The following is a 144,179-nucleotide window of genomic DNA, read 5'->3' on the forward strand; positions in this document are numbered from 1 at the left end:
AATGTTTTGTACACTTAAGTGGGCTCCTGAGCGGTGCAGCGGTCTAAGGCACTGCATCTCAGTGCAAGAGGTGTCTACAAATCCAGGCTGTATCACATCCGGCTGTGAATGGGAGTCCCATAGGGCGGTGCAAAATTGTCCCAGCGTTGCCAGGGTAGGCCGTCATTGTAAATAAGAATTTGTGCTTAACTGACTTGCCTAGTTAAAAAAAAAGTGTATATTCTTTAATGATATTCTATCCCTGGAGGAGAGCCAGTTAGACATGGTGCTGACTGACCCAGCATGGGGGACTGGTATTTTGGTGGCTCATTATCTTCAGCTACCTCTAGTCTAAAAAGTATGGTAGATAACAAGTGGAGAGGGACATTTAACCCTTGCACCATCCCCCATGTCTTATATTCCAATGACTGGATCATGGCTCTCACACAAAATGACTTTCACAGATAGAAAAGCATATTCTTTACTCAATCTTTATTCTATTTTCTTTGGGAAGCTCAGGGTAGATTTTTAATTCAGCCACATTACCAAGATGTTTGTAATGGGTTTGTCCAACCAGGTGTGGACTTCAATGAGTTATTACAGGGGGCTGGTCTTTGACTCATGAGAGTTGACTTTGTGTTTGAGTTCCCTCGTCCCACCATGCCTAGTTGTATCTATAGAGGGTTCCAATTTATGGGAGGGTTACAATGCTCCCTATCGTGTGGGGTAGAAAAAGCATCAGGCAGATCTATACAGGCAATTCCGAGAGGGTTTCATTGACATGTTTGGACCAGAAGATCTTGTTGTATGACATTGAAATGTGTCTGCTATGTTAAACAATATTTTAATATCATACATCCATATTATATGATACATCAATCGTAATAATATACATCCATATTATAATCATGTTTACTCACTGAGTTTTGAGTAACCATCACTGTGACTTTAACAAATGGAAAGGAAATCATGAAGCAGTACTTTGACCTTTACTTAACCCCAATACACCAACATGCCACACAAAAGCCAAAGTGAGCTACACATTTGACATGTAAGTAACATTTCACTACATCTTAACACCAGACTGACTAAAGTAATAATAATTACATTAAGTTAATGGGCAAGGATGTAATGTATTGTGTTTACATACTGTATCAAACGTGAATCTAAAAGTTTGACCTTTATTTAACTAGGCAAGTCTTAACAATGACGGCCTAGGATTAACTGCCTTGTTCAGGGGAAGAACAACAGATTTTTACGTTATCAGCTCAGGGATTTGATCTTGCAACCTTCCAGATATTAGTCCAACGCTCTAACCACTAAGTTACCAGCCTAGTGGTTAGAAAATAATAAAGTGTAATCTTCATTGTCTCGATCTCTCAAACCCCTATAGAGAATAAATGATGCACTATTGAGAACAGCTTTCATGGTCTTTCATGATTTGTATCACATCAATGGTCGCATACGCACATTTAGCAGATATTATCGCGGGTGTAGCGAAATGCTTGTGCATAAATGAAAATATATAGTCAGCTAACTGACTATATGTAAATATCCGTTCAACGTGTCATACAAACTGATCAGGATTTCCTAGCTCTGTTTGTTTTATATTTCAGATAATTGATTTCAGATAATATTTCAGATAATTGATAATTGATAATTGATATTGGAAGCATGACTTGTGCATATTTATAATTATGTTGATTGTGTCTGGTTCAGTTTTCCATGGTGGGAAGTTGCTGGTCTTTCCCGGGGAGGGAAGTCACTGGGTTAACATGGACATTCTGATCAAGGCTCTTCACTCTCAGGGACACACCATCAGAGTGGTACGAACGACAAAAAGTTGGTACGTCAAACAAGAGTCGTCCAACTACAGTTCTATTACAATACCTGTCACTGATGCTATGGATTAGGAATTTGTAAAGCCAATCATAAAGAAAGTAATTGATATAGAGAGAGGAACAATCTCTGTATTAAACGTCATACATTTGCAAATGGTGCATTCAATATGGTTCATTAAAACTAAAAGCAGATTTACCTAGCTTTGGAGACCCTAGGAACCTCCACAGTTAACCAATCCCGTGAACGGGTTAGGCAACTCAGGTGTCTATTCTTCAACAGCGAAGTTAGATAAGACGGAAGTTTATGAAGTAGGGCCTTGTAAATATTAAGGGAGTAATGTAGAGATCTACGGGTCTTTAGCGACGTTCAGCCAACCTTGTGATACAGGATAGAGTGATGAGTATCAAAACTGTCACCTGTAACAAAACGCAGTGCACTATGGTATATGGCATCTGAAGGTTTAAGAGTAGTAGCAGCTGCACTTTGATAAATAATATCACCATAATCAAGAACAGATCAAAGGATGACTAATGATCTGCTTCCTACTGCTTAGAGAAAGGCACCATCTGTTTCTGTAGAAAAAGCCAACTTTAAAACTTCTTAACCAGCTCATCTACTTATTTTTTTTAATGTCAAATCCATACATGTCCAAATGCCTAAGTATTTATATCCGGGAACACATTAGATTGGAGAATGAGGGAACATGTAGTTCATCTGTAACATTCTTATGAGAGTTTAAAAACAACATGAAGGTGAAAGTCCACAAACACAGGAACATTGATTCACTCAGATGAGCTCAGTGAACTCTCACTCTGATTGTGGGATTTTCTGTTTATTGTTACAAGGTCTGTCAAATAATTGAGTAGGATAGGTCCATTTATATGTTTAAACAAAAACAAGGTCAATGTTAACAAGGCCACTCTAAAGTTTTGTCTCTAAGGCATCCTGTCCCTACAGGAGAGCCAGTATGACCTGGTGCTTACTGACCCAGCATCGGGGACTGTTTTTTTGGTGACTCACTATCTTCAGCTACCTCTAGTCTACAATGTAATGTGGGTAAACAGTGGAGAGGGACATTTAACTTTTGCGCCATCACCAATGTTGTACATTTCAATAACTTTATTAGGGCACTCAGACAAAATGACTTTCACAGAGAGAGCGAGTAAAGAATATGCTTTTATATTTGCTATTTACTGTTTACGACAGGTTGACTCTCCAGCCACATTACCAGGCTGTTTGTGAGGAGTTTTTCCAACCAGGTTTGGACTTCTATGAGTTATTACAGGGGGCTGATCTATGGCGAGATGAGAGATGACTTTGTGTTTAAGCTCCCTCCCACCATGCATAATGTTATCTACATGACAAGGTTTCAATTTATCCAATTCTCCCTATCATGTGGGCAGACAAAAGCACTTGAATTTGGGGCGGCATTTTGACAATTGGCTGCGGTCCTCCTGCGCCCCTGATCTGTTATTACACCGCCTGCGGCACCCCAGCCACAAACTCATAGCCACCCCACACCATTCCACCCCAGCCACCCCACCCCTCCCTAAATTCACTCCCACTAGTTTGGTAGCTAGGGTGATGTGTGTGTTTATATGGGATGATACAATTGTGAAACATTAATACAAATTAATCTGCCAATTAAATGATTGTATTTTGTGTCATGTTTGTGTGTGAAGAAGACGATTAATGTTAGCTAGCTACTACTAGTGGATATAATTTTAGTTTAAAGTAATCTATAGAGATTTGAAACAATTTTCTACCATGTCTAAGAGACAAACTATCAGGAAGCGATTTTTTTAACAATGAGAAGAGAGGCACAATCTCTAAACCAAAGACATTTGCTGGTGAAATGTATCCGCGTGCAGCAATGTCCATCAGCCGGTGAAGAAAATGACAAGCCTAGGAGGATAGGCCTTTCATTTACCGAGGACGAGCCCCAGTTCGCTGATTCTGGCAAACCGGAGGAGTCCGAGCCATGCACTTCCACCGATGATGAAAGCTCTCAAACAATGACGGCGAAGACCCTACTATCTTGGACCCAGACTCAGATTCGTTGCTCCCCGTCTCGGATGACAGTGGTGGTGCTGCTGCTAAATCCGACTCCCAGACAAAAAACATAAAAGATCCCGCTGAGTGGCCAAAATATAGGAATGGATCTTTACGGGATATGGTAGTGCAGGCAGGGCCACATCAGGATAAGGAGGGGAATTTCCCAAGAGATGAGGGGCAACGAAAGTTTTCGGTGGCCCACTACAAAAGGAGAATGGCGAACGGGGAGAGAGTGGAGAGACCAAGCCGTATCAATTCCAAGCAAAACGATGCAGCCTTCTGTTTTTGCTGCAAACTTTAATCACACGACTGCACATCTGCGCTGGTCAGGGATGGAAGCAGGGACTGGAACAATCTGTGCCACCTACTCAGCTTGCATGAGAAGTCGCATGAACACCTTGATAGTTTCCAGAGGTGGAAGGAGCTGGAGATCAGGCTGGTGTCCAAGCAAACTCAGATGATTTGATTCCAGGACCATGGACAGACACGGAGAGAAAACATCGCTGACTGCAATGCAGCACCACAGCAGTGGAAAGATGACACTCTAGCTGGAGATTAAATAAATACATGTTTGAAACTGATGTTGGACAATCAAATTCAACATGTAACTAAACGAAATTCGTTCCGGCTGGGTCATTGACATGAAGCTTATTTTACACTGCTCCAGCGAAACGAGGCCCGCCATGCATTTATGACAGCAGTTGTTTCCAAAGCTCAAATTATCTTACTCTGTTTTACAGTTCTACAGAAATATTAAAATATATGTCAAACACGTTATATAATAGTGTTATTTGTATTGTAATTGTAACATTTATGGGGTCGTGCCATGTGTGATAACAGGTGGGATATTAATAAGAAACTCGTTTTCTACTATAGGTAGTAGGTAGCATAGTGATAGCAACATTGTAACTCTCCGATGCATGGGGTTAAATATAATTGGAGCTTATTTGTTCATCTTCCAATAAATAAGTGGTAAGTCTACCTGTTTGACAGACACACTTATCAAATCCATAGATGTCGGTATAGCCAAAAACTAAAATACTGTCGCATGCACTGATTAAATACCTCCGTGTCTGGGAAGGGCTTGGTGTGTTTGACTAAAACTTGGGCTCGAGTTAAGTGAGGGTATCACATACCCTTTGTTAATGAAAATTATATCTATTGTTTGCTTTATATTTTGAAATAAATACACAAAACGTATCCAGATTATATCAAGCGTTCTATAACAATTCTTAACTCGGTGATTGATGCCTTAAACGGAACCCAAACCGGCTGCGCGCCTGCGCCATCGTGCATGAATTTATTTGTCCCCCCCAAAAAACACGATCACGACACGCAGGTTAAAATATCAAAACAAACTCTGAACCAATTATGTTAATTTGGGGAAAGGTCGAAAAGCATTAAAGATTTTGGGCAATTTAGCTAGCTAGCTTGCACTTGCTAGCTAATTTGTCCTATTTAGCTAGCTTGATGTTGCCAGCTAATTTATCCTGGGATATAAGCATTGAGTTGTTATTTTACCTGAAATGCACAAGGTCCTCTACTTCGCCAATTAATCCATACATAAAACGGTCAACCGAATCTTTTCTAGTTTTTCTTCTCTTGACTTTATATTGCGATTGGCAACTTGCATCAATTAGGTGCATTACCGCCACTGACCTCGGTCATCTTTCAGTCACCCACATGGGTATTTTATTTATTTCTATTTTAGTCAGTTAAGAACAAATTCTTATTTTCAATGATGGCCTAGGAACAGTGGATTAACTGCCAGAGCTGTAATCGATGCCAAAGGTGTTTCTAACATGTATAAACCCAGGCGCTGAATACTTATTCAAAGACTATATTTTAGTTATTACATTTTATTCATCTTGAAAATGTGTAAGAATTTTTCTTCCACTGTGATATTACAGAGTATTTTTTTTAAATCCCACTTTGTAACACAATAAAATGAGAAGAAAACCAAGGGGTATGAATACTTTTGCAAGGCACTGTATACCGTGACTTCAGAAATTATTCACACCCCTTGACTTTTTCCAAATTTTGTTACTTTACGGCAGGGGTGGGAAACTCCAGTCCTCGAGGGCCTGATTGGTGTCACAGTTTTGCCCCAGCTCCAGACAACACACCTGACTCTAATAATCACCTACTCATGATGTTCAGTTTAGAATAAAATTTGATTAATCAGCTGTGTTTGCTAGGGATGGAGAAGAAGTGTGACACCAATCAGGCCCTCAATGACTGGAGTTGCCCACCCCTGCTTTACAGCCTTATTCTAAAATGGATTAAATAAAATAAATCCTCAGCAAGCTACACAAAATACCCCATAATGACAAAGTGAAAACAGGTTTTTAGAAATGTGTGCTAACTTATTAACAATAAAAAACAGAAATACCTTATTCACATAGGTATTGATACCCTTTGCTGTGAGACTCAAAATTGAGCTCAGGTGCATCCTATTTCCATTAATCATCCTTGAGATGTTTCTACAACTTTAAGTCCACTTGTGGTAAATCCAATTGATTGGACATGATTTGGAAGGCACACACCTGTCTGTATAAGGTCCCACAGTTGACAGTGCATGTCAGAGCAAAAACCAAGTCATGAGGTCGAAGGAATTGTCTGTAAAGCGCAGAAACAAGATTGTGTCACGCCACAGATCTGGGAAAGGGTACCAAACATTTGTTTTGCAGCATTAAAGGTCCCCAAGAACACAGTGGCCTCCATCATTCTTAAATGGAAGAAGTTTAGAACCACCAAGACACTTCAGGGAGGGAGGGAGGTGACCAAGAACCCAATGGTCGCTCTGACAAAGCTCTAGAGTTCCTCTGTGGAGATGGGAGATACAACAAATTGGAATTCATAACATATCATACACAAATTCGTAACATATCATCTGAATTGTAATTCGTAACATATCATACGAAATGGATGATGGACATCCACAAATGAATGAGTGCCATACAAAACGTAACATATGGACTGTCTTGGATTTATGTACAGAATAATACAACATGCTCTGAGACCAGGTTGCAGCCTGGGAAATCCCAGAACTGGTGCAACATCACTGGAACATTGCTAATGTGGAAATCAACCCGTCTGCCTAGGATGACTAAAATGATCCTGAATTAATCGTGAATATTGATGAGTAAGAAAGTTACACAGGGTCAAAGATCATACCTCCAGACATGCTAACCAATAACAGTGGAGGTCAGCATGTCTTAAGGGTATGATCTTGCATAAAGTATGTTATGTTGAACTGGGTGAATAGAATGTGAATAAGTCATCCAATATGCTGTAATAGAAATAAAGCCAAGCACGTCAACAAAAAAATGTAGCTCCCTAATCTTAAACTGCATCAATGATTGCCAATATAGAACTAACTCGTGTTTAATTCTACCCCACATGATAGGGAGAATTGGATAAATTGGAATCTTGCCATATAGATAACATAATGCATAGTGGGAGGGAGCTTAAACACAAAGTCATCTCTCATGAGCCATAGATCAGCCCCCTGTAATAACTCATAGAAGTCCAAACCTGGTTGGAAATACTCATCACAAACAGCCTGGTAATGTGGATGGAGAGTCAACCTATCATAAACAGTAAATAGCAAATAGAAAAGCATATTCTTTACTCTCTCTCTCTGTGAAAGTCATTTTGTCTGAGTGCCCTAATAAAGTTATTGAAATGTACGACATTGGTGATGGCGCAAAAGTTAAATGTCCCTCTCCACTGTTTATCCACCATACATTGTAGACTCAATTATTTTACAGACCTTGTAACCATGAACAGAAAATCTCTCAATGGGAGAGAGAGTTCAAGAAACACATCTGAGTGAATCAATGTTCCTGTGTTTGGACTTTCACCTTCATGTTGTTTTTAAACTCTCATAAGAATGTTACATATGAACTACATGTTCACTCATTCTCCAATCTAATGTGTTCCCAGACATAAATACTTAGGCATTTGGATATGCATGGATTTGACATTAAAAAAAACAAGTAGATGAGCTGGTTAAGAAGTTTTAAAGTTGGCTTTTTCTACAGAAACAGATGTCTTTCTCGAAGCAGTAGGAAGCAGGTTATTTAGTCAACCTTTTAGTGAATCAATGTTCCTGTGTTTGGACTTTCACCTTCATGTTGTTTTTAAACTCTCATAAGAATGTTACAGATGAACTACATGTTCACTCATTCTCCAATCTAATGTGTTCCTGGATATGTATGGATTTGACATAAAAGGCACAGGTAGATGAGCTTGTTAAGAAGTTAAGATTTAAAGTTGGCTTTTTCTACAGAAACAGATGGTGCCTTTCTCTAAGCAGTAGGAGGCAGATCATTAGTCATCCTTTGATCTGTTCTTGATTATGGTGATATCATTTATCAAAGTGCAGCTGCTACTACTCTTAAACCTTCAGATGCCATATACCATAGTGGGCTTTGTTTTGTTACAGGTGACAGTTTTGATACTCATCACTCTATCCTGTATCACAAGGTTGGCTGAACGTTGCTAAAGACCTGTAGATCTCTACATTACTCCCTTAATATTTACAAGGCCCTACTTCATAAACTTCCGTCTTATCTAACTTCGCTGTTGAAGTTTACACACCTGAGTTGCCTAACCCGTTCACAGGATTGGTTAACTGTTGAGGTTCCTAGGGTCTCCAAAGCTAGGTAAATCTGCTTTTAGTTTTAATGCACCATCTTGAATGCACCATTTGCAAATGTATGACGTTTAATACAAAGATTGTTCCTCCCTCTATATCAATTACTTTCTTTATGATTGGCTTTACAAATTCCTCATCCATAGCATCAGTGACAGGTATTGTAAAAGAACTGTAGTAGGATGACTCGTTGGATGTACCAACTTTTTGTCGTTCGGTACCACTCTGACTGTGTGTCCCTGAGAGTGAAGAGCCTTGATCAGAATGTCCATGTTAACCCATTGACTTCCCTCCCCGGGAAAGACCAGCAACTTCCCACCATGGCAAACTGAACCACACATAATCAACATAATTATAAATATGCACAAGTCATGTTTCCAATATATGTTATAATTTATATGATATATAAAAACAAACAGAGCTAGGAAATCATATTCAGTTTGTATGACACGTTGAACGGATATTTACATATAGTCAGTTAGCTGACTATATATTTTCATTTATGCACAAGCATTTCGCTACACCCGTGAAAATATCTGCTAAATATGCGTATGCGACCATTGATGTGATACAAATCATGAAAGACCATGAAAGCTGTTCTCAATAGGGCGTAATTAATTCTCTATAGGGTTTTGAGAGATTGAGACAATGAAGATGAAACTCTATTCTTCATTTAGATTCACATTGATACAGTATGTAAACAATATCTCACAATACATTACATCTTTGCCTATGAACATTAACTTAACGTAATTATAATTAGCTTATTCAGTCTGGAGGTAAGATGTAGTGAAATGTTACTTACATGTAAAATATGTAGCTCACCTTGGCTTTTGTGTGGAATGTTGGTTTATAAGCGTTAAGTAAATGTCAAAGTACTGCTTTTATGAGAACTTTTCCATTTGTTAAATTTACCAATGAATTTAGGCTGTTCTGAGGGCAAAAGGAGGGAAATATACTCTCTGTATTTCTAAGTGAATAAAAATCTAAGTGAGGCTTCCAAGCAGAGTCCTTTAGAGAAAAGTCAGACAAAAAAAACACTTATTCTGCTCTATGCAGACCACCTTAGCTGGCTTATTTATTGCAGATCAATGCTGTCATTTTATAAGCATCAGTATGAAAATCCCTTCACATTCCTCCTCGGATCTCATAGGATTATATTACCTCTGAATTATCAACCCTTCCAGAATGAATGAAGAATGATGTTGTCGTTATTAAAGTCTGTATAACGACAAACTGAAAGTTCTTTGTTCTTTTGAAATGACCTCCACAATAGATGTGGAAGAAATTAAAGAACAAACCAATGAGGGACAAAGTGTTTTTGGCAAACATCTAAGCTGCATGATATCTTTATTAAAAAACAGAGCTCATTAACGGTCTTCTGGAGAATCAACATTTACATCAGTTTAACTGTTACACACAAAGAAAGCAGCCACACACAACTATAACAGCATTCATTTTTAAAGTGCACATTTGGACTTTCCTATTCAAACCTTTGATTAAATGGGCTGAACAGTTAAAGTACAGTTGTAAGTTTAGCAAAATCTTCAAAAGCAAATAGATAAAACATCTGTCAATAATACTGTATGTCTACATCAATGCCACATATATTTGTCATGTGAACAAAAAGTATAATGAGTGAGACAAGTAAAAACATATTGTTGTACCACACTGTGTACAGATGAAAGCCATTATCATTCCTCTTTCATTTTCATTTTCAAACATGACCTGCAACAGAAACATCTGATAATGCCAATGAAAGCCAGCAGAGTAAATAACACAACAGTCAGTAAAAAGACCATTACATCTACAGAGTGATACGAGTACCAGGGCATTTTGTAGGACTCTGTACGCAGGTGAGCAGCACCTTTGTGTCTCATGACAAACTCAATCCAGAAGAGGGCAGTGTCCAGGGGCTCCATTGGCACGTCCCTGTGTAGCCTGGAGAGTCTTTGCATGTTCGTCCTGTAGGATGGCTCATCCAGAACTTCCTGTAAGGCCTGGGAGAATATGTTTCTATCTAGTGTTGCTAAATCCACAACCTTTGCTACACCCTTCACTTTCATTCTAGAAAGATTGTCAGTTTGGTCGAACACCAGAGGAAGGCCTACTATTGGAACACTGTGGTAGATCGCCTCGAAAATCCCATTTGTTCCTCCGTGAGCTACAAACAGCCTTGTCTTAGGGTGTCCTAAAAGATCATTCTGAGGCATCCAGTCAACTAGTAAGGTGTTGTTACCCAGAGTAGCTGGCCTGTCTCCTTTATACCTCCAGATTACCTTCTGAGGCAGTTGGGCAAAAGTAATGGCTATCTCATCAGCTATATCATGTGGAAGCTGCCCAATTAAAGTCCCCAAAGACATGATAATGACTCCATGCACCCCAGAACTCTGAACAAACTCCTCCAATTTTTGGGGAAGAGGCTTGGCAGGTTTACATTGGAACCCTCCAATATAGATAATGTTAGGCATGGTGGGACGAGGGAACTCAAACACAAAGTCAACTCTCATGAGCCATAAATCAGCAGCTTGAAACAATGAGAAGTAGTCGACCTCAGGACCAAAGTAACGACTAACTAAAGCAGAATAATGAGGTCTAATTGCCTGTCTGTACAGATACTGCCTGATGACATAAACAAGGAAGTTAAGGACACGCTCAAAAAAACTCATCTTGTCTGTTAACTCTGCAACAGGAAATGGAACATAAGATAGCGGAGAGGGAGCAATAACAAAATGACCCTCACCACCTATAGTCCATCTAACATTGAAAACAAGTGGCACATTTAAATAGTGCGCCAGCACAATGCCTCCCCCATTTAATGGGTCTGTCAGAACCAAGTCATACTTGGTTTCTCTAATAGACTGCATCAACTGTTTATTCTCTAACATGTGGATTATCATCTCACACACTTTGCGGTGAATTTCAAAAAACCCGTCCTTCAACTCCATGTCCAAACTAAAACGAGTCCAAGCAGAGTTTCCCTCTCTCTTTATCTGTATTAGTCTTGACACAAATGAGCGAAAGAATTCCTCATCAGCTCCACCTGGAATATCAATTGTGATTGAACTGTAGTGAGGGGAGGTTTCCCTGATGTACCAGCTGTCTGATGGCCGTACGACTGACACACTGTGACCTCTTGAATGCAGCGCTTCAATAATGACCTTCATGTTGACCCAGTGGCTGCCGTCTTGAGGAAACACCAGGACTTTCCCACCATGGACAGCAGGAATAGAGAGGGTCAACAGGGTAACAATGAAGATACCAGGGAGACACATCTTCACTAGCTGCTTCACATAAGCATGCATCAATTTTACCTGAAATATACAAAAATAAGGTCAAATAAATCTAATGAAATTATGTTTTGACATGAGAAGAATTAAAACAGGCCTACGTTTTTTTTCTTTAGGCTACAAATAAGTACAAACACTGTCCACAATATGATTGGCCTACTTTAAAGTTTAGCCAAGTTATGTCAAAAGGTTGATTACGTAATACAGTATAATCTTTGACTCTAAGAGAGAAATACTTTTGTTTTACATGAGAAAAATTAAAACAGGCTTGATTGTGACGCCTAACTATATTTTTCGCTACAAATAAGTCTCTACACTATCCGCAATACTGATACTTTCAAGTTGAAACATATTTTCATAACAAAAGGTTGATCACGTAATTCAGTATAATATTTCATTCTGAGAGAGAAATACTTTTTTCACCGATGTAAATGTCTCTTGAAGGTTAGGAAATTGTCAAATTCTGTAGATTTTGCCGAAGTGAAACCTATTTCACATCCTAATGTTAGGCTACACGTTAACATTGTATTATTTATTGTAGCTCCGAATCAACAATCTATCGTGAGTGTGAACAAACAACGTCAAGACAAAATCCATGCATGCGGAGCTAATTTAATTGAAGGCTTACGTTCCGGTTTTCATCCAAAGAACAAAGAATTTGAAATGAAGGCTATTTCAGAGCCTGTCTGTCTGTAAATCAGTTCGAAGGTATTTGTAATAATCTCGGAAATCAGAGAGGAAGATGCGAAATCAGTATAGTCTCTAGACATCCGCGTTGGCTCCCACAATTTTCAAATTCTCCTGCTATTTCTGTTTTTCAAGACCGTAGACTTAGCACATTGAATTGGTGCGTTCGAGCCGATCGCTTTTATCAAGTCGCTCACCGCCTTTCAAAGCTTATTGCGTAATGAATGGCAGTGTCGGTCCTGGACAAATCTGCCACTCCCCCTATTTTTTATCAGCTAATAGTTGGAGGAACAGAACATAACAGCAGCCCAATTAATAAGCCTATGCTACAAATTAAACACAGTTTTTAACACATCTGGTTAGTAGGCTGTGTAATCAGTACAATGTCAATAACATGGCCTCATATTTTCAATCTGATTACATTGATAAAATCACCAATGCCCTAGACGTTCTGCCGCCCTAGGCGAGGCAAAAATAATTACAATTTAGACATTCTTCTGAAACTAAGCATGGCACTTTCAAAAGTTACCTTTCCTACCCAGATAGAGGCTCTACTGATACAGAAAACGGTAAGCTTCAACTGCTGGTTACTAGGCCATTGTACAGTGGCTTGCGAAAGTTTTCACCCCCCTTAGAATTTTTCCTATTTGGTTGCCTTACAACCTGGAATTAAACATTTTTTTTTTTTTTTTGGGGGGGGGGGGGGGGGGGGGGGGGGGGAACAAACTAGAAATAAAACTTTCTTTAAAAAAAAACTTGAGCGTGCATAACTATTCACCCCCCCAGAGCCATATTTTGCAGCAATTACAGATGCAAGTCTCTTGGGGATTGTCTCTATCAGCTTGGCACATCTAGCCACTGTGATATTTTTCCAATTCTTCAAGGCAAAACTGCTCCAACTCCTTCAAGTTGGATGGGTTCCGCTGGTGTACAGCAATCTTTAAGTCATACCACAGATTCTCAATCGAATTGAAGTCTGGGCAATGACTAGGCCATTCCAATACATTTAAATGTTTCCCCTTAAATAATTTGTGTGTTGCTTTAGCAGTATGCTTAGGCATTGTCAGGCAGAAAGGTGAACCTCTGTCAGTCCCAGTCTCAAATCTCTGGAAGACTGAAACAGGTTTCCCTCAAGAACTTCCCTGTATTTAGCGCCATCCATCATTCCTTCAATTCTGACCAGATTCCCAGTCCCTGACGATGAAAAACATCCCCACAGCATGATGCTGCCACCACCATGCTTCACTGTGGGAATGGGGTTCTTGGGGTGATGAGAGGTGTTGGGGTTGCGCCAGAAATAGTGTTTTCCTTGATGGCTAAAAAGCTCAATTTTAGTCTCATCTGACCAGAGTTCCTTCTTCCATATGTTTGGAGAGTCTCCCGCATGCCTTTTGGCGAAAACCAAACGTGTTTGCTTATTTTTTCTGGCCACTCTTCCACAAAGCCCAGCTCTGTGGAGTGTATTGCTTAAAGTGGTCCTATGGACAGAAACTCCAATCTCTGCTGTGGATCTTTGCAGCTCCTTCAGGGTTATCTTTGGTCTCTTTGTTGCCTCTCTGATTAATGCCCTCCTTGCCTGGCCTGTGAGTTTTGGTGGGCGGCCCTCTCTTGGCAGGTTTGTTGTGGTGCCATATTTTTTCCATTTTTTATAATGGATTTAATGGTGCTCTGTGGGATGTTCAAAGTTTCTGATATTTTTTTATCACCCAACCCTGATCTGTACTTCTCCACAACATTGTCCCTGACCTGTTTGGAGAGCTCCTTGGTCTTCATGGTGCCACTTGCTTGGTGGTGTCCCTTGCAAAGTGGTGTTGCAGACTGAGGCCTTTCAGAGCAGGTGTATATATACTTAGATAATGTGACAGATCAGGTGACACTTAGATTGCACACAGGTTGACTTTATTTAACTAATTATGTGACTTCTGAAGGTAACTGGTTGCACCAGATCTTATTTAGGGGCTTCATAGCAAAGGGGGTGAATACATATGCACACACCACTTTTCCATTTTTTATTTTCTAGAATTGTTTGAAACAAGTTATTTTTTCAATTTCACTTCACCAATGTAAACTATGTTGTGTATGTCCATTACATTAAATCCAAATTACAACCTATTTAAATTACAGGCTGTAATGCAACAAAATAGGACAAACGCCAAGGGGGATGAATACTTTTGCAAGGTACTGTATAACCCAACAACAGAAGTGCTTCCCTAAAAGCTGCCTGCGTTTAAACAAACATCTTCTCTTTTCAGAAAGAGAAAAGCTCAATTAATAAAGATAGAATAGCAAAAAAGTATATTTTTTTATCTCCTCGAATATTATAGGCAGCAGTTTAGCTTCAGATTGTCATAGAGAGGAATCAATATATCACCATATGCATCGGAGTCACGTCTTTAGAACTTGTTTCTACCATAAGCCATCACCGAGTTAAGAATTGTTATATCATTTGGAATCGTTTTATGTATTTATTTCAAAATATAAAGCAAACAATATATATAATTTTCATTAACAAAGGGTATGTGATACCTTCACTCAACTCGAGCCCAAGTTTTAGTCAAACACACCAAGCCCTTCCCAGACACGGAGGTATTTAATCAGTGCATGCGACAGTATTTTAGTTTTTGGCTATACCGACATCTATGGATTTGATAAGTGTGTCTGTCAAACAGGTAGACTTACCACTTATTTATTGGAAGATGAACAAATAAGCTCCAATTATATTTAACCCCATGCATCGGAGAGTTAAAATGTTGCTCTCACTATGCTACCTACTACCTATAGTAGAAAACGAGTTTCTTATTAATATCCCACCGGTTATCACACATGGCACGACCCCATAATTGTTACAATTACAATAAAAATATCACTTTTATATAACGTGTTTGACATATATTTTAATATTTCTGTAGAACTGTAAAACAGAGTAAGATAATTTGAGCTTTGGAAACAACTGCTGTCATAAATGCATGGCGGGCCTCGTTTCGCTGGAGCAGTGTAAAATAAGCTTCATGTCAATGACCCAGCCGGAACGAATTTCGTTTAGTTACATGTTGAATTTGATTGTCCAACATCAGTTTCAAACATGTATTTATTTAATCTCCAGCTAGAGTGTCATCTTTCCACTGCTGTGGTGCTGCATTGCAGTCAGCGATGTTTTCTCTCCGTCTCTGTCCATGGTCCTGGAATCAAATCAGGAGGAGGCTAACACTGTAGCAAGAGGGCACAGATAAGGTGCATCGCAGGACAGTGGTGCAGGAGGCTAACACATACTGTAGCAAGAGGGGCACAGATACGGTGCATCGCAGGACAGTGGTGCAGGAGGCTAACACACTGTAGCAAGAGACCTGAAGTTTTAACATAGTTATAGTACTGGAAATAAAGTTGTTACACAAAGTGTTGTAACAAAATGTAACATAGTTAACCTGAAGTCATACATTGGTAAAGCTGAGTATAATTGATTGTTACCATGCCAAAGAAGTCAGTTTGCTGCTCCAAAATCCACATAAATGCCAGACGGGACATTCCTGGGGCTGACACTTTCAGCTCCTTGAAAGAGCTGAACAGATCTACCTGGTATATGGTGTCACAGTTGACAGTGGCAGGCCAGTACCCATTCTTTATCAGATCTGCCAAGTTTGCTGTTACATTGCAGCAGGCACTGTGACATTGCAGCGAGCTTGAGGAAAAAAATGTAGTCTGAATTAAGTTTGTTTTACATTGCATTGCTACATCACTGTTTGGTTCTTGTAGAAATTGCACATACCATTTATTACTACAAGGACTATATGTTTCCAGGGGCCAACATGGATGGTGCTTGTCAGGCAATCACATATCACCTCTGGTACATCCAATGGTAAGAAACAATCTAGGGACAATATTTATATACAACAACATACAAGAATACATTTGAACTTTGATATAATACATTCAGCCGCAAAAAAAAATTAAAACACACCCTGTTCATGAAGTGCATATTTGCCATCACTGTGGAGAGATATGGCTGTAGTTGGAGGAAGGGGCGTGTAGAACCCCTCGATGATGGACTGTCTGTTGTGCAGGGGGAAGTTTGCATGTGTAGAGACATCGCAGTCTTCGCAGTAAAGCTGTTTCGGCAGACAGTCTCTACATCGCAGAGAATCTACCATCTCAGGCCTGGACTCCCTCCACCTATCCTGTGAGAGTTCCTTCCTCACACTCCAACTGTGCGATGCACCAGGCACAGTAGGATTTGAACACTCAGGGTCTTCTAAGTCAGCTAGGAGGATGTTAATTTCTCTATGAACACAAAAATGGGAAAAGGATTCAATTAAGAATATTATATAATTAATCTATTAAAACACACACAGGGCTGGAAGTAGGTGACAGCAAATATATCTCTGCACAATCTATGGCGTGACAAGCCAAAAACCTCAGCTTTGATTCTACAGTAAATTCAATTAGAGGGCAGACCAAAATGTTGAGTAAAGTCTAAATTGGAATATCAAACAATAGAACTTGATCCCATCGTCGAATAGAAATTCTGAATGTTTTTAAAACAGCAACAACACACTGAGTAAAAAACATTCTCTTTCCCTGACAGGTGAAAGCTATAATCCCTTATTGATGTCACCTGTTTAATCCACTTCAGTGTAGATAAAAGGGAGGAGACAGATTAAAGGAGGATGTTTAAGCCATGAGACAATTGAGACATGGATTGTGTATGTGTGCCATTCAAAGGGTGACTGGGCAAAACAAAATATTTAAGTGCCTTTGAAAGGGGTATGGTAGTAGGTGCCAGGCCCAACGGTTTGTGTCAAGAACTGCAACGCTGCTGGGTTTTTCATGATCTACATTTACCCGTGTGTATCAAGAATGGTCCACCACCCAAAGGACATCCAGCCAACTTGACACAACTGTGGGAAGCATTTGAGTCAACATGGGCCAGCATCCCTGTGGAACGCTTTCGACACCTTGTAGAGTCCATGCCCTGACGAATTGAGGTTGTTCTGAGGGCAAAAGGGAGTGCAACTCAATATTAGGAATATTTTGTACACTCAGTGTATTTTGACTACAGAGTAAACTCTCCTCATAGGCAAATGCTTCCAGCTTCCACAATTACAGACAGTGGTTACAAAAGGAACGACTGTATAAACATTCCAATAGTGGATTTGAATGAATTCAACTAAGACTAATTCCATAATGTGGAATGGCAGATTGCTTCATATTAAAGGAAATGTGGAGGAAAAATCTCTGCCAGGATGTTGTTATTGCCCTACAGAAGTATTTGGATGTTGTTATTACACTCCCCTACAGAAGTATATGGATGTTGTTATTACACTCCCCTACAGAACTATATGGATGTTGTTATTATACTCCCCTACAGAACTATATGGATGTTGTTATTGCCCTACAGAACTATAATTATCTTAAAGATATCCATAAAAAGTGTTGTTTAAAGTTTGCCACAAGCCACCTGGGAGACACACCAAACATGTGGAAGAAGGTGCTCTGGTCAGATGAAACCAAAATTGAACTTTTTGGCAACAATTCAAAACAATATGTTTGGCGTAAAAGCAACACAGCTCATCACCCTGAACACACCATCCCCACTGTCAAACATGGTGGTGGCAGCATCATGGTTTGGGCCTGCTTTTCTTCAGCAGGGACAGGGAAGATGGTTAAAATTGATGGGAAGATGGATGGAGCCAAATACAGGACCATTCTGGAAGAAAACCTGGAGTCTACAAAAGACCTGAGACTGGGACGGAGATTTGTCTTCCAACAAGACAATGATCCAAAACATAAAGCAAAATCTACAATGGAATGGTTCAAAAATAAACATATCCAGGTGTTAGAATGGCCAAGTCAAAGTCCAGACCTGAATCCAATCGAATCTGTGGAAAGAACTGAAAACTGCTGTTCACAAATGCTCTCCATCCAACCTCACTGAGCTTGAGCTGTTTTGCAAGAAGGAATGGGAAAAAATGTCACTCTCGATGTGCAAAACTGATAGAGACATACCCCAAGCGACTTACAGCTGTAATCGCAGCAAAAGGTGGCGCTACAAAGTATTAACTTAAGGGGGCTGAATAATTTTGCACGCCCAATTTTTCAGTTTTTGAATTGTTAAAATAGTTTGAAATATCCAATAAATGTCGTTCCACTTCATGATTGTGTCCCACTTGTTGTTGATTCTTCACAAAAGAATACAGTTTTATATCTTTATGTTTGAAGCCTGAAATGTGGCAAAAGGTCACAAAGTTCAAGGGGGCCGAATACTTTCGCAAGGCACTGTAAATCTTTTGTCTTGCCCATTCACCCTATGAATGGCACACATACACAATCCATGTCTCAATTCTCTCAAGGCTTCAAAGTCCTTATTTGACCTGTCTACATCTACACTGATTGAAGTGAATTTAACAAATTACATCAATAGTGGATCATAGCTTTCACCTCGATTCACCTGGTCAGTCTTTGTCAAGGAATCACCAGATGTTTCTAATGTTTTGTGCACTTAAGTGGGCTCCTGAGTGGTGCAGCGGTCTTAGGCACTGCATCTCAGTGCAAGAAGTGCAAGTACAGAAGTATATGGATGTTGTTATTATACTCCCCTACAGAAGTATATGGATGTTGTTATTATACTCCCCTACAGAACTATATGGATGTTGTTATTATACTCCCCTACAGAAGTATTTGGATGTTGTTATTGCACTCCCCTACAGAAGTATTTGGATGTTGTTATTGCCCTACAGAAGTATATGGATGTTGTTATTACACTCCCCTACAGAAGTATATGGATGTTGTTATTACACTCCCCTACAGAAGTATTTGGATGTTGTTATTACACTCCCCTCCAGAAGTATTTGGATGTTGTTATTACACTCCCCTACAGAAGTATTTGGATGTTGTTATTGCACTCCCCTACAGAACTATATGGATGTTGTTATTGCCCTCCCCTACAGAACTATATGGATGTTGTTATTACACTCCCCTACAGAAGTATATGGATGTTGTTATTACACTCCCCTACAGAAGTATTTGGATGTTGTTATTATACTCCCCTACAGAAGTATATGGATGTTGTTATTATACTCCCCTACAGAAGTATATGGATGTTGTTATTATACTCCCCTACAGAAGTATTTGGATGTTGTTATTGCCCTACAGAAGTATATGGATGTTGTTATTACACTCCCCTACAGAAGTATATGGATGTTGTTATTATACTCCCCTACAGAAGTATATGGATGTTGTTATTATACTCCCCTACAGAACTATATGGATGTTGTTATTATACTCCCCTACAGAAGTATTTGGATGTTGTTATTGCACTCCCCTACAGAAGTATTTGGATGTTGTTATTGCCCTACAGAAGTATATGGATGTTGTTATTACACTCCCCTACAGAAGTATATGGATGTTGTTATTACACTCCCCTACAGAAGTATTTGGATGTTGTTATTACACTCCCCTCCAGAAGTATTTGGATGTTGTTATTACACTCCCCTACAGAAGTATTTGGATGTTGTTATTGCACTCCCCTACAGAACTATATGGATGTTGTTATTGCCCTCCCCTACAGAACTATATGGATGTTGTTATTACACTCCCCTACAGAAGTATATGGATGTTGTTATTACACTCCCCTACAGAAGTATTTGGATGTTGTTATTATACTCCCCTACAGAAGTATATGGATGTTGTTATTATACTCCCCTACAGAAGTATATGGATGTTGTTATTATACTCCCCTACAGAAGTATTTGGATGTTGTTATTGCCCTACAGAAGTATATGGATGTTGTTATTACACTCCCCTACAGAAGTATTTGGATGTTGTTATTGCCCTACCCTACAGAACTATATGGATGTTGTTATTATACTCCCCTACAGAAGTATTTGGATGTTGTTATTGCACTCCCCTACAGAAGTATTTGGATGTTGTTATTGCCCTACAGAAGTATATGGATGTTGTTATTACACTCCCCTACAGAACTATATGGATGTTGTTATTATACTCCCCTACAGAAGTATATGGATGTTGTTATTACACTCCCTTACAGAAGTATATGGATGTTGTTATTACACTCCCCTACAGAAGTATATGGATGTTGTTATTATACTCCCCTACAGAACTATATGGATGTTGTTATTATACTCCCCTACAGAAGTATATGGATGTTGTTATTACACTCCCCTACATAAGTATTTGGATGTTGTTATTACACTCCCCTACAGAAGTATATGGATGTTGTTATTACACTCCCCTACAGAAGTATTTGGATGTTGTTATTGCACTCCCCTACAGAAGTATTTTGATGTTGTTATTGCCCTACAGAAGTATTTGGATGTTGTTATTACACTCCCCTACAGAAGTATATGGATGTTGTTATTACACTCCCCTACAGAAGTATTTGGATGTTGTTATTGCACTCCCCTACAGAAGTATTTGGACAGTGATGCTAAAATGTTGAATTAGTCTCTATACTCTATGCATTTTCAATTGCTTTGTCGAGAAGCAACCTGTCACGCCCTGACCTGAGTATTCTTTGTTTTCTTTATTGTTTTGGTTAGGTCAGGGGGTGACATGGGTGATGTATGCATTTTGGTACTGTCTAGGGGTTTTGTAGGTTTATGGGGTTGTTTATCATGCAGGTGTTTATATATGTCTATGGTTGCCTAGATTGGTTCTCAATTAGAGGCAGGTGTTTATCGTTGTCTCTGATTGGGAACAATATTTAGGCAGCCATCTTCTTTGGGTATTTCGTGGGTTATTGTCTATGTCTAGTTGCCTGTGTATGCACATTTATAGTATAGCGTCACGTTCGTTTTGTTGTTTTGTAGTTTGTTTAGTGTCCGTCTTTATTAAAATATATAATATGTATTCTAATCACGCTGCGCTTTGGTCTCCTCTTTATGACGAACGTGACACAACCTGCAAGTAAGCATTTCGTTGGATCGTGTTACCATCAGTATCCTGTACATACGACTAATAAAACTTGACAAGTGCTTTCATTTCGAAACGGTAAATCAGAAATGTCTGAAAATACCCTGACATAAAAGGTGACATTCTGTACTGTAACCTCATATCAAACATTTGATCTCAAATCTGAAATTCTGGAGACTTGAGACACATCTAAAATGTTACATCGCTGTCAAAATAAAGATGTAGTGCAGTATAATTCAGTAACACCAAGATGACCCAATTTTGAAAGTAAAACAATTTAAACATACCTATTTCTTCATCAATGTTTAAAACTGGAGTGGATTCCAATCCACTGGTCCTCCTCTCTAAAATAAGATATGCAAAAAAGGAAAGGATTAGACTTAAAGGGACATTCAGAAGTTGATAAAGCCATTTTTGGATTTATATTAATGATATATGGTTAAACCTATTATTTTAATAACATTGATGGTAAGTTATTGCAATAATAGCTCTGTCAATAAATTGAAAGTGGTTACATTTCGCCAACCCCATCACTCAGCTTTTAACCAAAACAGGGGAGGGGAGTGTGCTTTGTTATTGTTTCAACTACAAATGACAGATTTAATAAAAATACAATAAATTAATTACAAGGCCACTGAATAACAAGGAATTGTATAGATTAATATATTCAATATCTCATCAATACCTGATTCTTCCTCCTCTGTGACTGACCCAAAATGTTGCACTAGTCTGGCTCTTGATGTACTGGCCCTTGGAGCTGAAAAAATTGGTAGGTTTCTGTACCAAATATTAAGGTCTGCCTTTCTGATGTATCAAATACTTATGTCATGCAATAAAATGCAAATTAATTACTTAAAAATCATACTATGTGATTTTCTGGATTTTTGTTTTAGATTCTGTCTCTCACAGTTGAAGTGTACCTATGATAAAAAATTACAGACCTCTACATGCTTTGTAAGTAGGAAAACCTGCAAAACCGGCAGTGTATCAAATACTTGCTCTCCCCACTGTATGTGCTGTGGGTAGATGGTACTAGACCGGCCTATGGCACGGCAACAAACGTTTGATATGCTATTATACAGTATGTTTGAAAGGAAAAAGTCAGATCAGGGACCAATAAAATGAAACACCTAGAGGGGATGAAATTTACCAACAGAAATGGACGTAGTTGCCTTCCTGGTTTGAGGAATAATCTGCTTGGAAGCCTCACTTAGTTTTTTGTTCACTTAGAAATACAGAGAGTATATTTCCCTCCTTTTGCCCTCAGAACAGTCTAAAATCATTGGTAAATTTAACAAATGGAAAGGTTCTCATAAAAGCAGTACTTTGACATTTACTTAACGCTTATAAACCAACATTCCACACAAAAGCCAAGGTGAGCTACATATTTTACATGTAAGTAACATTTCACTACATCTTACCTCCAGACTGAATAAGCTAATTATAATTACGTTAAGTTAATGTTCATAGGCTAGGATGTAATGTATTGTGAGATATTGTTTACATACTGTATCAATGTGAATCTAAATGAAGAATAGAGTTTCATCTTCATTGTCTAAATCTCTCAAAACCCTATAGATAATTAATTACGCCCTATTGAGAACAGCTTTCATGGTCTTTCATGATTTGTATCACATCAAATTGTATTTATTGGTCACATGCGCATATTTAGCAGATATTATCGCGGGTGTAGCGAAATGCGTGTACATAAATGAGAATATATAGTCAGCTTGTGGCGAAATCTGCACGGAGCCTTCACCGTGCACTGCCACTTTAAGAGCAGTAAGGAAGGAGAAAATGAAGAGAGCTCATTCAGCTCTTTGGGGAGGGGCTCTTTGGTGGCGCGACAGTTTGATTGTGTGTGCTGTGCTGCAGAAGTTTTGTTTGTTTTCAGCGTATGTAGTTTATAGAGTATTTAACTCAATCATCGGTGTAATCGCTCTAGGTCGTGGTTGTTTCCGTTTGGGACCACGCCCGTTATGGATCGCTTGGATTAGTAGCAACATTGTTGCGAAGCTTTAACATACAAACCATCGGACAGTCAGACAGTACACCTGCACGCCTGAAGACCACAGCTAAGATCTCTTGTTCTCTTTCTCTCTTCCCTCTATCGTTCCAGTGCTTTACCCTGCAACAGACTCTCTATTTTTCCAAAGCACTTCCCATTGAAGTTCATTAGAGCTGGACTATTATTGCCCTGCCAAAAGTATTTGGACATTTTAGTTAAAAGGGAGGTTGCTTGCAAGTTGTGTATTGTTATGTGAACTGTATTGAGGTGTACTAATGACATGGCCGAGAAGACTGTGGACATTTTTAAGGCCTCTGTTGTGTCGATGAACACCCCCCACATTCATACCCTCTGCACTCATCCACTAGAAAATAATACAGATTATTGCAAATCCTATGTTGATGACTGGGTTCGTTCTTGTATGAAGTTGCTGTTGAATTGCTCTGCCATTATTAGTATTACTATTATTGTATGAGGTATTCTTGTTTGGGTTACCCCTGTGCTGTGATGTGGGTTTTATATGGTGTGTATTATTTTCTCTCCACTGGCTATCTGGTAAACAGGCTACCCTCTAGGCAGTCTCTTCTGCTGATGTGTGTGGGTCTGGTTGTGGTACTCTCTCTATTCTACTCTTTTCCTTTTGGCATGGTTAATACCTGCCTGGTGCCCAAACAAAATCTTTCTTTACCCCTCTCTAATAAATACCGCTACAAGCTAACTGACTATATGTCAAAATCTGTTCAACGTGTCATACAAACTGAATATGATTTCCTAGCTCTGTTTTTATATATCATATAAATGATAACATATATTGGAAACATGACTTTGTGCCTACTTATAATTTTTTAAAATTGTGTGTGGTTCAGTGTGTGGTTCAGTTTGGGATGTTGCTGGTCTTTCCCGGGGAGGGAAGTCACTGGGTTAACATGGACATTCTGATCAATGCTCTTCACTCTCAGGGACACACCAACAAAAAGTTGGTACATCAAACAAGAGTCGTCCTACTACAGTTCTATTACAATACCTGTGTTAGGGAAAAACTAGGCCATCAAAGAAAGGCCATAACATATATGTAATGTATTGTCAAAGTGTTTAATCTTAATTAAATGATAACACTTAGGCACTCACTTTGTAAAGGCTACAGGTGCTAGGGTAGGCCGTCATTGTAAATTAGAATTTTTTTCTTAACTGACTTGCCTAGTTAAAAAAATAAGATAATAATGAGAGCCAGTTAGACATGGTGCTTACTGACCCAGTGTAACGGCTTTCTTCTGCTGAAGGAGAGGAGGACCAAAATGCAGCGTGGTTAGAGTTCAACATGTTTAATAAAGACCATAAATGTGAACACTACAAAATACACAACAACAAATGTGAAACCAGTCCTATCTGGTGCAATGACACAAAGACAGAAGACAAACACCCACAAAGTACCCACAGAATATGGCTGCCTAAATATGGTTCCCAGTCAGAGACAACGATAGACAGCTGCCTCTAATTGAGAACCAATCTAGGCAACCATAGACCTACAAACTACCTAGAAAAGGGTCAGCCCCATAAACATACAAAAACCCCTAGACCAGACAAAACATTTAATTCCCCATGTCCCACCCTGACCTAACCAAACTAATAAAGAAAACAAAGATAACTAAGGCCAGGGCATGACACCCAGCATGGGGGACTGGTATTTTGGTGGCTCATTATCTTCAGCTACCTCTAGTCTAAAATGTATGGTAGATAACAAGTGGAGAGGGACATTTCACCCTTGCACCATCCCCCATGTCTTATATTCCAATGACTGGATCATTGCTCTCACAAAAAATGACTTTCACAGGTAGAATAAAGATCGAGTAAAGAATATGCTTTTCTATTTTCATTGGGAAGCTCAGGGTAGATTTTTAATTCAGCCACATTACCAAGATGTTTGTAATGGGTTTGTCCAACCTGGTGTGGACTTCAATGAGTTATTACAGAGGGCTGGTCTTTGACTCATGAGAGTTGACTTTGTGTTTGAGTTCCCTCGTCCCACCATGCCTAGTTGTATCTACAGAGGGTTCCAATTTATGGGAGGGTTAGAATTCTCCCTATCGTGTGGGGTAGAAAAAGCATCAGGCAGATCTATACAGGCAATTCCGAGAGGGTTTCATTGACATGTTTGGACCAGAAGATCTTGTTGTATGACATTGAAATGTGTCTGCTATGTTAAACAATATTTTAATATCATACATCCATATTATATGATACATCCATCGTAATAACATACATCCATATTATAATCATGTTCACTCACTGAGTTTTGAGTAACCATCACTGTGACTTTAACAAATGGAAAGGAAATCATGAAGCAGTACTTTGACCTTTACTTAACCCCAATACACCAACATTCCACACAAAAGCCAAAGTGAGCTACACATTTGACATGTAAGTAACATTTCACTACATCTTAACACCAGAACGAATAAGCTAATAATAATTATGTTAAGTTAATGTTCATTGGCAAGGATGTAATGTATTGAGATATTGTTTACATACTGTATCAATGTGAATCTAAATGAAGAATAGAGTTTCATCTTCATTGTCTCAATCTCTCAAAACCCTATAGAGAATTAATTACGCAATATTGAGAACAGCTTTCATGGTCTTTCATGATTTGTATCACATCAAATTGTATTTATTGTTCACATGTGCATATTTAGCAGATATTTTCGCGGGTGTAGCGAAATGCTTGTACATAAATGAGAATATATAGTCAGCTAACTGACTATATGTAAATATCCGTTCAACGTGTCATACAAACTGAATATGATTTCCTAGCTCTGTTTGTTTTTATATATCATATAAATGATAACATACATTGGAAACATGACTTTGTGCCTATTTATATATTTTTTAATTGTGTGTGGTTCAGTTTGCCATGGTGGGATGTTGTTGGTCTTTCCTGGGGAGGGAAGTCAATGGGTTAACATGGACATTCTGATCAAGGCTCTTCACTCTCAGGGACACACAGTCAGTGGTACCGAATGACAAAAAGTTGGTACATCCAACGAGTCATCCTACTACAGTTCTTTTACAATACCTGTCACTGATGCTATGGATGAGGAATTTGTAAAGCCAATCATAAAGAAAGTAATTGATATAGAGAGAGGAACAATCTTTGTATTAAACGTCATACATTTGCAAATGGTGCATTCAAGATGGTGCATTAAAACTAAAAGCAGATTTACCTAGCTTTGGAGACCCTAGGAACCTCAACAGTTAACCAATCCTGTGAACGGGTTAGGCAACCCAGGTGTGTATATCAACAGCAAAGTTAGATAAGACGGAAGTTTATGAAGTAGGGCCTTGTAAACATAAAGGGAGTAATGTAGAGATCTACGGGTCTTTAGCGACGTTCAGCCAAACTTGTGATACAGGATAGAGTGATGAGTATCAAAACTGTCACCTGTAACAAAACAAAGCCCACTATGGTATATGGCATCTGAAGGTTTAAGAGTAGTAGCAGCTGCACTTTGATAAATAATATCACCATAATCAAGAACAGATCAAAGGATGACTAATGATCTGCTTCCTACTGCTTAGAGAAAGGCACCATCTGTTTCTGTAGAAAAAGCCAACTTTAAAACTTCTTAACCAGCTCATCTACCTGTGCCTTTTATGTCAAATCCATACATATCCAGGAACACATTAGATTGGAGAATGAGGGAACATGTAGTTCATATGTAACATTCTTATGAGAGTTTAAAAACAACATGAAGGTGAAAGTCCAAACACAGGAACATTGATTCACTCAGATGAGTTGATTGAACTCTCTCTCTCTTATTGAGAGATTTTCTGTTCATAGTTACAAGGTCTGTCAAACAATTGAGTCTACAATGTATGGTGGATAAACAGTGGAGAGGGACATTTAACTTTTGCACCATCACCAATGTCATACATTTCAATAACTTTATCAGGGCACTCAGACAAAATGACTTTCACAGAGAGAGAGAATAAAGGATATGCTTTTCTATTTGCTATTTACTGTTCACAACAGGTTGACTCTCCAGCCACATTACCAGGCTGTTTGTGATGAGTTATTACAGGGGGCTGATCTATGGCTCATGAGAGATGAGCCATAGAGAGATGAGCCATGTTATCTACATGGCAAGATTCCAATTTATCCAATTCTCCCTATCATGTGGGGTAGAATTAAACACGAGTTAGTTCTAAATTGGCAATCATTGATGCAGTTTAAGATTAGGGAGCTACACTTTATTTTTATTACAGCATATTGGATGACTTATTCACATTCTATTCACCCAGTTCAACATAACATACTTTATGCTTAAGACATGCTGACCTCCACTGTTATTGGTTAGCATGTCTAGAGGTATGATCTTTGACCCTGTGTAACTTTCTTACTCATCAATATTCACGATTAATTCAGGATCATTTTAGTCATCCTAGGCAGACGGGTTGATTTCCACATTAACAATGTTCCAGTGATGTTGCACCAGTTCTGGGATTTCCCAGGCTGCAACCTGGTCTCACAGCATGTTGTATTATTCTGTACATAAATCCAAGACAGTCCATATGTTACGTTTTGTATGGCACTCATTCATTTGTGGATGTCCATCATCCATTTCGTATGATATGTTAAGAATTCCAATTCGGATGATATGTTACGAATTTGTCCAATATTTTACAAGTTTTTAACCGTATGATATGTTACGAATAAAATTTGTTGTATCTCCCATCTCCACAGAGGAACTCTAGAGCTTTGTCAGAGCGACCATCGGGTTCTTGGTCACCTCCCTGACCAAGGCCCTTCTCCCCTGATTGCTCAGTTTGGCCGGGCGGCCAGCTCTAGGAAGTGTCTTGGTGGTTCTAAACTTCTTCCATTTAAGAATGATGGAGGCCACTGTGTTCTTGGGGACCTTCAATGCTGCAAAAAATGTTTGGTACCCTTTCCCAGATCTGTGCCGTGACACAATCTTGTCTCAGAGATTTACAGATAATTCCTTCGACCTCATGACTTGGTTGTTGCTCTGACGTGCACTGTCAACTGTGGGACCTTATACAGACAGGTGTGTGCCTTCCTAATCATGTCCAATCAATTGAATTTACCACTGATGGACTCAATTGTAGAAACATCTCAAGGATGATTAATGGAAATAAGATGCACCTGAGCTCAATTTTGAGTCTCACAGCAAAGGGTATGAATTATTATGTGAATAAGGTATTTCTGTTTTTTAGTGTTAATAAGTTAGCAAACATTTCTAAAAACCTGTTTTCACTTTGTTATTATGGGATATTTTGTGTAGCTTGCTGAGTATTTATTTAATTTAATCCATTTTAGAATAAGGCTGTAAAGCAGGGGTGAGCAACTCCAGTCCTCGAGGGCCTGATTGGAGTTACACTTTTTCTCCATGCTGTCACGACTCCTACCGAAGTAGGGTCCTCTCCCTGTCCGGGTGGCGCTCGGCGGTCGTCGTCACCAGCCTACTAGCTGCCACCGATCCCTTTTCCCTTTTGTTTGTTTTGTCTGTTTAGTTTCACCTGTTCCTTGTTGAGGTTGATTAGTTGGGCTATTTAAGCCGGTAGGCCCGCCTGCTCTTTGTGCGGGCTTAACTATTTTTCCCACTGTGTTTCTTTGTGGCAGCAATACCAAGAAAGGCCAGTAGGTGGCAATGGTACTGTACACTGTATATGGGTGCAGTTTTCATAAATACAATGAACATGGATGGTGTGATCTCATCTAAAATAATCTCCATTGAGAACCATCATAAAGTTGGAACCCATCCAACTTGAAGGAGCTGGAGCAGTTTTGCCTTGACGAATGGGCAAAAATTACAGTGGCTAGATGTGCCAAACTTACAGAGACAAACCCTAAGAGACTTGCAGCTGTAATTGTTGCTAAAGGTGTCTCTACAAAGTATTGACTTTGGGGGGTGCATAGTTATGCATGCTCAAGTTTTCCGTTTTTTTGTCTTATTTCTTGTTTGCTTCACAATGAAAAATATTTTGCATCTTCAAATGATACGAACCCCCACCAAAAATATATTTTAATTCCAGGTTGTAAGACAGCAAAATAGGAAAAATGTCCAGGGGGGTGAATACTTTTGCAAGCCACTGTACAATGGATGAGTAGCCAGCAGTTGAAGCTTACAGTTTTCTGCATCTGGGTAGGAAAAGTAACTTTTGAAAGTGCCATGGGAGAACCTTCCAGAAGGACAACTTAGTTGGTATCCGTATTGAATTGACCTTTTTATTTGACTTTTTCTGATACATTTATATAGTCATTAAATATGTGCTACTGTCCTGAGTCTACTACAATAGCTTGAAAATAACAAAAAGCTAAAAATAAGAACAGTTATAAAAGCGAAAGAACTACTTCAAGGAATAACCCAAATAAATCAACCAAAATATTCTTCAAAAATCTGTATTTATTGTTCAGTCAGTGTCTCAACTCTTCAAACAGCAGCTATGGACAAGTATGTCACACAAAGTCTGCAATTTGAAATAAAATAACAAAATAAATAATTAGTAAGTGTACTGTCATGTACTAAAAACCACTAAACAAAAGAACAAATATCTCTGTCGTAACCGGCCGCGACCGGGAGGTCCGTGGGGCGACGCACAATTGGCCTAGCGTCGTCCGGGTTAGGGAGGGCTTGGTCGGTAGGGATCTCCTTGTCTCATCGCGCACCAGCGACTCCTGTGGCGGGCCGGGCGCAGTGCGCGCTAGCCAAGGTTGCCAGGTGCACGGTGTAGCCTCCGACACATTGGTGCGGCTGGCTTCCGGGTTGGATGCGCGATGTGTTAAGAAGCAGTACGGCTGGTTGGGTTGTGTATCGGAGGACGCATGACATTCAACCTTCGTCTCTCCCGAGCCCGTACGGGAGATGTAGCAATGAGACAAGATAGTAGCTACTACAACAATTGGATACCACGAAATTGGGGAGAAAAAGGGGTAAAATTCAAAAAAAAAAAAAAAAAGAACAAATATCATATTATACATCAGGGGTTCTCAAACAGTGGACCGTGGACCCCTAGGGGTCCCTGGTGTAATTGCAAGGGGTTCGTGAAATAAAAAGTGTAATGAATGTATTCAGCACCAAAAGGATTCCAGTAACTTTACATATAATATAGAGGGGGTGGAGGTCTCGAGGACCGCTCAAAACCTTGCCTCAAAATATGCAGGGGTTCCTGTACCCAAAAAAGGTTGAGAACCACTACTATACACACTACTGAACAAAAGAACCAAACATATGTTTGTGGGTTTCAATGGATCCAACAAATTGCTGGCAGATATTTTCCCTCTTGACTGTCCAGCCTGTCTTTATGTACATTACAGACAACTACACCGTTCAGTCTCTCTTGGCCCATGCTGGCCCGTAACCAAGTCTTGCACTTAAACTCCTCTCAGCCTCACATGAAGACACTGGCACCACAAACCAAATTCTGATCAGCACCTCAACTTGGTCAACCAACCCCCGCACCTCCACTGGAAGCCTCCTGAGGACCTCTGCTGCCTCTCCACGGCTGCTATAGGGGTATTTGTTGCAAAAGAGAGGCAACTGCACTGAAAGAGAATCTATGTTCAACTTAGGGTACTGATCTAGAAACTCATCCAACTCCCCCGTAAGAAGCGCTCTTTCCAACTTTTGCAGGACGTTTAGACTGTCCTCGTCAAAATGGTCACCAAACTGAACCTGCACACCATGCAACACTTAAAAGAATTATGCCCTATAGTGATCCACTGCTTTGCCAGCAAATCGTCTTGAGTGTGTCTCAATGGATTCATTGGAGTCAATCAATGCCGTTGCTTTCTCATACAGTGCAAGGTAGCTTTCGTCATTTCTGCTGTTTACCCCACGCGCTGGATAACTGGACACTGATTAGATTTAGCTGGTGTGCTGTTACAGTTACAAAGTGGCGGTGGGTTTGGCAGTTTTGATGTGCTGTGAATTTTACAATGGCTTTTCTCCAGTTCCTAAATCCTGCACTAATGAAGGCTCTTTGGCCAAAAGATGGCTGGCTTGAAAACCCTTGGCTACAGTGAAAACATTTATAATGTAGCCAGAGGAAATTGAAAGGTCAAGAGTTTGTGGATCTATAAATTGTGGGTGTGGCTGATATGGTTTTGTGCCATCACTGAGGTAACTGGACAATACTGTGCCACTGTCACCTATACTGGTGCAGCTGGCAACAAGGGTGACACCTGGTCCTGCCGTGGCTGTGACACTGTCCCCTATACTGGTGCAGCTGGCAACAAGGTTGACACCTGGTCCTGCCGTGGCTGTGCCACTGTCCCCTATACTGGTGCTGCTGGCAACAAGGTTGACACCTGGTCCTGCCGTGGCTGTGCCACTGTCCCCTATACTAGTGCAGCTGGCAACAAGGGTGACACCTGGTCCTGCCGTGGCTGTGCCACTGTCCCCTATACTGGTGCAGCTGGCAACAAGGGTGACACCTGGTCCTGCCGTGGCTGTGCCACTGTCCCCTATACTGGTGCAGCTGGCAACAAGGGTGACACCTGGTCTTGCCGTGGATGTGACACTGTCCCCTATACTGGTGCAGCTGGCAACAAGGGTGACACCTGGTCCTGCCGTGGCTGTGACACTGTCCGCTATACTGGTGCAGCTGGCAACAAGGGTGACACCTGGTCCTGCCGTGGCTGTGACACTGTCCGCTATACTGGTGCAGCTGGCAACAAGGGTGACACCTGGTGCTGCTGTGGCTGTGCCACTGTCCCCTATACTGGTGCAGCTGGCAACAAGGGTGACACCTGGTCCTGCCGTGGCTGTGACACTGTCCTCTGAAGTCTCTCTCCCTGGCTCTTTCCCTTTCACCACCCTCACTGCCTCAGTCTGTCTCCTAGAAAGGAAATAAGGTGTTTGCCGTACTCCTACCTACCGGTACCAAAAACTACACAATTTATCACAACAGCAATACCATTGGCTTAAACAAATCTTAGTTCAGTCACCATTTTAAGTTGAGAGTGGGGGGTATCCATGGCATTGTCCCTGCCAGTCTGTCCCTGCCTATCAGTCTCTGCCAGTCTGTCCCTGCCCATCTGTCCCTGCCAGTCTGTCCCTGCCCATCTGTCCCCAGCTCTGCTGTTTGTTGCCTGCTCTGCCTAATGACAACATTGTGAAACATTTCCATTTCACTTCTTTCTTATGAGCATTTTATCAACTAGTCTTTGAGATATTAGGCTACTAGGGTTCTTACCTTGCGTTTTGGTGTACTGAAAAAATACTCTCTTTTTTTTCCTCATTTTTCTACCTGGCTGGCTGGCTACACACACAGTGTGCAGGTTATTTACAGTAGGAGATGGGCATCTCATTTCTGTGGTGTTTGCTATATAATCTTTGCTATTGTCAGTTTACTCCAAGATCCGCACACAGGTACTTCAAAGTCCCCTAGCGACAATTTTAGCTTTTGCAATGAGACCATTACAGATATTTAAGACAACGGTAGAAGATAGTGTAGTTCTGTTCAGTTTGGAGTTAAGTTTATCGCTAACCTTATCACAGGGACTTTGAAGCACTACAGCTGCATGCTGATCTTGGAATAAACAGACAATAGCAAAGATTCCATCTTTGACTACGCCACATAAAATGGAATAGGTACTATCTAGCTTGATAGTTAATGTTTGCTTTAGTTTGCTCGCTAGCTCTGCAAATTCAGCTATTGTGTGTGTGTGAACCCTGCCAACACAAAACAACATCGCTATGGTGCGATTGACTGGATTAACCTCACGTTAGTTACGTGCATTGAAGATTTTTGTCTCGACAAAAATGCAGAACGTTCAGGACCGGCCCTGTCATTACGCAATACGCTTTGAAAGGTGGTGAGCGACTTGATAAAAGCGATCGGCTCGAACCCACCCATTCTATATGCTGACAAGTCTACGGCCTTGAAAAACAGAAATAGCAGGAGAATTTGAAAATTGTGGGAGCCAACGCGGATGTCTAGAGACTATACTGATTTCGCCTCTTCCTTTCTGATTTCCGAGATTATTACAAATACTTTCGAACTGATTTATAGACAGACAGGCTCTGAAATAGCCTTAATTTCAAATTCTTTGTTCTTTGGATGAAAACCGGAATGTAAGCCTTCAATTAAATTAGGTCCGCATTAATTGATTCTGTCGTGACGTTGTTTGTTCACACTCACGATAGGTTGTTGATTCGGAGCTACTGCTAAATATAATACAATGTTAACGTGTAGTCTAACATTAGGATGTGAAATAGGTTTCACCTTGGCAAAATCTACAGAATTTGACTATTTCCTAACGTTCAAGAGACATTTATATCGGAAAATAAAATAATTGATCTCTCAGAATGAAAGATTATACTGTATTACGTGATCAATCTTTTCTTATGAGAAGTTGTTTAAACTTGAAAGTATCAGTATTGTGGATAGTGTAGGGACTTATTTGTAGCGAAAAATATATAATTAAGCGGTCACAATCAAGCCTGTTTTAAAATTTTCTCATGTAAAAAAAGTATTTCTGTGACTGAGTGAAATATTATACTGTATTACTTAATCAACCTTTTGACATAACTTGGCTAAACTTTAAAGTAGGCCAATCATATTGTGGACAGTGTTTGTAATTATTTGTAGCCTAAAGAAAAAAAACGTAGGCCTGTTTTAATTCTTCTCATGTCAAAACATAATTTTATTAGATTTATTTGACCTTATTTTTGTATATTTCAGGTAAAATTGATGCATGCTTATGTGAAGCAGCTAGTGAAGATGTGTCTCCCTGGTATCTTCATTGTTACCCTGTTGACCCTCTCTATTCCTGCTGTCCATGGTGGGAAAGTCCTGGTGTTTCCTCAAGACGGCAGCCACTGGGTCAACATGAAGGTCATTATTGAAGCGCTGCATTCAAGAGGTCACAGTGTGTCAGTAGTACGGCCATCAGACAGCTGGTACATCAAGGAAACTTCCCCTCACTACAGTTCAATCACAATTGATATTCCAGGTGGAGCTGATGAGGAATTCTTTCGCTCATTTGTGTCAAGACTAATACAGATAAAGAGAGAGGGAAGCTCTGCTTGGACTCGTTTTAGTTTGGACATGGAGTTGAAGGACGGGTTTTTTGAAATTCACCGCAAAGTGTGTGAGATGATAATCCACATGTTAGAGAATAAACAGTTGATGCAGTCTATTAGAGAAACCAAGTATGACTTGGTTCTGACAGACCCATTAAATGGGGGAGGCGTTGTGCTGGCGCACTATTTAAATGTGCCACTTGTTTTCAATGTTAGATGGACTATAGGTGGTGAGGGTCATTTTGTTATTGCTCCCTCACCGCTATCTTATGTTCCAATTCCTGCTGCGGAGTTAACAGACAAGATGAGTTTTTTTCAGAGGGTCCGTAACTTCCTTGTTTATATCATCAGGCAGTATCTGTACAGACAGACAATGGGACCTCATTATTCTGCTTTAGTTAGTCGTTACTTTGGTCCTGAGGTCGACTACTTCTCATTGTTTCAAGCTGCTGATTTATGGCTCATGAGAGTTGACTTTGTGTTTGAGTTCCCTCGTCCCACCATGCCTAATGTTATATATATGGGAGGCTTCCAATGTAAACCTGCCAAGCCTCTTCCCCAAGAACTAGAGGAGTTTGTTCAGAGTTCTGGGGTACATGGAGTCATTATCATGTCTTTGGGGACTTTAATTGGGCAGCTTCCACATGATATAGCTGATGAGATAGCTGTTGCTTTTGCCCAACTGCCTCAGAAGGTAATCTGGAGGTATAAAGGAGACAGGCCAGCTACTCTGGGTAACAACACCTTACTAGTTGACTGGATGCCTCAGAATGATCTTTTAGGACACCCTAAGACAAGGCTGTTTGTAGCTCACGGAGGAACAAATGGGATTTTCGAGGCGATCTACCACAGTGTTCCAATAGTAGGCCTTCCTCTGGTGTTCGACCAAACTGACAATCTTTCTAGAATGAAAGTGAAGGGTGTAGCAAAGGTTGTAGATTTAGCAACACTAGATAGAAACATATTCTCCCAGGCCTTACAGGAAGTTCTGGATGAGCCATCCTACAGGACGAACATGCAGAGACTCTCCAGGCTACACAGGGACGTGCCAATGGAGCCCCTGGACACTGCCCTCTTCTGGATTGAGTTTGTCATGAGACACAAAGGTGCTGCTCACCTGCGTACAGAGTCCTACAAAATGCCCTGGTACTCGTACCACTCTGTAGATGTAATGGTCTTTTTACTGACTGTTGTGTTATTTACTCTGCTGGCTTTCATTGGCATTATCAGATGTTTCTGTTGCAGGTCATGTTTGAAAATGAAAATGAAAGAGGAATGATTATGGCTTTCATCTGTACACAGTGTGGTACAACAATATGTTTTTACTTGTCTCACTCATTATACTTTTTGTTCACATGACAAATATATGTGGCATTGATGTAGACATACAGTATTATTGACAGATGTTTTATCTATTTGCTTTTGAAGATTTTGCTAAACTTACAACTGTACTTTAACTGTTCAGCCCATTTAATCAAAGGTTTGAATAGGAAAGTCCAAATGTGCACTAAAAATTAATGCTGTTATAGTTGTGTGTGGCTGCTTTCTTTGTGTGTAATAGTTAAACTGATGTAGATGTTGATTCTCCAGAAGACTGTTAAAGGAGCTCTGTTTTTTAATAAAGGTATCATGCAGCTTAGATGTTTTCCAAAAACACTTTGTCCCTCATTGGTTCGTTCTTTTTTTCTTCCACATCTATTGTGGAGGTCATTTCAAAAGAACAAAGAACTTTCAGTTTGTCGTTATACAGACTTTAACGACAACATCATTCTTCATTCATTCTAGAAGGGTTGATAATTCAGAGGTAATATAATCCTATGAGATCCGAGGAGGAATGTGAAGGGATTTTCATACTGATGCTTATAAAATTACAGCATGGATCTGCAATAAATAAGCCAGCCAAGGTGGTCTGCATAGAGCAGAATAAGGGTTTCTATTGTCTGACTTTTCTCTAAAGGACTCTGCTTGGAAGCCTCACTTAGATTTAGTTCACTTAGAAATACAGTGTATATTTCCCTCCTTTTGCCCTCAGAACAGCCTAAATTCATTGGGGTATGGACTCTACAAGGTGTCGTAAGCATTCCACAGGGATGCTGGCCCATGTTGACTCCAATGCTTTCCATAGTTGTGTCAAGTCGGCTGGATGTCCTTTGGGTTGTGGACCATTCTTGATACATGGGAAACTGTTGGCTGTGAAAAACCCAGCAACACTCAGTGTATAATAGGACCTTAGCATTTTAAGCAATGCCAGTGGCGATTTCAGCATTTAAATGTTGGTGGGGTAAACTCCACTGTGGAAATGGGAGAACCTTCCAGAAGGACAACCATCTGCAGCACTCCACCAATTAGGCCTTTATGGAAGAGTGGCCAGATGGAAGTCACTCCTCCGTAAAAGGCATCACAGCCTGCTTGGATTTTGCCAAAATGCACCTAAAGACACTCGAACCATGAGAAACAAGATTATGTGGTCTGATGAAACCAAAATTGAACTCTTTGGCCTGAATGCCAAGCGTCACGTCTGGATGAAACCTGGTACCATCCCTATGGTGAAGAATAGTGGTGGCAACATCATGCTGTGGGGAAGTTTTTCAGCAGCAGGGACTGGGAAACTAGTCAGGATCGAGGGTAAGATTAACGGAGCAAAGTACAGAGAGATCCTTGATGAAAACCTACTCCAGAGCGCTCAGGACCTCAGACTGGGGTGAAGGTTCACCTTCCAACAGGACAACGACCCTAAGCACACAGCCAAGACAACGCAAGAGTGGCTTCGGGACAAGTCTCTGAATGTCCTTGAGTGGCCCAGCCAGAGCCTGGACTTGAACCCAATCAAACATCTCTGGAGAGATCTGAAAATAGCTGTACATTAACGCTCCCCATCCAAGAAGACTCAATGCTGTAATCGCTGCCAAAGGTGCTTCAACAAAGTACTGAGTTAAGGGTCTGAATATTTATGCAAATGTATGTTTTTTTAATGCATTTGCAAACATTTCTAAAAACCTGTTATTGCTTTGTCATTATGGTGTATTGTGTGTCGGTTGTGTGTTTAGAATAAGGCTGTACAGTGCCTTGCGAAAGTATTCGGCCCCCTTGAACTTTGCGACCTTTTGCCACATTTCAGGCTTCAAACATAAAGATATAAAACTGTATTTTTTTGTGAAGAATCAACAACAAGTGGGACACAATCATGAAGTGGAACGACATTTATTGGATATTTCAAACTTTTTTAACAAATCAAAAACTGAAAAATTGGGCGTGCGAAATTATTCAGCCCCTTTACTTTCAGTGCAGCAAACTCTCTCCAGAAGTTCAGTGAGGATCTCTGAATGATTCAATGTTGACCTAAATGACTAATGATGATAAATACAATCCACCTGTGTGTAATCAAGTCTCCGTATAAATGCACCTGCACTGTGATAGTCTCAGAGGTCCGTTAAAAGCGCAGAGAGCATCATGAAGAACAAGGAACACACCAGGCAGGTCCGAGATACTGTTGTGAAGAAGTTTAAAGCCGGATTTGGATACAAAAAGATTTCCCAAGCTTTAAACATCCCAAGGAGCACTGTGCAAGCGATAATATTGAAATGGAAGGAGTATCGGACCACTGCAAATCTACCAAGACCTGGCCGTCCCTCTAAACTTTCAGCTCATACAAGGAGAAGACTGATCAGAGATGCAGCCAAGAGGCCCATGATCACTCTGGATGAACTGTAGAGATCTACAGCTGAGGTGGGAGACTCTGTCCGTAGGACAACAATCAGTCGTATATTGCACAAATCTGGCCTTTATGGAAGAGTGGCAAGAAGAAAGCCATTTCTTAAAGATATCCATAAAAAGTGTCGTTTAAAGTTTGCCACAAGCCACCTGGGAGACACACCAAACATGTGGAAGAAGGTGCTCTGGTCAGATGAAACCAAAATTGAACTTTTTGGCAACAATGCAAAACGTTATGTTTGGCGTAAAAGCAACACAGCTGAACACACCATCCCCACTGTCAAACATGGTGGTGGCAGCATCATGGTTTGGGCCTGCTTTTCTTTAGCAGAGACAGGGAAGATGGTTAAAATTGATGGGAAGATGGATGGAGCCAAATACAGGACCATTCTGGAAGAAAACCTGATGGAGTCTGCAAAAGACCTGAGACTGGGACGGAGATTTGTCTTCCAACATGATAATGATGCAAAACATAAAGCAAAATCTACAATGGAATGGTTCAAAAATAAACATATCCAGGTGTTAGAATGGCCAAGTCCAGACCTGAATCCAATCGAGAATCTGTGGAAAGAACTGAAAACTGCTGTTCACAAATGCTCTCCATCCAACCTCACTGAGCTCGAGCTGTTTTGCAAGGAGGAATGGGAAAAAATGTCAGTCTCTCGATGTGCAAAACTGATAGACATACCCCAAGCGACTTACAGCTGTAATCGCAGCACAAGGTGGCGCTACAAAGTATTAACTTAAGGGGGCTGAATAATTTTGCACGCCCAATTTTTCAGTTTTTGATTTGTCTGAATACTTTCCAAAGGTACAGTACCATACTCTGGAATTGTTATCTTCACATTGCCAAAACATCATCATCCCTCAACAACTTCAAGCGAAGACTGGGGGTCAGCCTGATGAACCAATCTACTCAGTAATCTCCTCCATATTGCCTAACTTTCATATGAGCCTTTGGGCTTCCAGCACCACTGTTCTTTTTTTATTGTTTTTTATCTGTATTGTTATCTATCACTTTTTTTCCATTGTGCAAATAAATGAAAGCACCAGTGGCCTCATGGTAACATCCATGAGCAGTTTCATTCCTGTCTTGCAGTTTACATTATTATCGTATCTTTGATGTGTCTGGGTGGTTTAATACATCATCCACAGCGTTACTATTAAAGAGATATTCAATCTCTGATTTGTTATTGTTACCCATCTACCAATCACTGCCCTTCATTATGAGGCTTTCGAAAAGCTTGCTGGTCTTTGTAGTTGAATCTGTGCTTGAAATTCAATTCTTGCCTGAGGGACCTTGCAGATGTTCTATGTATTATTTTATCTAACTTTTTATTTAATTAGGCAAGTTAATTAAGAACAAATTCTTATTTACAATGACTGCCTACCCCGGCCAAACCCTCCCCTAACCCGGACGACGCTGGGCCAATTGTGCACCGCCCTATGGGACTTCCAATCAAGGCCAGTTGTGATAAAGCCCGGGATCGAACCCGGGTCTGAAGTGACGCACTTCAATGCAGTGCCTTAGACCGCTGCGCCATTCAGAAAGCCCATGTATGGGGACAGAGGAAGTGTTAGTCATAGAAAAATCATGTCAACCCCTTTTAATATATGATTTGTTAAGACACATTTTTACTCCTGAACTAATTTAGGCTTGCCTAAACAAAGAATACTGAATATTTATGCAAAAACATGAATTTCCGGCGCCAACAGAGATGGCCGCCTCGCTTCGCGTTCCTAGGAAACTATGCAGTTTTTTGTTTTTTTTACGTGTTATTTCTTACATTAGTACCCCAGGTCATCTTAGGTTTCATTACATACAGTCGAGAAGAACTACTGAATATAAGATCAGCGTCAACTCACCATCAGTACGACCAAGAATATGTTTTTCGCGACGCGGATCCTGTGTTCTGCCTTACAAACAGGACAACGGAGTGGATCCCATGCAGCGACCCAAAAAAACGACTCCGAAAAAGAGGGAAACGAGGCGGTCTTCTGGTCAGACTCCGGAGACGGGCACACCGTGCACCACTCCCTAGCATTCTTCTTGCCAATGTCCAGTCTCTTGACAACAAGGTTGATGAAATCCGAGCAAGGGTAGCATTCCAGAGGGACATCAGAGACTGTAACGTTCTTTGCTTCACGGAAACGTGGCTCACTGGAGAGACGCTATCGCTATCCGAGGCGGTGCAGCCAACGGGTTTCTCCACGCATTGCGCCGACAGAAACAAACATCTTTCTGGTAAGAAGAGGGGCGGGGGCGTATGCCTTCTGGCTAACGTGACATGGTGTGATGAAAGAAACATACAGGAACTCAAATCCTTCTGTTCACCTGATTTAGAATTCCTCACAATCAAATGTAGACCGCATTATCTACCAAGAGAATTCTCTTCGATTATAATCACAGCCGTATATATCCCCCCCCCCAAGCAGACACATCGATGGCTCTGAACGAACTTTATTTAACTCTTTGCAAACTGGAAACCATTTATCCAGAGGCTGCATTCATTGTAGCTGGGGATTTTAACAAGGCTAATCTGAAAACAAGACTCCCTAAATTTTATCAGCATATCGATTGCGCAACCAGGGGTGGAAAGACCTTGGATCATGGTTACTCTAACTTCCGCGACGCATATAAGGCCCTGCCCCGCCCCCCTTTTGGAAAAGCTGACCACGACTCCATTTTGTTGATCCCTGCCTACAGACAGAAACTAAAACGAGGCTCCCACGCTGAGGTCTGTCCAACGCTGGTCCGACCAAGCTGACTCCACACTCCAAGACTGCTTCCATCACGTGGACTGGGATATGTTTCGTATTGCGTCAGATAACAATATTGACGAATACGCTGATTCGGTGTGCGAGTTCATTAGAACGTGCGTTGAAGATGTCGTTCCCATAGTAACGATTAAAACATTCCCTAACCAGAACCCGTGGATTGATGGCATCATTCGCGTGAAACTGAAAGCGCGAACCACTGCTTTTATTCAGGGCAAGGTGTCTGGTAACATGACCGAATACAAACAGTGCAGCTATTCCCTCCGCAAGGCTATCAAACAAGCTAAGCGCCAGTACAGAGACAAAGTAGAATCTCAATTCAACGGATCAGACACAAGAGGCATGTGGCAGGGTCTACAGTCAATCACGGACTACAGGAAGAAATCCAGCCCAGTCACAGACCAGGATGTCTTGCTCCCAGGCAGACTAAATTAACTTTTTTGCCCGCTTTGAGGACAATACAGTGCAACTGACACGGCCTGCAACGAAAACATGCGGTCTCTCCTTCACTGCAGCCGAGGTGAGTAAGACATTTAAACGTGTTAACCCTCGCAAGGCTGCAGGCCCAGACGGCATCCCCAGCCGCGCCCTCAGAGCATACGCAGACCAGCTGGCCGGTGTGTTTACGGACATATTCAATCAATCCCTATACCAGTCTGCTGTTCCCACATGCTTCAAGAGGGCCACCATTGTTCCTGTTCCCAAGAAAGCTAAGGTAACTGAGCTAAACGACTACCGCCCCGTAGCACTCACTTCCGTCATCATGAAGTGCTTTGAGAGACTAGTCAAGGACCATATCACCTCCACCCTACCTGACACCCTAGACCCACTCCAATTTGCTTACCACCCAAATAGGTCCACAGACGATGCAATCTCAACCACACTGCACACTGCCCTAACCCATCTGGACAAGAGGAATACCTATGTGAGAATGCTGTTCATTGACTACAGCTCGGCATTCAACACCATAGTACCCTCCAAGCTCGTCATCAAGCTCGAGACCCTGGGTCTCGACCCCGCCCTGTGCAACTGGGTACTGGACTTCTTGACGGGCCGCCCCCAGGTGGTGAGGGTAGGCAACAACATCTCCTCCCCGCTGATCCTCAACACTGGGGCCCCACAAGGGTGCGTTCTGAGCCCTCTCCTGTACTCCCTGTTCACCCACGACTGCGTGGCCACGCACGCCTCCAACTCAATCATCAAGTTTGCGGACGACACAACAGTGGTAGGCTTGATTACCAACAACGATGAGACGGCCTACAGGGAGGAGGTGAGGGCCCTCGGAGTGTGGTGTCAGGAAAATAACCTCACACTCAACGTCAACAAAACTAAGGAGATGATTGTGGACTTCAGGAAACAGCAGAGGGAACACCCCCCTATCCACATCGATGGAACAGTAGTGGAGAGGGTAGCAAGTTTTAAGTTCCTCGGCATACACATCACAGACAAACTGAATTGGTCCACTCACACAGACAGCATTGTGAAGAAGGCGCAGCAGCGCCTCTTCAACCTCAGTAGGCTGAAGAAATTCGGCTTGTCACCAAAAGCACTCACAAACTTCTACAGATGCACAATCGAGAGCATCCTGGCGGGCTGTATCACCGCCTGGTACGGCAACTACTCCGCCCTCAACCGTAAGGCTCTCCAGAGGGTAGTGAGGTCTGCACAACGCATCACCGGGGGCAAACTACCTGCCCTCCAGGACACCTACACCACCCGATGTCACAGGAAGGCCATAAAGATCATCAAGGACATCAACCACCCGAGCCACTGCCTGTTCACCCCGCTATCATCCAGAAGGCGAGGTCAGTACAGGTGCATCAAAGCTGGGACCGAGAGACTGAAAAACAGCTTCTATCTCAAGGCCATCAGACTGTTAAACAGCCACCACTAACATTGAGTGGCTGCTGCCAACACACTGACACTGACTCAACTCCAGCCACTTTAATAATGGGAATTGATGGGAAATGATGTAAATATATCACTAGCCACTTTAAACAATGCTACCTTATATAATGTTACTTACCCTACATTATTCATCTCATATGCATACGTATATACTGTACTCTATATCATCGACTGTATCCTTATGTAATACATGTATCACTAGCCACTTTAACTATGCCACTTTGTTTACATACTCATCTCATATGTATATACTGTACTCGATACCATCTACTGTATCTTGCCTATGCTGCTCTGTACCATCACTCATTCATATATCCTTATGTACATATTCTTTATCCCCTTATACTGTGTATAAGACAGTAGTTTTGGAATTGTTAGTTAGATTACTTGTTGGTTATTACTGCATTGTCGGAACTAGAAGCACAAGCATTTCGCTACACTCGCATTAACATCTGCTAACCATGTGTATGTGACAAATAAAATTTGATTTGATTTGACAACTATATTTTGGTCATGATTTTTTTTCTTTTTTTTCCCCACTTTGACATTAGAGTATTTTGTGTAGATTGCTGACAAAATTTTTTTAATTAAATCCATTTTAATCCCACTTTAACACAGTAAAATGTGAAGAAATCAAGGGGTCTGAATACTTTTGCAAGGCACTGTATATATATTTTAGGGCTGTCAGAGTTAACTTTTTGTAATTTTAGTGCACACATTGTTTTGGTTTGACAGACCAATTTTTTCTTTCTTTTTTTATTTTTTTAACACATTTTTGGGGGTCTTCATTCCAGGTTAGGGTTAGGCATAAGGTTATCAGTATGTATCAAATCAAATCAAATTTATTGGTCACATACACATATTTAGCAGATGTTATTGCGGGTGTGGTGAAATGCTTGTGTTCCTAGCTCCAACAGTGCAGTAGTATCTAACAATTCACATTGGCATTGGCTAAATACATTAGACTAGAATACAGTATATACATATGAGATGAGTAAAGCAGTATGTAAACATTATTAAAGTGGCCAGTGATTCCATGTCTATCTATATCGGGCAGCAGCCTCTAAGGTGCAGGGTTGTGTAGCTGGGTGGTAGCTGGCTAGTGATGGCTATTTAACAGTCTGATGGCCTTGAGATAGAAGCTGTTTTTCATTCTAGTGTACCTTGCCTTATGGATGATAGTGGGGTGAACAGGCTGTGGCTTGGGTGGATGATGTCCTTGATGATCTTTTTGGCATTCCTGTGACATCGGGTGCTGTAGGTGTCCTGGAGGGAAAGCAGTGTGCCCTCTGTGATGCGTTGGGCAGACCGTACCACTCTTTGGAGAGCCCTGCGGTTGCGAATGGTGCAGTTGCCGTACAAGGTGGTGATACAGCCAACAGGATGCTCTAAATTGTGCATCTGTAAAAGTTTCTGAGGGTCTTAGCAGCCAAGCCAGATTTCTTCAGCCTCCTGAGGTTGAAGAGGCGCTGATGCCGCCTTCATCACACTGTCTGTGTGGGTGGACCAATTCAGACTGTCAGTGATGTGTACGCCAAGGAACTTGAAGCTTTCCACCTTCTCCACTGCAGTCCCGTCGATGTGGATAGGGGCGTTCTTCCTCTGCCATTTTCTGAATTCCACGATCAGCTCTTTCGTTTTGGTTATTTTCCTGGCACAACTCCGCCAGGGCCCTCCTCCCTGTAGGCTGTCTCATCATTGTTGGTAATCAGCCCTACTACTGTTGTGTCGTCTGCAAACTTGATGATTGAGTTGGAGGCGTGCGTGGACACGCAGTTATGGGTGAACAGGGAGTACAGGAGGAGGCTGAGCACGCACCCTTGTGAGGCCCCTGTGTTGATGATCAGCGAAGTGGAAGTGTTGTTTCCTACCTTCACCACCTCAGGCCAGCCCATCAGGAAGTCCAGGACCCAGTTGCACAGGGTGGGGTTCAGACCCAGGGCCCGAGCTTAATGATGAGCTTGGATGGTACTATGGCGTTGAAGGCTGAACTATAGTCAATGAACAGCATTCTGACGTAGATATTCCTCGTCCCGATGGGATAGGGCAGTGTGCAGTGCGATGGCGATTGCATCGTCTGTGGATCTATTGGGGCGGTAAGCAAATTGAAGTGGGTCTACGGTGTTAGGTAATGTAGAGGTGAGATTATCCTTAACTAGCCTCTCAAAGAACTTCATGATGGCAGAAGTGAGTTCTACGGGCGATTAGTCATTTGGTTCAGTTACCTTTGCTTTTTTGGGTACAGGAACAATGCTGGACTTCTTGTAGCAAGTGGGGACAGCAGTCTGGGACAGGGAGAGATTGAATATGTCCCTAAACACTCCAGCCAGCTGGTGTGCGCATGCTCTGAGAACGCGGCTAGGGATACTGTCTGGGCTGGCAGCCTTGCGATGGTTAACAAGCTTAAATGTCTTACCCAATACGGCCACGGAGAACGAGAGCCCACAGTAATAGCCTGTCTGTAAGATTTCAAGTAGTTAGCACAACTACCTTACCATAAAGACAAAGAAATGAATGACACATTTCTTTGGGTTGTATCCAACACAGACAGATGCGGTAAAATATATGGGCACTTTGCACAATTCATTATTCTAAAATAAATTGAAATAAAGAGAGCATCTTCAGTTTTAAGTATTCCATTTTCTTCTTCTTCTACTTCTATGAGTTGATAAACAAACTAAAAGGGTGCATACTGCCACCAGTAGTGGGTTGTTTGAACAGGTATAAAGTCAAGGTTGGCGATTTACTGCCACCTGCAGTTATGGAACATTTTCTCACAAGTATAATTAATTGGCTGATCCCTCTTGATGACCTGGATTAAATTATGTGATCCATCCTTACGCTTCAAACACACCGACTGCGTTATTTGCATCACTGCTGCATAACATTTTGCGCAGCTAGGCAACTATACTGATGCAGGTACCTTTTGCAAATGGTCGCATGCGGTTGGACACATGGAGGAGAGAATCATTTTCGCAGTATCCTCAAAACCGTGTCTTTTTGACACAACTGCCGACAGCTACAGGGACATAAACAAAAAAAAATGCTGCTTGGAGACAATTGTCCACGATAGTAGGATTGTTAGTTTAGTAGTGAGCTTGTGCTAGATGTGGCTAGTTAGCGTTAGCTAGCTAACCTAGCCAATGAGGTGTGTGTGAAAGAAATAGTCAAATAAATTATGCTAGTTACTACCCCTGATAACTTTACCAAATAATAATGTTTGAAAGAGTGAGAGTGTGTATGCTATATAAATAGTAATCGAAATGGTAGATACTACTGTAACCCTGATAATGTGGTCAGATAACCGTGTGTGTGTCTATGTGTACAGTAGGTGACATGTCCATGATAGCTATCTAATAACTATAGTTATGCTAGGTAATGGTTTGGCTTATCATGTTCATGTCTATGTAGAAGAAGACTGTAGGAGGAAGTGGAGAGGACTCAGGGACAGGTATCAGAGAGAGAGAAGGGCAGAGAAAGAGAAGAAGAGGTCTGGGTCAGCAGCTTCAGGTCAGCAGCCTTGGCGATTCTGCCACATTCTTTCTTTTCTGGATCCATTTATTGTGCCTAGGGCAACGAGTGGCAATTTTACAGCCAGACCCTCTACTACATCATCCACAGGTGTTGTTGCCACCGGTGCATCAAGACCCTCAACGTCACCTACAAATGCGACCATCACCTCCACCGGTGGAGTGAGACCCTCTACAACATCATCCACGAGTATGACCACTACCGGTGCAGCCATGGAAGATGATGAAATGGAGGAAGCACCTCTGGATCTAGGACCACCTGAGATTATTATGAACCTCACGGAAGTGACCACTGAGGACCTCGTTGAGCAGGATGTGGCCGTGGAGAGAAACAGAGAGAGAATCGGAAGAGGAACAATGTCACACCAGGTGTCATCAGAGGTACCAGCCCCCAGATCCACTCAACTCATTTCAGCAAAGGCTCCTCAAAGCCGTCGAGAGGGATGCAGTCCAACCTGATGCTCACAGGAAGGAGGATGAAGAGACCCTCTTTGCCATGAGCTTGGTGCCAACCCTGAGGAGGCTGCCTCAGCAAAGAGAAGCAAATGTATCAGCTGCTTTTCGAAGCCGAATTCAATGGTACGTTTTTTTTCTCTCCACATCACAGGTAGTGTCATAAGTGTGTGACAGTGAAGTAAAGTAGGTCATTTTTACAGTATAGTCATGTAGGTTAATTGGTATTTCAGATCAAAGTATTAATATGAGGCAAATGTATAGCTGTTGTTTCTGGGTTAGAAAATATCCTAAAACAGTTTGCTGTCGAAATATCTGCCTGTTATATTCATCTTTTGATCTGAAATACAAATTCCATGAGTAAACAGCAAGTATTACCAACTTTACCACACTGTTCCTATATTTATGCCACTAACTACACTATGCAAGCAGTATTTAGTTAACATAAATCTCACCTTTTATGGTATCATATTATGTTAAGCTTGTATGTGTTGTTTTTCTCTTCCCTTTCAGAAATGGAGTCAATTTAGCCGACCAGCTCACAGGAAGGACAGGAAGAGGAGAGGAGTTGTCTGGTTGTTGTTTTGACCTCCCTCATTGTACCTTTCTTTTCACACACGTCAGTTCCATTTAAATTCAGTCAATTCATAAAGTCATTTGTTTACAAAGTCTTAGGATAGCATTCATTATTAGTGTTGCATAGATTTCTGAATTGAAACTCATACAGAGTTTTCACAGATGCTCTTGGTCTCTTACGAGACTAAAGGTCAATATATTTATTTCATTTAAAACCACTTGAAAACCAGGGTGTTGAATCTTTTTGTGAAGTTATGTTCCATTGACTGGTCCGTGACGTCCAGGGGCCATTTGTTTGTTTAGCTGTGTTATGGCTACATATTATTCCCTTTTTCTCAGAGACAGAGACACACACACACACACACACACCTCTTCGTACCTCAGATCTCCAGTGCCCTGCCCTCTCTCTCTTTATGGCCATGTCTGCAGTTCCCCTACTACGTCTAGGCTTTGAGTAGTCCCTGTATTGGTCTGCATTTGTACCATGCCAGGTGTGTATAATACTGATGTTAATGGGAGAGGGAAGGGGTTAAGGTGTGGTTTTTACTCTCAAATTGAAAAATGCAATTTATGGACCGGTGGATGGTTCTTAAAATAACCTTTTGTGTTATGGGGCTCTTCAAAGAGCTGTTTCACACCACGGCATACTGCCATGGGACTTCACCTGCTGGCGATGAGAAGTAGGTGGTCAGCTTTCTCCATCACCTGTAGTGCCTGTCTGGGGGCGTTGTTGGCACATGCCCTGGTGACATCAGGAAGGTGACCATTTGGCGTGGCCATCTCCATCCGGAGTGGCACCTGGAATGACCTCCGCAGGTAGTTGTGGAGAACACACGTGGCCTTCACGCAGGTATCGACATTTGAGGGGCTGTGACCAAGCACTTTCTGATACATTCTCCACCGGGCTGCCAGAATCCCAAAGGCGCATTCAACAACTAACCTTGCCCTGGACAGTCGTTTGTTAAAGATCCTTACAGGCTTTGGCAATGGCAGCTGGCGTCCAGCGTAGGGCCTCATGAGGTTGGGTCTTAAAGGGAAGGCCTTATCGCCGACGAAGACGTGAGGAACAGATCCCAGGTCTTCAGCCCCAGGGAGTGATGCAGGTGGTGGAATCTCTAGGGTGCCATCCTGAAGTGCCTGGCTGAAGGCAGAGTCCCGGAGGGTCACGCCATCACTTCCCTTGTCGTAAGCACCAACATCGACAACACGGAAACAGTAGATTGCATCTACTACAGCCAAGAGTACAACTGAATATGTACCCTTGTTGTAGAATTGCGAACCCGAGCATGGTGGAGCCTGGATTACTACATGTTTCCCAGCAATGGAGCCAAGACAGTTGGGGAAATTCCACCTCTCCAGGAACTCGGCAGCGATGGCCCTCCAGTCTTCCTGCTTGGGGACAGGCATGTATTCACCAACCAGACAGTCCCAAATGGCTTGTGCCACAGAGGGGACAATGCCTGCCACCGTGGACCGTCCAACTCGGAAGCTGAATCCTATGGTCCTGTAGGAGTCCCCTGTCGCCAAGAATCTAAAATATAATCCAAAGTAATGATCAATATTGTATATAACTTGAATTCCACCCACATATTATATCTACTCATATAGCTACCTCATTACTGTTTATTATGCTTTACTAATTATATTGTAATACTCATCAACCATCCTTAACAATGCCTTGAAACAGTACAATTCAGTCTATGACTATATCAATACATTGTTGTCCAGGCCAACTCTACTCTTAGAAAGAATGGTACTATCTACTTAAAATGGTTCTCTGGCTGTCCCCCATAGGAGATACCTATTAGGTTCCAGGTAATACCGCTTTTGGTTCCAAGTAGAACCCTATTGGGTTCCATGTATTAAGTATTATACCTGGAACCTATGGAGAAAGCAGAAGGACACTTTTGGAACCTTTTTCTCTAAGCGTGTATGCGAGTCCAATAAGAATGTAATGAATGACTGTAACTGTCTTGAACAACAATGGGTCCTGGAGAAGACTAGCCTACCTTCATCAGGGCAGAAGGCACCTTTCTTTTCATTTGGTAACATTGCATAATTAAAAAAGGATTATAAATTAACTTTGGGAAAAGTTATAGTCCCAATGAACATTCCATAAAAGTACATCTGATGTCAAATAGGGACTATTAACTAGAGCCCTTTAGCTAGCTAGGTTGCACATAAAAACAAAATCAAATATCAATCAATTATGATATCAAATGCTTTAAAAATGTACTAGAATGTAGCTTAGGTTCATCTGCAACAACTGAAAAGTCGGACAGTAAAATAGTTTTCCAACAGCAAGGCGCAGATCAGCATGGCAGTTGCCATTATAAACGTTTTTCTTTATAATGTTGAAATAGAATGTCTCCAACCCCCATATCACAAATCGAAATCATATGTATGTACATTGTAGTCCTACAATGAATTGAGAGAGCCTCAAATATAATTATTTTGTATATACCCACTGTTTGGCATGAATAGCGGCATAGTTGCCTGTTTCAGTCATGTCTTTGGTCACGTTTGCTGTGGGTCAAACAAAAACATCCCAATGAGTGGTTGATAATGGAGGCGATGGCTGTAGGATGAGGTTGGTGAAGAGTAACTGCAGAAACTTGCGGTCAAAACTTGTTATCCCTACAATGCAATACGGCGGTGACCGACTTGACAAAAGTGATCAGCTCGAACGCGCCCATTCTCTATACCAACATGTGTCCTCTCTTGAAAAACCGGAGCGTTTGAAAATTGCGGATGGGGCAACGAGGATGTCTAGAGACTTTAAAAAAAAATCTCTCTCGGAGTGAAAGGTTATACTGTATTACGTAATCAACCTTTTGACATAACTTGACTAAACTTTAAAGTAGGCCAATCAATATTCTGTAGGGTGTAGACTTATTTGTAGCCTAAAGAAGAAAAAAATAGGCCTGTTTTAATTCTTCTCATGTCAAAACATAATTTCATTAGATTTATTTGACCTTATACAAAAATATTTCAGGTAAAATTGATGCATGCTTATGTGAAGCAGCTAGTGAAGATGTGTCTCCCTGGTATCTTCATTGTTACCCTGTTGACCCTCTCTATTCCTGCTGTCCATGGTGGGAAAGTCCTGGTGTTTCCTCAAGACGGCAGCCACTGGGTCAACATGAAGGTCATTATTGAAGCGCTGCATTCAAGAGGTCACAGTGTGTCAGTAGTACGGCCATCAGACAGCTGGTACATCAAAGAAACATCCTCTCACTACAGTTCAATCACTATTGATATTCCAGGTGGAGCTGATGAGGAATTATTTCGCTCATTTGTGTCAAGACTAATACAGATAAAGAGGGAGGGAAACTCTCAGCATATCGGACTGTTAGCTAATAGGCCTATTGGCCAATTTCTCGGGCCACTATACCTATTTTGCCAATTGGCCTGGGCCCTTTTACTCAACGAAGTCCTGCTTATCCATCACGACTGGACTACCGACGTTATCTGCCCAAGGTTTTATTTTCTCCTGAATGCCCATCTGCTAGCTTGCTAGCCGTGGCCCGCTAGCTGTCTAGAACATATTGGACTGTTAGCTGAATCGATCCATTGGCCAATTTCTTGGGCCACAATACCTATTTTGCCAATTGAACTTGGACCCCTCTGCGACTCAGGCGAAACCTACTAATCCATCACGACTGGTCTATCAACGTCACCGCACGAGGCTAAAACAGACTTTCCTCCGTCGCAACGTCCCTCTAAGGCCCTTCTGCTAGTTTGCTATCCCCGGTCTGCTAGCTGTCTGAATCGCCGTGTCTCCAGCCAGCCCAACCACTCACTGGACCCCTATGATCACTCGGCTATACATGCCTCTCCCTAATATCAATATCCCTTGTCCATTACTGTCCTGGTTAGTGATTGTCTTATTTCACTGTAGAGCCTCTAGCCCTGCTCAATATGCCTTAACCAACCATTTAGTTCCACCTCCCACATATGCGGTGATATCACCTGATTTAAACGTCTCTAGAGACAATATCTCTCCCATCATTATTCAATGCCTAGGTTTACCTCCAATGTACTCACATCCTACCATACCTTTGTCTGTACATTATGCCTTGAATCTATTCTATTGCGCCCAGAAACCTGCTCCTTTTACTCTCTGTTCCAAACGTACTAGACAACCAGTTCTTATAGCCTTTAGCTGTACCCTTATCCTACTCCACCTCTGTCCCTCTGGTGATGTAGAGGTTAATCCAGGCCCTGCAGTGCCTAGCTCCACTCCGATTCCCCAGGTGCTCTCATTTGTTGACTTCTGTAACCGTAAAAGCCTTGGTTTCATGCACGTTAACATTAGAAGCCTCCTCCCTAAGTTTGTTTTATTCACTGCTTTAACACACTCTGCCAACCCAGAGGTCCTAGCCGTGCCTGAATCCTGGCTTAGGAAGACAACCAAAGACCCTGAAATTTCGATCCCTAACTATAACATTTTCCAACAAGATAGAACTGCCAAAGGGGGCGGTGTTGCAATCTACTGCAGAGAGCCTGCAGAGTTCTGTCTTACTACCCAAACAATTCGAGCTTCTACTTTTAAAAATCCACCTTTCCAGAAACAAGTCTCTCACTGTTGCCGCTTGCTATAGACCACCCTCTGCCCCCAGCTGTGCCCTGGACACCATATGTGAATTGATTGCCCCCCATCTATCTTCAGAGTTTGTGCTGCTAGGTGACCTAAACTTGGACATACTTAAATCTAAGCTTGATGCCCTCAATCTCACACAAATGATCAATGAACCCACCAGGTACAACTCCAAATCCGTAAACACAGGCACCCTCATAGATATCCTAACCAACTTGCACCCCAAATACACCTCTGCTGTTTTCAACCAATCTCAGCAATCACTGCCTCATTGCCTGCATCCGTAAAGGGTCTGCAGTCAAACGACCACCCCTCATCACTGTCAAATGCTCCCTAAAACACTTCAGTGAGCAGGCCTTTCTAATCGACCTGGCCCGGGATTCCTGGGAGGATATTGACCTCATCCCGTCAGTAGAAGATTCCTGGTTATTCTTTAAAAGTGCCTTCCTCACCATCTTAAATAAGCATGCCCCATTCAAAAAATGTAGAACCAGGAACAGATATAGATAGCCCTTGGTTCTCTCCAGACCTGACTGCCCTTGACCAGCAAAAAAAAACACCCTGTGGCATTCTGCATTAGCATCGAATAGCCCCCGTGATATGCAACTTTTCAGGGAAGTTAGGAACCAATATACACAGGCAGTTAGGAAAGCTAAGGCTAGCTTTTTCAAGCAGAAATTTGCATCCTGTAGCACAAACTCAAAAAAGGTCTGGGACACTGTAAAGTCCATGGAGAATAAGAGCACCTCCTCCCAGCTGCCCACTGCACTGAGGCTAGGAAACACTGTCACCACTGATGAATCCACTATAATTGAGAATTTCAATAAGCATTTTTTTATGGCTGGCCATGCTTTCCACTTGGCTACCCCTACTCCGGTCAACAGCCCTGCACCCCCCACAGCAACTCGCCCAAGCCTCCCCATTTCTCCTTCACCCAAGTCCAGATAGCTGATGTTCTGAAAGAGCTGCAAAATCTGGACCCCTACAAATCAGCCGGGCTAGACAATCTGTACCCTCTCTTTATAAAATGACCTGCCGAAATTGTTGCAACCCCTATTACTAACCTGTTCAACCTCTTTCTTTCGTATCGTCTGAGATTCCCAAAGATTTGAAAGCTGCCGCGGTCATCCCTCTCTTCAAAGGGGGAGACACTCTAGAACCAAACTGCTACAGACCTATATCTATCCTACCCTGCCTTTCTAAGGTCTTCGAAAGCCAAGTTAACAAACAGATTACCGACCATTTCGAATCATTCGAATCATTACCTTCTCCGCTATGCAATCTGGTTTCAGAGCTGGTCATGGGTGCACCTCAGCCACGCTCAAGGTCCTAAACGATATCATAACCGCCATCGATAAGAGACATTACTGTGCAGCTGTATTCATTGACCTGGCCAAGGCTTTCGACTCTGTCAATCACCACATTCTTATCGGCAGACTCAACAGCCTTGGTTTCTCAAATGATTACCTCGCCTGGTTCACCAACTACTTCGCTGATAGAGTTCAGTGTGTCAAATCGGAGGGCCTGTTGTCCGGACCTCTGGCAGTCTCTATGGGGGTGCCACATGGTTCAATTCTCGGGCCGACTCTCTTCTCTGTATACATCAATGATGTCGCTCTTGCTGCTGGTGATTCTCTGATCCACCTCTACGCAGACGACACCTCTACGCCTACCGATCCTCGACTTTGGCGATGTTGTTTACAAACTAGCCTCCAACACTCTACGTAACAAATTGGATGCAGTCTCTCACAGTGCCATCCGTTTTGTCACCAAAGCCCCATATACTACCACCACTGCGACCTGTGCACTCTCGTTGGCTGGCCCTCGCTTCATACTCGTCGCCAAACCCACTGACTCCAGGTCATGTACAAGTCTCGGTAAAGCCCCGGCGTATCTCAGCTCACTGGTCACCATAGCAGCACGCACCCGTAGCACACGCTCCAGCAGGTATATCTCACTGGTCACCCCCAAAACCAATTCTTACTTTGGCCCCCTTTCCTTCCAGTTCTCTGCTGCCAATGACTGGAACGAACTTCAAAAATCACTGAAGCTGGAGACTCATATCTCCCTCACTAGCTTTAAGCACCAGCTGTCAGAGCAGCTCACAGATCACTGCACCTGTACATAGCCCATCTGTAAATAGCCCATCCAACTACCTCATCCTCATACTGTATTTATTTATCGTGCTCCTTTGCACCCCAGTATCTCTACTTGCACATTCATCTTTTGCACATCTACCATTCCAGTGTTTAATTGCTATATTGTAATTACTTCGCCACCATGGCCTATTTATTGCCTTACCTCCCTTATCCTACCTCATTTGCACACGCTGTATATAGACTTTTTCCACTGTATTATTGACTGTATGTTTGTTAATTCCATGTGTTGTTGTATGTGTCGAATTGCTTTGCTTTATCTTGGCCAGGTCGCAGTTGTAAACTTGTTCTCAACTAGCCTACCTGGTTAAATAATGGTGAAATAAAATAAAATAAAATACAAATTTCATTGAGAAAGAAAAAATGTAAATACATTATTTACTGGCAAGAGAGATTGATACCACTTGTTAGCATAATGGATAGTTGCCTACTTGACAGTGATGGATAATAGCATTGTTTTATTACATCTGCAGCTAAAAACATTTCATATGTATTATATTTCATCATGTAAATGATGGCATAACTTCTGTTTTGATAGTAATAGTCATAATATTGTATTCTGCATGTGTTACAGAACTGTACAAAAGCCTGAGCTTTTTTCATTAAATAAATAATTTATGTTATAACAAATGCATTGTACAGACAGACCAGTTGTTACATTTTAATTTGTCCCTGGTTAAACTTAATATCCAGTGTTACACATGAGACGACACATAACACGACTCCTTTTCAACAGTGCTACATGTACATATTCTGCTTAGTATGAGAGATATCCCTTTTCTCTGAATAATGTCAACTACTGTATGTAGTTTAGCTGGGCCTGGGTTTGAGCCTGGAAGTCAGTGGTCTGGGAGTGATGGGATGTGACTCACAACAGAATGAGAAGGCCAGTCCAGAGAGGTACACCTCCCAGCCAGGGTAAAGACCAGTCCTTTAGTATGTACCTGCAGATGGCCAGAATGGGAAACCATAGGAAGTGAAGTGCAGCGTAGCCCAGCCCAGCTGCAAAATGGCCGTCAGATACATTACCAGACACAATTTTGGATACACCTACTCATTCAAGGGTTTTTCTTATTTTTTTAAAACTATTATCTACATTGTAGAATAATAGCAAAGACATCAAAACTATGAAATAACAGATATGGAATCATGTAGTAACCAAAAAGTGTTAAACAAATCAAAATATATTTTAGATTCTTCAAAGTAGCCACCCTTTGCCTTGATGACAGCTTTGCACTCTTGGCATTCTCTCAATCAGCTTCACCTGGAATGCTTTTCCAACAGTCTTGAAGGAGTTCCCACATATGCTAAGCACTTGTTAGCTGCTTTTGCTTCACTCTGCGGTCCAACTCATCCCAAACCATCTCAATTGGGTTGAGGTAGGGTGATTGTGGAGGCCAGGCCATCTGATGCAGCACTCCATCACTCTCCTTCTTGGTCAAATAGTTTTGAAATCTTCACTATTATTTTACAATGTAGAAAATATTAAAAAAATAAGAAAAACCATGGAATGAGTAGGTGTGTCCAAACTTTTGACTGGTACTGTACATTCTATTTGACCTAGAACTGAGTCTGAAATGAGTCAAAATGTCTTAAGTAGAAAATATACATGAGGTACTGACATCATGAAGCAACAAATTAAAACTGGCTCAACCAGTTAGTATAAAATTGCCTGTATGACTGTATAAACGTATATTTCATTGAAGGCAGGTCCATGACATGACAGTGTGTAAGTGGATCCCCACTGTTGCTGGGCCAAATGCGGTTGATGATAATGAAAGAAAAGCCTGCACATGGTATACACGTATGTTCATGGTATACACCTATGTTCATGGTTTACACGTACGTTGCTCTCATATACATTCCATGGGTGCCGCATGCAACCGTTTGTGGGCATTTCTGTCATTAGTTTCATGAAATGCACTCACTCTCTGAATGATGGGGTCATTGAAAATGCAAAAGGTAAATCCCAAAAATGGTAAAAGAAATCCCCCCCCCAAAAAATCCTTATTTACAAATAGAAAGAGTACTTTCAAACAAAGCTGTCAATTCAGGTAATTTACAAAGTCTCTACACAAGGCATGGGCTATGGCAAGGGCCTCAGAGCCATCAGAACCATCTGAGAGCTGCCTCAGCGGGCAGGCCAGCCAGGTGAGAGGAAGGGTGGGGTGGAGGAGCCTGTCCTCTCACGTTGTCCTGGTTCTCAGAGAGCTCATCCTGAGCACGGTGAGCTCTGCTACGTCTGCATCCTGCATCTCAGACTCCTGCTGGCAGCTCTCTCTGATCACATACACTATGAGTCCCACACAGATGATTATGAGAAGAAATATACCTATAACCTGATATATCAGGGGGCAGAAATAAAGATTGAATAAGGTGAATAACATCCTAAATGTGACTGCAATGCATAGACTAGACATCTTTGTCATTGATAACCCACAACTCCGTCACTCCACATAGGTAGAGTGATTTGTAACAGGTAAGAGCTGTGGAGTAACATAAGGAGCTAGGGGTATGTATCAATTGTTTCCAAGTAGGAGTGCTGACTTAGGATCAGTTTAGCCTTTTAGATCTTAATGAATAAGATTACGTGGACGGGGAACCTGATTCTAGATCAGCTCTCCCTCTCTGAATTGTTTGATACACATGGCCCCTAGCTCCTCATTCCACCTCATATAATGAAACATATGCATGTAACAATGTAGTATTTATGTGATATGCATGAAATGAGACTCACCTGAGACACAACAAATAGCTGCTGTGAGCGGAGCATTAGTTCTTGCGGTGTGACATCTCCCTCACTAGTTGGCTCACACCATTTCTGCGGTGCTGCTTTATCAACTATGACAAATCTGCCCTTCCAGTCTGTCATTGCACAAGCAAAGTACTGGCCATCGAGGAACAACAAGATCAGCCAGACGATTGCAGGAACAAAACTGGAAAAAGACACAGTCTTCTGGCACCACGTATCGCACCTGCATCCTTGAAAGATCAGCATCAACGTGAAGGCCATGACAGCAGGAATGATGAAGAAGGCAGATGAAAACACTCCATTCCATTTAGGATTGCAAGGACACTCAAACTCCAGCTCCACCAGCTTCTCTAGTCCCATGAGGATAAATCCAAAAGCCACATTTGAGACCAGAGGACTGTTGCTAAGTTCATTTTTCAGTCTGGTAAGCCATTGTTGTCTACTATCCATACTAAATATACCAAAAAATGAGAGTAGTAGAGGTAAAAAGCCCAACAGAGGGTGTACCGTTGTGAACACATTGGCAACAGTTAAGTGATGCGTGATTAACAGTTCTAGGGGTAAGTTTTTCCCTCGGGCAAAATTCCACACTTCCTCTCTCATTGGTTTTGAACAAAGGAGGGTGTGTCATCGGCTCTGACCTTTCCCTAGCTGATTGGCTGGTGGGGGGTTTCAGATGGGGTTACATTTTAAACGTACTCTTCCACAGATAAACTAGAGGGAGGAGAGTAAAGTGGAGGGAAGTCCAGTTTGTTCTGCCATTGGGTGAGAAGACTAGCCATTTACAATACTTCTTCTAGCACACAAATACTCACAGTGCAATGGCCGGTGGATACTGTAGTGCGGCAGCAGTTGGCAGCAACTTTGGAATCAATTTCTCAGATACATTTGGCCACAGAAGCAGATTGTGGACAGTACTACTTAAAAAAGTGTCCCTCAAATAGATATTACATGTGTACTGTATACACACTGACTGAATGGGTTGCCATAGTCTGGCCTTTCATTTATCATAGTGTGTTTTCCACTTGTTTACAAAAAAAATCATTAATATATACCCATTCAGTATATTGATTTCCCCACTGCTAATGTTCACACAACACAATATACCCAGTATGATTCAGTTGAATTCTGGCTTCTATAATGAACCACCAGATGTCGCCCATGTAACACCCCTGCACAGCTCTGGAATACAGGGATTAATGGGAGGCCATGTTAGTTAGGGTCAGTCTAATTGAAACACAGTCCAGTCCAGTCCAGTACAGTAACCAGGGTTCACTGTGTCCTGGGTTATGTCTTCTGGTGAAATTAGCTGCTATGTGTGGTTCATGGCAGGGTTGTTACCACCCAGTGACCTGTTTCCTATGTATTTACAGTATTATGATGGGGCATGGCATTTGGGAAGATTAAACCACAGCCTATAATTACTTACCCTCAGCCATGATTTACCTGAATTCCTTGCAATTATAGCAATTATCCGTGTCTCTATAATTGTAATTGGTCAAGAGGTCTACTTAGAGATAAACCACCTAAAGTGGCCACTTTCTTTCTCTGTGTGCGTATGTGTGTTTGCGCGCTCGCGTTGGTAGTTGCTCGCGTTTGTGGATGTGCGTCTTGCGATCAAGCTTTCATGCGCCACATTTCGATGCTAAAATTCCATATGTCCATAGACTGTCTGTCAATAAAAACGATTGACTCAATAAATGTGCAAAGGTAATCAAATTGATATAGGCAATAATTCGCGCATGTTCAGAATGACTGTTTGTAAAATGTACACTTTTATTTTGGGCTCTGAATCGCCTCGTTTCTATGATCGCCAATGCGCATCGGTCTGCGCATCTCTGATCCTTCGGAACTACAACCGTGGACGCTCGCACTGACATCGAAAGACCTCCTCCGCAATCCGACGAAGGAGGCTCCGTTTATGGCCCTACTACATCGGCATCCCTGACGGAGCTATCGGCCTGTCCTGGACCATTCCTTGCTGCCTTCATTTCGTTATTTTCAGGAGGACTTTACCTTTATAGCCTTCGTAGATCATTCTAAATAACTCCGCATCTCCTCTGCTATGCACTTTTAGACCAGATCTATAATTCCCGCGATCAATATCTCATCTCCCACAATCGCCTTGTCTCATCCCTGCCTCGTCCTCTCTTCGAACCCCAAGAATGCAGCCTACTGCTGTAATGTTGGCTGTGGTCCTTTTTGGAAACTTGGTGCTGCATTACGTCTCGGCTCAAAACGGTAAGAATGAAGATGTGACCATGCCCGAGACTGTACACAATCGCAGTCAGACACAGTGTTTTGCTAATTGTTCCAATTAGGAGCCTACTGTGACTCGAGAACATGTATTTTATTACGATTTGAGGAAGTGGGCGTCTGTCATTTTACATAATGTCAAATATGAGGGGCATGGGCGCACTTACGCATCGCAATAAAGTGTTTATTTAGAACACATTTGTTTACATAACTCTGTTCACAGTATTTAGGGTGCTCATATTTTTTTAGACAATTTCCCTACGCACACGATTCTCACTTGTACAGATTAAGGAAATGGATTGAAACGAGATAAATATGCTATCGAAAACCAGAGCAAAATATGGTACTGCAAACCAGAGCATCGTTGTGTTTGCTTGGTGTTTCCTAATATAAACTCTTTTAGCTATTTCGTTCTGTTTGGAGTTAGTATTGTATTATTATTATTTGATGGATACATTGGAATTCCTTAGTCTCCACGAAGTCAGCTGGGTTTGAATGATTTGTCTTCATTGATAAAATAGGTTACTGAATGCACAGATTGTTGACACTCTTTGATCGTAGCATATTTAGTGTTTGGGATGTAAGTATTGTTATGTTGTGAAGAAGAGCAGCGTAATGCATTCCAAGCGTAATGGACTGGACTGTTGAAGAACCTGCCAAACAGTCTGCACGATTCACGACTGTTAAACCCATAGTCTCTCTCTGGCTAAAAGACAACAAACAAATCATCGGGCTTTCATATTAAAGAGGTCAACGTTCCACTGGTATGTGTGTGTGTGTGCCTGTGTGTGTGTGTGTGTGTGCCTCACTTCTACATCTCATGTGAATTAATAGGCAACCATTGTCATTGATATCATTTTTAGTGACAGTGTTGATATTTGGAAAGGTCATTACTCGTTTTCTGCCCTCAAAATACAATCTGCCTTATTGTAAACAGCATCTTTTGTTTCCTGGAAATATTTAGACCCATTGGTTTCTCTCTGTGTGTCAGTGGAGTTGAGATTCTATTACATAATTGAGGCTTCTGAATCCCACTGTTGGCTCAAAGCAGAGTGTTGATAACCTCAACACATATACACAAGTTCCAACAAAACACATTTACACTATCTGTGTGTAGCCTACATGTTTGAAGGCTATAATATCTTGTCCCGCAATATGATGGATAACCTTTCAAATGATTATCACCAATTTGTTTCCATATTTTGTTGATTTCAATTGTCTCTCCATGGGCCATCCAAGTTTATGTCTTCCAGTCTTTGATGAACACACAGTTACAAGGGGCAGGATTGAGGGAGGCATCATTTGCTTGACATGAAGGATGTCTGAGCCTCCTCATCATTGCGTGCTAAGGGTTGCCTTCCCTGACATGCCCCTGATGGATGGCCAATCCCAGTGAATCACTTCTGCCACCCAGAGGGGGCACACCAATCAGACGCAGTCTCTACACAAACACATGTTCTCAGAGCTGAGCTACTACTAGCTATTGGTATATTTTATGACAATAATTGTTTCAATGACGAAACTTGCAATTTTGGATCGTGTTATAGGCCTATAGAAAGCTAATAAAAATCCACTAGTCTATTCCTGCAAGCACTGAATTTGTGTGATAACTACTTTGTTGAGGGAAAAACTACTTGCTACGATTGTGGTATGTTGTTGTTTCACCTAATTATTTTAAGATTAATGCACAAATGTAAGTCGCTCCGGATAAGAGCGTCTGCTAAAGGACTGTTAGCACTGTGAATACAGAAAGATTGTAATATGAAATTGTACAGCAATAGTTGGAATTGTAACCGGAAGGTAGCAAGATCAAATCCCCAAGCTGACAAGATAAAAATCTGTCGTTCTGCCCCAGAACAAGGCAGTTAACCCACTGTTCTTATTGAATTGACTTTGTTTAAATGGAATTGACACCAACCCTGCTTACTACTAGTGTACAATGCGTGTACCAAACATTAGGAATGCCTTCATAATATTGAGTTGCACCCCCTTTTGCCCTCAGAACAGCCTCAATTCGTTGGGGTATGGACTCTACAAGGCTTGACATTTTTCCACAGGGATGCTGGCCCATGTTGACACCAATTCTTCCCACAGTTGTGTCAAGTTGGCTGGATGTCCTTTGGGTGGTGGACACACGGGAAATTATTGAGCGTGAAAATCCCAGTAGCGTTGCAGTTATTGGACACTCAAACCGGTGCACCTGGAACCTAATACCATACCCTGTTCAAAGGCACTTCAATATTTTGCCTTGCCCATTCACCCTCTGAATGGCACACAGACAATCCATGTCTCAAAGCTTAAAAATCCTTCTTTAATCTGTCTCCGCCCCTTCATCTACACTGATTGAAGTGTATATAACAAGTAACATCAATAAGGGATCATAGGTTTCACCTGGTCAGTCTGTCATGGAAAGAGCAGGTGTTCCTAATGTTTTGTACACTCAGTGTACATTAATTAATTGATCTGGTGGATGAATTATGTGTGTATGAGGACACGCTTTGATGGTCCCCATCCACAAAGTCAGATATACGCCCTCTATTGTTTGGGTAAAGCCCAAGTGAAGGCATTCCAGTCTTTGCCCAGTGTTAGTGCCCACTCCCTGGGTCTCATAGCGACACACAGGGCTCCCTCCACCATGGGCTCTGCTGCTCTGTGGGAGACAGACTGGTGCTACCTTGTCACTCTGTGTCTGTCTGAGCCTCACTGTAACTGGTGAAGACTGATACAACTCTTTTCTTTATTAGCCTACTGATGTATTACAGTTTATTAAAGTGATATTGGATTTTAGACACTAGTGAGATACAGTTCTGAACCTAGATACTGTAAAACACATTTATGAGGCTGTTATATAAACACAGTAATCATATTTTAATGGATGGTATACTGATGCTATTTGGTCACACAAATATGGGTATACCCTCCAAACAAATGAATTCATATTTCACAGTCTGGATTTAGTGTGAGTGATGTAACGTGGCAGGCGTCTCTATTTCACGTTTGATTTCCTCAGCAATATTTCAGATTCGGGGCAATGGCGTGTAAAGAAGTGTAATTATAAGGGCACGGCATTTAATCACAGTACAGTATCTGTGAAGCAGTGGAGGGAGCTGAGCTGAGACTATTATACCTCTATATGCTTGGGGAGCCTGACCAACCATAGATGGCTGAGATTCAGCAACAGATACCTGGAGGACTGTAAATAGCATTGGGCCATTCTGCCGCCAGTCGCTATTTATGGAGGGGAGACACAGCACCCTGAGCACAGAGAACTGTGGCTTTAACATCCTTTTGCGAAAGTGAGTCCATTAACTCTTAATGGGTAGCAGCATCCCTGTGCACAGCTGCTTGGCTCTCTGAAGACTCACTAGATGCATGTGAACCATTTAAGCTCTTAAAGGGCCTCGTTCTTTTATGCATGACGAATATGAAGAGGGGTTCTCTCCTGTCCCTAACCTGACGATGCTGCTTATGGCAATGCGCCATGGATAATCTCCCCCTAATGAACAATTGAACAGCCACAACAGCCGTAATCAAGTTCAGGACATTTGTGTGCATAATATCTTATTTTTGAGTTGACATAGAATACAGACCACTATGTGAATTCCTTTGATGTGAGTTACCAATAGAATCATGAACCAAGTCAAGCATCAACTCAATGCTGCTCTAAATGCATCTGTTATTTTTCCATAAGATAGAGCTATGACTCATTATTTCTTCATGTAACACAGTATTAGTAGGTTTGTGTGGCTCAAAGCCACAGACAGTTAGTTTATCGACACAGTCCCAGTTTCTATCACTAAACACGTTTCATGATCAAATCCCCTGAATCAGGGCCAGGCAACATTATAAAAATAAATCAAAAATGGCATATCTCTTACAATTAATAAGGGATTCAATCAATGTAACTGCAAGGTACAGAGTAGCTTGGTAATTGTGAGGTAATTAATTGTAAGTCCATGCTGTATCACTGCCCATGTTCTGAGTAGCAGAGGACACATCTGTGAGACCGGAAAATGTGCTGTGGGACGTAAGCCAGTTCTTCCACTGAGTCACACTAGCCCACTGTGAAACATGATACATACTGCACCGATGGCAACAGCATCAGGCACCCCACAGCCTCCAACACAGTACACACCAGACATACTGTAGCTACTGGTGATGATACCCAAATGGAAGATGCTAGAGGGGATTTTAAACAAAATGGAGACTTAATGTTGATATGTGGTTGTGTGGAATATTCGTTCTGGGAGATTTGTTTGTGGTTACAATATGTGTTGTCACAGTGTGTCCAGTGAAGAAAACACCTAATTTAATAGTCATTGTCACAAACTGTTATGGTGACATGGATGAGTGTCAACTAGTCCTGTGGCATATGGTATCCTAACCATGCTAGCTTTGCACAGTGACAGAGGGCCTGGGTTGTCTGTCATCTTGACCCCTGAAAGGGTTAATCGGGGAGCAATGTTTGCTGGTTGAGGGGGATAAGCCCATTTCAACTGGGGATGGGGGGTGGGGGATTTAACTCTCATGAAAGCTGTGGCTCCCCTCTATGACCTGAATGGCTGTCCCTGAGTAGTTACAGTAAGATGGCAGAGGTCACCTCCTCCCTCTCATCTCAGCTGCTGTTGCTATCAAGGTATATTGTTGATTTGTTCAAACAGATGAGGAAATCTATACCCGCCCACCCATCGATGTGTTAAGAGCAGCTCAGAAACAAATACATCATCCTTCAACCCACAGCAGTGACTTATTTACAACTGTCAGAGCAGGAGGCTTTGTGAAACCTTGGGCAATCGGCCAAGTGTAACACCTCTTAACCAGATGCTGGAAGCCAGCTTAGTTGGCACTCCTACAAAAGTCAGATATACTGGCTAAGACAATGGAGCATCACACCACAGTACACTGATACTATAGCTACAGTGCCTTGCAAAAGTATTCATCCCCCTTTGCGTTTGTCCTATTTTGTTGCATTACAACCTGTAATTTAAATTTATTTTTAATTGGATTCCATGTGAATTTGAAATTGGTGAAGTGAAATGAAAAAAATAACTTGCTTCTAAAAATAAAAAAAATATTGGAAAAGTGGTGTGTGCATATGTATTCACCCCCCTTTGCTATGAAGCCCCTAAATAAGGTCTGGTGCAACAAATTACCTTCAAAAGTCACATAATTAGTTAAATAAAGTCAACCTGTGTGCAATCTAAGTGTCACATGATCTGTCACATTATCTCAGAATATATACACACACCTGTTCTGAAAGGCCCCAGAAACTGCAACACCACCAAGCAAGCGGCACCATGAAGACCAAGGAGCTCTCCAAAAAGGTCAGGGACATAGTTGTGGAGAAGTACAGATCAGGGTTGGATTATAAAAAAATATCCAAAACTTTGAACATCCCACGGAGCACCATTAAATCCATTATAAAATAAAATGGAAAGAATATGGCACCACAACAAACCTGCCAAGAGAGGTCCGCCCACCAAAACTCCCGGACCAGGCATGGAGGGCATTAATCAGAGCGGCAACAAAGAGACCAAAGATAACCCTGACGGAGCTGCAAAGAGCCACAGCGGAGATTGGAGTATCTGTCCATAGGACCACTTTTTAAACCGTACACTCCACAGAGCTAGGCTTTACGGAAGAGTGGACAGAAAAAAGCTTAAAGAAAAAAATAAGCAAACACGTTTGGTGTTTGCCAAAAGGCAGACTCCCCAAACATATGGAAGAAGGTACTCTGGTCAGATGAGACTAAAATTGAGCTTTTTGGCCATCAAGGAAAACGCTATGTCTGGCGCAAACTCAACACCTCTCATCACCCCGAGAATACCATCCCCACAGTGAAGCATGGTGGTGGCAGCATCATGCTGTGGGGATGTTTTTCATCGGCAGGGACTGGGAAACTGGTCAGAATTGAAGGAACGATGGATGGCGCTAAATACAGGGAAATTCTTGAGGGAAACCTCTTTCAGTCTTCCAGAGATTTGAGACTGGGACTGAGGTTCACCTTCCAGCAGGACAATGACCCCAAGCATACTGCTAAAGCAACAGTTGAGTGGTTTAAGGGGAAACATTTAAATATCTTGGAATGGCCTAGTCAAAGCCCAGACCTCAATCCAACTGAGAATCTGTGGTATGACTTAAAGATTGCTGTACACCAGCGGAACCCATCCAACTTGAAGGAGCTGGAGCAGTTTTGCCTTGAAGAATGGGCAAAAATCCCAGTGGCTAGATGTGCCAAGCTTATAGAGACATACCCCAAGAGACTTGCAGCTGTAATTGCTGCAAAAGGTGTCTCTACAAAGTATTGACTTAGGGGGGTGAATAGTTATGCACGCTCAAGTTTTCTTGTCTTATTTCTTGTTTGTTTCACAATGAAAAATATTTAGCATCTTCAAAGTGGTAGGCATGTTGTGTAAATCAAATGATACAAATGATCCATTTTAATTCCAGGTTGTAAGCCAACAAAATAGGAAAAACACCAGTACACAGAGGTGACACTCATATCTCCATTCTCAAACATAAATAAATGCCCTGCACGTAGCCAGTGCAGTGGCCCTTGGGGTTATCTAGCTGCGGTCTGTCTGTGTTGTGGGACTGGGAGGCAGGTTACAGGCGGTTGACTCAGAGCCACTGCCTGCCTGCCTGGTGATGTGTGCTCTGCAGTCCTCAGGGAAGAGAGCTCCCCAACTCACTCAGTTGGCCGAGCACATGTGTGATGGGCCACCACACAGACTCAGAGGGGATCTATTCACCACAGTATACTCTATATGATGCTATATAATATTATAATGAAGTGCCTCGCAGAATAAACAGAGATTAATGGATGCTTGTGACTCACTGTGCTGTAAATGAATCCCTCCTCATTATGGTATCATTTCATTCAGATCACCTATGTAATTGTGGTAGTATCCCTTTAGCAACATTACAGGCTACTCTCTTCTATGAAAACCTCCTTGTCCTCTTCACTTTCTGTTGCCCTCCAAAAGAGTTGAGGATGAGAGGCCGGTCCAGTTCTTTGATCTCAGCGGATGCTTTAGTTCAGAGGCAGCCTGAGCAGAGTCAGTGGGCGTCCAGGCTGGGCTTTACCCTCTGTGATGATGGGGGGTGGAGGTTTAAGCTAGATGGACCCAGATGTTTCAGGAGAAAGACACAAGCACTAATTACTCTGCATGTATCTGGGCTTCAGGCAAGATGGCACAAGGTCTGTTTAGGCTCTGGTCTGTGTAAATCAAGACAGCCTGGATCATGTCCACAGCCAAATCATTTACCCTTTTCCTATTGCTTTATTATTTACAGCTGCCTGTGACTCACTTCTAACTGTTGCTGCCAGGGTATGGTACGGTATGATCCCCACCCATGTATTGTTCCGTCTCTGGAATATCTTGCTCTGGGTGGACCAGACCAAAGAGTATTTGGCTTCAGTTGTGTACAGAACATATTGTCTCTAGCTGTAGAAACACAGTGGTGTTTGACCTAAAATGGAAAATTATAGCCTACAATATAAACTCAGTCTCTTGGTTACAAACTGATACAGCACAGTACATTATTTGCCCAAAACCAAAACGCAAAGTATCTAGGTTAAATTGCAATAATGAAATGTTATGCACAGCTCATTTTAACCCAGTACTGACAGCTATGCGTAGGCGCCTAGTAACCTCCCCCCACTACTAACCTCCCCCCACTAGGCAGCTAGTAACCTCCCCACACTAGTAACCTCCCCCCACTAGGCAGCTAGTAACCTCCCCCCACTAGGCTGCTAGTAATCTCTGCCCACTAGGCAGCTAGTAACCTCCACACACTAGTAACTTCCCCCTACTAGGCAGAAAGTAACCTCCGCCCACTTGGCAGCTAGTAACATCTCCCCACTAGTAATCTCCCCCCACTAGGCAGCTAGTAACCTCCCCCCACTAGTATCCCCCCCACACTAGTAAACTCCTCCCACTAGGCAGCTAGTAACCTCCCCCCACTAGTAATCTCCCCCCACTAGGCAGCTATTAACCTCCGCCCACTAGGCAGCTAGTATCCTCCCCCCACTAGTAACCTCCCCCCACTAGGCAGCTAGTAACCTCCCCCCACTAGGCAGCTAGTAACCTCCGCCCACTAGGCAGCTAGTAACCTCCCCACACTAGTAACTTCCCCCCACTAGGCAGAAAGTAACCTCCGCCCACTTGGCAGCTAGTAACCTCTCCCCACTAGTAACCTCCCCCCACTAGGCAGCTAGTAACCTCCCCCCACTAGTATCCCCCCCACACTAATAAACTCCCCCCACTAGGCAGCTAGTAACCTCCTCCCACTAGTAATCTCCCACCACTAGGCAGCTATTAACCTCCGCCCACTAGGCAGCTAGTAACCTCCCCCCACTAGTAACCTCCCCCCACTAGGCAGCTAGTAACCTCCCCCCACTAGTATCCTCCCCCCACTAGTAACCTCCGCCCACTAGGCAGCTAGTAACCTCCCCCAACTAGTAACCTCCCCCTACTAGGCAGCTATTAACCTCCGCCCACTAGGCAGCTAGTAACCTCCCCCCACTAGTAACCTGCCCCCACTAGGCAGCTAGTTACCTCCCCCCACAATTAACCTCCCCCACTAGTAAACTTCCCCCACTAGGCAGCTAGTAACTTCCGCCCACTAGGCAGCTAGTAACCTCCCCCCACTAGTAACCTGCCCCCACTAGGCAGCTAGTAACCTCCCCCCACAATTAACCTCCCCCCACTAGTAAACTTCCCCCACTAGGCAGCTAGTAACCTCCCCCCACTAGTAACCTCCCCCCACTAGGCAGCTATTCACCTCCACCCACTAGGCAGCTAGTAACCTCCCCCACTAGTAAACTCCCCCTACTAGTATCCTCCCCCCACTAGTAACCTCCGCCCACTAGGCAGCTAGTAACCTCCCCCAACTAGTAACCTCCCCCCACGAGGCAGCTAGTAACCTCCACCCACTAGGCAGCTAGTAACCTCCCCCACTAGTAACCTCCCCCTACTAGGCAGCTATTAACCTCCGCCCACTAGGCAGCTAGTAACCTCCCCCCACTAGTAACCTGCCCCCACTAGGCAGCTAGTTACCTCCCCCCACAATTAACCTCCCCCCACTAGTAAACTTCCCCCACTAGGCAGCTAGTAACTTCCGCCCACTAGGCAGCTAGTAACCTCCCCCCACTAGTAACCTGCCCCCACTAGGCAGCTAGTAACCTCCCCCCACAATTAACCTCCCCCACTAGTAAACTTCCCCCACTAGGAAGCTAGTAACCTCCCCCCACTAGGCAGCTATTAACCTCCGCCCACTAGGCAGCCAGTAACCTCCCCCCACTAGTATCCTCCCCCCACTAGTAAACTCCCCCCACTAGTAACCTCCCCCTTACTAGGCAGCTAGTAACCTCACCCCACTAGTAAACTCCCCCTACTAGGCAGCTAGTAACCTCCCCCCACTAGTAACCTCCCCCCACCAAGGCAGCTAGTAATCTCCACCCACTAGGCAGCTGGTGACCTCCCCCCACTAGGCATCTAGTAACCTCCCCCCACTAGTAAACTCTCCCCACTAGTAACCTTTACCTACTAATAACCTCCCCCCACTAGGCAGCTAGTAACCTCCCCCCACTAGTAACCTCCCCCCACTAGGCATCTAGTAACCTCCCCCCACTAGTAACCTCCCCCCACTAGGCAGCTAGTAATCTCCCCCCACTAGTTATCTCCCCCCACTAGGCAGCTAGTAACCTCCCCCCACTAGTAACCTCTCCCCAGTAGGCAGCTAGTAACCTCCGCCACTAGGCAGCTAGTAACATCCCCCCACTAGTAACCTCCCCCCACTCGTAACCCCCACTAGGCAGCTAGTAACCTCCCCCACTAGGCAGCTAGTAACCTCCCCCCACTAGTAACCTCTCCCCAGTAGGCAGCTAGTAACCTCCGCCACTAGGCAGCTAGTAACATCCCCCCACTAGTAACCTCCCCCCACTCGTAACCTCTCCCCACTAGGCAGCTAGTAACCTCCCCCCACTAGTAACCTTCCCCCACTAGTAACCTCCCCCCACTAGGCAGCTAGTAACCTCCACCCACTAGGCAGCTAGTAACCTCCCCCACTAGGCAGCTAGTAACCTCCCCCCACTAGGCAGCTAGTAACCTCCCCCCACTAGGCAGCTAGTAACCTACCCCCACTAGGCAGCTAGTAACCTCCCCCCACTAGTAACCTCCCCCCACTAGTAACCTCCCCCCCACTAGGCAGCTAGTAACTTCCGCCCACTAGGCAGCTAGTAACCTCCCCCCACTAGGCAGCTAGTAATCTCCCCCCACTAGTTATCTCCCCCCACTAGACAGCTAGTAACCTCCCCCCACTAGTAACCTCCCCCCACTAGGCAGCTAGTAAACTCCACATACTAGGCAGCTAGTAACCTCCCCCCACTAGGCAGCTAGTAACCTCCCCCCACTAGTAACCTCCCCCCACTAGTTACATCCCCCCACTAGGCTGCTAGTAACCTCCCCCCACTAGGCAGCTAGTAACCTACCCCCACTAGGCAGCTAGTAACCTACCCCCACTAGGCAGCTAGTAACCTCCCCCACTAGGCAGCTAGTAACCTCCCCCCACTAGTAACCTCTCCCCACTAGGCAGCTAGTAACCTCCCCCACTAGGCAGCTAGTAACATCCCCCCACTAGTAACCTCCCCCCACTCGTAACCTCTCCCCACTAGGCAGCTAGTAACCTCCCCCCACTAGGCAGCTAGTAACCTCCACCCACTAGGCAGCTAGTAACCTCCCCCACTAGGCAGCTAGTAACCTCCCCCCACTAGGCAGCTAGTAACCTACCCCCACTAGGCAGCTAGTAACCTACCCCCACTAGGGGCAGCTAGTAACCTCCCCCACTAGGCAGCTAGTAACCTCTCCCCACTAGTTATCTCCCCCCACCAGGCAGCTAGTAACCTCCCCCACTAGGCAGCTAGTAACATCCCCCCACTTGTAATCTCCCCCCACTAGTAACATCCCCCCACTAGTAATCTCCCCCCACTAGTAACCTCCCACCACTAGGCAGCTAGTATCCTCCCCCACTAGGCAGCTAGTAATCTCCCCCCACTAGTAACCTCCCCCACTAGGCAGCTAGTAACCTCCCCCCACTAGGCAGCTAGTAACCTCCCCCCACTAGGCAGCTAGTAACCTCCCCCCACTAGGCAGCTTATCTGCTCATGTGCTGATGATACAGTACATTACTGTTGAGCAGGTAGGTTGGGCTGTTCTGGGAGGGCCTGTAATCTGTTGTAGTAAGACACACGACTCTAGCGCCACAGAGAGACCGCCTGCTCTGCTATCTCTTCCAGGCTCTCTCGTCTTCAGCATAGTCAGAGTTAGGGTTAGGGTGTGGCAGCCTTTTCTGTGATTCATCTGAGGACACATGGCGTAGAACCAGCAGTCAACGGAGGCCTTGCAACAGGAACCCTAAGGCACAGCCCAGGTGATTTGGCTTCAGATTGATGAGTGCATTGGTTCTGTGCTAGAATGGCCTTGCAACAGGAACCCTAAGGCACAGCCCAGGTGATTTGGCTTCAGATAGATGAGTGCATTGGCTCTGTGCTAGAATGGCCTTGCAACAGGAACCCTAAGGCACAGCCCAGGTGATGAGTGCATTAGGTCTGTGCTAGAATGCTGGCATATGGTTGTAGGGGCTGACCACTGCTGTGTAGCGGTAGTATGATTCATGTAATGAGAATGGCGTACGCGCACACACACACAGTGAAGATGATTCTGTGACTTTTAAGTCCAGCTGATAGTGAACCACAGGATGGATGACCTCTTAAGCTTTAAAGGGCCTCGTTCTTTATGCATGAGGAATATGAAGAGGGCTTCTATCCTGTCCCTAACCTGAAGATGGGTGGCAGGTAGCCTAGTGGTTAGAGTGTTGGGCCAGTAACCGAAAGGTTGCTGGATCGAATCCCTGAGCTGACAAGGTAAAAATCTGTCATTCTGCCCCTGAACAAGGCAGTTAACCCACTGTTCCCCTGTAGGCTGTCAAGGTTACTAACTCCAGCATTTTGACATATACAATCAGATTGAAAACAGACAGAATGTTTGTCTTGCTGTAGAAGAATAAAGAACTACAGTAATAGCCATCAGGCACGGGGTTCAAAGCACATGCAACGTCTGCTGTTTCAGCTTCTATGTATTTCAACACCTTTATGATTCCTGACTGAGTCAGTTATGTTCCGGACCAGATTGGCTGTTAGAGTAGTTTCCTATTTCAGTTTTCATTTGACCAAAATAAATCAAAATGGCCTGTACATAAGGTTCTCATCATGGCTTCATAGGGATTGACGGAAATTATACTCAGCCAGTGTTACAAGTAGTCACATGACTTTCCATCGGCTCAAGCAGTGCCCTTTGACATAACTGTCACATCACGCAACATGAGTTTCCTTAATGTGGCAAACCAACTAAAGACCTCGGTAAACAGAGAGCTTTGTAATCAGTTGCCATTTCAATCTAACATCAAAGAGGTACAAGAAAGCAAAGGCTTCCTATTATGCAATATCTGTTCAGAAACTCACAGGGGTGTAGTTCTGTGTGTTTCAGTGACTGTCTGATATAATATTGAATCTATTTATGTGGTTTGTAATCTCTGCATGCCATGTAAAGGTTGACAGATAGGAAGAAAACATAACTTATTGATTAGATGAAGAAACATGTTTTGACTAAGTTGTCCATAATATGTTCTACTGCATGTCAGTTTGCTATGTTCTACTGCATGTCAGTTTGCTATGTTCTACTGCATGTCAGTTTGCTATGTTCTACTGCATGTCAGTTTGCTATGTTCTACTGCATGTCAGTTTGCTATGTTCTACTGCATGTCAGTTTGCTATGTTCTACTGCATGTCAGTTTGCTATGTTCTACTGCATGTCAGTTTGCTATGTTCTACTGCATGTCAGTTTGCTATGTTCTACAGCATGTCAGTTTGCTATGTTCTACTGCATGTCAGTTTGCTATGTTCTACTGCATGTCAGTTTGCTATGTTCTACTGCATGTCAGTTTGCTATGTTCTACGTTAGTAGTTTCACATCTTTATACATTTCACAATGGTGTGAGTAGTCAACATGTTTTGCACTGTAAATCCATTTTATTTGTTTGTTTACACAGAAAATATATAACTCTGCTGAATTCCACTGCTAAAATTAAATGTTTTGATTATTCTGACCATAATGGAAAGCACAGCTATTTATTTTCAGCCATTTGAGTACTGTAGGAAATGAAAATCATCCTAAACCCTGGTGAGATCCCACAGGTGGTTGATGACAGAGACTGTGATTGGTTGGCTGTGACCTCAGCTGAAGGTCGTGTGGCCATGATTGGTTCAGGGATAATAGAGTAACATTGGATAGTGTACATTGGGTTTCAGGGGCCATTAACCTGTTTCTCATTCACACAAATCTCTTACTATTTTATAAACTGTCTTTCTTATACTCAACCACCCACTTTAAGCTTTGTAGCTTGCTTTTTTATTGATTTGCCTTTAATCATCCTCTTCTTTTGTTTCCAACTGATCCCTGTTTGATTTGCTCCTACCTCCATCCCCTGGTCTCTCCATCCCCTCCCACTTCCACTCTAACCCTTCTTCTACCCCCCTCCCCTCCTCCCCAATAAACTTTTCCTCTCCAGCTGGGTTTGTGAAGTCGCCAATGTCTGAGACTAAGCTCACGCTGGACACCTTTGAGCTGTACTGCGATGTGGTCGGTAACCCCACCCCCGAGATCCAGTGGTGGTACGCCGAGATCAACCGCGTCGACTCCTTCAAGCAGCTGTGGGACGGCGCCCGCAAGCGCCGCGTGTCCATCAACACGGCCTACGGCAACAACGGGGTGAGCGTGCTGGGCATCACGCGCCTCACGCTGGAGGACTCCGGGACCTACGAGTGCCGGGCCAGCAACGACCCGCGGCGCAACGACCTGCGCCAAAATCCCGCCATCACCTGGATCCGAGCCCAGGCCACCATTTCGGTGCTGCAGAGTGAGTGGTCTATGTCCTGTAGTACCTAGCTGGTGAACAAACTAACAATCCCCTGCCTGTCCCACCACCCCACTCCGTTAAAAAAAACTGAGTTCACACCTTCACCACAGCTGTCCCTGGCAAAGACAGAAATAAAACAAAACACCAACCACCACCTTGTTATTTGTTCATTTCAAAGACTTGTCTTTGTTTTATTTCTGTATAAGAAATTGGAAGACATTGTATTTTATATTCTCCTAGAAGTACTGCCTTTTGTGTTTTTGTTCTATTATGTTGATAGCTCCTATTTGTTCCCTCCTCCCCCTGCAGAATTTGAGGATTCAAATCAAACTTTATTTGTCACATGCGCCGAATACAACAAGTGTAGATCTTACCGTGAAATGCTTACTTACAAGCCCTTAACCAACAGTGCAGTTCAAGAAGAGTTAAGAAAATATTTACCAAATAGACTAAAGTTTTTAAAAAATAATAAAAAAGTAACACAATAAAAATAACAATAACGAGGCTATATACAGGGGATACCGGTACCGAGTCAGTATGCGGGGGTACAGGTTAGTTGAGGTAATTTGTACATGTAGGTAGGGGTGAAGTGACTGCATAGATAATAAACAACGAATAGCAGCAGTGTACAAAAGGGAGGGGATGGCGCTAATGTAAATAGTCCGGTGGCAATTTTATTAATTGTTCAGCAGTCTGGGGGTAGAAGCTGTTCAGGAGCCTCTTGGTCCTAGACTTGGCCCTCCGGTACCGCTTGCCGTGCGGTAGCAGAGAAAATAGTCTATAACTTGGGTGACTGGAGTCTCTGACAATTTTATGGGCTTTCCTTTGACACCGCCTATTATATAGGTCCTGGATGGCAGGAAGTTTGCGCTCCAGTGATGTACTGGGCCGTAAGCACTACCCTCTGTAGCGCCTTACGGTCAGATCTAGAGCAGTTACCATACCATGCGGCGACGCAACTGGTCAGGATGCTCTCGATGGTGCAGCTGTAAAACCTTTTGAGGATCTGGGGACCCATGCCAAATTTTTTCAGTCTCCTGAAGAGGAAACGGTTTTGCCGTGCCCTCTTCACCAGTGTCAGGACCATGATAGTTCGTTGGTGATGTAGACACCAAGGAACTTGAAACTCTCGACCCGCTCCACTACAGCCCCGTCGATGTTAAATGGGGGCCTGTTCGGCCCGCCTTTTCCTATAGTCCACAATCAGCTCCTTTGTCTTGCTCACATTGAGGGAGAGGTTGTTGTCCTGGCACCACACTGCCAGTTCTCTGACCTCCTTCCTATAGGCTGTCTTATTAGTTGTCGGTGATCAGGCCTACCACTGATATGTTGTCAGCAAACTTAATGATGGTGTTGGAGTCATGTTTGGCCACGCAGTCGTGGGTGAACAGGAAGTACCGGAGGGGAATAAGTACACACCCCTGAGGGGCCCTAGTGTTAAGGATCTGCGTGGCAGACGTATTGTTTCCTACCCTTACCACCTGGGGGGCAGCCTGTCAGGAAGTCCAGGATCCAGTTGCAGAGGAAGGTGTTAAGTTCCAGAGTCCTTACTGATGAGCTTTGTGGGCACTATGGTGTTGAACGCTGAGGCAGTTAGGCAGTTTACCTTCGCTTCCTTGGGCACAGGGACTATGATGGTCTGCTTGAAACATGTAGGTATTACAGACTCGGTCAGGGAGAGGTTTAAAATGTCAGTGAAGTCACTTGATAGTTGGTCCGCTAATGCTTTGAGTACAAGTCCTGGTATTCCGTCTGGCCCATCGGCTTTGTGAATGTTGACCTTGCTCACATCAGCTACCGAGAGCGTTAACACCCAGTCATTCAGAACAGATGGTTCTCTCGTGCATGCTTCAGTGTTGCTTGCCTTGAAGCGAGCATAAAAGGCATTTAGCTCGTCTGGTAGCCTCGCGCCACTGGGCAGCTCGTGTCTGGGTTTCCCTTTGTAGTCCGTAATAGTTTTCAAGCCCTGCTACATCCGACGAACGTCAGAGTCGGTGTAGTAGGATTCAATCTTAATCCTGTATTGACGCTTTGCCTGTTTGATGGTTTGTCTGAGGGCATAGCGGGATTTCTTATAAGCGTCCGGATTAGTCTCTCGCTCCATGAAAGCGGCAGCTCTAGCCTTTAGCTCAATGCGGATGTTGCCTGTAATCCATGGCTTCTGGTTGGGATATGTACGTACGGTCACTGTGGGGACAACGTCATCGATGCACTTATTGATGAAGTCGATGACTGAGGTGGTATAGTCCTCAATGCCATGGGATGAATCCCAAAACATATTCCAGTCTGTGCTAGCAAAACAGTCCTGTAGTGTAGCATCCGCGTCATCTGACCACTTCCGTATAGAGCGAGTCACTGGTACTTCCTGCTTTAGTTTTTGCTTGTAAGCAGGAATCAGGAGGATAAATATGGTCAAATGGAGGGCGGGGGAATGCTTTGTATGCATCTCTGTGTGTGGAGTACAGGTGGTCTAGGATTTTTTCCCCTCTGGTTGTACACGTGACATACTGGTAAAAATGTGGTAAAACTGATTTAAGTTTGCCTGCATTAAAGTCTCCGGCCACTAGGAGCGCCGCTTCTGGGTGAGCATTTTCTTGTTTGCTTATGGCCTTATTGAGTTGGTTGAGAGCGGTCTTAGTGCCAGCTTTGTTCTGTGGTGGTAAATAGACGGCTACGAATAATATAGATGAGAACTCTCTTGGTAGATAGTGTGGTCTACAGCTTATCATAAGGTACTCTACCTCAGGCGAGCAATACCTCGAGAGTTTTTTTAATACAGCTGCACCAGCTGACATTGCGCACCAGTTGTTATTAACAAATAGACACACACCCGACCCCTCGTCTTAACAGACGTAGCTTATCTGTTCTGCCGGTGCATGGAAAACCCTACCAGGTCTATATAATCTGTATCATCGTTCAGCCACGTCTCGGTGAAACATAAGATATTACAGTTTTTAATGTCCCGTTGGTAGAATAATCTTAATCGTAGGTCATCAATTGCACTTTCCAATGATAGCAAGAAGAACGGATGGCAGTGGGAGTTTACTCTCTTGCTCGCGGATTCTCAGAAGGCAGCCCGATCTGCGTCTTTTCTTCAAGCAAATTACAGGGATATGGGCCTGTTCCAGTGAAAGCAGGATATCCTTCTTGTCGAACTCGTTAAAGGAAAAGGTTTCTTCCAGTCCGTGGTGAGTAATCGCTGTTCTGAAGCCCAGAAGTTATTTTTCGGTCATAAGAGGCGGTAGCAGCAAAATTATGTACAAAGTAAGCTCAAAAATAAAAACGAACAAAATAGCACAATTGGTTGGGAGAATGTAAAACGTCACCCATGTTCTTCGGCTCCATCTTCTATCTTGACACAACTCTCAGAATTCTGTAGATTTCCTGCCTCTCCCAAAGCCCTGAGCGTTTTGTTGTAGATCACCACAAACCCAGAAACCTCCCCAGTCTCTGTCCACCTACTCCCGCTTTCCTCCCACACCAACCTCTCCTTCTCCACATACAGCCCATCCTGGCCGTCCTGGCCCTCTCCTTTGTCTCATGTGTCCTTCGACAGTTGTCTCGTTTCTTTCCCTATTCTCAAAAAAAAAATCAAAATTTCATCCATTTATTTCTGTATTTCTTTTGTGATGTGTGTTTTTCTGTTGAGTTGCGTGGGTTGTTTTATTCACTTCAAAGCCCGGTGAAATTCTGCCCTGTCTGCACCATGTACTCTAGGCATCGCAACGCTTTGAAGTTGTGCCGCTTATTTTAGTGGGGAAGGGGTAGATGGGACATAAGAAGACAAGGAGGGAGCTGTCCAGGTGTAAAGCGTGACCTTGTTTTAAACACATGACTCACCCTAATCCAATAAAGGACAGAACACAGTGATTTTCTTAAATTTATTTTTTTCCTTTCTAGATTTGAGAGAGCTGGTTTCATTGCTGCAGCAGACAGACTCTCTCTGGAGTCGCCTGTGTACTGTATGACCTTGTACCTACTTAGCCATTATTAAGTGTTTGAGCATGAATCAGTAATGACATTATATCCTCTACCCTCTCTGCTGTATTGCATACAAACATTCAAACACACTGAATGTCAACTGGACCCTTTAAATGAGCGCATGATGCAGTGAGTGCCCAGCCCATTGGAGCACAGAGAGATGTGGAATGTTGTTAGTCACAGCCATGCAGCCAGAAACTCTTAGAGTTTTACTACAGGAGTCAACTCCTTCATCTCCTGAGCATTAGCTACTGAACTGTCTGTAGTACACAGTTTTTACCGTGCTGTTGGACTACTGTCTGACTGCAAGGGCTGCATGTGCACACTCTCCTAATCTCACACCCATTATACTACACTCCGCCAGCTGGCTTGAGACGTGTACAGTCGGCCGACAGTAGATATCTGAGTTTACTGGTGGTAGAAATGTGTCCGTCATCAAGCTAACATGAAATTGCTCAATCCAATGTTTTCTTATTTAAAAAGACACATTCATTCCAAAAGGATCTGTATGTGTTCCAATAATTGAGTTAGACCTTTTGTCATCCAATATATTCTGTCATTACTGAGTGCCAACGTTCTTGTTATAGACTTGTAATAATATGTGTATATAACATGTATACAACAGGCTATACACACTGAACCATTCTTGTTATAGACTTGTAATAATATGTGTATATAACATGTATACAACAGGCTATACACACTGAACCATTCTTGTTATAGACTTGTAATAATATGTGTATATAACATGTATACAACAGGCTATACTCACTGAACCAAAGGAGACGATAATGTATAGTTCTTCGGGTAAGGTTTTCAAATATGTGCTAGTCTTGTTTTAACCCTTTAATTTGTGATTGGAATGAATCTCAAGGTCTACGCACAAAGTCAAGGCCGTTTTTTAAAATTAACTTAATATTGTTACTACATTTGTAATAAACTCCTCAGTTTAGGTTACAATTGAATCAACAGTGTATTTAATTGCACTAAATTAACTCATCTATACAGGCCTCAGTGTGATTTGGTTTAGATCCCTTCCCAACCTGTGTTGTGTTCTAGCTGATAGCTGCTCTGTTTATTGCAGGGGGGGTTTGGCTCAACATACCAATCAAGTGGGCAAACATCCTCCTTCTGTCAGCAAGAAATAGACATTACTGGCACAATCCTCTAGGACTGTATGCAGGTCATAATGTAATAAAATGTACTACACTGTTATGAGTGGGTAACAGTATCAATGTAATGATGCTTTTACAATCCTAGACACAGAGGTGGCCACGTGGTCAGTGCCTGTGTGCTGTGCATGACATCACTGATTCATTCTCTTTTTGAGCAGGTGTCCTACAAATGACCTTCTTCTGAGCTGAGGAAACCTCCCACGGAAAACAATGTGCTTTTATTGCCTAATGCAAATTTCTTGAAATAACTATTTCTGTGTAGTCTGTGTATATTCCCAGGATGCCACACTATGTGGGCTGAGAGGCCTGTATAGGGGTTCTGAAGCAGAGAGAGAGGAGGGGAGACAGAGAGAGCGAGAGCAATAGAGGGAGAGAGCCATAGAGTGAGAGAGAGGGAAAGGGCAGGAGGGGGAGAGAGAGCAATAGAGTGACAGAAAGAGAGAGAGAGAGAGAGAGGGGGGGGGGGAGAGCAATAGAGTGAGAGATAGAGAGAGGGGAAAAGAAAGAGGAGAGCAATAGTGAGAGATTTCCCTCTAGCTATTGGGTATACAGAACTGCAGGAGTAGGTGCTGCCATGAATGCTAATATAAGTCACGAGCCAGAGCCCAGAGACTTCCCCTCCCCTCCTCCACTAGGAGGTTTGTAGTGGCAGCCAATAGGAAGATTATTATGCTCCTCCCCCTTCTCCTCCCTCCTCTAGACCGGGGTTGCGTGGTTGCCAAAGCTGGCCCGCCGTGGGGGAGGGAGGTAGTGAGGGGAGCTTCCTCACTACCCAAGGCTGCCTGCCTGCGCTCTCTGATGACACATCCTGCTTGAGCCTCCCTCTATGTCCTTGAGAAATGGACCCTTGGGTTGGTTGCTCTGTTAACAAATACACTAAATGATTATACTAGTAAAGAGCTAGTGGTTGTTATAGTGTAGTGCAGCAGTAGTCAAGCCGTTGTTCAGCTCATCTTTGTTTGCCACGATTATATACTTTGTCCTCTTCTGTTTAGCTATTGTTTTTTTCTTCCACCCGATAGGATTGCTGAAGATTAAACCTTATTAATTTCCTTGCTTTGGTTTGAATGACAGGACAGCAGTTATTTGGAAGTCAGTGATTGGACATGTAAAAATGTATGTTGTTCAAATTTCCTTTATACATTCAACCTCATATTTGTATAATCTCATGATAATTTCAAGGTTACATCACTCTTTTCGTATCCAAGTGCCTTCCCGAATCAATTTGTACTGTTTAAAGAACCTTGTTGCTGTCAATATCAAATTGAGTGCTACTGTATGAATTAGGCATAATGATAATACAGTCAGGTTCAGGAAGTTATCAAGTGCCAGTGGTTCCAAACCAAAGATGCTTTGGTGCTGGTCATCACCTTAACGATCATTACTTCCACAAATCCAGGTAGTCTAGCGGGTAAGCGTGTTGGGCCAGTAACCCAAATCCCTAAAACGACTAGTTGAAAAATCTGTCAACGTGCCTTATTTGCACCTGTAAGTTGCTCTGGATAAGAGCGTCTGCTAAAATGTAAATGTAGTGTCATTATGATTATCTATCATCTCAAAATGGGCGCGGGAACAAGAGGTACTAGGCCTGAGACTAATCATCATTCTAATTTTACAGACTTCATTTTGTGAGAATATTTTAAGTGAGTTTTTTTAAGCCCATCTATTGTACGGTAACAACAGAACCAAAGACAGATACAGGGTTTAGTGTTGCAGGTATTTTCCTGCCGCTCCATGTCGTGTTTCTTTATGTATTTGTGTTGTTGTTGTCTTCTGTTCCAGCCCCAACTCCCACGCACGTCCGCCACTCAGTCTGTGTGTGGGGAACAGTCAGTACAGTTACAGTTCTGCTATAGTGTTGAGCCCCAGTTCAATGATAAGGGGTTGCTGTCTCTCTGTGTGTTTCAGAGCCCAAGATCAATGCGTCAGATCAGATCATCCTGCCCTCGGAGACAAAAGGGCCCCCTATCACCCTGCAGTGTAGCCTGACCAACGCCCACGAAGGCCAACAAGAGAGCTTCTGGATGAAGAACGGAGTGGAGATCGCAGACACACGGAACGAGCAGAAGAACACAGAGTACATGTGAGTCCTTACTTATTCTGTAGTTCTCTTACTAGAGCATTCAACAAAGCCTTTCTAATTGTCACACAGACTATCAACACTAAGACCAATCACCCTGAGATGGAAATAAGAGCCATGTTGCCAAGTCCTTTAGTGAAAACAGTTGTTGGGCAGCTCCATCCCTTGCAGGGCATAGCCATCAGAGCAGCCTCTGAGCTTAGAGCAGAGCAACCAGTTCCTGTACTGCACAACACCCCCATAGACATCTCCCAGACTCTCCCCAGCCAGGCGCGGATGGCTACATGAGGAGACCACTGGGCAGCTCCTTTCCTGTCACATTACATTTCAGTACTCTATTAATGGCTGACCCCAGAACAGACAGCCCCGTCCTAACCTCTCCTCTCTCCTGGCTGCCTAAAACACAGCACAGTGCTAACAATGTACGCTAAGGACTTCCACACAACATGCATCATTGGGTGATGTACAGTGATAGACAACAGAATTAGATTTTTTTTGTATTTTTGACTGAGCTCAAGTTACGGAGTAACTGGTATTTTGTGGTTTGTTGCAGAATCAAGAAACCAAGGTCAGACGACGCAGGGGAGTACATGTGTGTTTACACGTTTGAAATGGCTCCCAACGCCAACGCCACTATTGAGGTAAAAGGTAAGACTCCGACCACCTGATCTCACTCACGGTATAAACAAATGACAGATACTCTGTTGATTTTTATAATTCATCAATACTGTCACTTTCATTTGACCCTCTGCCATACCTAAGAGAGAGATACAGTTCTCCTATGAGGGATCTGATGGATAACACAATCTAGAGCTACTTCCTGTGAACAGATCCCCTTCCAGTGACAGACGTTGAGATGTTGGTCCGGTGATGTGTTTTGGTGTTGACAGGCTGGTCTCTGGAGGCTGCTGTCACTCATTGAGAGGACAGGGCAGGACAGGCCAGCTGAAGGGAGGGACTGAGTCCTGTCTTCTCTGCTCTCTCTGTACACTCGATTCACACAGACTTCCTTCAGGCTACTGTCTCCTCTGTAGACACTGGTCAACAGTGATTTACTTGATTTATTCGTCAGATTATTATTAAGATTTTGCACCAGTTACCACATATAATTGGCACAGGACCAAGGGTATCGTATTTGTGTCGCATTTGTTATATTTTTAAGGGTAACTGACGATAATTAGTGATAATGTGTCAAATAATGTGGCTTATTCTGTACCATATATGTTGGATAACATCGTTTCACATTTGAAAGCACATATTCATAATTGTTAGGATCATTCATTGACGTGAAAGACGCTTATAGAAAAACTAAAACCATAGCGAGATAGAAGTTGACAGCTCACCCTTCAAGTGGAATAAGGGATTTTACTCTGGGTGAGAAAGGACTTGCAAAACCCTGTTCTAGAGAAGCTTGCCTGCACGTACAGTGTTAAGCCAATTTGTTGTGACATTGCTATGGTTGTGCATAGTGAGCTTGCCATTGACTGTTATGCCTGCCTGGCTGTATTAAGCGCTAGCTGCCTGCGTGGTTGGTTGGTTGCGTAACGCGTGTGATGACCGTGTATGCTCTGCAGCTCTGCTGCTTCCTCCACCCTGAGATGACAGGCCTCATCTCCAATCAAACCTCAGCGTCCTGACCCTAGGGCCGTGTGAAGGGAGGTAGGCAGGCAGGCAGCCAGGGAGGCTTGCTGCCCCTGGCTGTTAGAGCCTGTACAACACACCGTTTCCTGGACATACAAACACCATGGCAGCACTGCCTCTCAACATTATTGTTTACTGACTGGGAGTATTAACTGAATTGTTGACAAACGCTGTTAGTCGTATTTTGGATGCTAATGTCTTGGTTTAGAGGAAGCACTGGCACGACAATCATTTTTGAGATAGATTTAGATACATTTGCAGGCTTTCCTGTTAATTATTACAGTTAAGGACCGATTGAGGAATAGGCTCAATAAAAGCTACAGCGAATGATCATTCTAAGCAGAAATACATGAAAGTTGTGACCAACTGCATCCAATTAGTCTTGCCCTGCCTTATACAAGGGCACTGAGTCCCATACCATTAAACCCATACTCGGTCGTACCACCAGGTCCCATACATTAAGCATGGTAGAGGGGCCGAGCCTGTGTGCTCTCTGCTCCTGGCAGCCGAGCTCTGAGCTCCCCCCAGCTGCAGTGTCCTTGTCGCTCCCATCTCTCCAGCTCTCAGCTCAGAGCAAGGCAACAGATGGAGGCTTGTGTGATGGTGGTGTGGGATTAAGGTTCAGAATCCGCTCCCAGCCATTTGTAATGGCAGGACTTTGTTGTCCACGATGATACAGTAAGCTGCTGTCCTGAGCATGCATATTTTGCGCATCCCAATTATCCTTCGTATTTTTACATATCCCATTTTGTTGTGTGCTATCTACGCATTTTTTAAAGAGATAATTCCACATGCCCTGTTGATTGAATCAAATCAATTATGAATTTTGCAGATCTAGATTTCTTTCAGATTCCTATTTTTTGTCAAACGCACAGTAAGGGCCACAGGATAATGTGTCATATAATTCTTTATACCACGACATTGTTGAATACTTGTTTCTGATTGGCTTGAAGGGCATTTTAGAGCATGCATTATTTTTCTATAAAGTACAGTATATTTGCACGGTAGAATTCAATGGCTATAGTGTTTGAGCTGCTTTTGAAAGCAAAAGTCGAATTGAAAACATTATTGGCATCGTTTCATTCCATTTTTACAATAGTAAGCTAGGACTGAATGTTTGGTTAGTAAACTTGCAAGCTGCTCCAGTGGATGTTGAACACATTTCTACCTGCAAATTAACACATTTCTAGAAGTAAATGTGTTAAATTATAGCCATGGTATGCAAGGGATAATCAACTCGTGGCTCTATGCTTTCTCTGTAAAATAATTCAACTTTGTTAGTTCCACTCCACACGATCATCAACTTTGAGCTCAAATGCTCTTTAAATTCAGTGGAGAGATGGGAGGTATCAAAAACAGTAAATAGAAATGGGACCTAATCGCCTTTCTCTATATATTTCTGACACACAGGCAGACAGACACATCCACACAGCAGCACTGTAGATCAGTAATCACACAAGCTGTTGGGGGTGTGAAATGGAAGATTTCTGCCTGTTTTGGCACCACTCAGAGGGCAGTCAGTCTCCATGCTGTCAGTCAATCACAGTGGAAGTGAGCTGGGGATAACGAAGACAGAGATAAACGTGGCCCCTCCCCCACTAGCCAGCGAGCACGTGTGCACCATAGTTACAGTAGGAAGGATGATGTCACTTTGAGCTCAAGCCACTGCTGCTCAATCATCCTCCATGACAACGGCCGCTGCCGCGCTGCAGAAAACGCTGCAGCACCAGGCCAGCCTCTCCCCTGATCCTGCTTAATTGCATGGAAGGAATTACCGTAATTTCAAGGATTAGCAAAAGGCTGTGGCAGTTGTCTCCCGGCTCCAGAGCCGAGTTAAACAGAGGATTCTGCCTGAAAACCCAGGGTGTCGCTGGGTTGGAGAATCTCACCTTTGAGAAAGTCTGTCACTTGTTGACTATGAACTGAAACTCTGCAAGATATGTAGGCCTACACCATCAAAGGGCAGACTTGGAAGTAAGCCACAGCAAACCATGAGCTCTACCTTTTAAAGAAACTTGAAAATTGAAAAAAGCAGCTAAATGTGTCCCTGCCTCGATCACTGTTGTGATAAAGCATTGATTCCAGTGTAAGTCCCTCTTCAGGGAAGTCAGGGCCTCAGCTAAATCATGGAACAATTCCCCAAATCCTTTCTTAATTTACCATCACTTTCATGTACATCTTAATGTTAGTTACCAAAATCAAAATGGGTCCCGACAGACTTGACTATATCATCTGATGTCTTGTTATTAAGAGAAGCCGATGAGGAACGACTTTGACACAAACATAGAACGTCTTGCATAAAATGTTTTTATTCAAATGCATTTCACTCCCTTTTCCCCTTGTTTTAGCGGCACCTGAGATCACGGGCCACAAGCGCAGTGACAATAAGAACGAGGGGCAGAGTGCTCTGTTGTACTGTAAGTCTGTGGGCTACCCCTTTCCCATCTGGACATGGCGTAAACTGGATGGCTCAAACTACATGGTACGTGTCCTCTTCCTTGGCTCTATATAATGCTAGATCAGGGGAACCCAAACTTTCTTAGCCCACGACCCCATTTTGATATCTGAAAATGTTCGCGATCCCAACCATGTGAAAAGAATTATGTCATTAACAGCCAATGTTTACTTTTTAATTTGGGGCTTTGGCAGTCAATTGAAAAGCATTCAACAGTAGTTCTGATTGACGGTGAGTTGAGAAGACATACTTTTAATGTGGGGCTATGACAATCAATTGCAAATTAGTCTGACATAATGTATCTTATCTCACCACCACTAATGATATGGGTGTGCTTAATGAATGCTGTGTCGGAGCTTCTCAAAGTCAGGGGGCGTGGTCGACCGTGCGCACCTCATATCTGCTGTCACATCCAACCTGGATCAATATTTGGTTATAATGCAGACGAGAGCACTGATGGTGGTTTCAAAACAACTGGGAACTCTGAAAAATACGAGGTCGAATCAGGTCGGAAAGTTGGACCCGAGTTCCCGAGTTCGAATTCTGAGTTGGATGATCGTTCAAAATTATTTTTCCCAGTCGGAGCTCGGTTTTCTCCCCGAATTCCCAGTTGCCTTGATTGCACTGAAGTCGGAAGTCAGAGATTTCCGAGTTCCCAGTTGTTTTGAACGCGGCATTAATGCTCAGTGGAGACGGCAGAGTATTATTCCCTTTGAGTAAGGAACCAAAACTCCTCCTCAGTGACCGTGAATGCATTCGGTCACGACAGCTCGATCAGCTGTTCGATATCACACCAGCATGTCAACTGAGCCAGAATCACAGTCAAACGGATTAGGAAGTAGGTCCGAAAGTGCTCTTCCAAGCATTGGAGGTGAGTAGTCATCACTCATGTGGGACACTTACTGATGCTGTTTTCTGTTAGACACATGCACAGCGAAGGGAAGGGGGCATGGTTTGTGTTTGAAAGACTCTCTCTCCAATAAGAATTATTTCCTCTGAATCCACTGATTTGGTCACTCATCTGTAGAAGGATTTTGTATTTCCTATGCATGCTTGCGTTCAGTTTGGTCAGTTTGGTCAGTTTCCCAAATATGTCTGTTACATAGGCAAAGTCAACCAAGTCTGTTTTTTGTTGTTGTGAATGACAATTGTTCCTCTCTCAATGCAAAGAAAAAAGTTCAACCACCAAGCCTCGTGTGAAATAGAACCCTGTAATGCTCTGATCCCATATCTCCACATAGTTTAGCGAACAGGTGTGCGCGCAGTGGATGTGGTTTGATGTATACTGAACAAAAATCTAAATGCAACATGTAAAGTGTTGGTCCCATGTTTCATTAGCTGAAATAAAAGACAATGTCCATACGCACAAAAAGTGTATTTCTCTCAAATGCAGAGATAATCCATCCACCTGACAGGTGTGGCATATCAATAAGTTGATTAAACTACATGATCATTACACATGTGCACCTTGTGCCGGGGACAATAAAAGGCCACTCTAAAATGTGCAGTTTTCTCACACAACATGCCACAGATGGATGTCTCATGTTTTGAGGGAGCGTACAATTGGCATGCTGATGTACAGTAACAGTGTTGCTTCTGTTCCTCTCCTCACCCCTACTTGGGCTTGAACCAGGGACCCTCTGCACACATCAACAACTGCCTCCCACGTAGCATCGTAACCTATTGCTCCACAAAGGTTACGGCCCTTGCCATACAATGCGTCCATATGGCAGAGGGAGACACATTCATAACTAGAGTGCAGAGGCCTGCCCTCCGTCCCGCCATAGATGGAGCCCCATCTGTGCAAAAGCCCACCATTCGATCCCATGGAATCTGTTTTTCGTCAATATAGCCAAGCAGCACGCTGAACATCCTCTGTGCTGTTTCATGCTCGGAAATCGTGAGACAGAACAATATGTCCTTGTGAATAGCATCCCCTGACGTGTATAGCGAACAAAACTCATGCATGGCCATCTCGGCCCTCACAGCTAGCGTCCATTTAGAGAGCATTAGCTGGGGAGTTTGAGTTGTTCAGTCAGTATTCTCTTAATGGCTAGCAAAAGCATAAATTCTTTAGCAGTGTTATCTGACAAAGGTATTGATGTGAGTTTCTGTGCCTCTGCCTCCCCACGCATTGTTTTCACCTTATCAATTGCGGCCAGTAATATCAAAGTCTCTGCAATAGTGTGTGGTTTCATAGCACAGAGGGCCTAGTCATTCACCGTGGGAATGATTCAGGTGCAACGGTCAAGTGCAGTCTTTTCCCATGATCTAAGGGGGCTTTCTGGTTGAATTTTAGATTGGAATCTTTTTAATTTAGACTAAGGTTAACCACATTACAATGATTTTGAGATACAAAGATGATATTATAAAATACATGTATTTTTTGGTACATTTTTTCCCAGATTTTTAAAAATCTCCCTCGACCCCATTTTCATATCAGGTGACCCCGCATGGACCCTAGTTTGGGAACCGCTGTGCTAAACTACTGTGATCACTGTCTGGAATGTGATCGTAAAATTGTCTGTAACATAGAAATAATTGATATGCTAATTTACCCTCCTCCTCTAGGAAATCGACAACTCCTCTGGTCGCTTCTTCATCACCAACAAAGACAACTACACAGAGCTGAACATCATCAACCTGAACCGCACCTCGGACCCTGGTGAATACCAGTGCAACGCTACCAACCACATTGGCACCAAGTCCATGTCGTCCATCCTGCGGGTGCGCAGCCACCTGGCACCCCTCTGGCCCTTCCTGGGGGTGCTAGCGGAGATCATCATCCTGGTGGTCATCATCGTAGTGTATGAAAAACGCAAGAGGCCAGACGATGTGTTGGACGGTAAGACAACGTTAAATCTAGTATTATATTGTATCTCTTTGGGGAGACAAGACAACCTCTCGTCATGTTGTCATCGTCAGGCCTGTTTGATTATAATACTGGTCAGCGTTACTGGATGCTCTCATTGAAATGACTGTATAGTATGTAAAAGGGTTCTCGATCTCACCTGAAAGAGACCAACATGCTAGCAGCGGCAGGGGAGTATGTACTGATTCAAGCAGTACTTGTGGCCATGGGGTAAAATCAGGGAGGAAGAGGGAATTATGACCCAGGAAATAGGCTGCTGTTCCTAGAACAATACAAAGACATTCTCACTCCAGTTAAACAATGATTCAAATATCTGATTATGGGGCTGCACTCGGCTAGAAGTTCAACAGCCATCAAGAACCAATTCAAACAGGGTTCCTCTACCATCAGCACACACATTAATTACACTGTTACCAAGTGAACATGTTGCGGAGGCTATAAACACGGTGCTGAATATTCATGACGCTGACTCTGCTGTGTTAGCAGTAGCAGCGGAGACCCACTGTGAATAATTGACCTCTGTCGGGGGACACGCTCCCTGGATGCTCCGTCAGTACTGAGAAGGGAGACAGAGACACCGCTGGCTGTCACACAGCGCAGCGCCACACATTAGCTGCATAATAATATGACCTTTAGAGATGCTCCACATTAGTAAACCAGGAGGGGGTCCACAGCTAACCTTTTAAATGAAAGGGTTGAAGTGCCGTTGCGGTCTCGCTAATGATGATAACCAGGGACCATTTTATCACCCATCTGGAGAACTGATCAATTCATTTCATTGACAATAATTTGAGACAGGGAATCAGGGGAAGTTTGATGTGTTAATTTGGCTTTGTCCTACAAGTTCTGCCTATGGCTGAGGGCTTAAAGTAGAGCATCGAAAATCCCTGTTACCTACTCCAATCAAAGCCCTTTACATCCACAGGTAAGTTATCCTCAAAGTTGCCTACGTTGGTAACTACTATTTACTACTTTTACAGAGTAATATCTGTCCTAATAACAAAACCACTTGATAACATACAATAATATAAACTGTTAAATCTAGGTTTAAAAGTGTCCAAGTCAAACAAAGGCATAATAATTTGAGTGTAGAGTCAAAGCCAAAAAGGCCGTTGAGGCTTCACCCACCCATGGTTCTATCAACTTTATTCAGGATATCAACAAGATATGAATTCATTGGTTACTGACTTCTTTCCCCCTCTCTCCAAATGGCATCAATATCTAAACGGTTGGTAAGTGAGAGATCTTGCATGTTTTCAGAGAATGATTTTTTTGATTTGATCCGTTTCTACTACAGTCCATCCAGACGACCATGTCAACACCCGTCTATCAGATTATTTGACTACAAGTTGTTTGGCGTCTTTGCAAAGACAATATATATGTTGAAATTATGTATTTCTTCCATTCATATTCATTTCCATTAAGAGGGGCCAACGCAGTATGACATGTTTTCTCCTGTATAGGTGGTGGTCTCTGATGTTTAAAACATATATTGCTATCAGCCTACTGAAATGCACTGCTATGTTTATAGCTGTATACATTTTATACCAGTCTTCTTCACTCGTCTTATATAGGAGTGTTCAATCACTCAAACCGCCCCACACACGAGGAGAGATAGTATGCACTCTAGGTTCCCCAAGGCACTGATATACTGTACATGCTATCATAAAAAAAAAACAAAGACTGGGTAGATTAAAAAGATAAATTATGCATACTCCTATTTCTGAAGTCTGAATTGTGTATGCACTGTATAATCCTTCCCATGATGGTTTCAGCGTTAAATATTGTTACACTGCAGTACACGATTAAACAGAAATGATGTAAAGTCACCAATAAAGTAAGCATTGGCTTTGTGTACAGTGTGAAGACAGTGTAGTGCTTTGACAAACACCAACCAATCTCCTGCACCCGTAGGCAAGGCCTCTAGTTTGGCAAGGGTTTATGTACTGGAGGAGGGGGAGAGAGAAACTCACTTTGGTGTAGAACGGGTTGGCAACAGCGTGATATTTTGTTTGCCCCCCAACGAGTAGATGAAGGTAGATTATCTGCCATATTCATATCAAGTGAATCAGAGATGCAGAACACTGCATCACTTGTGCTAATAGCCAGCTCTGAAATCTCCTTTTAGTATCCTCTATCCCCAAGAGCTTTGTTATATGTAGGTGTACATTATGAATTCTGTCTTCATGATGGCTAAATTGTGTATCAACACTGATAAATGCACTGCCAAGTGATCCAAAGCAAAGGTTGAGGTATTTTGGAAAGCAAATACATTTTTAAAGAACTTGTTGTGAGGTTTCCACTTTCTTTTAGTGTGTGGGATCATTAGGGAACAACCAGGAAAAATGACACTAGGCAAAATGTAGGACGGCAGGTAGCCTAGCGTTTAAGAGCGTGAAGCCGTTAACCAAAAGGTCGCTGGTTTGAATCCCTGAACTGACTAGGTGAAAAGTCACTCTGGATAAGCGTGTCTGCTAAATGACTAAACTGTAAAAACGTAATGGAGAGCATATCAACCCATTGGCATACAATAATAACTTGCTGAATACATTGATCTTACCCTGGCTATACTCTTAATATTCTCCACACTGTAAAAGTCAGGGTTTTTGTTTGTTTGCAATTTCATGACTTGAATCACATATTCGAAACATTATCTTTGCCCGACTGGATAACTCTGCACCCAGGGGCTAGTTGTAAGTGAACTCAGATGGTAGTGTAAGGGTGGGAAAAGGTGGGGATTGGGCACGTACAAACAGACGTGCCCCCTCTGTCCCCAAGACTGTCTCACAGGCAGCCATGCTGTCCCGTCTCACATTGTGACCACCATACCCCCCATTTAACTGCCAATGGCATGCTGCTGCTTTCTGGGCCCGTATTCATAAAGCGTCTCATAGTTTAGTGCTGATCTAGGATCAGGTCACCCCTTTCTATATAATCTTATGGATTATGATCTAAAAGGCTCAACTGATCCTACATCAGCACTTCTACTCTGAAATGGTTACGTGCCCCAGATCTCTGGTTGCATGCTACTGAACACACTTTCACTCTCCATGCATACTATACTGACCTACTGACCCATTCTTTCTTGTGTGTGGTCAAACACATGCCACTGTGGCACCTTGAAAGAGTGGTTATCTGTACTAACTAGCTAATCACTAATGTGCGATGATGTCCACTGACACTGCATGCTGCTGTGTAATTCAACTCTACACTAAAAACATGATTCTACTAAAACATTTTTTTTTGTTGCTCATTTATGTACACGTAAAGCCTGCTTTCACAACTCAGAGCTTTTATTGTCAGACTCTGTCAAATTAAAAATGTAGACCTGGAGACTTAAAAAAGTTCACTTTATTCCTATAACTTCGGCATTCTGTAATGACAACTGGAACTTGGGAACAACCCATGCAAAAGACCCATACCGCGGGATCCACAAGGGAACTTGAAGAAAACCGGAACATTGAAGATGTTAACATCAGTTGCAAATTTGCAATAGTTCACACTGACGTGATGTGACTAACTTTTAAACTGCTAGTCATGTAACAATCATTTAATTGAATCCATTTGGTATTTAATTACAGTTAAGATGTCAACATCAACATTTGAAAGAAAATATGGGAGCAGTGTGTTGGACACTTCTGAGGGACGACCATGTTGTCTCATATTCCATTGTTTTTGTGCTCTTTCCCCTCTTCTCTCCCCTTGTGACGAAGATGATGAGCCAGCCGCACCAACGTAAGTATGATAAATATTCTGTTCTCTCGAGACTACAATAAAAACAATATACATACGGTACATTCGAAAAGTATTCAGACCCCTTGACTTCCCCCACATTTTTCTACAGCCTTATTCTAAAATTGAACCACACACAATACTCCATAATGACAAAGCAAAAACAGCTTTTTATACATTATTCCAAATGTATAAAAAGAAAACTGAAATATCACATAGGTATTCAGACCCTTTACTCAGTACATTGTAGAAGCACCTTTGGCAGCGATTACAGCCTTGAGTCTTCTTAGCAGACCTGTATTTGGGGAGTTTCTCCCATTCTTCTCTGCAGATCCTCTCAAGCTCTGTCAGGTTGGATGGGGAGTGTTGCTGCACAGCTATTTTTAGGTCTCTACAGAGATGTTCTATCGGGTTCAAGTCTGGGCTCTGGCTGGGCCACTCAAGGATATTCAGAGACTTGTCCCAAAGCCACTCCTGTGTTGTCATGGCTGTGTGCTTAGGGTCGTTGTCCTGTTGGAAGGTGAACCTTTGCCCCCAGTCTGAGATCCTGAGCAGGTTTTCATCAAGGATCTCTCTGTACTTTGCTCTGTTCAGCTTTCCCTCGATCCTGACTAGTCTCCCAGTCCCTGCCGCTGAAAAACATACCCACAGCATAATGCTGCCACCACAATGTTTCACTGTAGGGATGGTGTCAGTTTTCCTCCAGATGGGACGCTTGGCATTCAGGCCAAAGAGTTCAATCTAACATCAGACCAGAGAATTTTGTTTCTCATGGTCAGAGTCCTTTAGGTGCCTTTTAGCAAACTCCAAGCGAGCTGTCGTGCATTTTACTGAGGAGTGGCTTCCATCTGGCCACTCTACCATAAAAGCCTGATTGGTGGAGTGCTGCAGAGATGGCTGTCCTTCTGGAAGGTTCTCCCATCTCCGGAGGAACATCGGGTTCTTGGTCACCTCCCTGACCAAGGCCCTTCTCCCCCGATTGCCCAGTTTGGTCTGGCGGCCAGCTCTAGGTAGAATCTTGGTGATTCCAAACTTCTTCAATTTAAAAATGATGGAGGCCACTGCTGTTGTTGGGGACCTTCAATGCGTTTACATTTTTTTTAATCCTTCCCAAATCTGTGCAGACACAATCCTGTCTCTGAGCTCTAAGGACAATTCCTTTGACCTCATGGCTTGGTTTTTGCTCTGACATGCACTGTGGGATCTTAAATAGACAGGTGTGTGCCTTTCCAAATCATGTCCAATCAATTTAATTTACCACAGGTTACCACAGGTGGACTCCAATCAAGTTGTAGAAACATCTCAAGGATAATCAATGGAAACAGGATGCACCTGAGCTCAATTTTGAGACTCATAGCAAAGGGTTTGAAAACTTATGTAAATAAGGTATTTCTGTTTTACAAAAATTTCTAAAAACCTGTTTTTCCTTTGTCATTATGGGGTATGTGTAGATTGAGGAGGGGAAAAATTATTGAATACATTTTACAATAGGTCTGTAAAGTAACAAAATGTGGAAAAAAGGGGTCTGAATACTTTCCGAATGCACCGTATATACAGGTGAAGTCAGAAGTTTACATACACTTAGGTTGGAGTCATTAAAACTCGTTTTTCAACCACTCCACAAATGTCTTGTTAACAAACTATAGTTTTGGCAAGTTGGTTAGGACATCTACTTTGTGCATTGACAAGTAACTTTTCCAACAATTGTTTACAGAGATTATTTCACTTACAATTCACTGTATCACAGTTCCAGTGGGTCAGAAGTTTACATACACTAAGTTGACTGTGCCTTTAAACAGGTTGGAAAAAAAACTCCCTAGAAAGGCCAAAACCTAGGAAGAAACCTAGAGAGGAACCAGGCTATGAGGGGTGGCCAGTTGTCTTCTGGCTGTGCCGGGTGGAGATTATAACAGAACATGGCCAAGATGTTCAAATGTTCATAAATGACCAGCATGGTCAAATAATAATAATCACAGTAGTTGTCGAGGGTGCAGCAAGTCAGCACCTCAGGAGTAAATGTCAGTTGCCTTTCCATAGCCGAGCATTGAGAGTATCTCTACCGCTCCTGCTGTTTCTAGAGTGTTGAAAACAGCAGGTCTGGGACAGGTAGCACGTCCGGTGAACAGGTCAGGGTTCCATAGCCTCAGGCAGAACAGTTGAAACTGGAGCAGCAGCACGGCCAGGTGGACTGGGGACAGCAAGGAGTCATCATGCCAGGTAGTCCTGAGGGATGGTCCTAGGGCTCATTAAATGTCAGGAATTGTGAAAAACTGAGTTTAAAATAATTTGTCTAAGGTGTATGTAAACTTCCGACTTCAACTGTATATACACTACCATTCAAAGGTTTGAGGTCACTTAGAAATGTTCTTGTTTTTGAAAGAAAAGCACATTTTTTGTCCAATAAAATAACATCAAATTGATCAGAAATACAGTGTAGACATTGTTAATGTTGTAAATGACTATTGTAGCTGGAAACTGACAATTTTTTATGGAATATCTACTTCGGTGTACAGAGGCCCATTATCAGCAACCATCACTCCTGTGTTCCAATGGCACGTTGTGTTAGCTAATCCAAGTTTATCGTTTTAAAAGGCTAATTGATCATTAGAAAACCATTTTGCAATTATGTTAGCACAGCTGAAAACTGTTCTAATAAAAAAAAGCAATAAAACTGGCCTTCTTTAGACTTGTAGTTGAGTATCTGGAGGATCAGCATTTGTGGGTTCGATTACAGGCTCAAAATGTCCAGAAACAAAGAACTTCCTTCTGAAACTTCAAATCAAATCAAATTTTATTTGTCACATACACATGGTTAGCAGATGTTAATGCGAGTGTAGCGAAATGCTTGGCAGTCTATTCTTGTTCTGAGGAATGATGGCTATTCCATGGGAGAAATTGCCAAGAAACTGAAGATCTCGTGCACCGCTATGTACTATTCCCTTCACAGAACAGCGCAAACTGGCTCTAACCAGAATAGAAAGAGGAATGGGAGGCCGCAAAACACCAGTCTCAACATCAACATTGAAGAGGCGACTCCGGGATGCTGGCCTTCTAGGCAGAGTTGCAAAGAAAATCCATATCTCAGACTGGCCAATAAAAATAAAATATTAAGATGGGCAAAAGAACACAGACACTGGACAGAGAAACTCTGCCTAGAAGGCCAGCATCCCGGAGTCGCCTGTTCACTGTTGACGTTGAGACTGGTGTTTTGCGGGTACTATTTCATGAAGCTACCAGTTGAGGACTTGTGAGGCATCTGTTTCTCAAACTAAACACTAATGTACTTGTCATCTTGCTCAGTTGTGCAAAGGGGCCTCCCATTCCTCTTTCTATTGTGGTTAGAGCCCGTTTGCACTGTTCTGTGAAGGGAGTAGTACATAGCGTTGCACGAGATCTTCAGTTTCTTGGCAATTTCTCCCATGGAATAGCCTTCATTTCTCAGAACAAGAATAGACTGATGAGTTTTAGAAAGTTATTTGTTTTTGGCCATTTGAGCCTCTAATCAAACCCACAAATGCTGATGCTCAAGATATTCAACAAGTCTTTAAGAAGGACAGTTTTATTGCTTGTTTCATCAGCACAAACGTTTTCAGCTGTGCTAACATAATTGCAAAACTGTTTTCTAATGATTAAAATGGCTGCAATCCCGTTAACGGGATGATATGACAACAGCCAGTGAAAGTGCAGGGCACCAAATTCAAAACAACAGAAATCTCATAATTAAAATTCCTCAAACATACATGTATCTTATACCGTTTTAAAGGTAATCTTGTTGTTAATCTCACCACAGTGTCCGATTTCAAATAGGCTTTACAGAGAAAGAACCACAAATGGTTATGTTAGGTGACCACCAACTCAAAGAAAAATTCTGCCATTTTTCCAGCCAAAGAGAGGAGTCACAAAAAGCACAAATAGAGATAAAATGAATCACTAACCTTTGATGATCTTCATCAGATGACACTCATAGGACTTCATGTTACACAATACATGTATGTTTTGTTTGATAAAGTTCATTTTCATGTTTAAAAAAATCTCAGTATACATTGACGCGTTACGTTATCTAGTTTCAAAAACATCCAGTGATATTGCAGAGAGCCACATCATTTTACAGAAAAACTCATTATATATGTCGATAAATACAATTGTTAGACATGGAAATATAGATATACCTCTCCTTAATGCAACCGCTGTGTCAGATTTCAAAAAAACTTTACGGAAAAAGCAAACCATGCAATAATCTGAGACGGCGCTCAGAAAATAAATGGGCCTCTGTACGCTTATGTAGATATTCCATTAAAATAATCTGCCGTTTCCAGCTACAATAATAATTTACAACATTAACCATGTCTACACTGTATTTCTGATCAATTTGATGTTATTTTAATGGACAAAAAATGTGCTTTTCTTTCAAAAACTGACATTTCTAAGTGACCCCAAACTTTTGAATGGTAGTGTACATATCATAATTTCCCCTGGAACTGACTAAACTCTTGGTATTTCTTCACTAGGAAAACAAATTCGACAAACAACCACAAAGACAAAAACGTGCGCCAGAGGAATACGAAATGAGAAGCTACTCGTTACAGTGAGTATTCTGGCCTTTAGAAAAAGGAATCTAAGGCATATGGAAGTCAACATTGAACTAAGTGATATACTGTAGGAATGTGATCATGTGCACAGGGTATACTAATTCCTTCCTCCCCCTGATTTTCATTAACAGATGACTAACTGCATATCTTGACCACATGAAGGTATCTGAGGAGGGAGCTCCAGGCAATTTTTAATGAAGCATATCTCGTCTCTCTCTCATGAGAAAAAACAATAACAGCGTAACACTGGCAGAAAAGAACAAGATGGCTGTCTTAAGCATGCCTTATTCAGTCTTACATGAACAGTCCTGGACGGAGAGATGACTAATTCCATCACGAAAGGTGTGCACATCTTTTTTTGTGTGCCGTTTGATGTCTCTTTTATTCATTTTATCATGTCCTCCAACCAGAGGTGATCCTTTTTGTATTACATATCATGTAAAACGCATGCAAATTATTACGCAATAGGATGCCCAGAATAGACTTTGTTGTTTTCCCTCATGTCTGTGTGGCTATTTTGCATCCAAAGGAATTATGTTTTTTTATGAAATTGTCCTGAACTGAAAAATACTGTTATATTCTTAAATAACTTTGTACAGCTGATTCATTGTCATTAAACTAGGTTTGATTTAGTGAAAGGAAAGTCCACTCTTAACAGCCATTATAGTGAAAATGTGATGCAAGGGATTCAAAGTCTGGCAGTATTTACTTGAAAATGATTATAGAAAATGACTACTATATATCTATCTAGTTATAAATAAAATTACAACTAAGTGTTTATTTTTCAGAGTAATTTAGGATGTCTTGTATATGTTGAGGTACGAGTGTTCAAACAATAGCAAATACTGTATGTGAAGAAAAAAATACATTTTATATTTCCCAACTTAATTCATTCATTTTTATTTTTCTGAAATTGTACAGCATGGCTATTATCCTATGCAATATGTATTCATATAGAGATATATTGGGGGTAGTTTGTTTTTCTCAGTGAAGCTTTAATATTGTGGGATCACTTGGAAGCTGGTATAGCAAAATGCACTGCTGTAGCTGCATGACTCCTGTCCTATAAATACAGTGTATCCATGTGTATTACAGTGCAAATGGACCGACATTAGGCTGGAAATGGAAGGAGCTACGGTATCTCTAGCCACAATAAAACATCAGACCAATAACATACGAGACCAATACATTTTTGAAAATAAAAGGCTCCAAAATACATTTTGTTTCTTTGCCTCAAATTCTTTCTAGAAACTGCAACATTTGTGCCGGTTTAAATATCCTCCTACAACACAATGGTCACTATGTTCCAGCACACATTTACAAAATCAGCAGCATGAAGAACAACACATCCCCCAACTTTTCCACAACCCACCTCCCACATGTGTACCGTGTGTAGTGAGTTGACCTGTCTCTCTCTGGCTGTTTGTGTTGATGAGCTTCAGCTCCTCAGTCCTGGAGCACTCTCCTCAGCTCCCCCTCCACCTCCTCCACCAAGGCAGGGAAGCTGGGGTCCAAGAGACACAGGCGGACAAAGGGCTCCAGCTCCCCACGGGACAGAGCACTGTGGCGGTACACCAGGGGCAAAGACAGACTATGCTCGCCCAGGAAGTGCTGAGAAAAAAATAGATAGACCAGGGACCTGTTCATTTCTTTGTATACAATTAAAGCCATGATATTGGCTAACTATAATCTCCCAAGTCAGTTAGGTGTTCATTATTTCATTGGCCTACCCTGCACTTCAGTAGTGGCGGGGAATAACTACAACCCCATGAAGTGTAGGTTACATTCAAGCTCAGTGGGTGAGAGTAGTAATGTTAAATAGCTACTATTTATTCACCTTGCGCGATTGTCAAACTCCATCAAGTGATCATTAAATGAATCATCACCCTCAGCATTCATCAGTCATCTATCTAATCACTGTGTTGTGTCAGTACCAACCTACCTGGGTAAGACGTTTGATGGATAAAGAGCCCTGGACGACCTCCGGTTCAGTAGCCATAGCCTCCCCAGCACCCGCCTGATGACAAGGTTAAAAGAGATGATACTAATGCCACAGGACTTTACAGGGCAACACACCAAGGGAGGTTAAGCTGCATCATAGCTGCATCCTTTATTGAATGATTTCCCTCAGTCATCATGGTTCATTCATCCTCACTGAGAGCTTTTTCAAATGTGTGTGATGGTGTTTATTGTTGGTTTAATTTCTCCCCCTTCTGCGTGGGGAGGTTAAGGATGAACATATTTCACATTGTCATTGATTCATACATAAAATCCATATTAACCTAGTTGGTTCCAGGGCCATTCAGTATTAAACCAGCTATATTGTTTTCATGCCTGTAAATATCACCATCTAGTGGGTGATTCTTACTGTAACAACAGCAACTTTAATACCTCAACTATAGTTTGCCTCATACATTATGAAGAATAACATTCTTAAAATAAGAACAGCTTTAAAGGTGAAAAAAACAAACATGCAATGCACTCATTTCAATTAGATAATGTATTGCAGGAGCTGTTCCAATTCAGATGTTCCAAAATACACTTTCATGATACAATACGTAGCTACATGTTTTCAGTGTGTATGTGTTGTTGAGTACCTGTTGATTCTGTGCAGTGGTCTTGGTAGGGGGCTGATTGGGTGTTGGGGGGCAGCTGAGTGGTGGTGGCCCCCTCTGTGTGGTGACAGGCAGGTACTCCTTCAGTCTGAGTACTGCACTGCTACACTCCTCCAGGGCCTCAGCCCTGCTGCCACTGAACTGCATCCTGATCAGACGGCTCTCCCCCTGCACATACACAGCATTGTTTCGTTTGAGAGCTAGCCAATATCTCCTCTTCGAATGCTACTAAGACAATCTTAACAAGCTTGACACGCCACTTACAATTCATCAGTGGCACTTATCTAGAACACTTATTTAGCCTACATATCACTCACAAGCCAGGCCCTTGGCAGAACATGGGCAACCAAAGCACTGCTTACAGCCAGCTAGTTGTTCCAAGACTGGTAAAATGCATCGTGTCAGGCCTCAGATCCCCTTAAATCAGGCCATTTAATGACCAATTACACTGTTGTCTCAGCACAGCCACCCCTGCCAAACATCAGGTCTGCCACGCTCATGTCAGTGTGAAATCTGGCTATGGTAAATAAAGCTGCCACTATACAAATTGCTGAGGAAATTCCAGACTAAAATTCCGGTGTTGCCTTGTAGTCAACATTAGCCTAAGTTTCATATAAAACTAGGTGCTAGAATAATAATACAATTTGGTATGTAGACTCTTGTATACTTTAGCTAGCTACTATTTAAAAATAAGTGTTGTTTCTTAAAGCAAATAAAGGCTTTCGCAACCCACCTTAACAGTCAGACGGAACAGCAGGGTATCTGATTTCTGCTGAACTTTGAGGTAGCTTGGAGCATCAAGTAAGGAAAACCCATCCTGAAAAATATGGAATCACAACAATCAGACAGACTAACAATTGTAAACAAACAACAGTCAAAAGTCATAGTAGTAAAACCAAAGTCATATTGGATAGGGCACATAGCTAATCATCATGTCTTCAATGAGACAAAAAAGTACATTTAATAGTATCAGACGGAGCATGCAGCAATCACAGCTCTACTTTTGGATAGCAGGAGCTGGAGCAATCTCAAATTATCTGAAATGACATAAGTACGCCTGCAGGGGGCTCTATTGACTCAGAAACCCATCCAGACCCTGTGACCAGCATCATGCCATCAGAATGTCTTTGGAAAGATAACTTCCATCTCAAACAACCAGCTGTTGGAGGCTGAATGTTGTTGAACTAAATATTAGTCTTGATTGAGTCATAAGGTCTGTTCGAATACTCATACAAACCGTGCTATTTGTGACGTGAATTGAGTATATAAACTCAGCAAAAAAAGAAACGTCACTTTTTCTTTAAACAATAATTTGTAAAAATCCAAATAAAAAATAATGTGTTTAAACACCGTTTCCCATGCTGGTTCAATGAGCCATAAACAATTAATTAACATGCACCTGTGAAACGGTTGTTAACGTTAAGACACTAACAGCTTACAGACGGTAGGCAATTAAGGTCACAGTTATGAAAACTTCGTACACTAAAGTGGCCTTTCTACTGACTCTGAAAAACACCAAAAGAAAGATGCCCAGGGTCCCTACTCAACTGCGTGAACGTGCCTTAGGCATGCTGCAAGGAGGCATGAAGACTGCAGATGTGGCCAGGGCAATAAATTGCAATGTCCGTACTGTGAGACACCTAAGACAGTGCTACAGGGAGACAGGACACACAGCTGATCGTCCTCGCAGTGGCAGACCACGTGTAACAACACCTGCACAGGATCGGTACATTCGAACATCACACCTGCGGGACAGGTACAGGATGGCAACAACAACTGCTCGAGTTACACCAGGAACACACAATCCCTCCATCAGTGCTCAGACTGTCCGCAATAGGCTGACAGAGGCTGTATTGAGGGCTTGTAGGCCTGTTGTAAGGCAGGTCATCACCAGACATCACCGGAAAAAATGTTGCCTGTGGGCACAAACCCACCGTCCCTGGACCAGACAGGACTGGCAAAAAGTGCTCTTCACTGACAAGTTGCGGTTTTGTCTCACCAGGGGTGATGGTCGGATTCGCGGATTGATTTGGAAGTGGAGGGTCCATCATGGTCTGGGACAGTGTGTCACAGCATCATCGGACTGAGCTTGTTATCATTGCAGGCAATCTCAACGCTGTGCGTTACAGGGAAGACATCCTTCTCCCTCATTTGGTACCCTTCCTGCAGGCTCATCCTGACATGACCCTCCAGACTGACAATGCCACCAGCCATACTGCTTGTTCTGTGCATGATTTCCTTCAAGACAGGAATGTCAGTGTTCTGCCATGGCCAGCGAAGAGCCCGGATCTCAATCCCATTGAGCACGTCTGGGACCGATTGGATCAGAGGGTGAGGGCTAGGGCCATTCCATTGGGTCAGAAGTTTACATACACTCAATTAGTATTTGGCAGCATTGCCTTTACATTGTTTAACTTGGGTCAAACGTTTTGGGTAGCGTTCCACAAGATTCCCACAATGAGTTGGGTGAATTTTGGCCCATTCTTCCTGACAGAGCTGGTGTAACTGAGTCAGGTTTGTAGGCCTCTTTGCTCGCACACGCTTTTTCAGTTCTGCTCACACGTTTTCTATAGGATTGAGGTCAGAGCTTTGTGATGGCCACTCCAATATCTTGACTTTGTTGCCCTTAAGACATTTTGTCACAACTTTGAAAATGTGCTTGGGGTCATTGTCCATTTGGAAGAACCATGTGTGACCAAGCTTTAACTTCCTGACTGATGTCTTGAGATGTTGCTTCAATATATCCACATAATTGTCCTCCCTATGATGCCATCAATTACGTCATTATGGCCAAACAGCTCTATTTTTGTTTCATCAGACCAGAGGACATTTCTCCATAAACTACAATCTTTGTCCCCTTGTGCAGTTGCAAACCGTAGTCTGGCTTTTTTATGGCGGTTTTGGAGCACTGGCTTCTTCCTTGCTGAATGGCCTTTCAGGTTATGTCGATATAGGACTCGTTTTGCTGTGAATATAGTTACTTTTGTACCTGTTTGCTCCAGCATCTTCACAAGGTCCTTTGCTGTTGTTCTGGGATTGATTTGCACTTTTCGCACCAAAGTCCGTTGATCTCTAGGGGACAGAAATCGTTTCCTTCCTGAGCGGAATGACGGCTGCGTCGTCCCATGGTGTTTATACTTGCATACTATTGTTTGTACAGATGAACGTGGTACCTTCAGGCATTTGGAAATTGCTCCCAAGGATGAACCAGACTTGCAGAGGTCTACCATTTTTTTCTGAGGTATTGGCTGATTTCTTTTGATTTTCCAATGATGTCAAGCAAAGAGGCAGAGTTTGAAGGTAGGCCTTGAAATACATCCATAGGTACACCTCCAATTGACTCAAATTATGTCAATTAGCCTATAAGAAGCTTCTAAAGCCATTAAATAATTTTCTGTAATTTTCGAAGGTGTTTAAAGGCACGGTCAATTTAGTGTATGTAAACTTTTGACCTACTGGAATTGTGATACAGTGACTTATAAGTGAAATAATCTATCTGTAAACAATTGTTGGAAAAATTACCTTTGTCATACACAAAGTAGATGTCCTAACCGACTTGCCAAAACTATAGTTTGTTAACAAGAAACTTATGGAGTGGTTGAAAAACTAGTTTTAATGACTCCAACCTAAATGTACAGTGCCTTGCGAAAGTATTCGGCCCCCTTGAACTTTGCAACCTTTTGCCACATTTCAGGCTTCAAACATAAAGATATAAAACTGTATTTTTTTGTGAAGAATCAACAACAAGTGGGACACAATCATGAAGTGGAACGACATTTATTGGATATTTCAAACTTTTTTAACAAATCAAAAACTGAAAAATTGGGCGTGCAAAATTATTCAGCCCATTTACTTTCAGTGCAGCAAACTCTCTCCAGAAGTTCAGTGAGGATCTCTGAATGATCCAATGTTGACCTAAATGACTAATGATGATAAATACAATCCACCTGTGTGTAATCAAGTCTCCGTATAAATGCACCTGCACTGTGATAGTCTCAGAGGTCCGTTAAAAGCGCAGAGAGCATCATGAAGAACAAGGAACACACCAGGCAGGTCCGAGATACTGTTGTGAAGAAGTTTAAAGCCGGATTTGGATACAAAAAGATTTCACAAGCTTTAAACATCCCAAGGAGCACTGTGCAAGCGATAATATTGAAATGGAAGGAGTATCAGACCACTGCAAATCTACCAAGACCTGGCCGTCCCTCTAAACTTTCAGCTCATACAAGGAGAAGACTGATCAGAGATGCAGCCAAGAGGCCCATGATCACTCTGGATGAACTGCAGAGATCTACAGCTGAGGTGGGAGACTCTGTCCATAGGACAACAATCAGTCATATATTGCACAAATCTGGCCTTTATGGAAGAGTGGCAAGAAGAAAGCCATTTCTTAAAGATATCCATAAAAAGTGTTGTTTAAAGTTTGCCACAAGCCACCTGGGAGACACACCAAACATGTGGAAGAAGGTGCTCTGGTCAGATGAAACCAAAATTGAACTTTTTGGCAACAATACAAAACGTTATGTTTGGCGTAAAAGCAACACAGCTCATCACCCTGAACACACCATCCCCACTGTCAAACATGGTGGTGGCAGCATCATGGTTTGGCCTGCTTTTCTTCAGCAGAGACAGGGAAGATGGTTAAAATTGATGGGAAGATGGATGGAGCCAAATACAGGACCATTCTGGAAGAAAACCTGATGGGGTCTGCAAAAGACATGAGACTGGGACGGAGATTTGTCTTCCAACAAGACAATGATCCAAAACATAAAGCAAAATCTAAAATGGAATGGTTCAAAAAGAAACATATCCAGGTGTTAGAATGGCCAAGTCAAAGTCCAGACCTGAATCCAATCGAGAATCTGTGGAAAGAACTGAAAACTGCTGTTCACAAATGCTCTCCATCCAACCTCACTGAGCTCGAGCTGTTTTGCAAGGAGGAATGGGAAAAAATGTCAGTCTCTCGATGTGCAAAACTGATAGAGACATACCCCAAGCGACTTACAGCTGTAATCGCAGCAAAAGGTGGCGCTACAAAGTATTAACTTAAGGGGGCTGAATAATTTTGCACGCCCAATTTTTCATTTTTTGATTTGTTAAAAAAGTTTGAAATATCCAATAAATGTCGTTCCACTTCATGATTGTGTCCCACTTGTTGTTGATTCTTCACAAAAAATACAGTTTTATATCTTTATGTTTGAAGCCTGAAATGTGGCAAAAGGTCGCAAAGTTCAAGGGGGCCGAATACTTTCGCAAGGCACTGTATTTAAACTTCTGACTTCAACTGTACTTAACGTTAGTTGGCTACTAATACATCGAACTTGCCAGGCAGTATTATTAACTATCTGCTATCTAACTAACTACCCAACGTTTATTGACTTGATCATTTACATAATTCTTAGCTAAGTGGCATGGACATTGTTCATTCTGGCTATCTACTCCGATTTCAGAGCACTCTCGCGCAGAATAACAGATGAATTCACGAATGCTCAACACCCGTTGAATATGGCCGGTGTCAGTAAACGTTGGCAAAAGAAAGCATAAATATATTGTTGCCAGCAGCAGTTACAGTCACCAACACTCTAGATAACATGAAAACACTATAATCAGCTCTGCTAGGGCAAGTAAAATGGTCGGAGTGAGGCGTTCTCTCAGTCTCATTTGTGTCTGGAAGTAGCTAGCCAACGTTAGCTTGGGTACTTGACTGCCTTTCAACACTCGGATCAACCCTACTCCTCGGCCATAGCGTCCAGTGTGCGCTCTGAACGCTCCGAACTTATGAACGGACAATCTGACAATTTGGATTTACAAACACACAGAGCACACTCTGGCACTCCAAATTGAATTTACGAACACAACCGAAATCGTAAAATGTTTAGCTAGTCAGTTCTTATGCTAACAAGCTAGCAAGAGGTTGCATAGCAACAGCATCAACTTCAGGTAGACAGGCAAAGCTCTAGTACGCTCAACTGAAACAATATGGTTTGTTTACAGTATACTAAAATGAACTAATAGTATATAGTATGTAGTAAATACTCATTAAGTATGTAGTATACAGTATGTTAGTATGGGTATTCGAACACAGCTAAAGTCTGTTGAGTAGAAATCTCTCCATGATTAGGCTACAATGAATAAAAACAGGTGTTAGTTTAGTTCCAAGTATGAATCAGAAGCTTTTCTAACCAAGTGAAAAATGACACTTTCCTGAATACTTTCAGATGTCATCTGACACCTTACAATTTATAACTATTTAACATCAACTAAAGTACAAATCTATTTAAACACTATTCTGTTTAGTAGTTTCTTCAGCATTGGAATTTGCGTTGAAATGTACCAGGGAAATATAGGTCAATAATACCTGCTGTGTTGACAGGAGACAGTAGTTGTGTTTTGCACATTATTAATGATAGAAAATGTGTTGGACCTTGTCCTGAGCACGGGGAAATGCTAGCTTTATGACAGGATATTTGGAATAACATTTTACCATAGCAACATATCCTTCTTAGTGATATAGATACTGCAAGTTATGTTTCTCCATTTCAAATGGACTTCAGCACAATGGAGGGATGGATGCTCTACTCAGCTCTGTTACATAAAACATTACACTTCAGCTCTGTACTTCCAGATTCAAAACAGATTTCAATTTTCCTACTCCGCTGAGATGTTCTGAAGGGATTACATCAAATTTGTATTTTTAGTTGAAAATTATCATATCAGGAAGGCATCACATTACATAATTTCAACAAGACTTGTCAAGTCATTCTGAGGCATAGCCAATCGTTTTCTGAGTCAGGTTGAGAGGTTCCATTTTCTATAATCCCAATCCCCTCCTTCCTCCAAATACTGAGAGAAAGACCCTATTAAACCATATCTTAGAATCAGGAGTAATCTGGATGATGATTACACTCAATAACCCTCTCTCTCCTCCAGCATGGTGCATCCTAATATGGCATCATCATTCAGTTGGGACTCCCCTGGCATCAGCCACCGTGTATTACTGTAAACTCCCTTTATTGAAAGATACTCAAGAGCGTTACGATTAAGGGCGCCAATCTGTCAATGACCGCTATCCCCTTTTGTCAGAGAGCACTTTGTGTCCTGACCTGAATAAGCATGTAGCCTTGCCTGGCACCCTGGCTCAGCAAGATGGCTGTAGCCACTTTCCATCCATCACTTGCTGTGGCATAGCGCAGCTATGGCCATTGTGTTTCTACAGCAATTTCTGCTGAGTCTCTCAGCTGCAGACAGAGTCTGGCAGTGAACCTTGAGAAGACACAGGATAAACTGCACACTAACACAGGCACTATTCTGTAGACAGAACAGTGGTGGCAGGCAGCCTAGTGGTTAGAGCGTTGGACTTGTAACTGAAAGTTTGCAAGATCAAATCCCCAAGCTGACAAGGTAAAAATCTGTCCTTCTGCCCCTGAACAAGGCAGTTAACCCACTGTTCCTAGGCTGTCATTGAAAATAAGATTTTCTTCTTAACTGACTTGCCTGTAAAATAAATCAAATAGAAAGTACAACAGCAACATAGCTGGTGTTCAGTACTTGTTTTCGTTCCCTGTGTTTCAAAGGACTTGGAATCAAGTAATTTCTCAACATTGTTGCAAAAACATACAATTATATCCATAGCTAGGCTATCTGCCTATAAGCCAAATAGTGGAGATCTAAGCTTAGACTAGCCCTTGATAATAAAAATAAGTGTACACAGTTGAGTGTACAAAACATTATTAACACCTTCCAAAAATTGAGTTGCACCCCCTTTTAACCTCAGAACAGCCTCATTTATTTGGGGCGTGGACTCTGCAAGGTATTGAAAGCATTCCACAGGGATGCTGGCCCATGTTGACTCTAATGCTTCCCACAGTTGTGTCAAATTGGCTGGCTGTCCTTTGGGTGGTGGACCATTCTTGATACACACAGGAAACTGTTGAGCGTGAAGAACCCAGCAACGTTGCAGTTCTTGACACACTCAAACTGGTGCACCTGGCACCTACTACTATAACCCATTCAAAGACACTGCAATCTTTTGTCGTGCCCATTCACCCTCTGAATGGCACACCCACACACAATTAATGTCTCAAGGCTTAAAAATCCTTCTTTAACCTGTCTCTTTCCCTTTATCTACACTGATTGAAGTGGATTTAACATGTGACATAAATAAGTGTTCATAGCTTTCAACTGGATTCACCTGGTAAGTATGTCATGGAAAGAACAGGTGTTCCTAATTTTTTGTACAGTCAGTGTAATTAGGCCAACAGGTTGGACAATAACAGTTATTATGTCTATGGAGTGTACATTTGGCAATCATTTGGTATATAATAATGAGTTATTGAATATATTTTGGGAATTTTTATTTGTATTTGATCTTATTTGGATACATTGATATTTGGCCTAGAGATGTGTGAAATGTGCAAGTGTAACCGATGTGAAATGGCTAGCTATTTAGCGGTGGTGCGCGCTAACAGCGCTTCAATCGGGTGACGTCACTTCAATCGAGCTCTGAGACCTGAAGTAGAAGTTCCCCTTGATCTAAATAGGCTGTGGCTTTTGTGGCGCGATGGGTAACGACGCTTCGTGGGTGTCAGTCGTGGGTGTCACTATGTGTGCAGAGGTTCGAGCCCAGGTAGGGTAGAGGAAAGGAAGCTCGATTGAAGTGACGTCACCCGATTGAAGCGCTGTTAGCATAAGATCAAATAAAAATTCCCCCAATATATTCAATAACTCATTATTATATACCAAATGATTGCCAAATGTACACTCCATAGACATAATAACTGTAATTGTCCAAACTGTTGGCCTAATTACACTGACTGTACAAAAAATGAGGAACACCTGTTACACGAGTCCAGCTCAAAGACGGTAAAAACTAGATTCAGATCCATCCAGGAATTACTTTAATTTTTGACATCAAAGTCTAATGTAGTTAGACCTCAACTCACTTACCAGAAGATCGTGGCCTTGGGACACCAACATATGACCAGATTCCACAATGGTGAGCACCAATTCACCCGCGCTTTCACTGGGCTCAAACATCTAGACAAGTTTCAAGACACATTTTCAACATCTACAGCTGGATGATTCACAATCACATCTGAGGCAAGTTCTTTCACTAACCATAATGTAAAGTGTAGGCCTATACGTATTTTATTTACTAATGTAGTAAACTAGTCTACATTTGTAAACAACGTTTGGTTAGCCTATCTAGCAAGTGGCATTAGGTAGCTAACTTTAGCTAGCGTCATCCACTACAACACAGACGTTGGACAAAATTCACAACTAGACAACTTCATGTCACCTTCCATGGATTACCGCCGTCTTCTTTGGTCCCAGGCAAAAAACGTCCAAAGCGTTTCAACGTCCATATAGATTTATGTACAGTTGCCATTTGTAAAAACAATTCTAATAATAATATATATATATATATATATATATATATCTCAGAAGAGCTATATATCAGAAATCACGAGTCACGCCTGTAGATTGGGTTTCTGTGTGCGCGCATGCGCTGGGTTCTGGCTGGGGATGCTAGAAGTGCGCCTTTTTTTGTGCTTGCCTATCACACATGTTGCACCTACTCAACTCTAACCTAATCCCCAGGCTCAATTGCTCAACCTTTGATTCGTTTAGTGATGTGTTAGCGGTGCTGGGTTAGAATAGAGACCACGTTTACATGCGCACAGTATTCATAGCGCATACACCGCTTAAAGTCTTGGATAAAGTGTTTACATGCACCTTTGATATCCCGCTCACGTGCATCTCTGTACCCATGAATAAACAGAATATTCCCCATTTAAATGTATATAGAATAGTAACTGAAATATGGACACTGACTGTAGGCCAATAACCTCTCACAAATATAATATTAACTCATGCAGAATTATGCATTTCTTGCAGTAAAATTATACAACAAATGTTAATTTAGTCTCAGGAACAGGAGTGGAGAAATATGATTTCTTTCTTTCAGCCTCTCTTTAGAAAATGTGAATGAGCATGTCATGTAATGTGTTATGTGTTATACAAGCAGTATTTCACCAGTGGTGGTTGCTGATGTTTAAGATAAGGTAGGCCAATTTTTTTTTTTATGAGCATGGCCTTATTTCTATTACAGCATATTGGATGACTGTAATTCATATTCCATTCACCTAGCTCAATGTAACATCGATAGGTTTAGGCTACTACATGATCCTCAAATTTTCCCAAAACCAATAATGAGGTTGCTAAAACCTAGCCTACGAATGAAAGTTTACAACGTAGGTGCACAGGTCGAGAGAAAAATGTGAGTAATAGAGGTGACAGTGACACATTCAGTACCGCCTTGCACACTCTTGCCTGCATCTAGCTGATATAGGGTGTAATCATTAGTCCACCAATTGGAAACAAGCGTTTCTATTGGATAAATTCAAATATGTTTATCCCTGTTTCGTTCTGTTAGCTTCTGTTGAAGAAACGTCAATCAACAGAATCGGGGGAATGAATACACCCTTGATCACACGCAAACACAGTTCACTTTCATAGCAGCCACATACAAACAGCATGAACATTTTGATCGTTGTATAATTCCTTTTCGCATCTACACGCTTTCCTCCTCCCACCTTTTCCGTTAGCTTCTGGATTTCAGTACACAACACATCAGCTGTCTGTGACCAGGCAAAAAAAACTTTCCAAGCCAAACCTTCCTATCATAACTGCTAACCGCTACACACAGCCTACATCGTTGTCACCATATTAGCTAACAACATTAGAAATGGCATAGTCAATATAGCCTCTAGAACTAACGTGTTAGTAAACACGCTACAATCATGCAGTACAGTGTACAGTCAGCAAGAAGTTACACCCAGTAGCAATCATTTAATAAAACCAAAAGCTTACCTTGGTCTTGGAAGAGTTCAAGTGTTGGATAGCCATAGCCAGATAGCTAACATAGTATTCCTCTGTTTGGTCCCAGGTGTTTTAGTAGGCTAAATTAGCTAGCTAAATGAAATTGAAAGTTGAAAAAAATATATATAGTTCTTTCTCTCTCTCTCTCTCTTGCTTTTCCTTCATTTTTAAATAAATACATTTCTTCAAAACTGTTCAACTATTGACTCTTTGAGTCAACTACTCACCACATGTTATACACTGCAGTCCTAGCTAGCTGTAGCTTATGCTTTTAGTACCAGATGTATTCTCTTTTCCTTTCATTGGGTGGACAACATTGCAGTTCATGCTGCAAGAACTCTGATAGGTTGTCCTCCAGAAATTGTCATAATTGCTGTGTAAGTCTATGGAAGGGGGTGAGAACCATGAGCCTCCTTGGTTTTGTATTTAAGTTAATGTACCCAGAGGAGGACGGAAAATGGTGGTGCTACCCTCAGAGTGCTGTTGAGCCTACTGTAGACCTTCATTGCAAAACGGTTTGTTTTAATTATTTATTTGGTGACGTGAATATATTTAGTATAGGCCTAGTTTTAGCAAAAAAACATTTTTTTTTAATGTTTCACTTTATATATATATATATATATATATATATATATATATATATATATATATATTTATTTATTTAAATTTATTTTCCCCCCTTTTTTCCCCCAATTCCGTGGTATTCAATTGGTAGTTACAGTCTTGTCCCATCACCGCAACTCCCGTATGGACTCAGGAGGTCGAGAGCCGTGCGTTCTCTGAAACACAACCCAGCCAAGCCGCACTGCTTCTTGACACACTGCTAGCTTAACCCGGAAGCCAGCCGCACCAATGTCGGAGGAAACACCGTACACCTGGTCTACCGTGTCAGCGTACATTGCGCCCGGCCCGCCATAGGAGGCGCTAGTGCGCGATGGGACAAGAATATCCCTGTCGGCCAAACCCTCCCCTAACCCAGACAACGCTGGGCCAATTGTGCACTGCCCCATGGGTCTCCCGGTCGTGGCCCGCTGCGACAGAGCCTGGACTCAAACCAGGATCTCTAGTGGCACAGACCGTAGACCACTCAGGAGGCACTATATTTATTTTGATGGAATTCACTGAGGAGGATCGTCCTCAACTTCCTCCTCTGAGGAGCTTTAACTGATTTTCAACCACATAAAATATGCACCCAAGACGAACTGAAGTCTTATCAGAAACTTGTTTCATGGTTTTCTCAGCTTTTCATTTCCTTAAAACCGGTCAAACTGATGACATTTGGATATTTTGCACAGGACCAATCTTTCCACTGTTTTGGAATTATTGCGTTTTCTTCCCGGTCCCTAAACAAAACAGACAACTTTACCATTGTTACCTAGATTACTAATGCATTCATTCTATCGATGTAAGACATTATTCTGCTGAGCACTACTTTATTTAGTCTTCTGGGGCAACAAGTTATGACAGAAGAGAAGCTGCATGTATCTTAACTATAGTTGACATAGCAAATGTCAAACAAAATGTCTGAAATTATAATATGGCCTACCAAATGTTGGAAATTATAAGCAGAAACATGTCTAAATTAGGGGTGAAAGTAGCCAGTAGGCTATAAGGTCCAGTGCGGAGTATCAGCAAAATAAATAATTATTATTTGAAGTGATTTGTTTGACAATCAGATGAAAACATCATCACACTACACCATGATATTTGAAACTGAGCCTGTGCAGACTGAGAAAAACAACAGTAAAGGGGATAAGATGTTTGCATGCCTCAGTATCCCGTCTAAGATCTGCATATCCCAGGCATCTTATCCGAGTTTCTCATACCCGGGATACAAGATTTTTCAGGTTATTGTAAACGGAATATGATGTTTATGTGTCAACTAAAAAAATGAATAGTTGAGTATCCCGAATAATAACGGGATATTGGTGTGCATGTGAACGTGGTCAGTGTAGTGTACAGATGTAGGATCTTAATTTGAGCCATGTTTGCTGTATCAGGAAAATAATCCTGGAAATGTGAATTATATGTGGATTACAATGAAATTACATTTTTTGTAGGGGTTAATACATTTTTCATAAGGAAAAATCAAGTCTGAAATTTCAAGGTGGAAATTACAAACTTCATAAGCCTTTTTAAACCTCAAATACAAGTTTTACATTTCCTGCATTACATCATTAGGCTATATATTAGGCTATAGGCTAAAAACGGTATAATGGGTCTGCACTGAAAAAGTCACATAACGCTTACTTAATTTTTAGGTTTATTATTTTTACTGCATCACGGATAGCGTACACAGACGTTTCAGCTTGCAGTCTTCTTCAGTGTGTAGGTAAAAAATGTTTTATTCAAAACCGTATTTGTAGGGAAAAACCGATGAGCAGCAGGTGCTTCTAATCAGGGTTGCCACTCATCTGCCAATCAGGGATGTGGCTTTTCTGATCTACCTGTATACCACAAAGAAATTCAGAATTATTGGGTATGGGATCGGCCACGAAGGGCAATTGAGGGCATCAGGCGTGAACCATTCATGAATCAATTGCCTTAGGTGTCGGCTCACTTGGATACATTATATCATTTCATGAGATGGCTTACCACAGCCTATATCCTTTTTTAACATTCATTAAGTTGATTTCATTTGTATCATGTAGGCATTGTTAAAGTTGAGCAAAATAGACAAAAAAATACATCTCTATAACCCTTTAACCATGTATATTTCATATACATTTTGAAAAAACGTGGACATGTTTGGTCTGTGAAAGTTATCTTGATAAATCACCTGTGCTGTATGGCATTAAATTAGTGCAGCAGTTTCCCTTACCAGCTGATCATTCTACCACAGCTGCTGTCTGTATATCCTACAACCTGATGAACAAAAGCATGAAGAATGGCATAGTAGCGTGAATATCACCTTTGGACACGCATAGCCTGGGCTGGCATAAAACAATCCCGAGGGGATATACTGTTGAAATCGGAAGTTTACATTCACTTAGGTTGGAGTCATTAAAACACATTTTTCAAACACTCCACAAATTTCTTGTTAAAATAAACTATATATTTGGCAAGTTGGTTAGGACATCTACTTTGTGCATAACACAAGTAATTTTTCCAACAATTGTTTACAGACAGATTATTTCACTTATAATTCACTGTATCACAATTCCAGTGGGTCAGAAGTTTACAAACACTAAGTTGACTGTGCTTTTAAACAGCTTGGAAAATGATGTCATGGCTTTAGATAGACTAATTGGCATCATTTGAATCAGTTGGAGGTGTACCTATGGATGTATTTCAATACCTACCTTCAAACTCAGTGCCTCTTTGCTTGACATCATGGGAAAATCAAAAGAAATCCGCCAAGATCTCAGAAAAAATGGTAGACCTCCACAAGTCTGGTTAATCCTTTGGAGCAATTTCCAAATGCCTGAAGGTACCACGTTCATCTGTACAAACAATAGTATGCAAGTATAAACACCATGGGACCACGTGGCCGTCATACCGCTCAGGAAGGAGACGCGTTCTGTCTCCTAGAGATGAACGTACTTTGGTGTGAAATGTGCAAATCAATCCCAGAACAACAGCAAAGGACCATGTGAAGATGCTGGAGGAAACAGGTACAAAAGTATCTATATCCACAGTAAAACGAGTCCTATATCTACATAACCTGAAAGACCGCTCAGCAAGGAAGAAGCCAGTGCTCCAAAACCGCCATAAAAAAAACAGACTACGGTTTGCAACTGCACATGGGGACAAAGATCATACTTTTTGGAGAAATGTCCTCTGGTCTGATGAAACAAAAATAGAACTGTTTGGCCATAATGACCATCGTTATGTTTGTAGGAAAAAGGGTGAGGCTTGCAAGCCGAAGAACACCATCCCAACCGTGAAGTACAGTGGTGGCAGCATCATGTTGTGGGGGTGCTTTTCTGCAGGAGGGACTGGTGCACTTCACAAAATAGATGGCATCATGAGGCAGGGACAATATGTGGATACATTGAAGCAACATCTCAAGACATCAATCAGGAAGTTAAAACTTGGTCGCAAATGGGTCTTCCAAATGGACAATGACCCCAAGCATACTTCCAAAGTTGTGGCAAAATGGCTTAAGGACAACAAAGTCAAGGTATTGGAGTGGCCATTACAAAGCCCTGACCTCAATCCTATAGAAAATGTGTAGGCAGAACTGAAAAAGCATGTGTGAGCAAGGAGGCCTACAAACCTGACTCCGTTACACCAGCTCTGTCAGGAGGAATGGGCCAAAATTCACCCAACTTATTGTGGGAAGCATGTGGAACGCTACCCAAAACGTTTGACCCAAGTTAAACAATGTAAAGGCAATGCTATCAAATACTAATTGAGTGTTTGTAAACTTCTGACCCATTGGGAATATGATGAAAGAAATAAAAGCTGAAATAAATCATTCTCTCTACTATTATTCTGACATTTCACAGACTTAAAATAAAGTGGTGATAAAGTGGTGATCCTAACTGACCTAAAACAGGGAATTTTTACTAGATTTAAATGTCAGAAATGGTGAAAAACGGAATTTAAATGTATTTGGCTAAGGTGTATGGAAACTTCCGACTTCAACTGTAACTTTAAAAGGACACGATAGCTATTCAAGAATTGGGGAGAGCTTTGCTTATTTGCAGTTCCTGCTCCTACAGACTGGTCTCATAGACTAGTCATATTACTATGATATGTTACATGGTTACATAAGATAGAAGGTTACTTATGGCAAATAATGAAAGGAGTGGGGTTGTTCGAGGTGGATGTATAACGCGAACGGCGTGTTTGAATCTAATTACGTTAGCAACATTTTAACAATTTTTCGCTACTTTTTAAATGCTTAGCATGTTAGCTAACCAGTGCTTGACTTGGACTGAAATAGGTGCCGATACTGTTATATTTAGGTGCAGGAGCTCCACTTAACTTTTCAGCTAATATTCTATAAGAGGAACAGGAGCTCAAGCAGTAGAACAGTTAAGGTGCCGGTACTCAGTGAGCTCTTGCCCAAGTCAAGCTAACCTGATCCACTTTTTTAAACCTTTATTTAACTAGCCAAGTCAGTTAAGAACACATTCTTTATTTACAATGACGGTTACCCCCAACCGCCCTATGGGCCTCCCAATGACAGTCAGATGTGATGCAGCCTGGATTCAAACCAGGGACTGCAGTGACGCCTCTTGCATTGAGATGCAGTGCCTTAGACTGCTGGGCAAATTGGAGCCACCCCTTCACCTAACCCTAACTTTAACCCTTCCCCGAACCCTAACTTTAACCTAACTCCTAACCTTAATCCCTAACCCCTCATGCTAGCTAGTATTAGCCACCTAGCTAGCATTAGCCACCACAAATTGGAATTCGTAACATATCCCTTTTGCATATTCGTAACATATTATATGAATTGCAAGTCGTAACATATCATAGTAATTTGTAACATATCATACAAAATGGATGATGGACATCCACAAATTAATACATACCATATGAAAGGTAAAATATCATACTAAATGGAGTGTCTCAGATTTATGTAGACTACAGAGTAATACGAAATGCTCTAAAACCACGTTGGCTCCTATGGCAACCCATCAGCTTCATGAATATTCATCCTACCAGAATGCTTGGGACAATAGATGTCAGCGGGTCCTTGGATGCTGCTGCTGATGTAGCCTATGGTGCGTGATTGCATTGCATTGTTTATCATTGAGAGGCAGCTGACACAAATCTGGAGGAAAAGAGCATCCCTCCTTACGCCGTTCATGACCTCCTCGTCTCCTCTCTGTCAGTCGGCACGTCCCTCACATATCATGCTAAGGTGGCTTCTACCAGATTTCCCCCCTCACTTGGTGCGCACACGGTTTGAGCGTACGTGCCTACCACGAGTGTTATGGTGAATCGGACAGCGAGAGAAGGCATATCTAAACTGTAAGGTAATGATCGAGAGAGGAGCCTCTTCCTGTATTTGCACCAGAAGAGCCACAGCCGCCCGTGTCATGTGTATCAGTGTAATGCTTTCAGGGTTTGAGATTAGCTCCAGACTGGTCGCTCTCACTCACAGATAGGGAGCTGTGTGGTTCGTGGCTATACTTCTCAACAATAACCATCCTATTCTGGACATCTATTGCATTTGAAATTGTTCGTTCCGTCTCAATGTCATAATGGACAGGTTGCACTCCTCCATGCGTAAAAGGCTCTACAGTTTGCCACAGCATATTGGACAGAAAGCTTATATTATGGGCGAAGGAGAAGACGGCGACAAGGACACCCGGAGGAAGAGTATTAGGATGAAACCCTTGCCGTCACCAACCTCCAGAGGAAGCATCAAAGGCATCGGGGAGACCAGAAGTGGAGACACGGTGATCATGGAGACAGACATTGGGAGACCAACGAAGACCAGTTTAAACGGAGATTGTCGGAGATTTCGTGGCAGTTTCTCCTCCATCACCAGTCGGCATGTGCACGACTCAGACTCGGCGGAGCAAAGGCGCCTCATCACGGAAGGGGACGTCACCCCGAGCGAGGAGAGCCCCCCCGGGGCTATTGGCGGTGGGGCGGACCAAGGTGCGCAAGGCGCCAGCGCTGGTGGTGCTGGTGGTGCCCAACATGCTTCTCTTGACCAGGAATCAGGGTTCATAAAGTTGGATGGTATTGATCAAATTTCGCCGGACGACGAGAGATTGTACCAGGCAGGATTCATACACAGGCAGTTTGGGGCAATGCTGCAACCGGGGGTCAACAAGTTCTCCCTAAGGATGTTTGGGAGCGAAAAGGCGGTGGAACGGGAACAAGAGCGGGTTAAATCCGCCGGATTTTGGATAATTCACCCGTACAGTGATTTCAGGTAACTACCTCCATTGCGTTCTGGTCAGACGTCAGAGCGTCATGCGCGGATGAAGTGTGGGCAGGATGCGTCCATACACACTCACCTAGCCTTCAAGGCAAATGAAATGGGTACTTTATTTTCAACTGATAATTTCACTATCTCACTATCAGGTACAATGGCAAATGCATTAGTGATAGGGTATTTAATGATGGCATAAGAAAATGCCATCATCTCGGATATAAAAGGATACATTTGGTTTATCCCTAATTCTGTGCATAAATGTGTGTGGAACAATTTGTTTAATGAATTGAAAACAAATCAAAAATAATTTACACGTCTGAGAATTACATAATCCCATGATACTTACTCTTCATTTTAAATGTATTTATTAGACATCATCTATAATAACTTATTCAACATTGGAAATCTAATAATAGTCTAATAAATGTAATGTAGGCAGATATATACGTGGCATCAGAATAATGTGTGGCAGGAACAGGCCAAACATCACACACATAGATGGTTCTCAAAGGTGTCTGTTCATTTTCTTAAACACAATCAATAGAAGTGTACCAATGTAATATTCTCTCTTTTTCATTAAATCCAAGTTATATTCAGGGAAATGATTTATCACTAATCAATGTACAGCAACTCTATTGGCTTTATGTGAGGTGATGTGCTAATGACTGAATAATTACCCCCCCCCCCCCCCCCCCCCCACACACACACACACTAGTATTTAAGGTTTCAGGTTTCATGTGTTAAAAATGATCATAACCAGTTCTACCTATAAATTACCAGTATCATTCTTCAAGTTTTCATATGAGGTATACATGGAAGTGCAGCCTCATTCTCTTGTTATTCATTAAGTATTGCCCTTGACTGTGACATTGGCTATACAGTACAGTGCATGCATGTGATGCATGGCTTCGAATGTAAAGCACAGGATTGCTTAGCATTATGGACATTGTCCATTATTGATGCTATACGTCAAGGGCCTACTGGCCATATGTCCAAAAACATACAGTGAATTGTGAAGTATATCCATAGAACGGGTGGATCATGGCTACAGAGAGTAGGAGTTCCAGCACAAACCAATATGAATGTAGCCTGCATTTATAAAGCATTTTCACCCATTTTCAAAATAAGCAGTGATCTTTATAATCCCAATAATGTAATTAAGTTAATAACAACCTCTTACACAGGTTTAATTTCTTTAGTGGATTGTAATCATTCAGCTCATGCATGTAATATAGGATAGATTAGGAGGGAATATTTTATTAAAGACATTTTTTAAAGTATCGCAGCAACCAGATACAAAGTTTGATATTGCAATAGTAATATTTGTTATGCATAATTTAAATAGTAAATATATATTGTACAATATCATACTATATTATATTAAACTATATTGTACAATATCATACTATATTATATTAAACTATATTGTACAATATCATACTATATTATATTAAACTATATTGTACAATATCATACTATATTATATTAAACTATATTGTACAATATCATACTATATTATATTAAACTATATTGTACAATATCATACTATATTATATTAAACTATATTGCAGTTTAACACAATTTGAAACAAATGATAGTAATATACATGAATCCTTATGGTTCTTTCATGTATGAGTTCAACCAAATTATCTCAAATTCATGAAACATTTGAGAGGTGATCTTAACCTACCTAGTCACCATACTTTTCAGTATTCTGATACGTTCAAAAATATTTAGGTCATTGACACATTTTGTCTCTGGCTGCCATATTGGGGATCTGTATCAGCGTTTCAAGGACAGTGAAATGGCACATGAAAACTTTTTCAAAAGTTGAACTCTGACCTCATGCTTACCTTATTCTTTTGAGGTGACACTGAATTGTCAACTGGACATACACAATCTCTAATCATATAGTTAAAATAAAAGCCTCCAGCTATTGATATTACATGCTGGCTAATGCCTTTATTGTTACCAGACGAAACGCTAAGTGCAAAAATGTATCATAGTGTTGTGAAAGACAATAGCAGAAGCCTAATTGCCCGGCAGATCTTTCCCTGTCCTTGACATTGGATTTGATCCAGCTAGTTTGTCTTTGGTTCATCTACTGTACACTGATATAATGATATACAGTAATGCCTCATCCAACCCCATCACCTGTCACACAAGCAGAAGGTGTGTCATAACAGTAGTGCTTCAAGAACAAGACCAGGTTTGTCTCGCATGCGAGAGACAAGTCTGCGTGACGAGTGTTTACAGGCAGGCTAGGCTGGCGGCCAGAGAGGGAGAGAGGGAGCAGGCAGGCAGCAGTGTCAGGCAGGCAGACACAGCCCAGGGCTGTGGATAGAGAGAGAAGTCTCAGGGAAAGGAAGGCACTCCATGGAAAACAGACTGATTTATCTGCTTGTTTCCCCATTGGTCTTGTGAATCTACACAGACATTCTGCTGCCTTCACATCACAGGATGGTGCACATTTCTCAGATGCCTGGATTACTTAGCTCAGGCTGCCAAGAAAAGAAATGGGATGTCATTTGCTTTGCCTTTGCAAGAAGTGTCTGTGTGTAGGTGTGTGTGTGTGTGTGTGTGCACTGTGCAAGTGACAGTATATAATAGTAGAAATGCATATCTGTGTAAGTTGGGAGTTGAATCATACGATTTATTGTACCATCATTTTTAATTTGTTTTATCCAAGGATATTTTCCAACAGTGTTGAGTAACCTTCATAATACACAGTATTTAGTAACTGGAACACTGGATTCCTTTTGTCTTATTGTCAGTATTCTGATTATGTTTACGCATTTCATACCAATGTTATTGGATGATTTCTTTCTCAGTGGGGAGTATTGGTATTCAGCGAGGGCTAGATCACAGATGCTGCAATCAATTACCTGGCTGTTACCCCTCTCTCCCACCACAAGGGCCATCATCTCCTTTCCCAATGTGACCCCTCCCACCTGTACCACTACAGATAGCACCTCCTACACTAAAGTCCCTCCTCTGTCTCCCACACCTGCAATTGCCTCCCACTCTTGCTATAATTACCTACACCCCCAACTTCACTCTTTCCCCTTCTAAAGAAGTGAGGCTAGAGTTACTCTATAGACAGGAGTCTGCCAGTTCTATTATACCCACTCCCTCTGTAGCTACAGTCTCTGACTCCGCCTGGCATCCAACACATCCTAATGTCCAGTGGCCATGCCTGCCAAGTGGCATGAGAATCAGGTCAATCACTTGCCTTGCTCAGTGTGTGTGGGAGGGTATTACTGTATATCGGCGTAATTATATTTGAAACATTTCAGCTAGCTGACAGCAGTTTACACGCAATAAAATCAGTTGACTGTGATTATATGGGACGTTCCTCTCACTTGTGCAATTAAAAATCTCTTTCAGTCCTGACTCATTGTTAAATGGTCTGCTATCGTTATAATTTAGTCATCCAGTTGATGCCTTTACCCTTAACATAGGTCACGATGAACATTCTGTGCTTCAGCAAGCTTAAGTGTCCCCATTGAAGTACAATACTCTGCTAATGAGTAGTCTTGAAAACCCGACCCTAGGCAACAGTGACTAGGGTCTGGTTTCAATGATGGAATCTTTTGGCATAGAGGAACTGTCACTGCCTACGTTACTACTTTATCAGCTTAAATAAACTACAAAACAGTTGCTAGCAAGATGGAGATCACAGAGGCAATTTTTAACGAGTGCGTTTCCCAAGTAGCTAGTTTGCACAGGTTTTAGTTAAGGTAGTTGATGCAAAGGTATTGACTGCAAACTTCTGATTTTTTTGTCTTCCCTTATCTGCGTAGGCAGTGACGAAGCCAGACCCTAGTCACTGTGTTGCCTAGGGTCGGGTTTTTGATAATAGCTAATGAGTGCAGCTGTCTAAATGTATATGAGATGAACAAACTACTTTTTTGCAGTATCATCCCACTAAGCACCCTCCACTAACAGGTTGCATAGCTACAGACTTGTGTGAGAGATTGGATTAATTCTTGTTTGCGTGGAGAATCATTGTACCATCTAAATCACTGTGAAATGTATTTTCCATAACCAAAAATATTGTAGTTTCATCTGTTTGAAGCTGGTGTACAAAACCGAAAGTAAAACATGTAAAAACAAAACTTAAGAACTGGAAGCATAGAAATAGCGGACATAGAACAATCTATTGCTTCTTAGACTTGCTTTCAATGAGAATGACATCTCTATAACTCACATTTCTATGTGAATTTGGTCAGGTCACCCAAAAAGCTACATATTGCAGCTTTAAAAGAGGAAGATTATGATAATGAGGAAGTGTTTGATTCTGTGTTGTTCAAATAAAATCAAAATCAAATGTATTTATATAGCCCTTCGTATATCAGCTGATATCTCAAAGTGCTGTACAGAAACCCAGCCTAAAACCCCAAACAGCAAGCAATGCAGGTGTAGAAGCACGGTGGCTAGGAAAAACTCCCTTGAAAGGCCAAAACCTAGGAAGAAACCTAGAGAGGAACCAGGCTATGAGGGGTGGCCAGTCCTCTTCTGGCTGTGCCGGGTGGAGATTATAACAGAACATGGCCAAGATGTTCAAATGTTCATAAATGACCAGCATGGTCAAATAATAGTAATCGCAGGCAGAACAGTTGAAACTGGAGCAGCAGCACGGCCAGGTAGACTGGGGACAGCAAGGAGTCATCATGCCAGGTAGTCCTGAGGCATGGTCCTAGGGCTCAGCTCCTCCCAGAGAGAGAGAAATAAAGAAATTCACACAAGATACCGGATAAGACAGGATAAGTACTCCAGATATAACAAACTGACCCTAGCCCCCCGACACATAAACTTCTGCAGCATAAATACTGGAGGCTGAGACAGGAGAGGTCAGGAGACACTGTGGCCCCATCCAATGATACCCCCGGACAGGGCCAAACAGGAAGGATATAACCCCACCCACTTTGCCAAAGCACAGCCCCCACACCACTAGAGGGATATCTTCAACCACCAACTTACCATCCTGAGACAAGGCCGAGTATAGCCCACAAAGATCTCCGCCACGGCACAACCCAAGGGGGGGCGCCAACCCAGACAGAAAACACAAAATAGTTCCCCAAGCAGGCATATTGACTACAATCAGAGACCGAATAAACACATGGCTGAAATTAAAGTATAGAAGGAGATGAAGGAGGATCTTGTAAAGGGCATGGTTGAAGAAGTCAGAACTCTGTGATTGAGTTTCAATTTCCCTGGCTGCTCCAAAGCCTTTGCTATTTAATATTGTCATAATACGCACAAATTAAAGTGTCACTGGGAGTCACACACAATCATGACTACAGAAATTCAGCAATATTTTCTCTTCTCAACTATTGCATAACGTTGAGAGGGAGAGGAGGAGCACAGCACATCTTCTGAGGGGAAAAGACGGCTTAAAAATGGCATCGTAATCCAATCTAAAGGCTCATTTCCAGAGCCAAAGCTGTACAGCCTCATTTCTGCTCATTGCTGAACATGCGTCTTCTTCCTTTCTTTGGGGAAGTGATGTAGTCAGCCAGCCAGCCAACCAGCCTGCAGCAGATGTGATTGATTGCTGTTTTGTATGGGGTGAATCAGTGAGAGATTTGGCAAGGTTAATGACGGATGATGTGACAGCAAAACGTTGTTCTCCAATCTTTAAGTACCTTTTAATAACCTTGTAATTCAGCAGCACGCTTAACGATGCATCATCAGTAGTAGTATATTGCTTAATACTGCCGTATCGCCACGGAGTTGGAAAATGACAATACTTTTAACATGAAAGCTTATTTTGGTTTTAAAGACTCTATTAAACATGAAACAGTGCTCCCAAACCAATCAGAAGAGGAGGTTAACCTGGCCTGCTGTGTCTGTCAATCAGTCGACTTCCTCCCTCCGCCTCACCCTCTGCCAGGAGTTTCCCTGTTCAAACCTTCAAATCCCACATCTCACCTGGCCTTTTATTCATCCTGCATAACCATCGCCATCTCCCCAAAGAGATTTCACTCGGCAGTAAAAAAGGCCTCTAAAAAGACATCTTCTAGTTCCTTCTCCTCCTGTTCCCTTTACACTGGAATACATTAAAGAGAAGTAGAGCAGATTTAGAAGACAGAATGCACATTACTGTAGGTTGAATACATTTCGAGGGCCAAGAAACACCTTTATGTCCAAATGTGCATTAGCAGAAATACTTCCTTCTGAATGCATTTGGTAACACCCATTAGTTCAGCTTGCTTTAACTCTCCATGACAGGGTTATTATCCTGTTTCTAAAATACACCTCTGTTTGGAAATGTACTGTAGCGGTCAGCCTGTAAAACTGGGATAGGAGTTGTGGCTGTCATTATGAAACTAAAGGGGAATGCTTGCTGCTGAATCAAAACTGTTGCTCTGGAAATACAAATGTTTCAGCAGCTCAAAAGTAAATATATGAACTGTCCCTTGTATTACAGTCTAGACAAGTATTCTGTGTGTATAATGGCTTCCGTTTGAATCCCCTTTTGGTTCATCAAAACAATAATGGCATCCCAATTCAAAATGAGGTCGTATAACTGACTCCCCCATTTCTATTTTGTGTACATAAATGAAGATTGCATATTGAATGAAAGCAGAACTGTATTTGTATGGTGGCTCGTCATATTGATCTCGTGACAGTGCTTTATAAAATGTGTCTGTTGGAAGCACAACAAATAGCTTGTCATACAGAAATTCAGCTTTGCCTGTTCAGTCATAGATTGTTTCTAGGTTGAGAAAGCTATGGACTAAATCAATGTACAGTAGACTGTTTCTAATACACTATAGTGACTGTGTACTAAAACCTCTCGGAAAATTGCCATTTGAATGACAAATGACACAGGTGTAGTACACGGTTGCAATGCTCTAGTACTGTTCCTCTGCTTGCTGAGGATGCACGCACACACGCACACACACACTTTATTGCTCGCTCTCGACTTGCTCGTAGCTCAGGTAGAAAGGGAGGGGGTGGGATCAGATGACAGTGTTGTCTACGTTCAGCCAGGTTGATTACAGTTGATTTGAGGGTGCGTTTTCATATTGATTTGTTTGGGTCTTGCGGGACCTCTAGCTTGTCATCGGGTGATTTATAGAAAATGAGCTGGGAGGAAATAATGCAGGCTCTCCACCCTGCTTGGTGGCCACATGCAGCCGTAGTTTCAGTCTGACTGCTCAAACCCTATTGGTGGGTGTTGGGAGTGAGAGTCGCCCCCTGCTCCGGCCCCCAGCCAGCCCCCATGGAGCATGTCTCCCCTCTCCTCTGCACGGCACACCACAGTACAGTGCTAATAGACTATGGCGTAGGGGATGCCATAGTGGGGAAATGGGTGCGGCCGGAGGAGTCATTGCACCCTTTTTTTCATTTAGTGAAGGTAAAGCACAGGATTAGCGTGAGCTCTGGGTCTGGCCGAGCCTGAGAGTGGGGTAATCAAAAGAGGCTGCTGCCGTGTCCATCCACCAATATTAGGAGCACACATCACATCACAGAGATTATTACAACACAATTTATTTAATGGAGGGAGGATGGGATGGAGAGGTTGAGGGTGGGCCGTGGGGGCGGGCTGCCAGTCAACGTGGCACGGCGGCAGAGTGATTGAAATGTACCGTGTGACCTCAGTACACTTGTGGGAGCGTGACACGCAAAGCAAACACTCCTCATTTGAGAAGATATGTATGTTTATGTATTCTTATTATGTCATTTAATTAGAAATGAACAATAGCGTTGGTAATCTGCTGGGGTGAGATTATATTGATTGATATACATTTCTTTGAAGTATTTTTGTCACCTGGCAAATATGGTGTTGGTTCGTTGTGTGTCCTTCCCATTGCTCTGTCCTCTGCAACATCAATTTATAATCTCACCAGGTGGATTCACAACCCCAGACAGCCCAGATCCATTCACGAGTTTTTCTTCTTTTAACACTTTTCACTATCAAATGTGTTTTTCTTGCCGCTAGACGTCTGTGATTATTGTTCCACGGACCAGTGGTAAATATGTCAGTTTCAGTTATCTCAACGTTTCAGGGGCAGTGTTGTGTGATGTGAAAAAGTTATTTCTCTCTATTCATCACCCTGCAGTGAAGGAGAAAGTCTCAAGCCCTGTGTGTGTGTGTGTGTGTGTGTGTGTGTGTGTGTGTGTGTGTGTGTGTGTGTGTGTGCCGTTGGTGTGACATCTAGGTGACCTAGAGCTCTGCAGACCTGCCTGCTACAGCCTGCTAGACATAACTATCCCCAGGCCATTTGGATAAAAGACCTGTGATAGGAGAATATAGAATGAACCAGCATTCCCACATGAGATAGGTGGTGGAAAAGGGAGAGGGGGTCTAGATTTTCTGACTAAAATCTATGTGGATTACAGTCAGATGTCATTGTGGTGATGTTTCTTAATCTGGGTACATGATGGCAGCCTTGTGAAATTAACAGCAAACTTTCTTGAAGAAATACACGTTTGATTTGTAATCATCAAAGCCAGCTGAATCAGTAGTTACCATTGCTGCAGGTTCCAGTGACACATTACTGTGTGGATCAGTGACGTGTGGGGAGGTCGGTGGCTGGTGAGGCACTAGCTATTATCAAAGCCAGATTTACTCACAAATAAACCTTGCTGAAGCCCAAGTTCACCATACAACAGATAGCTCCAACAACCACAGTGACATAGGCTATTAACCGAAATTGACAAAAATATTCACCAATGTAGGCCTAAATACAAATGTAGCTAAGATTCACAAGCGATAGCCAAATATTTCTTATCATCCGACGCTGTTTAACTCAGCCCCACCATATCACAGACCGGTGTAGCCAATCACAATTACAAACATGTTGGTGGTGGTGGCATTAAAATACCAGTATATGGACACAATTCCACCAAAGCACCGCACGTGCAAGCAAGCGCACACAAATATTATGAGAAATATTATTACACACACATATAATTAATAATATTGCTGACACACCCTGATATGTTTCACCTGTCCTCGTTATTGTCTCCACCCACTCCAGGTGTCGCTTGTTTCCCCCAGTGTATTTATCCCTGTGTTTCCTGTCTCTCTCTGTCAGCTCGTCTTGTATGTTAGTCAAGTCAACCAGCGTACTCCTTTTGCTATTCTCTTTTTGCTAGTCCTTCCGGTTTTGACTCCTGCCTGACTCTGGACTTCTTTCCCGCCTGCCTGATCATCCTGCCAGGCCTGACCTTGATTCTGCCTGCCCTTCGGTCCCTTTTGGACTCTGAACTGGTTTTGACCCTTTTGCCTGTACACAACCGTTCTCTTGCCTTCCCCTATTGGATTAATAAATATTGTAAGACTAACCATATGCCTCCTGTGTCTGCATCTGGGTCTCGGCTTGTGTCATGATAATTTCTAACTGTCCAATTATCACGTTTCAGACAAGACCCAAATGCAGACTGTGTTGAAGTAACAATGTTTATTACAGCAACGGGGCAGGCAAATGACAGGTCAAGGCAAGCAGGTGTCGATAATCCAGAGAAGTGGGGCAAAGGTACAGGTCGGCAGGCTGGCTCAGGGTGGGCAGAAACGGTCAAAACCAGGAATAATCAAGAGACAGGAACAGAGGGGAAAACTCTGGTAGGCTTTATGAAACAAAACAAACTGGCACCAGACAAACGGAGAACACAGGTATAAATACACAGGGGATAATGAGGAAGATGGGCGACACCTGGAGGGGGGTGGAGACAAGCACAAAGACAGGTGAAACAGATCAGGGCATGACACCAATGCAGCCGTTTTTATCTCAATATCAAATCATATCTGGGTAACAATTAAGTACGTTACTGTAATTGTTTTTCAATTGAAGTGGTCAAAAATAACACAAAAATACAATAGCTAAAAAATAATAAAAGCAATTTCTCAAGCAAGAAGACTGCCTGGGATTGGTCTGAGAGAGGGGCCTAATTGCATGAGCCTAATAGGAGGGATATGTAACCTGATAACTAGTTGTTATTGGCAGAGAGAAGGGCAAACTCTCTTTGTTATTGGTCTATTAACCTATATTGCCTGGACCTCCTGAGTGGTGCAGTGGTCTAAGGCACTGCATCACAGTGATCGAGGCGTCACTACAGATCCGGGTTTGATCCGGATCTGGAAGAATGCCAAAATCCCGAAGTATCCCTTTAAGTTTAGGCATTAATTCTGAGTGGTTAAGGTTTGGGAAAGGCTTAAAACTAAAAAAATAAAAACGAGTGTCTAGCACTGCGACTGAACACGTGACCCTCAGAGCCGGAGTCTGCGGCTTAAACGCCCATCCAAAACAACCAGGTTGTAAGCCTATTAAAAGGTAATAGTTGCTCACATTGCCCCTAGTGGACAGTATAGCTTCCACATTTCGACAGGTTCTAACGTAATCTGGTACCGGCAGAATCAGCACGTCCTGGAGTATCCGTAACAGAATGAGCTGGAACAATGATGAAAATGACCTTCAGAAGAAAGTATTTTATAAGGTAGCTGAGGCCGTGGCCAGGATTCAGCAGGTTAACTGTGGTACTCAATGGACAGCACCTCTGTCTAGCCATCTATAATTGTTACCGTTTGTGGACAGGCAAGTAGACGGTTTGTGGACACAGTTAGTTTCACACGCACTGGTTACGTTTTACAAGTTTGAAAAGGCTAATAAACAATTATTCTCATATTCATTCAACAGTACCCTAACCCGCAAATTGCAAACAAAAATGCAGGTCTACCTTTACTTGTAAACAAAGTCTATTCATCTGTCCTAACATCACGGACTGCTTAAATCAAATCATTCTGTATTCTGCTTGATGTAGGCCTACCCAAAAACACGAAGTCGTCAAGTGTCTGGGTTCATCATTACCACGAAATGCTCCCCTAAGCATGTTGCTTTACTAAGGTCCTTCTTTTCCTTTAGGCTACCATCCCACTGGGCACAGACGTCAATTCAACGTCTACTCACATTGATTCAACGTAACGTCATTGTAATGACGTGGAAACAACACTGATTCAACCAATGTGTGCCCAGTGGGTTAGCATTGTGCATGGTCACATGTTGTTTTTGCTGCTCATTTGTCTTGTGGGGTTTTGCATGGGTCTCCGAGCTGTGTGTTAATAGTTTAAACAGACAGCTCGGTGCATTCAGCTTGTCAATACATCTTACAAAAACAAGTAGTGATGAAGTAAATCTCTCCTCCACTTTGAGCCATGAGTGATTGACATGCATATCATTAATGTTAGCTCTCTGTGCTGTGACCACATGACTGAACAGTGTCCAGGTGTGACAAAACTAGTACCTGTAGGGCCTGATCAAACACCATTTTTCAAAAGGGATGGTAACCTAGGAATGGTAACCTAGGGATGGTAACCTAGGGATGGTAACCTAGGGATGGTAACATGCTGATTGGTTGGCTATTTGAGCCAGCATTCTTAGGTAGCGGAATGACTTTTGCAAATAGGAGTGGCAATAATTTTCCATCCAAGTTGTCAGATCACAGTGTCTTGTCATTGTTGATAGACAACAATCATTTTTTCACCTCTTCCACACTCACTTTACGGAATTCAAAATTACAAGGCTTGTCTTTCAACATTTGATCAGTTATACTTGGATGTGTAGTGTCAGCGTCTGTTGCTGGCATGTCATGCCTAAGTTTGCTAATCTTGCCAATGAAAAAATCATGAAAGTAATTGGCAATATCCGTGGGTCTTGTGACGCATGAGCCATCTGATTAAATGAATGATGGAGCTGAGTTTGTCTTTTTGCCCAAAATGTAATTTAAGGTTCTCCATAGCTTTTTACTGTCATTCTTTATATCATTTATCTTTGTTTCATAGCCTAGTCTAGTCACATAATTTCTCAATTTGCAGTATGTTCGCCAATCGGTTGTGCAGACAGATTTATTTGCCGTTCCTTATGCCTCATCCCTCTCAACCATACCATTTTTAAATTCCTCATCAATCCACTGGGATTTAACAGTTTTTACAGTAATTTTCTTAATGGGTGCATGCGTATTAATAACTAGAATAAGCAATTTCATAAATGTGTCAAGTGCAGCATCTGGTTGATCCTCATGACACACCGCGTACCAACAAATATTATTTACATTAACAACAATCACTACAAAAGATATTGTATGACCTCTTATACACTATATTAGGCCCAGCCTTTGGAACTTTGGCTACTATATATGGCTACTATATTGTGATCACTACATCCGATGGATCTAGATACTGCTTTCAAGCTCATTTCTGCAGCATTAGTGAAGATGTGATCAATATACAGTATGTTAATGATTTCATTCCTGTGCTGTTTCTAACTACCTTGGTAGGTTGACTTATAACCTGAACCAGGTTGCAGGCACTGGTTACAGTTTGAAGCTTTTTCTTGAGTGGGCAGCTTGATGAAAGCCACTCTCATTATTTAAATCACCCAGAAAATATACCTCTCTGTTGATATGACATACATTATCAAGCATTTCACACATGTTATCCAGATACTGACTGTTAGCACTTGGTGGTCTATAGCAGCTTCCCACCAGAATGGGCTTTAGGTGAGGCAGATGAACCTGTAGTCATATTACTTCAACAGTATTGAACATGAGATCCTCTCTAGGTTTTACAGGAATATAACTCTAAATATAAACAGCAACACCTCCACCATTGGCATTTCTGTCTTTTCTGTAGATGTTATAACCATGTATTGCTATCACTGTATCAAAGGTATTATTATCTAAGTGAGTTTCAGAGATAGTCAGAAAATGAAATTATGAGAAGAGCAGGCAGGGGAAACAGTACAGGTGGCTACTGGTAGCACAGCCAGTCTTTTTGTTCATACCACTCCTGTTTAAACGATCTGATGATTTTCTGGCCCCTCTTCTGAGGAAGGTCAGGAAGCCAGCTGTTTTTTATTTAGCCAACCTGTATTTAACTAGGCATGTCAGTTAATAACAAATTCTTATTTACAATGACGGCCTACCCCGGCCAAACCCTCCCCTAACCCAGACAATGCTGGGCCAATTGTGCGCCGCGCTATGGGACTCCGAATCATGGCCGGTTGTGATACAGCCCGGGATCAAACCCTGGTCTGTAGTGACGCCTCCAGCACTGTGATGCAGTGCATTCAAACAGGTCAGGTTGTTTTTACTCGCTATCAAGCTTCCTTACGCAGTTTACGAGATGAGCGACACATTATGTAGACACGCCCAAATAAGCAGTGCTTTTCCCACACAGCTTGTTTAAGCCTTAAAGGCAATATACGAGCGCAAAATAAGAAATCCGCTCAATGCATCAAATGGAGCTAGTGTAAGCAGCAAGGCCTATACCTACCCTGTCCATCAACAGTGACGGCAGTCAGGAACGGCGGTCAATGATTTGAATGGATGAGCACAGGTCGACAAGAGCATTTGATGCAGTTTTAGCACATTTGTGGATTTTGGGCATGAAAAACGCCAAACTCATTGTGAAAAAACATTACATTGCATAAAATAATGGCAATTTTGTATATAATTGATGTTTTTCTTGTATATAATTGAATTTCTTTTGATACAGCTTTTTATTAGAACAATATAGGGCCTACCCTGACTGCACGTCACTCACTGGTCTCTCTCCGGCAGCGCCCCTGTAACGGCTCTCGTCAAAAGGAGTGGATCAAAGCGCAGCGTGGAAAGTGTTCATGATTTTTATTTTCAAAAACACTCAAACAAAATAACAAAAGTGAAAACGAAAGCACACAGTTCTGTCAGGTACAGACACTAAACAGAAAACAAGATCCCACAAAACCCAAAAGGGAAATTACAACTTATATGTGATCCCCAATCAGAGACAATGATAGACAGCTGCCTCTGATTGGGAACCACACACACACACACACATACATACACAAACGGCCAAAAACAAAGATATAGAAAACATAGACTTTCCCACCCGAGTCACACCCTGACCTAACCAAACATAGAGAATAAAAAGGATCTCTAAGGTCAGGGCGTGACAGCCCCATTCTACACACACCCACACCCACCCACACACACACACACACACACACACACACACACACACACACTTTCTCTCTCCTGCTGAAGAGGAGCATGCATAAAAGAGAGACAATATTTTGAGTCCTATTTTGTTATCATCTACCATAAGCAAGCTATTAATAGTGAGTGTCTGTAGAGAGTGAGTGTCTATACACTGAGAGAACAAGACATTAGGCACACCTCTTTCCATGACATAGACTGACCAGATGAAAGCTATGATCCCTTATTGATGTCACTTGCTAAACCCACTTAAATCAGTGTAGATGAAGAGGAGGAGACCGGTTTTAAGAAGGATTTTAAAGCCTTAAGACAATTGAGAGATTGTGTATGTGTGCCATTCAGAGGGTGAATGGGCAAGACCAAATATTTAAGTGCCTTTGAACGGGGTATGGCAGTAGGTGCCAGGTGCACCGGTTTGAGTGTGTCAAGAACTGCAACGCTGCAGGGATTTTTTCCTGTGTGAATCAAGAATGGTCCACCACCCAAAGGACATCCAGCCAAATTAACACAACTGTGGGAAGCATTGGAGTCAACATGGGCCAGCATCCCTGTGGTAATCTTTCGACACATTGTAGAGTCCATGCCCCGGGTTGCAACTCAATATTAGGAAGGTGTTCCTAATCTTTAGTCCACTCAGTGTAGATAATGAGTGTCTGTAGATAGTGAGTGTCTATACAGAGTGAGTGTCTGTAAATAGTGTCTATAGATAGTGAGTGTCTGTAGATAGTGCGTGTCTGTAGATAGTGAGTGTCTGTAGATAGTGAGTGTGAGTGTCTATAGTGAGTGTCTATAGAGAGTGAGTGTCTATAGCTAGTTAGTGTCTATAAATAGTGTCTATAGATAGTGAGTGTCTGTAGATAGTGAGTGTCTAGCGAGTGAGTGTCTATAGCTAGTTAGTGTCTATAAATAGTGTCTATAAATAGTGTCTATAGATAGTGAGTGTCTGTAGATAGTGCGTGTCTGTAGATAGTGAGTGTGAGTGTCTATAGAGAGTGAGTGTCTATAGCTAGTTAGTGTCTATAAATAGTGTCTATAGATAGTGAGTGTCTGTAGATAGTGAGTGTCTAGCGAGTGAGTGTCTATAGCTAGTTAGTGTCTATAAATAGTGTCTATAAATAGTGTCTATAAATAGTGCGTGTCTGTAGATAGTGAGTGTCTAGCGAGTGAGTGTCTATAGAGAGAGAGTGTCTATAAATAGTGTCTATAGTGAGTGACTATAGAGAGTGAGTGTCTATAGCTAGTTAGTGTCTATAAATAGTGTCTATAGATAGTGAGTGTCTAGCGAGGGAGTGTCTATACAGAGTGAGTGTCTATAGAGAGTAAGTGTATATAGATAGTGTCTATATAAAGTGAGTGTCCGTAGATAATGTGTCTGTAGATGGTGTCTTTTGATAGTGAGTGTCTTTTGATAGTGAGTGTCTTTTGATAGTGAGTGTATTTTGATAGTGAATGTCTATAGAAAGTGAGTGTCTGTAGATAGTGTCTGTTGATATTGTCTTTAGATAGTGTCTGTAGATAGTGAGTGTCTGTTGATGGTGTCTTTAGATAGTGTATGTTGTAGAGGTCGACCCATTATAATTTTTCAACTCCGATACCGATTATTGGAGGACCAAAAAAAGCCGATACCGATTAATCGCCCGATTTTTATTTATTTATTTGTAATAATGACAATTACAACAATACTGAATGAACACTTATTTGAACTTAATATATTGGTGGTGCCCCTTGCTTAGTGGTGTTGCAGACTCTGGGGCCTTTCAGAACAGGTGTATATATACTCAGATAATGTGACAGATCATGTGACACTTAGATTGCACACAGGTGGACTTTTAACTAATTATGTGACTTCTGAAGGCAAGGGGGTGAATACATATGCACCCACCACTTTTCCGTTGTTTATTGTTATAATTTTTTGAAACCTGTAATTTTTTAAATTTCACTTCACCAATATGAACTATTTTGTGTATGTCCATTACATGTAATCCAAAAATGTAAAATTACAGGTTGTAATGCAACAAAATAGGAAGGGGGATGAATACTTTTGCAAGGCACTGTAGATAGTGTCTATAGATAGTGTCAATATATAGTGACTGTCTATAGATATTGTTTATAGATAGTGTCTATAGATAGTGAGTGTCTGTAGATATTGAGTGGCTGTAGATAGTGAGTGTCTATAGATAGTGTCTGTAGATATTGAGTGCCTATATATATTGTCTATAGATAGTGTCTGTAGATAGTGTGTGTCTATAGATAGTGTGTGTCTGTAGATAGTGAGTGTCTATAGAGAATGAGTGTCTATGGACAATGTCTATAGATAGTGTGTGTCTGTAGATAGTGAGTGTCTATAGAGAATGAGTGTCTGTAGATAGTGTCCGCTGTCAGTTGTTGACTATTAGAAGAACCCTCTTGCAAAATGTTTGTTATCTAGCCTTTTCTCAGACCAGTCATGTTTGAGAAACGGACTTGGCCTCTATTCACCAGGTCGTTGGCAGCAGTATCAGTGCTGCCTGCTAGAGTACTACTAAACCATAAGGAACCAGTGGGGCTCCTACTCAGTGCAACAACCTCTCCACTTATGGAGGGATTGAGTGGAGTCCAGCAGAATAAAGAGCCCTGTCTGTGTGGTTGCCATGATTCACAGGAAGTACTTCCCCATTCCCCAGCCGCAATGTGTTTAGCCTCCTCCCGCCCTCACGCTACGCAGGCCGTCTGACTAGAAGACTCGGGAAAATGGCTGGATTAAGAGACATGCAGTGTTGGTGTGACTCTCCCATTTCTCTTCCCCGTCTCCAAAGACATCTTCTTCCCCCTGTTATTTGTAAATCAGGTTATTTTCTTCCGGGCTGTTGTTAGCACCTGAATAGGGAAGATGATGGCAGGGAAATATGTTTAAATCAAATGCATTTGCACTATTTAGCACATACACTCAAGAAATGACAGAAATAACAAATAAACAAGATAAATCCGCTCCTATTTGGTTTAACAGTCAGATAAGCCTCTGCTTTTGCCTTCTCACGCAGACCAGATCAACTCTGCATCGCGTCCCACATTTTTATTTCATTTTATGCTTAAAATGACTTCTTAGTAAGGGTTTTCCATAAACTGCTGGGTTTTAAGCTGCATTAATTTTGGCTATATTTTCCCCTCTTATCCATATCTTTTTGGGGGGAGGGTGTGCTAAAATGTGCTTACAATTTCTGTAGAGTTTCTAGCAACAGGGCTCAGTATATGAAAAGAGGAGAGATTATGTGCTCCTTTATCCACTGAGCAGAATATAAGGAGATAAATTCTTCCTCCCTCATTCTCTCCTCAACCTTTCTCTCCCACTCATTAGTTTTGCACCATCTTGTTTTCACTCTCGGTTCTCTCTCTCTGTGTTCCACATTTTTATCTTTCTCCCTCGCTCTCACTCTGACCCTGGATCAACATCTCTGAGATGGATAGAAAGGCTTTCATTTCTGTGGCTCCATTTGCTGATTACATCACCTGGTTGGGGAAGATAATTGACAGGTCGGGGCTAAGGGAGTGAGGGGGCTCGGGGTAGGTGGCGAGGGCTGGGGCTCGAGCTAGGCTAGGCTAGGGCTGAGTGCTGAGGGTGGGCTCTGGGGCCGAGGTTGGGGTGTGGGGCTACATGGGGCTGGGGGTTGAGCATGGGGGCTGGGGAAGGGAGCGGCAAGGTGACAGTGTAGCCTGCAATGTGACTGACTGCTAATATAATGGCAGCTACGGTAGTACATTAGGTTAGCTCTTCATCTGGTTTAGGAGACAGCTGTTCACTCTCTCTCCTGGGAAACAGGGTGACGTGTGTATAGGAGGCACCCAGCACAGTGCGCTGTTCACTCTCCCACATCAACACTCCGTGGTTGACTGATAGAAGAACCCTAGACATGACATGGGAGATACAGTACATAGATAACAATGAATCATGATAATAAAGATGGCTGCAATTAGGGGGTGAAATGGCAGGCAGGCAGAAAGTAGAGAAGGGTGATCCAGCTGCATGTAGTCTGGGGGATGAGAGCAGGTTGGAGAGGAGTCTGTGGGTGCATCTCAAGTGGCACATTATTCTTTGGGCCCTGGTCAAAAGTCGTGCACTATTTATATAGAATTGGATGCCATTTCAGGATCCGCCTGTGTTGAGTTGAGTTGAGTTGAGTTTATTTTCTTTTTACAGGGACAGTGCACATTAATCAACGTTTCAGTAAAAGTGCCGGTTTTAGCCAGCCGGCTAATTTTCAACCTCAGTCCCTGGGCAGGTTATTAGACCCTGGGCAGTTGTCTATGCCCTGTGTTCTCCTCTGATAGGCCTATGGACTGTGCATAGTGGTCCTTTTGTTTTTGTGGAGGGCACAGTGAGTTGCTGACTGCGCTGCTTGCGGAGTATCCTTGTGGAGTCTTTTATTCCCCCGAGCAGGTAACTAACGGGCCGTGCTCTGTTCTGCGTCTACTCTGCTCTGGGGAGGGACTCTGCTGTGTGCGCTGCGACCAGGGACAAGGACAGGGACAGGGACACTGTGCCTCTCTATTGGTGGCGGCAGCCAGCAGCACCTTAAATAGAAAAAAATGGTAATATGCTCCAGGGGTGTTGGGCGGTGGAGAGTCTTCTCCGACTCCTTCAAACGTTCCGTCTCCCTTGTACTGCAGTTTATTCTGCAGTGGCTACGTTGATTAGGTTGTTGATATTCATAAGAGAACGATTGAGTATCCGAAACTGATACATATTTTAGATGGGCTTATTGCTTGATCTCTAGCTTTGCTGTGTGGCTTTGTTTTATTATGGGGTCTTAGTATTTGTCTTTGGAAGTGGTTCATTTTTCATAAATAAGTGGTACATGTGTTTTCACTGGTCACAGTGGAGGTCATTATGCGCCTGACAGTTAGCAGTATGCATTCTCAGTCTATATGCAAAAGGATTAGACTCTTCTTAGCTGTCGAATCCCAGAATATACGATCTATTAACTCTGACTTGAATACAGACAAGGCCTGAGACAGTATAGATCTCTACCAGCTTCAGCATCAGAGGTCAAACCTGTCTCTGGAGTTTAGGTGCAGTTGGGAGACTCTTACAGAACAGGGTTTTTCAGCTGGATGAAATTCCTGCAGTGGTCCAGCAGCACCTGGCTATTGTAGTCTTATTAATGGTATTATTCATATGCTGTGCACTATTTGGAAGGGGCTGTTCCTTACATTAGATTCCCCCTTTCTCACGTTGGTGTTTAGTAAATCGATTTGGTGCTTTTTCTACGGTGAATTCTTCTTACAACAGCGGCACTGCTCAGGACTGATAAAACAGTCAGTCTCACCTAAAAATAGTCCCTTTCGACTGTGTAGCCCAGTGTCAGTGATGTGCTCCCTGCTTGCAGTGAGCCCGCCGGCTGTGCTTAGCAAAGTCAGTGCCGTCATTGCAGTTCATCGGAGCAGGGTGTCAACAAACATAGGATTAACCCTTTTAACACAATTCTCTCCTGGACACTTCAATTTCCTCCTGTTATTGTCTCGTAGTGTGCCATCTGGCCCAATGGAGAACTGTCTTGCACAATTGCTATGCAATGTGTTTTGTAGCCTTCTGTGTGTATGTGTATGTGTGTGTGTGTGTGTTGTCTTGTCCTTTTGGCAAAATGTGGTGTCTGGAAAATGTATGGCTGTGTTGTAATAGACTAACATGCTTCATTTTCACTCATCACTCGCCTGTCAGAACAGGCCTAAGGGTTAATGGATTACCGCCACTGCACACACACACACACACACACACACACACACACACACACACACACACACACACACACACACTTCACACACACACACACACAGTCAAGCCAACTGTTCACTGTGCAGTACAGTAGTGACACCCGGGTTAGAGTAGCCAGTGGCCAGTAGTCATATTGATGCAGTCAGTGTGTGCTGCTTGTGTCTAATGTGACATGGGGCCACATCCTCAGGCAAATGGCGAATCAGCACGTTTGACGAGGATTCCTCATCCTCACACAAAACAGCCTCTCACAAGAACTAGGTAAGGGAGAGAAAAAACACACAAAACAAGGACATGCATTATTCAAGAGGGGAACTGCTTTTCATATTCATAAATAGATCAACATCAATCATTCAATCAGCCAGAGTCACATTTACAGTGGGAATGACTGTGCTGCTGCTCTCTGGGAAGGAAGAGCAGGGAGGAACAGGAACACCACACATTGTTGTTCTACTGTCCTCATTCAGTCTGACGCCATGCCGAATGAAGAGGAGCACACACACACACACTGCTCCTCATTGCTGTTTCTGTCTGCAAGACTAGTGTAGCCGACATGACAGACAACCTGGATGCCATGCCATCGCTCTCCCAGCGTGTCTGCCAACAGGTAGAGACAGCACCCTGCGGGCAACGCACGCACACACACACACACACACACACACACACACACACACACACACACATACACACACAAACCGGCTGTAGATCCTTTATGCCTTTTCAACATGTTCATGTTGGGGGAGAGGAGTGTGTGTGAGTAGCTCACTGTGGGTGATGCCAGAGCCCCAGTGTGACAGTGACACCAGGCTGGGCTAGTGTGGCCCCAGGTAGCTATCTCCAGGACAGGGTGGTGAGTGGGAGAGAGGTTTATCTTGTAGCAGGAGGCACTCTGAGGGTAAAAACATGGGTCTGCAGTCCTTGGTCTCTTCCCAGGAGAGCAGACGGTGTGGTGTGGACCGTACCTCTGTCTCTGTACACGAGCAGGCATGGAAATGTCACGGTCTGTCGTCATGACAGTGAGCAGTCCCTCCCCAGCACTATAACAACTCAGGTGTAAGCTATGCAACCGGAGTCATTTCCCCTCTCTCCTCCCTCAAACTCTCCCTCTCTAACGCTCCCTATCCCTCTCTGGATCTCTCTCTCTCCTCCCTCAAACTCTCCCTCTCTAACGCTCCCTCCCTCTCTGGATCTCTCTCTCTCCTCCCTCAAACTCTCCCTCTCTCTATCGCTCCCTCCCTCTCTCTATGGCGCTCTCCCTATCATCCTTGTCCTCCCCCTCTCTCCCTACACCGCAGCAGGTACCCCTGCCTGCACTGATATCACCATGAAGGACGCTGCCTTTTGTTTCATGAAGGGAAAAGCTATCAATCCACAAGTCAGTGCTTTCAGACAGACATAGAGATGGGGATTTTGTGCCTTTGTGATGTTCGTCCACCACCCTGCCCTGCCCTGCACTCACTGCTCAGTCTATCTATATTTATAGAACAATGTTCCTTTAGGTCAGGATAGAAAACACAGTAAATGGATCCCTGCTATGTTTAGGTGGGCTGACCCCCATCAGAAGGCAATAGCAAGAGTGAAAAGGAAAAAGAGCACACACACACACACACACACACACAGAGACACAACTCATGCACATTTACACAGAACCAGATGTGTCCTTGATTCTTGAATAGAAATACTAATACATACACTAACTACATGACCAAAAGTATATGGACACCTGCTCGTCAAATATCTTATTCCAAAATCATGAACATTAATATGGAGTTGCCCCCCTCCCCCCCTTTGCTGCTATAACAGGCACGTTTCTGCTGCTCCAGAGTCCAATGGTGGAATCCAGAGTCCAGCTCTTGCAGGGCAGACATTTGACAAACTGACTTGTTGGAAAGGTGGCATCCTATGACAGTGCCACGTTGAAAGTCACTGAGCTCTTCAGTAAGGCCATTCTACTGCCAATGTTTGTCTATGGAGATTGCATGTCGGTGTGCTCGATTTTATACACCTGTCAGCAACGGGTGTGGCTGAAATCATTTCAAGGGGCGTTCACATAGTTTTGTATGTATAGCGTTGGTTTCCATCCAATTGACGACAGCTTTTCATGCAAAAATATTTTTTTTAAATGTCTTTCCGTCTAAATGGATACAGTTTTCAACTCTACCGATGGTTTTGTCACAAAAACAATGTCTGTTATAAAGCAAATGTGCCCGCTCTGGTCTTGCCACAGGTACTCTAGTCAACAGTTCCTCGCCTACATGATGAGATTATTATGGACAAGAGCCAGATCATTTTGATTTGTCAAACCGGCAACCAAGCATCAATCATCATGTCACCAGAATCAGACCATCAATATTTATTGGAAAAGAGCATCAAGATCATTGCGCACTTTCACCACCCTGTGAAGTCCATAATAACTTATTTCATCTGTAGTTTAATTGACTGCATGCTTTCCCAAGTCGTAGTGGGAGGACCACACACCATATCATTGCTTGCCTCCAAGTCTCCTACGATATGATGGTTATTATATCAATATTTGCGCATAAAGGCGTTTCTACAGGAATTTCTCACATAATACATTTTACAGACACAAAAATATCTCACCTTGTCTTTAGTTGTTTCATCATTTGAAAGTTTACTGACAAATTAGCTGTTTCCATCAGGCCTGTCTTTCTTTCTTTTAATCCGACATGTACGTTACTCACAAAAAAAGGTTGGATGTGAACCTGGTTAGTAGCTAGATTTCCATCCAATTGGCGACAGATGGTAGTACGAATACTCTAAAGTCTGTATAAAACAATATGCACATTTTTCCACCAGAGATAAAACGCTGTGCGCGATGTAGTGCAGATAAAAATACCTTTTGAGTTGAAATTCCCATGTACTGCTACAAAAACACCATTTAAATGTGTTTTCACTGCATTTTCAACTCTACTGATGATTGTGCCACAAAAAGCGATTGCGTTAAATAGCGAATGTGCCCACTCTTCTCTTGGCACGCGCGCTTTAGCCAACAGGTCACAGATACAGTGCGGGTATAGCCTACTTCATGATGCGATTATTATGGACAAAGAGACCGATTTATTTTTATTTGCCAAAATGGCAGCCAAGATTCGATCATCATGTCACCAGAATAAGACCCTCGATATTTATTGGAAAGGAGCATCAAGCTCATCACCTTGCATCACCTCAGCACCTAGCATCACCCTGTGAAGTTCATCATTTATTTCATCTGTGTTACGGTGCGTGAATGAGGACCCAAAAGCGAATTAACTTAAACAGAGCTTCTTTAATTACCAAACATAGGTAGGCTCAGACGGACCGGCAGATTCCGACAGGACAAGACAAGGTTACAGCAAACATGACGACAGTCTGGTTCAGGCATGAAACACAACAAACAAGAATCCGACAAGGACAGGAACAAAAACAGAGAGAGATATAGGGACCTAATCAGAGGGAAAAAGGGAACAGGTGGGAAACGGGGTGACGAGGTGGTTAGGAGGAGACAAGGCACAGCTGGGGGAAAGAGGGGGAGAAAAGGTAACCTAACAACGACCAGCAGAGGGAGACAGGGTGAAGGGAAAGGACAGAGACAAGACACAACATGACAGTACATGACAGTACCCCCCCACTCACCGAGCGCCTCCTGGCGCACTCGAGGAGGAAACCTGGCGGCAACGGAGGAAATCCTCGATCAGCGCACGGTCCAGCACGTCCCGAGAGGGAACCCAACTCCTCTCCTCAGGACCGTACCCCTCCCAATCTACGAGGTACTGGTGACCACGGCCCCGAGGACGCATGTCCAAAATTCTACGGACCCTGTAGATGGGTGCGCCCTCGACAAGGATGGGGGGGGGGGGGGGGGAAGACGAGCGGGGGCGCGAAGGACGGGCTTGATGCAGGAGACATGGAAGACCGGGTGGACGCGACGAAGGTATCGCGGAAGAAGAAGTCGAACTGCGACAGGATTAATGACCCGAGAAATACGGAACGGACCAATGAACCGCGGGGTCAACTTGCGAGAAGCCGTCTTAAGGGGAAGGTTCTGAGTGGAGAGCCAAACTCTCTGACCGCGACAATATCTAGGACTCTTAGTTCTACGCTTATTAGCAGCCCTCACAGTCTGCGTCCTATAACGGCAAAGTGCAGACCTGACCCTCTTCCAGGTGCGCTCGCAACGTTGGACAAAAGCCTGAGCGGAGGGGACGCTGGACTCGGCGAACTGAGATGAGAACAGCGGAGGCTGGTACCCGAGGCTACTCTGAAAAGGAGATAGCCCGGTCGCAGACGAAGGAAGCGAGTTGTGGGCGTATTCTGCCCAGGGGAGCTGTTCTGACCAAGACGCAGGGTTGCGAAAAGAAAGACTGCGTAAGATGCGACCAATAGTCTGATTGACCCGTTCTGCTTGACCGTTAGACTGGGGGTGAAAGCCGGAAGAGAGACTGACGGAAGCCCCAATCAAACGGCAAAACTCCCTCCAAAATTGAGACGTGAATTGCGGACCTCTGTCCGAAACGACGTCTGACGGAAGGCCATGAATTCTGAAAACATTCTCGATGATGATTTGTGCCGTCTCTTTAGCAGAAGGAAGCTTAGCAAGGGGAATGAAATGAGCCGCCTTAGAGAACCTATCGACAACCGTAAGAATAACAGTCTTCCCCGCTGACGAAGGCAGTCCGGTGACAAATTCTAAGGCGATGTGAGACCACGGTCGAGAGGGAATAGGAAGCGGCCTGAGACGGCCGGCAGGAGGAGAGTTACCGGACTTAGTCTGCGCGCAGACCGAACAAGCAGCCACGAAACGACGCGTGTCATGCTCCCGGGTGGGCCACCAAAAACGCTGGCGAATGGAAGCAAGCGTACCCCGAACGCCAGGGTGGCCGGCTAACTTGGCAGAGTGAGCCCACTGAAGAACGGCCAGACGAGTAGGAACGGGAACGAAAAGAAGGTTCCTAGGACAAGCGCGCTGCGACGGAGTGTGAGTGAGCGCTTGTTTTACCTGCCTCTCAATTCCCCAGACAGTCAACCCGACAACACGCCCCTCAGGGAGAATCCCCTCGGGGTCAGTGGAGGCTACTGAAGAACTGAAGAGACGAGACAAAGCATCAGGCTTGGTGTTCTTAGAGCCCGGACGATAAGAAATCACGAACTCGAAACGAGCGAAAAACAGCGCCCAACGCGCCTGACGCGCATTAAGTCGTTTGGCAGAACGGATGTACTCAAGGTTCCTATGGTCAGTCCAAACGACAAAAGGAACGGTCGCCCCCTCCAACCACTGTCGCCATTCGCCTAGGGCTAACCGGATGGCGAGCAGTTCGCGGTTACCCACATCATAGTTACGTTCCGACGGCGACAGGCGATGAGAAAAATACGCGCATGGGTGGACCTTGTCGTCCGAGAGGGAGCGCTGAGAAAGAATGGCTCCCACGCCCACCTCTGACGCGTCAACCTCGACAACGATCTGTCTAGAGACGTCAGGTGTAACAAGGATAGGAGCGGATGTAAAACGATTCTTGAGGAGATCAAAAGCTCCCTGGGCGGAAACGGACCACTCAAAGCACGTCTTGACAGAAGTAAGGGCTGTGAGAGGAGCTGCCACCTGACCGAAATTACGGATGAAACGACGATAGAAGTTCGCGAAGCCGAGAAAGCGCTGCAGCTCGACGCGTGACTTAGGGACGGGCCAATCAATGACAGCTTGGACTTTAGCGGGATCCATCTTAATGCCTTCAGCGGAAATAACAGAACCGAGAAATGTGACGGAGGAGGCATGAAAAGTGCACTTCTCAGCCTTCACAAAAAGACAATTCTCTAAAAGGCGCTGGAGGACACGTCGAACGTGCTGAACATGAATCTGGAGTGACGGTGAAAAAATCAGGATATCGTCAAGGTAAACGAAAACAAAGATGTTCAGCATGTCTCTCAGGACATCATTGACTAATGCCTGAAAGACAGCTGGAGCGTTAGCGAGGCCGAAAGGAAGAACCCGGTATTCAAAGTGCCCTAACGGAGTGTTAAACGCCGTCTTCCACTCGTCCCCCTCCCTGATGCGCACGAGATGGTAAGCGTTACGAAGGTCCAACTTAGTGAAAAACCTGGCTCCCTGCAGGATCTCGAAGGCTGAAGACATAAGAGGAAGCGGATAACGATTCTTCACTGTTATGTCATTCAGCCCTCGATAATCTATGCAGGGACGCAGAGACCCGTCCTTCTTCTTGACAAAAAAAACCCCCGCTCCGGCGGGAGAGGAGGAGGGGACTATGGTACCGGCGTCAAGAGCTACAGACAAATAATCTTCGAGAGCCTTACGTTCGGGAGCCGACAGAGAGTATAGTCTACCCCGGGGGGGGGGTGGTTCCCGGAAGGAGATCAATACTACAATCATACGACCGGTGTGGAGGAAGAGAGGTGGCCCTGGACCGACTGAACACCGTGCGCAGATCGTGATATTCCTCCGGCACCCCTGTCAAATCACCAGGCTCCTCCTGTGAAGAAGAGACAGAGGAAACAGGAGGGATAGCAGACATTAAACATTTCACATGACAAGAGACGTTCCAGGAGAGGATAGAATTACTAGACCAATTAATGGAAGGATTATGACAAACTAGCCAGGGATGGCCCAAAACAACAGGTGTAAAAGGTGAACGAAAAATTAAAAAAGAAATGGTTTCACTATGATTACCAGAAACAGTGAGGGTTAAAGGTAGCGTCTCACGCTGAATCCTGGGGAGAGGACTACCATCCAGGGCGAACAAGGCCGTGGGCTCCTTTAACTGTCTGAGAGGAATGTCATGTTCCCGAGCCCAGGTCTCGTCCATAAAACAGCCCTCCGCCCCAGAGTCTATTAAGGCACTGCAGGAAGCTGACGAACCGGTCCAGCGTAGATGGACCGACAAGGTAGTGCAGGATCTTGAAGGAGAGACAGGAGTAGTAGCGCTCACCAGTAGCCCTCCGCTTACTGACGAGCTCTGGCCTTTTACTGGACATGAAGTGACAAAATGACCAGCGGAACCGCAATAGAGACAGAGGCGGTTGGTGATTCTCCGTTCCCTCTCCTTAGTCGAGATGCGGATACCTCCCAGCTGCATGGGCTCAGCACCCGAGCCGGCAGAGGAAGATGGTAGTGATGCGGAGAGGGGGGCGACGGAGAGCGCGAGCTCCTTTCCACGAGCTCGGTGACGAAGATCAACCCGTCGCTCAATGCGAATAGCGAGTTCAATCAAGGAATCCACGCTGGAAGGAACCTCCCGGGAGAGAATCTCATCCTTTACCTCTGCGCGGAGACCCTCCAGAAGACGAGCGAGCAAGGCCGGCTCGTTCCAGCCACTGGAGACAGCAAGAGTGCGAAACTCAATAGAGTAGTCTGTTATGGATCGATTGCCTTGACATAGGGAAGACAGGGCCCTGGAAGCCTCCTCCCCAAAAACAGATCGATCAAAAACCCGTATCATCTCCTCCTTAAAGTCCTGATACTGGTTAGTACACTCAGCCCTTGCCTCCCAGATTGCCGTGCCCCACTCACGAGCCCGTCCAATAAGGAGAGATATGACGTAGGCGACACGAGCAGTGCTCCTGGAGTAAGTGTTGGGCTGGAGAGAAAACACAATATCACACTGGGTGAGGAACGAGCGGCATTCAGTGGGCTCCCCAGAGTAACACGGCGGGTTATTGATTCTGGGCTCCGGAGATTCGAAAGCCCTGGAAGTGGCCGGTGGATCGAGGCGGAGATGGTGAACCTGTTCTGTGAGGTTGGAGACTTGGGTGGCCAGGGTCTCAACGGCATGTCGAGCAGCAGACACTTCCTGCTCGTGTCTGCCTAGCATCGCTCCCTGGATCCCGACGGCTGAGTGGAGAGGATCCGAAGTCGCTGGGTCCATTCTTGGTCGGATTCTTCTGTTACGGTGCGTGAATGAGGACCCAAAAGCGAATTAACTTAAACAGAGCTTCTTTAATTACCAAACATAGGTAGGCTCAGACGGGCCGGCAGATTCCGACAGGACAAGACAAGGTTACAGCAAACATGACGACAGTCTGGTTCAGGCATGAAACACAACAAACAAGAATCCGACAAGGACAGGAACAAAAACAGAGAGAGATATAGGGACCTAATCAGAGGGAAAAAGGGAACAGGTGGGAAACGGGGTGACGAGGTGGTTAGGAGGAGACAAGGCACAGCTGGGGGAAAGAGGGGGAGAAAAGGTAACCTAACAACGACCAGCAGAGGGAGACAGGGTGAAGGGAAAGGACAGAGACAAGACACAACATGACAGTACATGACAATCTGTAGCCTAATAAACTGCATGCTTTCCAGAGTCATAGTGGGAGGACCACACAACATATCATCCTCACTAGTTGATCAATTAAATCAATATTTGTTTCCATTTGTTGCGT

General features: G+C 42.8%; 6 protein-coding genes and 1 long non-coding RNA gene across 11 annotated transcripts in view; 4 read left to right on the plus strand and 3 right to left on the minus strand.

Moving 5' to 3' along the window:
- Positions 1-9,828: 9,828 nt before the first annotated feature.
- On the minus strand, positions 9,829-12,700 carry LOC110506463 (UDP-glucuronosyltransferase 2C1-like). The gene is made up of 2 exons (XM_036963877.1): positions 12,455-12,700; positions 9,829-11,850 (listed from the first exon to the last, which is right to left on the minus strand). Exon 2 carries the CDS (start codon positions 11,839-11,841, stop codon positions 10,231-10,233), a length of 1,611 nt encoding a protein of 536 aa, XP_036819772.1. The 5' UTR covers positions 11,842-11,850; positions 12,455-12,700; the 3' UTR covers positions 9,829-10,230.
- Positions 12,701-25,517: 12,817 nt separating this feature from the next.
- On the plus strand, positions 25,518-36,439 carry LOC110506464 (UDP-glucuronosyltransferase 2C1-like). Of its 2 annotated transcripts, none has more exons than XM_036963878.1 (2): positions 25,518-25,864; positions 34,151-36,439. In XM_036963878.1, exon 2 carries the CDS (start codon positions 34,160-34,162, stop codon positions 35,768-35,770), a length of 1,611 nt encoding a protein of 536 aa, XP_036819773.1. In that variant the 5' UTR covers positions 25,518-25,864; positions 34,151-34,159; the 3' UTR covers positions 35,771-36,439. The 2 variants fall into 2 exon arrangements, with proteins under 2 accessions (XP_036819773.1, XP_036819774.1); XM_036963879.1 differs by lacking the exon at positions 25,518-25,864 and adding an exon at positions 33,271-33,540.
- A 9,200-nt stretch (positions 36,440-45,639) lies between these two features.
- Positions 45,640-47,532, plus strand: LOC118944540. The gene is made up of 3 exons (XR_005039892.1): positions 45,640-46,398; positions 46,510-46,997; positions 47,385-47,532. It is a non-coding gene; the product is annotated as an uncharacterized LOC118944540 (long non-coding RNA).
- An 8,113-nt stretch (positions 47,533-55,645) lies between these two features.
- Positions 55,646-57,514, minus strand: LOC118944465 (calcium homeostasis modulator protein 6-like). Its single transcript, XM_036963965.1, has 2 exons — positions 56,941-57,514; positions 55,646-56,542 (listed from the first exon to the last, which is right to left on the minus strand). The coding sequence occupies exons 1-2, from the start codon at positions 57,403-57,405 to the stop codon at positions 56,390-56,392; spliced, it is 618 nt and encodes a 205-aa protein (XP_036819860.1). The 5' UTR covers positions 57,406-57,514; the 3' UTR covers positions 55,646-56,389.
- A 1,139-nt stretch (positions 57,515-58,653) lies between these two features.
- Positions 58,654-96,931, plus strand: LOC110506465 (neuroplastin). Of its 3 annotated transcripts, none has more exons than XM_036963307.1 (9): positions 58,654-59,196; positions 72,841-73,188; positions 80,253-80,427; positions 80,978-81,072; positions 84,414-84,547; positions 87,092-87,365; positions 91,118-91,127; positions 95,633-95,709; positions 95,845-96,929. In XM_036963307.1, the coding sequence occupies exons 1-8, from the start codon at positions 59,121-59,123 to the stop codon at positions 95,691-95,693; spliced, it is 1,173 nt and encodes a 390-aa protein (XP_036819202.1). In that variant the 5' UTR covers positions 58,654-59,120; the 3' UTR covers positions 95,694-95,709; positions 95,845-96,929. The 3 variants fall into 3 exon arrangements, with proteins under 3 accessions (XP_036819202.1, XP_036819201.1, XP_036819203.1); XM_036963306.1 differs by having other exon boundaries at positions 58,662-59,196; positions 91,106-91,127; XM_036963308.1 differs by lacking the exon at positions 72,841-73,188 and having other exon boundaries at positions 58,680-59,196; positions 91,106-91,127; positions 95,845-96,931.
- Positions 96,599-107,795, minus strand: rec114 (REC114 meiotic recombination protein). 2 transcript variants are annotated; one of them, XM_021586089.2, is made up of 6 exons: positions 107,627-107,795; positions 107,275-107,364; positions 99,062-99,145; positions 98,311-98,496; positions 97,656-97,730; positions 96,599-97,324 (listed from the first exon to the last, which is right to left on the minus strand). In XM_021586089.2, the coding sequence occupies exons 1-6, from the start codon at positions 107,714-107,716 to the stop codon at positions 97,160-97,162; spliced, it is 690 nt and encodes a 229-aa protein (XP_021441764.2). In that variant the 5' UTR covers positions 107,717-107,795; the 3' UTR covers positions 96,599-97,159. The 2 variants fall into 2 exon arrangements, with proteins under 2 accessions (XP_021441764.2, XP_036819204.1); XM_036963309.1 differs by lacking the exon at positions 107,275-107,364 and having other exon boundaries at positions 107,627-107,780.
- A 7,650-nt stretch (positions 107,796-115,445) lies between these two features.
- Positions 115,446-144,179, plus strand: part of LOC110506093 (potassium/sodium hyperpolarization-activated cyclic nucleotide-gated channel 4-like) — a 71,316-nt gene continuing 42,582 nt past the window's right edge. The window contains exon 1 of the mRNA XM_036964557.1: positions 115,446-116,006. Within this exon, the coding sequence (XP_036820452.1) occupies positions 115,446-116,006 (561 nt within the window). The remainder of the gene's footprint in view (positions 116,007-144,179) is intronic.

The sequence above is a fragment of the Oncorhynchus mykiss genome, chromosome 26 (assembly GCF_013265735.2).
Source record: "Oncorhynchus mykiss isolate Arlee chromosome 26, USDA_OmykA_1.1, whole genome shotgun sequence".
Taxonomy (NCBI): domain Eukaryota; kingdom Metazoa; phylum Chordata; class Actinopteri; order Salmoniformes; family Salmonidae; genus Oncorhynchus; species Oncorhynchus mykiss.

Bases quoted from the DNA above. Each gene is read 5' to 3' on its own strand.
- LOC118944465 (XM_036963965.1), bottom strand. From the start codon at position 57,405: ATGGATAGTAGACAACAATGGCTTACCAGACTGAAAAATGAACTTAGC. The intron at 56,543-56,940 runs GTGAGTCTCATT...CTGATATATCAG, and splicing joins AGCTATTTGTTGTGTCTCAG to GTTATAGGTATATTTCTTCT.
- LOC110506463 (XM_036963877.1), bottom strand. From the start codon at position 11,841: ATGCATGCTTATGTGAAGCAGCTAGTGAAGATGTGTCTCCCTGGTATC.
- rec114 (XM_021586089.2), bottom strand. From the start codon at position 107,716: ATGGCAACTGTACATAAATCTATATGGACGTTGAAACGCTTTGGACGT. The intron at 99,146-107,274 runs GTAAGTGAGTTG...CATATTTTTCAG, and splicing joins CCCAAGGCCACGATCTTCTG to GATGGGTTTTCCTTACTTGA. The intron at 98,497-99,061 runs GTGGGTTGCGAA...GTGTATGTGCAG, and splicing joins TGTTCCGTCTGACTGTTAAG to GGGGAGAGCCGTCTGATCAG.
- LOC110506464 (XM_036963878.1), top strand. From the start codon at position 34,160: ATGCATGCTTATGTGAAGCAGCTAGTGAAGATGTGTCTCCCTGGTATC.
- LOC110506465 (XM_036963306.1), top strand. From the start codon at position 59,121: ATGCAGCCTACTGCTGTAATGTTGGCTGTGGTCCTTTTTGGAAACTTG. The intron at 80,428-80,977 runs GTGAGTCCTTAC...GGTTTGTTGCAG, and splicing joins CAGAAGAACACAGAGTACAT to AATCAAGAAACCAAGGTCAG. The intron at 91,128-95,632 runs GTAAGTATGATA...TTTCTTCACTAG, and splicing joins GATGAGCCAGCCGCACCAAC to GAAAACAAATTCGACAAACA.